The sequence below is a fragment of the Nyctereutes procyonoides genome, unplaced genomic scaffold (assembly GCF_905146905.1).
Source record: "Nyctereutes procyonoides isolate TBG_1078 unplaced genomic scaffold, NYPRO_anot_genome, whole genome shotgun sequence".
Lineage (NCBI taxonomy): Eukaryota > Metazoa > Chordata > Mammalia > Carnivora > Canidae > Nyctereutes > Nyctereutes procyonoides.
The window spans coordinates 22,192,118-22,307,338 of record NW_026575047.1 but is presented as its reverse complement, the minus strand read 5'-3'; the positions used below and the strand labels follow the sequence as shown (position 1 = coordinate 22,307,338).

The 115,221-nt window shown below is 48.9% G+C and overlaps 3 protein-coding genes across 3 annotated transcripts; all 3 read right to left on the bottom strand.

Moving 5' to 3' along the window:
- Positions 1-25,862: 25,862 nt before the first annotated feature.
- DRD5 (dopamine receptor D5) lies at positions 25,863-27,287 on the bottom strand. The gene has a single exon (XM_055326032.1). The coding sequence runs from the start codon at positions 27,285-27,287 to the stop codon at positions 25,863-25,865; it is 1,425 nt and encodes a 474-aa protein (XP_055182007.1).
- A 16,559-nt stretch (positions 27,288-43,846) lies between these two features.
- Positions 43,847-79,919, bottom strand: OTOP1 (otopetrin 1). The gene is made up of 6 exons (XM_055325967.1): positions 79,490-79,919; positions 67,821-67,957; positions 64,039-64,097; positions 57,501-57,631; positions 52,482-53,410; positions 43,847-45,216 (listed from the first exon to the last, which is right to left on the bottom strand). The coding sequence occupies exons 1-6, from the start codon at positions 79,917-79,919 to the stop codon at positions 45,046-45,048; spliced, it is 1,857 nt and encodes a 618-aa protein (XP_055181942.1). The 3' UTR covers positions 43,847-45,045.
- Positions 79,920-93,223: 13,304 nt separating this feature from the next.
- Positions 93,224-103,614, bottom strand: TMEM128 (transmembrane protein 128). The gene is made up of 5 exons (XM_055326857.1): positions 103,495-103,614; positions 101,412-101,553; positions 97,442-97,600; positions 95,010-95,118; positions 93,224-93,825 (listed from the first exon to the last, which is right to left on the bottom strand). Exons 1-4 carry the CDS (start codon positions 103,589-103,591, stop codon positions 95,019-95,021), a joined length of 498 nt encoding a protein of 165 aa, XP_055182832.1. The 5' UTR covers positions 103,592-103,614; the 3' UTR covers positions 93,224-93,825; positions 95,010-95,018.
- Between the last annotated feature and the right edge of the window lie 11,607 nt (positions 103,615-115,221).

Below are 115,221 nucleotides of genomic sequence, written 5' to 3'. Positions count from 1 at the left end.
ACTAGCTTAAAACTTAAAGATGGAAGTTTTTCATTTGCTAAACTAGAAGTCTAGTAAGGCAACTAGCTTAAGTCTTGCCTGGATCCAGGGGCTCAAGTCACGTCACTCATGGTTCCAGCTCTGTCTCTGTCGTCTCTTGGTTCTGCTGCCCTCTGCTTGGTTTTCTCTGCTTGAGAGTCCCAATATGGTGGACTCCAGTTGCCCCCAGCCTTGCATGTTCTCAGCCTGGCCACCCAGTGAGGGGAAAAAAATCCCTCTCCCAATGTATTATTTGTCTATTGCTTTGGAACAAAACTCCCCAAAACTTAATGGCTTAAAAAGAATAGCCATGTCTCTGCTCACAATTCTGTGGGTCAACAAATCGGGCAAGGCTCAGCTGGGCAGTTCTCTGGATCCACCTGGTGTCCTCTGGATTCAGTCAAGCATTTGTGGTCAGGTGATGTCAGCTGGGGGCTGGTTGGGCTCAGATGGCCTCATGCACGTGTCAGAGGCCTCAGCCGAGGGGGCTAGAACAGCTGGGATGGTTGAGCCCCTCTCTCTACACGGTCTCTCTCTGCATGAAGTGTTTCCATCTCAGCCTGGCTTGCTCAAAAAGCTTCAGTGTTCCAAGAGAATGAGAACAGAATCCACAAGCCCTCTTGAGGCTGAGGCTTGGAACTCACACATCTCCTCAGCTGATCAAATCAGGTCATGGAACCAGCCCCAATTCAAGGGGAATGGATTCCACCTCTTGATAGGAAATACATGAAATCACATCACAAAGGGACAACAGATAGGAGCTGTGATGGTGGTCAGTTTTGTAAACAATCTACTACCCTCAGTGTCTACGCATCAACCTCACAAAGATTCTTGTTTCCCTACTCAGGTCAAATGCATGCATGTCCCCCAGGCAGTCACAGTGACCAGGGAGGATGAGTTGCTCATATGCTCAACCCAGAAGTGGTGGGCAGAGGGTGGTATAATTGGAATGGCAACTCTTCCAGAGCCGCCTAGAATCAGAGAGGGACTCCCCAGCAAACCAGAAGAGGATGGAAAGTGTGTTCAGGAGACAAAGCGAAAGCTAGCAAGCTCCAAGGCAGGCTCTGTGCATCATGAAGGGATGGTGATCAGCCATGAAAGCCTAAAAATAAAGCTGGAAGCATCAGAGGGCATTGGCCATTGGCCCTCTCAAGGTTAAAGATGCCCTGACCCATAGACTCAACCTGTCCAATCGCTCTTTAATTATGGAAACAAATGTGCAATTCTCAATGTCAGCTGCCAGAAATAACAAATATTTGTGTCCCCTAACTCTCGTGTCTTTTTTTTCTCGTTCCATAATGCCTTGGTGGCCTTCTCATTAGAATGATTTCCAACAAGCTGCTCAAACCAATTGGAACTCTTATTTTTCTCAATCCTTTATTTCACAGCAAAAATTGGCAAATTATCATGCCTGGTTTATAGATCACTCTCTTGTGAGGACAGTAGGGATGTGTCACCCCCACTCCCAATCAATTCTCAGGTACCAAGAATGTTACATCTTTAAGGCTAAAAGCCAGACTGTGCTGAATTTACAAAGCTCTATCCCTTGAGGCATCTTGGAGGTGCCTGAGCTCCACTGTGTCTCTAGGTACTGTCCCCACTTGACGTCAGAAGAAACTAAAGCTTCAAGAAGCAGCTTGCCCAAGGTCATGAAACTGTGGACCATGACCCATAAAGTGGCTCCTCCTCACTCATTAATTACAATCCCTTTACTCACAGGACTCTTGGCGTGGTCTCACTCTGTGCCCGACGTGCCCCAAGCGCTGCTGCCGAGAGGATGGGGAAGAGGAAAATCTCCAGCTATCCTGGAATTGGCATTCAAGTGAAGTGCATGGCAAATAAGAACAAAACAAACACATAGGTCACACACAAAAATCTAATGGTGATGAATTTAGTACAAAGAATCAGAACACAGTGTCCAGGTTGTGACTTCAGATCGAGTGGCTGGAGAATGACAACATGAGAATAGCATCCTACAGTTACCCATGGAGCTCAAATGCCCACCTGCAAAATCCCTAAATCTGTTGACAGGACAAAATTATCTCTAGAGCATCATCACGCACAACACATCCTGTGGATAAAAGACTCGGTGGGCTGAGTTGGCGTCCTACAGGTCAGGATCAGGTGAAACCATGAATGCTTGCAGCAGAAGCTATAATTTATTGAGCCGTGCTGGGTGCCTAAAATGAATTCTCTCTCCTGCTCATGATGACCTTGCCAATGCAGGTGTTGGTCTCAGCATTTAACCAGTGAGGGAACTGGCATCCACGAAGACATTTATCCCAAGGGAGGTGGGAGGGCAGGTCATGTTGAGCATGCAGGCCAGGCTGAAGCGCGGTTTGGAACCCTCTTCCCCCCTGCAGACTTGAGCCCCCTGCCACCATCCCCTTTCTTCCCCCTCCTCCCTAACGGCTCTGCTCCCCTCACAATATTCAGAGACCCCAGCCCCACCTCCCTTTGTCATCTCCTCCCAGATGTCAGCAGTTTCTGTTTGCATGGGAGAGGCATGTGGTTCCCATGGCCAACCCATTCCCTCCAACTCTCACTAACCGGATGTTCCCCAGCCTCTGTTTCCCAGCCTCTGAGCCTAGTGAATCAGCAGCCAGGACCCCTGGGCCTGGGGAGGGACTGGAGAAGGAGGAGGTGATGCCCAAAGACTTCCCTCCCATCCCATCCTTTTGCCTCAACCAGGAAACTTTAAGGCAGAAATTACTTGCCCGTGTGTACCATTTGTATTCTGAAGTCCAGGACCTGCCCAAGATATCCTAGTGGATGAGCAACGGAGTTTGTACTTGAGCCTAAATACTCTAAGTCCTAATCTAATGCGCATTTCACTGTGCCGCACATGTCAAAACTATAAAGGAATTTTCTCACCGGGAGGATTTAGAGTCAGTGAGGCGCACAGACCCTCCTCTTTTCTTCTCATGGCATCAAGAGCCTCCCAAGAAATGCCACTTGGCCCAAACCCAAATGTTGCCCACCTCCAAGTCTGCAGGGAACCACCAGTGTCTGATCATGTGGAAACAGAAGCAGAAGAGAAATTATTAAATTCCCTTACCACTTAACAGCCCACAGACAAGTCCTTGAAACAGGCAGAGTAATCTTCCTAGGGACTCTAGGGACTGCCTCGATGTTAATACTGTGCTGAGGGCAAGAGGCAATCCTAGCCCGACCCCCAGGATCCTGTGACTCTACTAGAATATGTAAAAATTTCCTTTGGAAACTTCCTTCATCTCTACCCCCACCCAAGATACATATTGACAATCACCCCCCAGGCGAATGACCCACTGACATGCATCTGAAGGGTTTTGTGACTAGGGTTTTACTGGAAGGTAATAAATGACCTTTTCCTAACAATAGCTAGACCCCTCAGGGTCCTGGAAACCTTGCTTTGAAAGTTCCTTAGACATTTATACCACCCCTAATCCCCTAGGAACTTGAAAGTTTATAAATCACCACCCCTCACCACCCTGATGCAGCTCTTTCTGCCCACAGGTCCTGTCCCCATGCTTTAATAACACCACCTTTTTGCACCAAAGACATCTCAAGAATTCTTGGCTGTTGACTTCAAACCCTAACATCTCTCCTACATCACCTGGGACAAGATAGAACTGATCTTGTCTGATCTTGTCTGATCTGCTGGGCCCGTCCAAACCAAGGTCATCATGCTGCCCCTTCTTCTGTGTGAATGGTGCCCCCCGGGGGTTGGGCAGGGCAGCCCTGACCCTAATCAGCTAAGACCCAGGGGAGAGATTCCTAAGCCAAAAGACAATGCTCTTCCGGGCCTCCCACTGCTGCTGACCTTGGAAGTGTGTTGCAAAAGGGGAGAGAGCAAGCCTTTCTCAAAGACTGGATTCATGAGGCTTCGGTCCAGTATGTGGGCAATCTTTATCTGTGGGCTTGAGATACCCATGGAAGAATTCCAAAGTCTTTCTTTTAAATGTGCAACCAAAAAAAAAAAAAAATACAAAATAAATAAATAAATGTGCACCCACACTTACCATCTCAGGAAGTGAAAGGGCGTACAAGAAAGGGCCCTATGAATATAAGGGAAGGGAGAAGAAATGTGTGGGAAATATCAGAAAGGGAGACAGAGCATAAAGACTTCTAACTCTGGGAAATGAACTAGGGGTGGTGGAGGGGGAGGAGGGCGGGGGGTGGGGGTGAATGGGTGACGGGCACGGAGGGGGACACTTGACGGGATGAGCACTGGGTGTTATTCTGTATGTTGGTAAACTGAACACCAATAAAAATTAATTTATTAAAAAAAAAAAAAAAAGAAAGGGCCCTATGGACCGGGTAGGACTCTAGAATGGGAGGGATTGCTCGTGGGTTGGTGACAGCTAGGCACAAATTTTACCAGCACACTCTGTCTCTGCCTCTCTCCATCTTTCCATTAACTCAAAACACTACGGTTAGGAGCACTCTGCCTGTGGCCAGCCTTGGGGATGGGAGAGGCCTCCAACACACCCTCTGCATCCCAGAAAGGCAGCCGGCACACAATTTCAGCGCTAAGGGGTGAGTGCTGGCACGGAGGGAAGCCAGAATGTTATGGAATTAAAGGAGGCGGCAAGAACCAGAGAAGGCTTCCTGGAGGAGGTGGGCTCTCACTAGAGGGAAGCACACAGGTAAGGGGAAGAGCCCGCTACCCAGAGCCCAAGGGCATGTGACGCAAGAGAGCATGCATGTGGCCAGTGCGGTGGAGCGCAGGGTGATTTAGAGGGTGGGAAGGTGCGGTAAGATTCCAGACCTTGCATTCCTTTGTGAGGAATCCGGACTTTAAGCTGAAGTCGAGCAGTGACCAAATGTACTTGTGAAATCCTAGACCCCAGGTGCCTGGGAAAGAGCGGCTTCTTGGTCACATGCGTCTGGGAAATCCTCCTACTCTTTGATTTTCTTGGAGGGATGCCCTGGGTGCCCGTGGGGCACAGCAAGTCAGCACGTCCAAACCAGAACTCCCATCCTGCATTACACCTGTTCCCCCTGCGTTACACCTGTTCCCCCTGTGTTACACCTGTTCCCCCTGCGTTACACCTGTTCCTCTTCTGTCACCTTGACTTAGAACAGCATCATCCCCACCTGCCCAGGCTGGGACCCGAGAGCCATGTGGACTCTGCTGTCTTCCCTCCACCCAATCCTGACAATGCTACCTCCTGAAAGGGCGCTCCTCCTTCCTGTGCCCCTCCCCCCTGCTCTGCTTGACCCCGGCTTCCGGCTTCCCGCTTCCCCGTTGCCCACAGGTACCACTGCAACAGCTCCAGGACTGCTTTCTCTCAAACCACCATCCCTACTGCAGGAGAGCCATTCTTCTAAAGCACAGATGCGTCACATCCTGTCCCTGCTTACAACACCCGTGACTCCCCACTGACTACTCACCCCCAGGACTCCCCTGCTCCCGTCCCTCTGGCTCTTACCCATGCCTCATTCCCTCTGCCTTTCAAAAAAAATGTTCATTCAAATTAAATTTAAGTAACATACATAAGTATTATTCGTTTCAAAGGTAGAATTTAGTGATTCATCAGTTGCGTACAACACCCAGTGCTGGGGTTCCTGGGTGGCTTAGTCGGTTAAGCCTCTGCCTTCAGTTCGGGTCATGTTCCCAGGGTCCTGGGATCAAGCCCCACATCTGGCTCTCTCCTCAATGGGGAGCCTGCTTCTCCCTCTCCATCTGCCATTCCCTCCCCTAGTGCTCTGTTACTTGCTCTCTTTGTCAAGTAAATAAATATTTGAAAGAAAAAAAAAAAACCCAGTGCTCATCCCATCACATGCCCTCCTAATGCCCATCACCCAGTTACCCCATCTCCCACCCACCTCCCCTCCAGCAACCCTGTTTGTTTCCTATGGTTAAGAGTCTCTTATGGTTTGTCTCCCTCTCTGTTTCCATCTTATTTTATTTTTTGTTCCCTTCCCCTATGTTCGTTCATTTTGTTTCTTAAATTCCAAATATGAGTGAAGTCCTATAATAGTCTTTCTCTTACTGACTTATTTCACTTAGCATAATACCCTGTATTTCCACCCACGTTGTTGCAAATGGCAAGATGACTGAGTAGTATTCCATCGTATGTATATGCTACATCTTCTCTGTCCATTCATCTGTCAATGAACATCTGGGCTCTTTCCGCAGTTTGGCTATTGTGGACATTCCCGCTATAAACAGTGGGGTGTGGGTGCCCCTTCAAATCACTATGTTTGTTTCCTTTGGATAAATCCCTAGTAGTGCAATTGTTGGGTCATAGGGTAGCTCTATTTTTAACTTTTTGAGGAACCTCCACACTGTTTTCCAGAGTGGCTGCACCAGCTTGCCTTCCCACCAACACTGTAAGAGGTTCTCCTTTCTCCACATCTTTGGCAACATTTGTTGTTTCCTGACTTGTAATTTTAACCACTCTGACTGGTGTGAAGTGGTATCACATCGGGGTTTTGATTTGTCTTTCCCTGGTGCCCAGTGATGCGGAGCATTTCTTCATGTGTCTGTTGGCCATGTCTACATCTTCTTTGGAGAAATGTCTGTTCATGTCTTCTGCCCATTTCTTGACTGGATTCTTTGTTTTTTGGGTGTTGGGTTTGATAAGTTCTTCATCGACTTTGGATACTAGCCCTTTACTTGATAAGACATCCGCAAATATCTTCTCCCGTCCCATAGGCTGCCTTTTAGTTTTGTTGACTGTTTCCTTTGCTGAGCAGAAGCTTTATATTTTAATGAAGTCCCAAGAGTTCATTATTGCTTGTTTCTCTTGCCTTGAATGCCTTTCCATCCTTTTCCTGCAGGAAAACCCCAGCTATCTCCAGGGCTACCTGTCTTTGGCTTGTCCTCTGGGGCAGCTTAGGCCCCTTTCTCCCCAGCTCCACAGCCCTGCAGTCTCAGCATCCTCACATGAAAAGACACAATCCCTACATCAACCCTTGTTGTGAAGAACAGAGAGAGAGAATTCCGCTGTGCTCGGAATGAAGGAGACAGTCCTGGCTTAGGGGTACAGAGGACAGTTCTGCCCCCATTCCCAGAGTGGCCACGGGGAGCCTCCTCAAGGCCGACCTCAAGAGTTCCTCAGGCCTTGCCAGCCAAGCCCAGCCTCTCAACAGGAAACCACCTGCCTCCCCTACAGCTGACTGGCTCCCACTGTGGCGGTGGCTGCAGAGCGTCACCAAAAGCCCCAAGCCTGTGCTGTAAAGTTCGAACATGATCAAAAGCCCCTGAAAGACAGGCATGTAATAGGCCAACGACCAAGGACGGACTACAGCTGGCCCCAGGGTGCAAAGAACCTCATCAAAATGGAAATAGATTTGCTGAGAAGAGTCTGGCCTGCGTTTAGAGGGATGCTGTGCACAGCTGCCGGAAAAGGAGTGAACACAAAAACCAAAAGTCAAGTCCCTGTGCCAGCCGGACACTGTGACAGCCCAACTTCCACCTGGCCAAAGACAGAACCGTGGGGCCAGCGTCCCTCCCACAGGTGGTGAGCTTTCTGCACAGTGCCATCATGGCTTTGAGCCAACCTAGCTGCCAGGTGGCAGGGTAAAGTAGAATTGACAAGGGAAAAAGGAAGAAGCAAGGCCGGGGGCAGAGTGGGGCTCAGAGAGGGCCCCGGGGTCCCACCTCGCTCATGGGGCAAGGAGGCTTATTATGATTTCAGTCTAGAACCCAGAGAGTAACAAGAAGCAGTGGCAGCCTTTCTGCATAAAACTGTCGTGGCCACTGACAGCTGGCCAAGGACTTGGGCAATCGTAGATTCTAGCCAAATCTTCCATCAGCCTCAGGCTGACATGGGACAGCCTGGCCCCTGCCCTCTAACATGGGCAGTGAGATCCCTGCCCGTCACATCTGCTTACTTGAGCTTGTGGAGTCTTCAAGCAATCAGTCAGCTGACAGGGATCCATCAGGCACAGATGCTCTGCACTGGGAGTGCAAGGGAGCAAGGGGCACGGCACCTGCTACTGCAGAGCTCAGTCCAGAGGGGGAGAAAGCTGATAAATAGACAAGCAGAGTCTGTGACCAATGTCAGAACAGGCTATGGAAGCTCACATGAGAGCTAGCTGGCCCAGTATTAGCAGAGAAGGTGATGGAGATCAGAGGCGGCTTCCTGGAGGAGGAGACACCTTAGGGAACCTTGAAGCCATGTGGAAATGCATAAGATAAATAAGGGAGAAAGAACATTCTAGAAGACAGAGTGAACAGAGGCACCACACATGAAACTTCGTGGTGTGTTCCGGGGATGTTCAGCACTTCACTGTGGCTGCAGCCCAAGGACGAAGAAGAGAGGGCCAGGTGACCGGCTCCCGAGAGGTGCAGAGGCCAAGAACGTGGCAGGGAGAGGGCCTCCCGCGAATGTGGTCCCTCGTGAACCAGCCGCCCCTGTTTTTCCAGAATTATGATATTTCTGCCTTTAGTCCACACACCAAAAAGCTGGATGTCACTTAGGTCTTGGGTTATTTTAAGCAACAGGGTCGATTTTTCTGTACTCAAATCCCAGCACTGAAGCCCAAACTGCACATGAGCATCTGATGAAGCCAGGTAGGTGGATGTCGGTCAGCTCAAACCGTGGTTGAGAAGGGAGCTCAGGAAGAAATCAATGATTTTGGCCCCTCCCAGTCCTTAAGAATCTTAAAAGCCCCTCAGATGTTTCTCCAGCCGGTCAGAGCATCTCCCGAAACACTATTTTGAGCCAGGCACATCCCCTTAAGTGGGTCTTGCCAGCCTGAGAGCCAGGCAGCAGAGTGCTAGTTTCCCAGCTTTGAAGAGAAGGATCAATAAGGGACAAGAAAGCCCATTTTCAGGGGTCTCTGTGCAGCCGGGGCCACTGCATGGTGTGCCCCCAACTCTCCCCACTTCTTCCTCCTCCCACACACATGCAAGCCTTACCCAGGAGGGAGGGGTGGCTTCTCCACTATTCTCTCCTAGAAAACCCAATGTAGCCTGACCTGACTTGGAGGGTGGGAAGAATTTAAAGACTGCTGAGTGTCCTCAGCTACTGAGCTGAACGCTCTTTACATGTTCCCTCGTTTGGAGCGCAGAGCCCCAGAGCAGCCTCCGCAGCCTGAGTTCGAGCGCAAGCTCCGCCACGCCCTCACTTCTATCAGCCTGCCTTCTCTCCCTTGCCTCAGTGTTCCTCATCTGTAAAATGGGGATGATGGTGCCTACTTCTAGGATTTCGGTGAGAACACAGCAAGTTAATAAATGCAAAGCGCCCAGAACAGTGCCCAGCACTCAAGAAGCACACAATAATTGTTGGCCAGTACTATTACTAGTTCGTCTGTAAGATAGAGTGGAAGTTCCCTTATCACAAGCAGCTGATGCCTCTGGCTGGTGGGCTTGCTGGGCTGTGGAGGAGGAGCCCAGCCTCCGTGGAAGAGGATGCTTCCTCTGCCAGGTGACTGCAGGAGGGATCGCGTGACTTTGGTGAGCCAATGAAATGAGGGTGGCAGTGATATGCATCCCTTCGAAGCAGAAGCGTTGAGAGGCAGCTCGTGGTTCACCATCTTCCTCTTGTGCTTCTGCCACAAAATCGGCAGTTCCCCAGGGAGAGCCTGTCCCGGCAGCCCGGCTTCTGGAGCCGTCCTGCTGCATGAGCAAGAGATAAACTTTTGCTGTTGTAAGCCACTGAGATTCGGAGTTTGGTTATTACCGCAGCAAAACCCAGCCGAGCCCAACTGATTCCGTAGATTAATTAAATCAATGAAGTTACGGTGGAAATGAACAAGCGATCCACACGTGACACGTAGCTTATTTTGAAATGCAAACATGCATTCATTCACTTTTTATGGAAGTCAAGAACGTTCCTTTCAGGGTCATTTGGTTGATTGGACCTTCATTTTGTCTTTCACGAGCCTCTGACACTCGTGGAGCAATCTGAATGTAGATTTCTTTCTTATTTCTACTAGGTTTAAAAAGTAGTCTACAGATGTCTCTCCCACTTTAATTTGACAGCAACTGCTTTAGTGAGTCCAACTTTCAGAGCTTTATAAAGGAAATCAACTTTCTTTCATGAAACCCATTGTATTTCCATACTCAGGTTTCATTGGTCTCTGTAGGATTTAGTTCAATTATGAAATTACTATGACACCCAGAATAAAGGGATATAAATGTATATGTGGGGTCTTGTCATGGCCGCCCTAGAAACTAATTCAATAACTGAGGTCTCCTCTTTCTCAGCCCAGGACCACCCATCACGTGACCACGGTGCTCCTGTGGTCCTCCCAGACACAAAACTGTGCGTGTCCCCAAAGAACTGTGAGAACTGCAGTCCTGCCTCTCCATCACATTAAGATCACAGGGATGGGACGGTTATCATTTTGCAGTAGACAAAACTGAGGGTGGAGGAAGTAACTTTTCCAGATAAGAGTAAAAATGACTGACGCTTACTGGGTGTGAGGCTTCCATAATTCATAAGCAAAAAAATAAATAAATAAAAAATCACCCATGTGATTGCAAATAACTCTGAGTACAAAAATGAGACCAGCAATTGCAGCAGCTGCAACCTTGAGGTTAAGAAGGCCAAGGACCCCAGAAGATCAATTCCTCATGAGTCACTGGGACAAGACAGCAGCAGTAGACACTCATCCATGCCAAGGAAGACCAGGAGGCACACAGCTGTCCCGAGCCTACAGCTGTTCTGAAATTGGGCTGGGCAGATGTTGAGCACCCCACCCTGAGAAGCAAAATGCTTCCTGAAGATGCCCTGGTTCTGCTCCTCAGCAGTAGCTTCCAGACCACTGGTTTTCCATGGCCCTTCACTCTACATTTTGGAAAATCCTGTTTTCCTCCCAAATAAGTCATTGGAGAGTACTCCAATTCAGGGACTGCACTTCATCCTTAGCCTGCTTTCTGCATGTAGAACTGAGGAGGCCCAAGGGTCCATTTTAGTCTTGAAAAGCATAGGGTTTAGAGCTCCTATGAAAGTGGAACTCTCTCAAAAGCTTCACGGGTGTTTTATTACTTTATTCCAAGAGGCAATAACCATACCACGATCCTTTCAGATACACTCCTCTCCCTCTCTTGACTTAACTGTGAGCACTTAGGCTCTCCAGCTTCTCAGGCGGAGCCCACTGTTCTTCCTCTCTCTCTATTTTGTCCACTTGAAGGATGTAGTACCTAGTAACTTAATTGAGTCAACAATTTAACAAAAACCATGACAGCTGCACCCTTGATTTGGCCTTAGCTGTGATTTCTAATTGGCATTTCGATCTAGGGCCTTCTACGTTTGGAGATGACAAGCAGCTTTGCCTTCCAACCCTTGAGCCCCAGAATTTCCAGCACTCTCCATTCCTGTTCAAACCTGCTTTCAGATTAGCCCTTTTTTTTTTCTGAGCTCATTTCTTCCCTACAGTGGCAGTAAGGACATGGGGCAGGCATTCTGTTTCTCAACCTCTCCTCCCTCCACAGCCCCATATGCTCCTTCGACACATCATCCACATCCCTGTTAATCAGACAGCAGTTTTACCAACTATTTTTCTGCTGCATGACACACATTAGCTCCCCGGTGACAACTTTTTTGCCCACCAACTGGCGCCAGAGACGACGCCACACAGTCTACTTTTGTAGAATGCAGCTCTGCAGTCTGGGTACACTAATACAATATTCAAAATTCTCTATGGGAGGTGTTCTCCCCATTGAAAGCTCCTGGTGTATGAGGGGAATATACTCTGGTTTTGCTGTTTGTGTGGTTACTTTGGTTAAAGCAACGTGGGGTGATGGGAAGAGACATTCTGGCACTAACTTGTTTGCTGTGCCATCACTGTAGCATCTACTAGGGCCAGATGCTTATACACAGTATCTCCAACCATCACAGAATCGATGTCAGCCTCCCCGCCTTCCAGGAGGGAAAACTTGGGCTCAGAACCATCAGGGACTTGGCTCAGAATCACTCATATTGTAAGTGATTAATCATGAATTAGAACAAAGAGGTCTCCAGGCCCTGGCCCTTTCTGTAACTATTCAGCTTAAACAATTAGCTTCCCTCCTGTGATCCTCAAGTTTTTCCATCTGTAATGCTGGAAGGTTAGACTAGAAAATCCCTAAGGCTCCCTTTATCTTTGGGGCTCTTTTTCTCTTAAAGATAAGAGTAACAAAGCTCCTCTGCTGTGAGTACTTTCCAATTCACAAGCCCATTCATTAAGTCTGATCACTGCAGGCAGAGCCTTCCGTGAAATGAGAGATTGACAACCCCGGGGGAGGAAATAGCCCTCTTTACATAATGATTCCCACTATGATTTGGTTATAAATAACCCACGGAGAAAATGAGGCTTCTCGGCAGGCTCTGATTGTAGTGGGTGTTGGGATGCGTGGCCGTGACTGCACAAACACTCTAGGCTGATGGGGAAGGTGCCACTTCCGGTTCAGGGGGCCAGGTACTTCTGCATAAGAGGAGAATTTGGGTGACCTGATAGAAGCCCAGAGCCACCTGATGGAACACAGCAAATACAACTAACACAACCTCAGGCCTACTTCTCAGAAGCTACAAGACAATGGGATTGCACGGCCACTGGTCGCTGATAGACACAAGGGTACTCCAGGGGCGCCTGCACCTGCATCCCAAGATACGCTGGAGTGTGTGTGAGCCAGACCCGTCCTGGCTGAAGGTCCTCCAGAGGACAGAGAGGGGACAGGGACAAGCATAAACCTCATCCACTCCCCTTCCTGAGCTCTCAGCAGCCTCTACTGATGCAGCCATTCATACACCCATTCCATACACTTCTGCTCAACCGCCTCTCGGTACCCTTCCCTGGGCTGGCGCTCTGGGGACCGTGGAGGTGAAGCTGAAGAACACAGGCTTTCTGTGAGCAGTGACGCCCAGGATACACATGAATATAGAATAACAGCGGGGACATCGCCTGGCAGGTAGTGCCCAGCACTGTGGACAAACAAGGCAGGCAAAACTCCAGGGAATCAAAGATGTTTTCCAGGAGGGAACAATGGGATGGGTGATGTGGAAAGCAGCCTCTGGACAGTTCACTGGACTGGCAGTTGATGATTTGAATCCGCCCTTCAGATGGTTGAAGTCACCAGTCCAGCTGGGGAGATCTAGGCTTGCAGATGTCCCTGCCGGAGCTCACATGCCTGCCCACCAACTCCTGCCAGAATCAGGAGTTTCGGCTAGTCCTTGTCGTGGTCCTGCTGTCCCTACCTTCACACTTGAGTTCAGAGCTGTCATGCCAAGAGCATGTGATTGGGACAGTCACAGCAGGGTGTCAATCCAGGCTCTGCCATTTTCTGGCTACAGAACCAAATTGACTTAACTCCCTGAGCCTCCTTATATGTAAAATGAGGCTGGTGATATCTGGTTTACAGAGATCTCGGAATTCAAATAGTTCTTGCTGGCCCCCAGGAGGGGTTAAGTTCTGCTAGGGACCTCCCATGACCTCCTGTGCCAGCTCTTGCTGGTGTAGTGAGAGTACCCTTGAGGGTAGGTCCCTATTTGACTCACTTCTGAATCCCTAGAGCTTGGAACACATCCTAGGAGCTGTTAGGAACCCCGGAAATGTTACTATGAGAGACTGTATTCTTGTAGACTCTATTATTATTCGGCACCCACTAGCTCCCCAGCCCCCATGAGGGCGGTATGCCTCTCACTCCACTGCTCTTGGGTTTGGCTGTGTGCAGTTGCTTTGGCTACTGGAGTGTGAGTAAACTTAGTGATACTACATCTCTGCAGAGGTATCAAATGTCCTTGCTTGGTTTGATGTGGCCCCGTGTGACTCTGTCCTCCAAAATGGGATAAGCATGTCTCAGACAGCTGCTGCCCTTTTCCTGGGTCTTCTAGTGAAAGCCAAGTGAAGTAGGCATGAACCCAACTCACAGCCTGGACCCAGGCCCATCAGAATCTAGGAAAGCCCTGTAGGGTCCCATAGAGCCTAGTTCATCCATGAATGTGAGAAGTAACAATTTGTTAGAACTGAGATTTGGGGACTGTTTGTTACACAGCATTATCACAACAAAGCCTAACATGTTATATAAAGTTAAGTCAGTACTAACAATGTGCCAGGTATTATTCTAAGGGCTTTATACAGAGTATCCCATCTAATCCTTACAGCATTACATGGGGTGGTATTATAATTATCCCCCCTCAACAAATGGGGAACTTAGGCATAAGTTACCCCTAGGATCATATAGCTAGTAAGTGGGAATTCCAAACTAACAATCCAACTCCAGAGCCTGAGTGGCATAACCCCTATACCACACTGACTCCTGTAATGAGTCAACAAATTAATAAATTAATCTCTATATCAGTCAGCCTGGGGCTTTGCCCTGAACCCCCAGACACTGAACCCCACCCATTTGGTACTTCTGCTGCCCTTCCTGCATTGTGCTGATGAGACACCTCACCCTCTGAGCCCCATTTCCCAGCCCAGTGTCAGCCAGGGTCTTGCTTCCTGAGGACAAAGTTCCAGATAACCCCACTAGACCTTCAGGAAGAGACTCTATCCCTGGATTCTCAGATCCCATAATGAGAAACTCTCATGCCAGCTGCTGAATTGCTGGCCACCCACCTTACCCCTGAACTTCTAGAATGAGTCTCTAAACCTACCCAGTTCTCATTGTACTAGGTCCACCTGTTAAGCCTGCTAGCCAGTCAGAGACTGTTCTTCTCCAAAGAAACAGACTCAGTAGGGTGTGTGTGTGTGTGTGTGTGTGTGTGTGTGTGTGTGTGTGAAAAGAGATTTGTTAAAAGGAATTGGTTCATGCAACCATGGAGGCTGAAGAGTCTCAAGATCTATAGCCAGCAAGCTAGAGACAGACATGAGACCCAGTTAGCACACAATCTTCAATCTGATGGAAAGTTTTTAAAAGAACCAAATTAGCAGTGGAATTGACCACTCCAAGAAAATATGCCAATTCTGGGTTGTCTGAGATTTGATCACAAATTTCTCATCAGTTGGCTAAATGATAAATCCAAATTACCAATTTTTTTTAAGATTTCATTTATTTATTCATGAGAGACACCCAGAGAGAGGCAGAGACAGAGGCAGAGGGAGAAGCAGGCTTCCCAAGGGAGCCCAATGCGGAACTCGATCCCAGAACCCCAGGATGGCGACCTGAGCCAAAGGAAGACACTCAACCACTGAGCTACCCAGGCATCCCCCAAATTCCCAGTTTTTATTCTGATTCATACTGAATATTGCTGATAGAAATCATCAATGAATAACAAACCTGGCAATCACACAATGAAGTGGTAAATTGCTAAAAATAACACCCTTCCCCCAAACAGAAAACACAGTAGCAGAAGATATCGATGAAATTTGATATGGAGAAAAGAAGCTGATGAATAAATGACATCTTCACTGTGAAGTTTTTGAGGAAAATAATTGATTCAATAAAAACAAATTTAGTAAGATTAAAACAAGAACACGGAAAGTAGCTGTAAATGGCTTCCTTGTGCCAAAGAGAAAAATGATCGATGCATTTAATTTGTTCAGTGCATTTTCCTCTAGAAAATACTTGCTAGGGGAAAATTTGCCAATGTTGATAGACTTATGGTTAAAATGTTTGTTTCTAGAGCCACAGCATCTTCATCAGTGTCCAATGGTAGGGACAAAATATCTGTTTATCTTTGCTCTTTGGAAATGCTCTTCCATCTTCTCATGTTGCTTTTCCCCACCTTCTCTCCTGTTACCGGCCTATCATGGGCTCATTTAGGTGCTACGTTAGCTACACGATATTTCCTGATGCTCCATCTAGACGGGAACTCACCCTCTTTGAATTATCCCTGTGCTTTTTCTCACTGTCTCACTGCATGGAGAGCTTTCAACCTGTACCACAGTTAATGGACTTAAGCCACACTTCTTCCCCCCGAGCTCTACACAGCCTGTATCCTGCCCACCTGGGCAATCCTGGGGCCCAGCTCACAACCCTAGCACCCAGGACTAATCAACAAAAAAATTTTGTTAAGATTTTATTTATTTATTCATGAGAGACACACAGAGAGAGGCAGAGACTTAGGCAGAGGGAGAAGCAGGCTCCCCATAGGGAGCCCAATACAGGACTCCATCCCAGGATCCTGGGATCATGCCCTGAGCCAAAGGTAGATGCTCAACTGCTGAACCACCCAGGCGTCCCTCGCTAGTCAACAAATTACAGAGGGATGACCGGGGGTGGAAGCGATCACTTGCACACCAGTATGAATTTATGTCCATGTGCCACCTTTCCCACAGAGACCTGCCTCTTATATGTGCAATAAAATCATTGATCTGTCAAAAGGTCCCTAAACATGATAGCAGGTGGGGCAGATGTTGTTGGGGACTGAACACCCATGTCAGAGTTTGGAACTCTTGCCTCCTGTGTGACACATATTCCACTGAGGTACCTGGTCAACCCCATTCATGTTATTCCTCTTCACTTCCTGCCTCCAGGTTACCCAGGACCCCATGTTCTTTAGAACCCTTGGCCAAGGTTGCTAGAGGAAGGCATGGCTGTGGGGAAGGGGAATGGTCTGGGAACAACTACAGGTGACAATGTCAAGGTCAGGAAACAGCTCTTTGTCACCTCAAACAATTGTTGAGGTAGTGTTCAAGAAAAAGATAGGGATGGATTGACATCTCTGGATGGGATATCTCGGGGCGCTCCCCTAGGCCCCTGCCTTCAGGGCTAAGGGAGCATTAGCCACGCAGCCACATGAGGCAGAGTATTTAGTAGGGTGAGTGGGCTCCTGAGCCTTACTGCCCAGTTCTGAATTTCAGATCTGCCCATACTCACTGTGTGACCGTGGACAAGTCACTGGACCTCTCTCTTCCTCAATTTTGTCATTCATACAATGGTGGCGTTAACTGTACCTACCTCCTGGCTCTTTTGTGATCATTAAGTGAGTTAATGTTTATAAAATGTTTAGCACGTAGCAAGCACAGAACAAACCACTGTTCTCATAACCCTCTGTTCTGGGTGTTCTCCGGCGCCCCGAGGTACTCCATGGACATGTAGCGTGAAGGTGCCCTGTGCTTATGTGGGGAAACATGACTGGGAACTAGGGGCCTGTGCTCCGACCAGATCAATTTGTCCCTCCCCCCCTTCTGGACCAGCAAACCCTTCCCTGGCATCTGGCGATCAGGAGTCAAGGGGGAGTCCCTCCTATTTGTATGCAAAGGCATTCTCCTGAGGATCCGTCAACCCACCCATCACAAAATGCTTTTGGACTCTCAGGGAGAAAATTTCAGACACCTGCAGAGTGCCTAAGATCAAGAGAAGCAAAACAAAGGCACAGAGGAGCTCACACTGGAAGTTGACCCTGGAGGAGCCAGGAGGGTCTCCGAATCACCAGGCAGGAGAACCCAGGCCCCGAGGGAGCCATTCTCCCTCGTGAGGCTCCAGCCTTGGCTTTGAGTGGCAGTGAAGCGCATTTCTGGACTGCGCTGCACAGCAGGGATGCTGGGAGCACCTGTCTCAGAGCCCCAGCTGGCTCAAGGACTCAGTGGCTCATACCCAGAAGCCCCGGGCACAGTGCCTGGCACTGATTCAGTAGTCAGGCAGCACTGGTGACTGTCTTGCGGAGTGGAGGTCCCAGACCCAGACCTCTGGTCCTCGCCCCCACTTGGATGGCCCTGGGCACCCGCACAGACTATGATAGCAGGTCATGGAAGCAGAGACCATGATGCCAGTCCACCTTCACTCCTGGGCACAGAGTGGGCAATCCATACATCTTTGGAGCGCCTGGTTTATTCTGTTTGGCTGGCAAGTTATCGTCCTCGCATTCTTTCCATGGGGGAGCAGTGGCGAGCCACACAGACACTTCTTAGCTGTGTCATCTGGAGCGAGTACCATGACTTCGCTGAACCCCAGCATCCTTAGCTGTGCAATGGGAAGGGGCTGACGCACTTATAAGGCTGCTATGAAGGATCAGTGAGACCACTCTGTTCAAATCCCCATGTGGCATCTGACCTGGAGTGAAGTCGAGTAAATGAGGCTTTTTTACCTTCATAATGACCCTGTGATGGAAGCATGATGGTTTTCTTTTTTTTTAAGACTTTATTTATTTATTCATGAGAGACACACAGAGAGAGAGAGAGAGAGAGAGAGAGAGAGAGAGAGAGGCGAGACACAGGCAGAGAGAGAAGCAGAAGCAGGCTCCATGCAGGGAGCCGGACATGGGACGCGACCCCGGGTCTCCAGGATCAGGCCCTGGGCTGAAGGTGGCACTAAAATGCTGAGCCACCCAGGCTGCCTGATGGTTTTCATTATTTGAGATGAGGAACCCCGACTCAGAGATATTGAATCATTTACCTAAAATCCCACAGCTGGGACTTGAACCCAAACCTCCTGCTTCCTGAGTGGTGCTCTTTCTTCATGCCAAATTATTATACTGAAGGGGAGGGGCAGGGGGAAGGGGACGGAGAGGCACTTACAGCTGTAGGCTGCAGCCCCTCTCCCTGTAGGAGGGCACCGCAGTAACGGAGACCCAGTGCCTCTGAGCTTGTATTCATTTCTTTTTTTTTTTAAGATTTTATTTATTTATTTTTGAGACAGACACATGAGCCGGGTGAGGGGCAGAGGGAGATGCAGACTCCCCACGGAGCAAAGAGCTCCAGGAAGGATTTGATCCCAGGACCCCATGATCATGACCTGAGCAGAAGGCAGAGGACGCTTCACTGACTGAGCCACCAGGGGCCCTCATTTCATTCGTAAAGTCCTCTTCTCTCCTTTGACAATGGCTTCCTGCCACTTCACTAAGAAAGTCCTGCTCTCTCTCATGAAATAACAAGACCAAGAACAGGCCTTTCAGATGCCAGCCAACTGCCCGTACCCCCCACCCTCACCACCCCCCTCTCACCCCGCCCCTGCCACCCGGAGAGTTGGGTTTCTCAGTGCTAAATGACCATTCTCAACTCCTTTCAAAAAGAACTAATCAGGGTCTTAAAAATCCCTGAGCATCTGTAGTTCATCCACAAACAACTCAGCAATACTCCGTCTTATCAGGGGAGAAGGTAGGAAAAGAATAAATCTCATCAACTTATTTTATATAGAAAGGACAATTGGCCATGTACTTTTTTGCACCATGATCACCTTTGGAAAAACCTTTCCGAGAACAGGAAGCACCTTCTGCCTCCCAATGAAAGGTGCAAATGGCTGTGGAAGGAGCACTGATCCGGGGGCCTGGAGACCTGGGTTCTAGATTCCTACGACCTTGCTGGGCTTCTTGGACCAGTCCCTCAACTTCTCTGGGCCTAGTTTCCACATGCACACAATGCAGGAAGGAGACAAAATGAGTTTCGATCAATCAGCTTTCAAATTTGCTGAAAGTACCTAAAACATTGCTAAAGAAAAGAAACAATGGTGGCCATTTCTGTCCAGAAAACAATGTTCTCGATGTTTCCCTGAGCCCAATATTGTGTTCATATCCTTACAAATGGGACACATGCGTCCCCAGGCCCCAAATTGGGAATGGCAAAATGACATCTCCTTAACAGTGTCAAAGCAAAAGTCTGATGGCTCTGTCCCCGCTGTGAGTGGGCAGGGCCATGCTTCCTTTGAGTCCTCCCCCAAAGTGGCCTAAAACTCTGAAACTCCAAGGGGTCCCATAAGAGCTCAGGAACCTTTTCTTCTTAGATTCCCGCCCCCCCCCCACCCCCAACCTCAACCATTTCTCTCCTTATCACCCTTGACATCTTGCCCTGATTCTTCTTGGTCCAGTTGTGGCTGAGTCTGATTTGCTGTTGACCCACTCCATCCCTCTCTGGATATTGGCTCCTGTGCTCCTGGTTTCTAGAATAGAGCACCGAAAAATGGAGCAAGCATAGGACGGCTGCATGGACACAGAGAGGCCTGCCCCGCTTTCCGGTCTTGTGGATACAATCGCAGAGTTAATAGTGTTCAGATTCTCACTGTCGACGTGGCCTTCCATTCTGCTTGCATCATATCACAGAACCCTGCCAGTCGACTGCAAGGTAAGTCCAGTTACTAATCCCCTTTTTTAATATGGAAAAACAAAACAAAACCTTGGCAGGTAACTTGATCTCTTTGACCTCCAGACCTCATGAAGTGAGAAGTTAGTGAGTCAGAATTTGAATGGGAGTGATGATTTCAAAATATGTCCACAAGGTATCAGAATAAACCCATGGGACTTAATGCATGTACGTAGCAAGGTATAGAAATAGAGAGACGCTTATGGGTATGTGTGTATGCACATAGGAGTATACGTGTGCGTGTATATACCTATATCTACTTCCCAGCTCTGTCCTTTGAGGGCGCCTAGAAACCAACTGCCTCAGTAGCAGTAACACCCCAGTGCCCAAATCTTGATTCCTAAATATCATCCTCTGCTAAAAGGAACTGAAACTCCTTAAAGAAATGGTTGATTCCAGAGCTCAGGCAGGAAATACACAGGATCAGTCTGGAGTGTTTGGGCCAAAAAACAGCAAACTGCCCAAGGACTAATGGCAGTATCTCAAAAGGACACCGGGGGATCTGGGTGGCTCAGTGGCTGAGGGTCTGCCTTTGGCTCGGGTCATGATCCTAGGGTCCTGGGATCGAGTCCTGTATCGGGCTCCCCCCAGGGGGCCTGCTTCTCCCTCTGCCTGTGTCTCTGTCTCTATGGAGAGGAAAGGATTATGACCTATTATAAAATCTAGGAGTCCACGAGTCTACACAGGTATAAATTAAAAAATAAGTAAATGCCCTAACTTACAGTAAAAAAAACCAACAGTAAAACAATGATGGACTTTTTCTGTACACACCGTCTGGCAATCACAACAATGATTGATTCAGGGAAGGATCATTAATAGATGCTAAAACCAGTGGGTAAAAGCTTGAGGAATGAGGGGGTGTTTTCATAGTTTCAAAGTGTCTCTCCAAGGGATACTTGTCAAGTATCTTTGTATCAAGTATCAAGTACCTTTACAGCAGACACTGCCATAGCCCTGTGGTCACAAGGGACACTGCCGGTGGTGGGAATTGACAGCTTGTGCCCCAAGATGATGCTCTGGGAGGGACACGGCTTTGCTTCAGTGGGATTCCTGCCCGAAGGTCATAGTGGAATCTGCACAGGAGCAAACACCAGACAAACCCAAACTCTAAGGACTTGCAACCAAGTGACAGGGACACGTCATTCTTGTCATCACACAGAGCCAGGAGGGGGTGAGGGTGGTGAAGCATGGATTTTAAGGAAGTACTTGTTGCTCGCCTGTTGTCACACGTTCCTCCCATGCCGTGTGGTGGCTAGGGAGCAGGCATTATGGCCACCTTCAAATTTAGTGTAGGTCTCTGGGTGACCTTGGATGAGTCTCTGGACATCTCTCCTCCCACCGTATTCTGGGTCAGCTGGAAGGGACTCACCAGGGATTTATGGAGCTCTGGGGGAAATATGGAGGCACCTTGCTAGTTATAAAAGAGCACCAGGTGTGTTGCACAATGATAACACTCACTCCCTGTGGGGCTTTCGGTCCTGCAGGCTTTTGATCAGCCCAAAATGTGAGGACCACCACCCTGCAATGGGCAAAACCCACCCAGGGCTTGCTGCGTAAACACCTACATACTCACTCAGTCGTAACACCTAAGACGTGTGTGTGTGTGTGTGTGTGTGTGTGTGTGTCCAAGGTGGATGCTCCATAGAGCATCTCCTCTACACCAGACACTATTCTAAGCCAAGAAGACTGAGGGCAAGACAGAATGAATCTCGGTTCTGGTGGCCTCAGCTTCTAGGACGATGTAGTTCAACCCAAGCTAGGAACCTCAAAGTCTATTTAAAATGTATCAAGCCTTGGAGTTCTTTTAATGAGGAGAAAGAGAAAGAAAAAGAGCATGAAAATAAGCTCCAGGTTATACACACTCATTTAACCCTCATCCCAACCTTTGGGGTTAATGCATCCATTTCTCAGATAGAGAAACTAAAACTAGGGTTGCTCGGGTGGTGCACTAGGTTAAGCATCTGACTCTTGAGTTTGGCTCATGTCATGATCTCAGGGTCCTGGGATTGAGCCCCACGTCGGGCTCCATGCTCAGCACAGATCGGCTAGAGATCCTCTCTCTCTCTCTCCCTCTCTCCCCCACAGTCCCACTCTCTCTCTCTCTCCAATAAATAAATACACCTTTAAAACAAACAACAAAACCTGAAACTAGAAGAGGGGCCTAATTTAGATAACTAATAAATGCTAGGTAACTAACATTTATTAGTTATCTAATAAATGGCTGAAATTTGAACTCGCAGCTGTGGAGCTTCAGAGCCCTGGCAGTGGTGGCTCTGTGGGTGCACTGCTGGGACCCAAATCCACCCGCCTGGCTCAGGGCCTCTCAGGGCTGGATAATTCCTTGTGGTGGAGGCTGCCCTGTGCACAGTGAGATGTTTAGCCTTGGCCTCTTCCCACTAAATGGCAGGAGCACCCCACACCCGGTTGTGACAATCAAAAGTGTCTCCAGACATGGCCAAATATCCCCTGGGGAACAAAATCTCCCCAACTGAGAACCACTAGCCTAAGTGTAAACACTTGTCCACCACTTACTGTCGTATGACTTGGATAAGCAACTTAAGCTCTATGTGCCTCAGTGTCCTCATCTGTAAAATGGACAAATGACAGTATGTGAGGTTAATGTGAGGATCAAATAGATCAGGAAGGCTAGGGTGGCTGGGTGACGGGCATTAAGGTGGGCACGTGATGTGATGAGCACTAGGTGTCATACTATATGTTAGCAAATTGAATTTAAATTAAATATATATATAAATGTAAAGGAAAGCACTTGGCTGTCCACATAAGGGCTCAGGACAAGGTTCCTTTTTTCCACTGCCCTCTGCTGCCTCCCCTCCAAATATGAAAGAGTGTTCAGAGCAGGTGCACAGCGGAGGTTGGCTTACACATAGAAAGTTGTCACTGGAAAGTGTCAGGTAACCAGCTAATTAACAAATGGACAAGGGATGTTCTGATCCCCGCGTTAGTGACCTGCTAACTGGGAATGTCCTGGCAGCCCTTCTCACCACTGCAGGGCAGTGAGGATTAAAGACTCCACAGCCAGACTGCCCAAGTTCAAGCCCAGCTATGGAACCCTGGGCTCGTTATTTTGCTTCCTAATGCTATCATTTCCTCGTCTGTAAAATGGGGGTAATAAAGGTGCCTGCCTGGCAGTGAGCAATGAATGAATTAGCACATGCATGGTACCCAGAGCCCAGTGCGGGCCATAGTACCTGCCGTTGCTGCTATTCCATTCCTAGAATAAGCCTCTCAAGGGCCTCCAGCCACACTGACCACCTTTATTTTCTCCTGGGGTGCCAAGTATAGTCCCATTTCCAGGCATTCACATTCCCATTCCCTCTGCCAGGAGCACTCCTCCTCCTAGACATTAACATCCCCCAACCCTCCTCCTTTGTCTGGGTCTCTATGCATACCGCCTCTTCTGAGACACAGCACCCAAAATAAGACAGCAGCTCCCCACCCTGCTCACTGTGCTGTTGGTATCACATCAATCATCACTGCCTGACCCGATATATCAGAGTCTAAGCAGGACAGCACACACTGCAGAACAGTACAGTGTGGTCGTGTTCCTCCGCTTGTCTCCCTCCTATGAAAGCAGAAGTTCAACACACCAGAGTATCTAATTGGTGACTACATTCCTAGAACAGTGACCAGCACACGGTAGATGTAAATAATTATAAGAAATGATTAGAGATATTTTGCAGAAGGGATTTTCAAAGTCCCCACATAACTATTTTCCTAACACGGAAACTGTTGGAACTGGGGCCTAGAACAGGTTTCCCACAAAAACAAAACAGAACGAAACAAAACCTTGCTTTATTATCATAGTGTGTCCTTTAGAACAGATTAGCTCTACTTAAGAGACTTCCAAACTGTGTTCCCTGAAACTGTGGTCTCCGGAGAGAAGGCAGTAAGGAATTAAACCAAGCAAGGATTCACAGGGTCAAAGACATGGGGAAGCAACACAGAATTCTTTCCTGCTTGGGGATTCACACTGCACAGAAAAGCTCTAAGAAGCCCTGTAGAGAAAACACTTATTTGAGCAAGGTTTGCTGAGCTTACTTCACCCGAGACCCCACCCATAACATCTGCATCATGAACGATTTGAAAAACAGTGCTCTAGTAGAAGTGTCTCAACTTACAGAGGCAGACAGAAAGGACGGCCCAGAAAGGTGATTGGAGTCACTCAAGGTCACACAGCCAGCTTCTGAATCCTAGAGCAGGGCACTTCTCATGGCTCTCGAGGTTTCCCTAGTGGTCCACACAAGTGATAGGTTCACCAGAGGCCAAAAACTGAGCACAGACCTCAGATTCTATTATCAGTTTGGCTAAACTTAAGGTACCAAATAGGACTTGCTTTCAACCTCACCATTCCAGAGGTATTCATTCAACAAATATGGATTAGCCATTATGTGTCAAGCACGGCACGTTTTATGGTGAACTAGACACAGTTGTTCAGTAGATTGACAATAAAATTATCCCTAAAGAGACCAAAATTGATTGAACTGTCCTTGATAAGCCTGCTTCAGAGTAGGGACTTGTAAGACATTACATATTCAGATCTCATTTGCTTCCATTAACAATGCTCACATTTAGATCTAGTGGTAATAACATGCTCTCAATTGGAATGGTTCTGGAATAAAAGGTTCCCCTTTCCTGTGCAGGCTGCAGAGAGGAACCAAAAGCTAGGAATTCACTGGGCTCTTTTTTCTGTTGAGCACCTCAATCAATAGATTTTCCCATTTCTGATTCATTCAAATATCATCTCTGGCTCCTCGATTTTCATTAAAATGTGTTTTCTCATTTCCTGTTGTCTACAAATGAAAATGACTATTTAAAAAATGAGATTTGTTCTTCTTTTTTTTTTTTTTTTTGAGATTTGTTCTTTAAAGCATATCAGCTCACACATTTCAGAGCCTTTCAGAAATGTGGAACCAAAGCCACGTAAGTCTAAAACACTACAGATTCAAGGCAGAGAAAGATTCGGCTATTATTCTGTATGACTTTTCAATGAACTAATAGCATCTGCCTAGGAAATGGGAATATTCTTATATGTTATTTTTAAAAAGGAGATTCCAAATGAGAAAAAATATATTAGAATTTCAGACCGGAGAAGTCCCTATTTGATACTTTGTGGCACTGAAGCCAGCTCTCAGCACAGACTTGAGATGTGTGTATCTAAAAAAAAAAAAAAAAAACTACACACACACATACACACACACAACAAAACCTGAGGAACTGGAAGCTCTTCATGGTCCTTGCTCCTGTGTGTACCTGTAAGGACAACCTGTATGCAAAGAAAATAAAGATGTGCTTCCAGACCAAGCCAACATCTACCCTGATATTAAGGATGCTCTCATGGTTTTTCCAGGAACTATCCTGAAAACCAATCTGGCAAAGCAAAGATAATCACCCCATAATCCACATAATTTGTGTTTATCAGACACCAGAACAAATCAGAAAGAGTTGCTCAGCTGTTGTAAAGACACACAGAGAGAGCAGAAATTGCATAAACAAAGGGCCACAGGAAGCTGGATACAGGAAAGCCACACACACACACCCCATCAGCGCAACACACACAAAGAACCTGTTGTCTAAAAATCAACTGAACAAAAATAAGTCACTGATCAATCCATTTGTTTAAAAGGGGGGGAGGGCATATTTTTTAAAGACCAGCTGCTATTTTTTTTTTTTAATCAAACACCACCTTCTCTTTTCTAACCGAACCATTGGTCCATTTCTGCTGGACTGGGATATATTTGACCGAGTTTATGTCAAACACTTCTGCCAATTCTTCAAACAGCAAATCAGTCTGGTGAGGCTTCTCAGCACACGGGCGACTACAGACACAGACACAGAAAATGTGATCAACTGAGCAGCACTGGAGATGTATCTGTGAGTGTGTATTCCGCATGCTGGTTAGTGTCTGTGCAGTTATGTAGATCCAGGAGGGGAGCTTCGTATGCAGTTTAATGGATTCCGTTTGGGGTGAAAGGTGTTATTTTGCCCAACGAAATCTCCCCCTCGCAGTCCAGCTCCCAGAGGGACTCGGCAGCAGGGTCACCATCGGGGGACGCCTGAGAGATCCGGGACATGCGGTCGAAAGGGCTCTCCTCCTCCTTGTCCACCTCGCCGTCCCCCGGGGTCACGGCATTGGGGATCATATGGATGTAGGCAGCTGCGATCTCCTTGTGGAGGACGGTGTCCTGGTTGTAGGAGATGAGCTCGTTGCTGATGTTCACTGTCTCCACGGGGGTGCGGGCGCACAGGTGGCTGCACCCCAGCAGCTGCGCAAACACCTTCCGGAAGTCAGCGTTGAAGGCGTAGATGACCGGGTTGAGCGAGGAGTTGGCCCAGCCGAACCAGACGAAGACGTCGAAGGTGGTCTCGCTGACGCAGGGGAAGCCCGCCCGAGGACCCTCGGGGCGTCCGCTGCAGAAGGGGACCATGCAGTTAAGGATGAAGAAGGGCAGCCAGCAGCACACGAAGACCCCCATGATCACCGACAGGGTCTTGAGGACTTTGGTCTCCTTCTTGATGGATGCCCGCAGGCTGGTGTCAGGGGCACAGGCTGCGCGGCTGCGGCAGCTCTGCGCGTGCTCCGCGGCGCGCTCCAGGGAGGAAATCCTGCGGATCTGCACCTGGGCGATGCGGTAGATGCGCGTGTAGGTCACGATCATGATGGCCACGGGGATGTAGAAGCTGATGAGCGACGAGGAGATCGCGTATGTGCGGTTCAGGCTGGAGTCACAGTTTTCCGCCCTCGCCTCTGGCTCCCCGGCGTCCTCCCAGGGCGTCCCGTTGGCCAGGACCGAGGGCGGCTCCACTCCGCCCCAGGGGTCCGCCTTGTCCCTGTGCCAATGCAGTTGAACCGGGATGAAGGAGATGAGAATGGACAAGGTCCAGGCCAGGCCGACCATGACCAACGCCACACGCTGGGTCATCTTGCGCTCATAGCGGAAGGGCCTGGAGATGGCCCAGTAGCGGTCCACGCTGATGACGCACAGGTTCAGGATGGAGGCGGTGGAGCACATGATGTCGAAGGCCACCCAGATGTCGCAGAAGGCCCCAAAGGGCCAGTATCCGGCCACCTCGGCCACCGCCTTCCAGGGCATGACCAGCAGCGCCACGAAGAGGTCGGACACGGCCAGAGACACGATGAAGACGTTGGTCATCTTGGCGCGCAGGTGGCGGCTGCGCACGATGGCCGCGCACACCAGCACGTTGCCCAGCAGGGTCCAGACGATGAGCAGGGTCAGGAGGCCGGCGGTGACCACCTGCGCGGGCCCCAGCGCCGCCGCCCCCTCCGCGCCCCCCGCGGCGCCCCGCGGCGCCCGCTGCTGCTGCCCGAACCGCGCCCGGTACGCGGAGCCGTTGCGCCCCGGCGGCAGCATGTCGGGCTCGGCGTCAGGGGCGGGCTGCGCGCGGTCCCAGCTTCGGCCTTGCGCCCCCCGGGTGACCCCATCGGGCACCCGGGGCTGGCGCACCGGGACCCGCGGCTGAGGGATGCCCGAGCCCCGGGGGGGCCGCTCACCGTGCGCCGCGCCGGGGCCCCGAGTGCGCGGGGTCCCCTCTCGCCGCCTCCGGTGCCTCCGGGTGGGTGGCTGCGTTGCGCCCCTCCGGCGCGGGCGCTGGGGGCGGGAGGCCGGCCGGGGCGCGCCGGGCGGCGGTGGCTGCGGCTGTGTCTGGTTCGCAGCCGGAGCAGCGGAGAGCCAGCCGGCACCGAGGGGGTGGGGGCCGGGAGCGACCCGCGGCGGGCGAGCGCGGCGGCGCTGCCTGCATCCCGGTGTGCGCCCCGCGCCCCCGCGCCCCCGCGCCCCCGCGCAGCCGCCCCACCTGTGCCGGGGCGCACACTCTCCGCGCTCCGCCCGCCGCCACAGTCTGGGGGCGACTCCGAAGGTGGGAGGCCACCTTCGGGCCAGACCCTCGCCCCGCGCCAGGGAGAACACGCCCTGGGGCGACCAAGAGGTCCCCACCCAGCCCTGGTGCCCTAGCCCCAAACACATTTGGGGAATGGGGAGGTGGGCTAGGGATGGAGGAAATCCCTGGCCTCTGGATTGGGAAAGCGTGTTTGTGAGGCAGAGGGCAGCCTTGGCTTTCTCCCAGACCCAAGCCCCCAACCGAGACTTCATTCCTGGCTTGTGTGACCTTGAGCGCCCTAAACTTCCCTGGGTCTTGGTTTTCTCACCCACAGAATGGGCTAATGATTCCTCCTCCTCTCCGGTTCAGTGAAATCAGTCATCTAGGGAAAAAGCGTCCAGGAGGCCTGTCTTTTAGGAACCACTTCCCTTAAACTATCCCCACCCCACTCATCCATTCTAAAAATTCAGGCTCGGGGATCCCTGGGTGGCTCAGTGGTTTAGCGCCTGCCTGTGGCCCAGGGCGCGATCCTGGAGTCCCAGGATCGGGTCCCACGTGGGGCTCCCGGCATGGAGCCTGCTTCTCCCTCCTCCTGTGTCTCTGGTCTCTCTCTCTCTCTCTCATGTCTATCATAAATAAATAAATAAATCTTAAAAAAATAAAAAATTAAAAATTAAAATAAAAATTCAGGCTCAACCTGACCTCTTGGGAGAGTCTTTATGCCCACCGTCACCCCCAATCTTCTTCCCTTTGGGGATAATTTTGGATGAACCCAGAAGACAAGGAAGAGGAAAGGAGGCTCCAGCTAGCTGGAAGCCTCCTCCCTGCTGGACATCCTCAGTCTTTCTCTTTTATAACCTTGAGAAAGATGGATTAACATCTCAGTGCTTGACAGAAATGAAAATTGAGGCTTGAACCAGTGGCCCAAAGTTTGGAAAAGAATGGCAGGAAGCCCTGGAGAGGAGAGCAGTGTTCCGGGCTCTTAACATGCTTCCTCCCTCCAGCAAACAAGTTCTGCTTCTGAAGGGCCAAGTTTCTGCCGGGGTTAAGCTCAGCTGAAGATAGCCGGGGAGAGAACAGGCTGGGGCATCCAGCCACCCTGCCCTGAGGTCCAGATACTGGACTGGACTCTCACATCCCCTCCGTAATCTCTCTCCCCGCTCAGACCCACAGGCCCCATTCACCTCAGCCCCCATCTGCACCTGCAATGTCCCAGCTTCGAAGACTCAGCCTCCTTGGCCTTCTACAGCCTCTTCTCCCTCCAATCTTCTCTCCCTTCAGCACTTTCTGCTGCTGTAGGCAACAAGACCATCTGTCCAGGGTCCTGCACCTAAAGCTGGAGAGTCATACTTACCTCCTCTCTCTCCCCATCTCCTAGGGGCAGGTCCACTCCTCTCCAGATGTCCCATCCAGGACTGTGTCTCCTCTAACCTGTTTTATGGTGGCACTATACTAGCTTCCAGCTTCTGTCCCAATCCTCTGTGGCAGGCAGAGCGATCCTTCTCAGATGTAATTGTGATCATGTCATTCCCCAGATGGAAAACCCCCGGTATCTCCCTGCCATCCCTGATCCTTACACTGTCAGGTAAGCGCTTTGAAGTCTTTAACCATCTTCCCCTTGTTCCACATCTTCTCCCGCCCCTCCTCCTCCACATACAGTCTGGACTCAAGCCACCACCACCACAAAACACAAGCAAGCAAGCAAACGAAAAAATGCTAATTGTCATTTCCCTGGTGGGTCTTACAGCAACCCCTCCCCCTGGAGTGACCTCCATCCCATCCTAGTCTTCCTGGAGAACACCAACTTAGGATGTCAGAAGAGGACTTGGGTTTTGGAAATAGGTTTGAATTTCAATTCCTCATATTTTTATTTGGCAAATGCTTATTGAGCACCTGTTATATCTCAGATGCTGTTTTATTCACTGAGAATACAAGGGAGGATAAAAAATATAATGTTCCTTCCCTCTACAAGGTTATAGTCTACTATTGGAGATGGACTTTAATACAAGAATTATCCAAATAGGGCAGCCCGGGTGGCTCAGCAGTTTAGCATCGCCTTCAGTCCAGGGCCTGATCCTGGAGACCTAGGATCAAGTCCCATGTCGGGCTCCTGCATGGAGCCTGCTTCTCCCTCTGCCTGTGTCTCTGCCTCTCTCTCTCTCTCTCTCTCTCTCTCTCTCTCTCTCTGTCTCTCATGAATAAATAAATAATTAAAAAAAAGAATTATCCAAATAAATGTACAATTGCAATGGTGACGGGTGCTGTGAAGGAAAAAGTGTAATCATGAGGGGTGACCTAGACAAGATATTTAGGGAAGTCCCTTTTGGGCTGAAACCACAGTTGCGTGGACCGAGGGGGAGACAGAAGGAAAGAACAGGCAGGAAGAGCAGGCACTTGCTAGCTGTGGGAGCTTGGGCAAGTTTTTTTTATCTCTCTGTGTGTCGGTTTCCTCCTCTCCGACACAGGTTAAGAATAGTAGGTTAGAAGGCAAGGGAGATGAGGCCAACACGTATGGTGTGCAAGACCCTTCCTTTACCCTCTGGCTGTGCCCTGGGCACCTGCAAGGGTTTCTGTAATGGAGCCAGAAAGTGGATACACTATTGGACCTGAGAGGCTAGAGGAGGAGGGACTGGTCCCAGAAGGAAAACACTGTGTTTGTCTTCAAAACAATGAGCCCACGGGTGGCAGGGGTGGAGGATGGGGGGCGGGGGAGGCTTTGCAAGAACCTTTGTGGAAGAGCTGAGGCATGAAAGAGAGCACAGGAAAGGCGAAGGGAATTTTAGAGGATCGCCTGTTGCCTTCACAGAACTTAAAAAAACTATTTGAATTTGGGGATTCTCTCTTGAACACAGCACAGCTGAGAGCCTGGGCCACATGGATCATGGATTTACAAGTTGCCTGGAATGCTGGACTACACCGGGGCCTCTCCCTCCTCTGACAGCTCACCTAAGAAGCTGCTCTCCAGGAAGTCTAGCTGGCTTCTGGGCTGAGGCCCCCCCCACCCCCGCAAGCTCCAGAGGACCCTGTGATACCTCGCAATGCAGCAGGATGATGCTGTATTGTTACCAGCCATGGACGCAGCTGCCGGCTCCTCTAGACTCTGAACTTCTGAAACCAAGGAACCATGTCTTATCCATGTCTGAATTCCCCAGGCCAACACAAAGAGTGGGTGCTCGGCAAATCTTTACTGATGGAAGAGTGGAAAAAGAGGGCTCCAGGCCCAACACTGTGACAGTAAGGGACACACGCTCACCACACATGATTGCATTTGTTTTCAGGCAGTTCTGACTCCCTGAATTTCATCTATTATTCATTCATTCATTCATTCATTCATTCAGCAGGGCTTTGCTGAGGCCTAGTATGCGGAGAGTCATAGCCCGGGTCACAGAGGCCTAGACCTTCTGGACTGAGCAGGTCCTGCTCCAGCAGACTCCTGGGTCAGCTTATAAGGCACCAGTTATGACACTGGAGGAGGAGGGAGGGGGAAGGAGGGGAAAGAAAGGTGGAGGAGGAAGGAGGAGGTGGTGGAGGAAGAAAAGGAATGAGGAAGAGTAGAAGCCTCTAGATCCATTAGTACCCTAGTCTTTGCAGTTTCAAAAGCCAGTAACTCACCCTTTGGTGAACGCTTCCCTGAGTTGAACTTCCCTTGTCACCTGCAACTGGAACAGCCCAGCCAAGCGCAAGGAACAAACACGGCTTGGTGGTGGCTGAGAACACGGGGATGGTCTGGCCGTTTGAGCAGGCAGCTTGGGGAAGGGCCACACAGAAGAGAGGACACCGAGCTGGAGGGTGCATGGAATCCACCAGCATTCCAGGTGGAGGGCACGCCTAACAGAAGGAACAGCGTGTGCAAAGGCTCAGAGGCACAGAGCTTCACGTGTGAAAGGGCAGATTCTTCAGAACTCTAGGGCTTTTCCCTCTGTTACACACAAAAAACTATGTTTCTCATCATTTTTGGAAACAAGAGTTTTCTATCAATAAAACGCTATGCGTGCAAAGTAACGCCAGGCAGCCAGGTTGCTATAGCCCGTGTCTCTCCTGTCTTCACAGGGAGGGTTCCTGGAGCCATTTGTCTGCTGAGGATGATGGTTCCGTTTGAGCAGTGGCTGACCTCTCTCACCCGGGCTCTTTCCCACATTTTCCAGAAATCTCTCATCATCCTGGGAAGCCAGACTCATCAGTATGGACTCTAAGCAAGCAGGTGGCCGATAAGCTCCCTCTCTTGTGTCATCCCAGCCACAGCCCTGCTCCAGAGGAAGGCATCAAGGAAGGGATCCTCCCCTACATTTGGCTCCTGCAAAATTGTACTAAGAGGATTTGCTTAGAACATTTTAGCACAAAGGGGGTTTCCCTAAGCCAGTCAGCAAATATTCTTCTGTTTGAACTCACTGATCCTCCTTCCTCCGAAGATATTATTTTCAATTGGATTTGCTTCATTGAGACAAATAGCAAAATCCACAGGAGTGACATCCAGGATTTTGGTGCTCCTGCCACAGCTGGTATCAAAAGACTTAACTCTTTTATACCACACAAGCCTTGGTCCTTGGTTACAGGACACACCTGAGCTCCCCAGGGGCCAGCCTTGCCAGTGCGCTCAGCTTGGCTCAGCAGAGCTCAGGCAGAAAGGTAGAGATGAGCCACTCACATCCATCCTGTGGCCTCAAGCACAGGACCATGGATGCTGACCTGGAGGCTTCCTCTTCAAACCCAAGCATCAGTCCCTAGGTCTCCATTCCCTCCCAGCTCAGACACACAGGAGACATGGAGATGTAGGTGTGTCGACAAGACACAACCAGCAATGTGAAGGGGCTCTCACTGGCCAAATCTGAGACAATATGAGCATCAGAACTAAAAGCGATAATAATGGATTATAATCTATTTGATAAAATGAGAATCTATGGTGATAAAAAAGGAATAGGAAGGAAGGAATGAGAGAGACAGGAGAATGCCAATTACTGCCAAAGGAATAACAAAAAAATCACATTTTAGGGGCACCTGGGGGGCTCAGTTGGTGAAGCATCTGCCTTCAGCTCGGGTCATGATCCCAGGGTTCTAGGATCCAGCCCTACATCGGGCTCCCTGCTCCATGGGAGTCTGCTTCCCCACCCAACCCCCTGCTGCCCGCCACTGCCCCTGCTTTTGCACTCTCTTCTCTCTCTCTATGTGTGTGTGTGTGTGTGAAATAAATAAATAATAATAAAATCTTTTAAAAATATTTTTTGAATATTTTTTAAAAATCACATTTTGCAACCATATGGTAATAACTGATTTAGACAAAAGTTATCACCTAGTACAAGGTTAGAGAGGAACAGAAGGGATGAAAGGGTGGTAACTTTATCGTTGAGAAACCTGGCAGGCCCTGCCTTAACAAGTAAAGACTTAACATGACCGGGATAGAACAGATGGACACCAGGTACCCTCTGGTGGGACACACCAGGGCACAGCGTCCTTACCTAGTATCCTTGCCGCCCTGAGGAAACAGCAGACATGCCCAGACAGAGGAACTGTCAACGATTGATCTGAACTCTTCAAAGTACCGATGTCCCAACAGACAAAGAAAAGACAAGGAGCTGTCCCAGGTCAGAGGGGACGCACAGGCATTCCAGCTGGATCAGGGGACAGACCCTCAAAGAATGTTATTGGGACAGTCGGCAAAATGATCGTGTGGACTGTATATTCTACTATTATTGACGATTAAACCATTGACAATTGATAGTTACTGATAATGAGACCACCGTATGGCATCGATCCTAAATTTGCTGAATTCATTCACCTTGTTCTTGAAGAAGACAACCTGAAACACCGGGGGGGAAAGAGCAGGATGCCTGCAACCGCATTTCAGTGCTTCAGGAAGAGATGAGTGTGTCATATCCTATCACATCATGTCCATGTTGGAGAGAGAGAGCAATGTGGTCAAGAGCATTCGGTGGGTCTGGTGGAGGGTATATGAAAGTTCATCATCCAACAACTCTCCTGTAAGTTTGAAATTATTTTTTAAAAAAAGAAAATTTAAATAAACATATTGATTAGAAATGCTTTCAGCAGTGAGTAACAGAAAGCCTGCCTACTCATGGCTTTATGCAATAAAGACATTTAATCCTCTAACATAAATGGGAAATTCAGAGGGAACAGGCAAGGTGCTGGCACAGAAGCTCAATGACGCAACTAAGGACCCAGATTCTTTTTACCCCATGTTCCACCTTTCTCAGTGTTGTGGTTTTGTGTCCTTGGAGCCTCAAGGTCCCAGGATGGCTATTACAGCTTTGGGCCTCATGACCAAGTTCAAATTCCAGGAGAAAAATGGGGAGAAGCTATCAGGGGGCGTTTTCTTAATGTGTCTCTTTGCTATCACCAGTGAAGAAGACCCTAGAAGGACCTTTGTCTCGTTAGCCAGAAGCAAACCCCATGGCTGCCCCCTGACTACAAGGCAGACTGCAAACTGTTTCAAGTACCAGCCCAAGGGACACAGAATGCCCATGCTTGGCTTAAACAAACCAAAATTCATCACCAAAGACTGGGCACTTGGCTTCCCCCACCAAAATCAGGGTTTTCTTAGCAAGCAAAGGATTGTCGCTAAGAGGGCAGTTAACAGTGTGTGCCACAGTTAATATTTGTGAAGCTCCTGCTCAAGTCAACATTGTACCGATGAGGACTCAGTCCCCAACCCCGGGAGCTTGTAGTGTGTGTTCTTGAACAATCCCCATAACTCCCCCTCACAGCTCTCCATCCAGAGCATGGGAAGTCCCTTCAGAGCTCAGTTAGGAAAGGATGCTGCAGTGTCACCTGGGTGGCTCAGTGGTTGAGCATCTGCCTTTGGCTCAGGTCATGATCCTGGGGTCCTGGGATCAAGTCCTTCATCAGGCTCCCCACATGGAGCCTGCTTCTCTCTCTGCCTATGTCTCTGCCTCTCTCTCTCTCTCATGAATAAATAAATAAAATCTTTAAAAAAAAAAAAAGAAAGAAAGAAAGAATGCTGCAAAAGGAGACCTCACTGAGTTGATTCAGGTTTTTCCAAAAGGAAATACAGAAATTTTTTACCTGCCCAAGCAAATACCAAATAAATATGTGCGTTTTCTTCCTGAGCTTTCTGCCATATTGAAACTATCTCCCAGTTCCCTTTTTTTTTTAAGATTTTATTTATTTATTCATGAGAGACACAGAGAGAGGCAGAGACACAGGCAGAGGGAGAAGCAGGCTCCATGCAGGGAGCCCGATGTGGGACTCGATCCCGGGAGCACGCCCTGAGCCGAACGCAGGCACTAAACTGCTGAGCCACACAGGGATCCCCTCAGTACCTATTTTTATCTCAAAAGATCATCAGTGGGGCACCTGGGTGGCTCAGGGGATTAAGCATCTTCTTTGGCTCATGATCTCTGGGTCCTGGGATGAAGCCCCCGCATCAGGCTCCGTGCTCAGCGAGGAATCCGAGGAATCCGCTTCTCCTTCTCCCTGCCCCTCCCCCTGCTTGTGCTCTCTTGCTCTCTCTCTCTCTCTCTCTCAAATAAATAAAACATTTTTTTAGAAAAAGATCGTCATCCATTTCTTTGTCCATTCAACTATTATGAAGCTCCTCCTCTGCTGGCAGAGGGGACACAGCTGGGGACTCAAACAGGCATTGTCCCTTCTTCTTCAGGCTTATAGTAAGTGGTCAGACAATCCCACACGTAATTGTAGGATTAACAGGTGCAATAGTCATGATGAAAAAAAGCTAGTTTGTGTCGTGAACGTTCATAACACAGACGCCAGAACTGACCTAGGGGTGAGTGAAGACTTCCCGGAGAAGCTGTCGTTTGGTTGGAGATATACCAGAGGAGTTGAATTAACTAAGTGAAGGGCAGAGGAAGCAGCAAGTAGTAAGGCCCTGAGGCAGGAGGCGACATGCCACGTCCAAAGAACTAAAGAAGTTGGTCAGTGTGGTGGGGCACAGAGCGAAAGTGAAGCACAAGGGAAGGCTGGAGAGGTGGGCAGCAGAGACCACAAGGACCCCTGGGGGACCAAGGTAGGGATTTTGCTTTTTATCTCAAGCACCGAGAAGCCATCAGAGGATGTTACACAGGGGAAGGATAGAAACTTATTTGCCCTTTTCAAACACTGCTCTAGCCACAGTAGGGAGGGCAGACTGGTAGGGCCAGGGATGCACTGGCAGACTGGTAGGGACCAGGGATACATTTGCATGCAAGGATGCATGCAAGGGAGCAAGGAGGCTACTTCAGGAGACCCAGAGGAGATGATGGTGCATCGGAGTGGGCAGGAGATGCAAGTGGAGAGAAGCACATGGAGCTGAGAGTTTTGTGAGTAGATGTGACAAGTGTGGCTGTGGCTTAGAGATGAAACACAAGGACCATGTAAAGACAGCCCTTGTATGTCCGGCATGTAGAGGCCAGTGCTATCCATGGAGAGGAAGACAAGGAGGGAGAACTGGCCAGAGGACTGAGAATTCTTGGGTCAGACTCATTCAGTTTAATGTGCCTCTGGGACATCCAAGCTGCCGGAAATAACCCATAGGGAGCTGGGAGGTCGGGCTGAAATGCACATTTCAGAGTCAGCAGCATCTAGATGGTAAGTAAGCCAGTGGCCATGGGCTGGACCACCAAGGAGAGAGGAGTGAAAAGCCAAGGGGACACAGGGCACCCCCCTGAAAACTGCAACACCACCTGCGCAAGGAGAAGGTGAGGAGCCTGCACCCCAAGAACAGGGGTCAGAGAGGTAGGACGAGCCCCAGGGGAGGATGTCATCAAAGCCAAGACCCTGTGCCCGCTGCTCCTCCCTCCCCTCTGCAGACGAGGAGACCGAAACATGGAGGCACTTGATCAGTGCCCAGGCCGCCCAGCTTTTCCTGGGCAAACAGCAATGACAATCCCAGGGTCTCATTAGCTCCATTTCCTGCTCTCATGTGAGGCACGAAACACAGGGTAAAGGCACCATGCAAGTTTCTGCGGCTGCTCTAACAGATCACTACAAACTTAGGGGCCTAAAACAGCACAAGTTTATTATCTTATGGTTCAGGAGGTCAGACATCCGAGAGCCTCACTGGACCAAAATCTAGTCTTGGCAGCGCCATCGGCAGAGACCGTAGGGGACAATCCCAGGTCTGCTTCTTCTGGCTGCTGGCTGCTGCCAGCACACCTTGGTTTGTGGCTGCATCACTCGGCCTCTGTCCACCCTCTGGAGCCCAATTTCCTCCCACCCCCCTCTTTTTTTTTTTTAATATTTTAATTTTTATTTATTTATGATAGGCACACAGAGAGAGAGAGAGAGAGAGAGAGAGGCAGAGACACAGGCAGAGGGAGAAGCAGGCTCCATGCACCGGGAGCCCGACGTGGGATTCGATCCCGGGTCTCCAGGATCGCGCCCTGGGCCAAAGGCAGGCGCCAAACCGCTGCGCCACCCAGGGATCCCCTACCCCCCTCTTATAAAGACCTGGGTGATTATATTTTGGACCTGCCCAGATAATCCAGGATAATGTCCCATCTCAGGATCCTTGACTCAATCACACTGACAATGTTACTTTTGCTGTGTGATGTGACATATACACAGGTTCATATACACAGGGATTAAGACATGGACATCTTTAGGGGCCATGATTTGCTCTCCCCCGGGCCGTGTAGAGGACCAGTGATCTGAAGATTTTCTGGAGCAGCACCACTCCTGTGGGAAGACATCTGGTCTACACAGCAACAATCCCTGAGGCAGAGACCTGGGATCATCTGTGTGGCCTTCACAGAGCCTGCTGCATGCCAGACTCATGGGCTCTACACGCATCATCTCAGCTCATTATCCAGTGACACTTCAAGGTGTGCACTTCTGTTGCCACTGACAGAGGAGAAAACCAGGTGCTCACAGCAGAGACCCAAACCTGGCCTCAAGCTCTGTGTGCGCCTGCAGGACCCTTCCCCAGAAAATCCCACATTCTCTTGCAGGAAACTTGACTTCTTTCAGGGTTGAGTGTAGCAGCCAAGGAGCCCCGATTCTTTTTTTCTTTTTTTTAAGATTTTATTTAGGTTTTCATGAGAGACAGAGAGAGGCAGAGACAGAGGCAAAGGGAGAAGCAGGCTCCCCGCGGTGCCAGATGCAAGACTCAATCCCAGGACCCCAGGATTATGACCTGAGCCAAAGGCAGATGCTCAACCACTGCGCCACCAGGCCTCCCTGGAGCCACCGATTCTAACACTGGGAATGGAGCTCTCATGTGTTTCTCTGGTTCATGGATGGCCTGTGGCCTTAACAATCGTTAACACTGTTGCAGAGGCTGCATTCTGGGGACTGTGCCCAGTCAGGGAAGGCGAGTGCTCCTCCAATCGTCCTGGAGTCCTGCTCCTGCTCTGCCACCCGTGGGCACAGCCACCCTCCCTCGCCCTGTCACTCTGTGTGGCTCAGTCCTGCACAGTGGGTGGGCCTAGTGCCCAGCCACCAGGTGGGAAGGGTGAAGGCCTGACCGCCATGGAAGTAGGGACACCTGTGATTCCCTGGTGTTCCCTCCACCATGGGCCTGGTTAAGGGGATGTGCTCACAGGACAAGCATTCAGATGAGGAGGAGCTGGAGGGCGCAGTGGGAAAGCATGACTGTGGACATGTGGAAATGGCAGGATCTGGGGGTGAGGGCCTGTGCTGCAGACCCTGCCCCTCTTATCCCTCCACCAGAACCCAGGGCCCCCGCAGCTCCAGTCCCACCTCCTCCCACAACTACTTCAGGCAGGGAGAAAGGCAGGCCTCTTCCTCATCAGCTTCTATCAGGGATTACAATCCTTCCAGAACCATCCAGCAGAGACCCCTTCCCTCTCATTGTCAAGACCAAGGGCCAGCAAACTTTTTTCTGTAAAGAGCCGAGGAGTAAATATTTAAGAGCCACGTCTCTGCTGCATAATCTTTTTATGTAGGTATTTGGGTGTTTTTTTTAAATCACCTTTCAAAATATAAAAGCCAGGGCACCTGAGTGGCTCAGTTGGTGAAGCATCTGCCTTCGGCTCAGGTCATGATCCCGGGGTCCTGGGATCCAGCCCTACATTGGGCTCCCTGCTCAGCGGGGAGCCTGCTTCTCCCTCTCCCTCTGCCTCTGCCCCTCCCTGCTGGTCATGCTCTCTCTCTCTCTCTCTCAAATAAATAAAATCTTTTAAAAACAAAATGTGAAAGCCATTTGTAGCTCACAGGTGGGAGTTTGCAGACTCCTAGCCTAGAGCTACTCACAGGCCGTGCTCTGAACCAATCTCCAGCCAAGGCGGAGCGGGCTTATTATGTTTGACTTGGACCAATTATCCAAAACCAGTGTGCAGAAACATCTGCCACAGATACCTGGGCAGCACTTGCCAGTTGTCAGGAAGAATCCAAGCTCCACCTTCTTCCCCAGTGGGAAGAAAGAGCAGAAGCCACAGTTAAGGGTCTGTAGAGGTGGTCCCACTGCTCCCTCCACTGGCCAGAGCAAGGCTGGACTCTTTATTAATATCCAGGCCTAAAGCGCCACCTTGTGCCTAGAAGCAGGCGGAGAATCTCTGCCAAGGCGTTAAAAACTATTCATGGAAACCGCCAGCCAACCCTATCCTGAGCACCCCTGCGTCCCCGCACTTCCTCACCCCTGCAGTAGTCCGGGGTGTGAGGGCGGCCACCTGTGTGGTGAAGCCTGAGGGAGAAGGAGGCTGGGCCTCTACCCTCACAAGACAGATGGTTGTGTCCAGAACAGATAAGCATAGATGAATAAGTAAATGACTAATGGTAAAGGGGCCAAGGTGAAGCATCATGGGGAATCTGTTTAGACAGGTATCCGGGCGCTCCCTTACAACAGAGGAGCCTCTGCACATGGCCTGAGGGAGGGAAAGAGGCTGATCCATTTCAAGGAGCCAGAGAAGCCCTCTCCTGGGGGTGACATTAGCACGTGCAAAGGGCCAGGGCCGGAGGAGCAGCATTTGCAGTATCCAAGGCCGAAGGGAGCTGTGTGTGGCTGCAGCAGGCCTGCAGGTGGGGGCGCCTGGGGCAGGGGGCAGAGGAGGGGACTGGCCTAAGAAGAAGCCGAGGTCAAGGAGGCCAGATCGTGAAGATGCCCCAGACAGGTCAGGAGATTGTCCTTTCTTCTAAAAGCAACGGGAAGCCAGCAGAGGGTTTCAGCAGGTGACCGGATTTCATTTACGTTTCTGAGACCATGAGCCATCACGGTTGTTAGTGACGTGCCTGAAGCAGCACACCACAACTGTCACTCCTCCTGAGCCGGAAAACACGGCCTCATCCTCTCCCGTCCCCTCCCCGGGGCCTCCTAGGGTCTGCTCTTTGGAGGAGCTAGTGTCCCCCACCCTCCGCCGCCCCAGCCTCCTGCCCTGGGCGACTCTCCTCGCCAGAGAACACCCCGCCACCTTGTTCCACCAAAGGCTCTTGGCGGGTACAAGATGCCCCTGGGGGGGCAGGAGGTGGGGGTGGTGGTTTAGGGCAGGGGAAAGGAACAATCTTGTTGAAACTCGTTCTCAGCTTCCCTAGGCCTCACCTGGGAGGGCAGACAGCCGTCCCCAGCCGTGGGGACAGGGCAGGAGTCCAAAGCTGTGGATGGGGCACAGACGGGGCGCTTTGCACCCATGCCCTCGCTGGCGACCCTTGAGGCGGCTGCGGGCCAGCCAGGTCGCCCGGTCTTGGCCCAGGTAGGACTCGGAGGAGGGGCACCTGCGCCCCCTGCTGGTCGTGCTCTTTGGCAGCAGGGTTCCATTGGGAGAAGAACCAGTATTCCAGGAGCTTCCGTCCTTGCTTTAAGCCAAGTGCAGCAATTCATAACTGGGTAAAGGGGAACTATTCTCTCAGCTGGTGGGCTATTCTGTGCATATATCCTCAAGCAATTGTTTGACGGATTTTTTTTTAACCAAATTGAATTTCTTTTGAAGACTATATGGCTAGCGGGAAAAGACGACGGGTTTCTCCAAGGCATGATAGCCCACCGCTACAGCCTACCCCCACGCACGGTCCCTAGTATGCTGAGGTTTCCCTCCCCTCGAGTAGAGTAGTCACGCTCACCTGGCGGGGGGCAGCCTCACAGGCAGATCCCTGAGGTTCCCTGTGAGCTGCCAGGGTTATGCCGCCCGGAAGTCTCCTGACTGGCGCTTGTGTGGTCAAAGGAATCTGATCTGACCTCCGGGCACAGGTGACTAGCAGGTGCTGGTGGCATCTCGTTCCAGAGTTTGCAAAATGTCTTGTGGGAGGGGTGCCTTTTCTAATGCACACTGGGCACCCCAGGGGCTGGGTGTGACCCCCGGTGCCCAGCTCCAAAGTTCTTGCCCTGCCCCTCGGCCTCACTGAGAGCGATGATACTCATAGAACATGAGTTGAAATCCTGGGTTGAATGAGCTCAAGCTGGAAAATGCACAGGCTCATCCTGTACAAGGTTGCATCAGGACAGTAAGAGATTTTCCAGATGCCCTGGGTGCCTAGGGCATCACTCCCCACGGTGAAAAACTACACAGGAAGGCACATTGATGTTGAGTTTCCCGATGAGCGCAGAATCATCCAAGGGGCAAGAGTTGGGGGATCTTGACAGCTAATGGCATCGAGGTACCCCACCTGGGGTGTCTGCCCACTGAGGGACCAGACAGGGTGTCTTTGACACCTTCCTCCCAATGACGGTGGATGGATATTGGAAACTCACCTTCTCTGATGACTCTAGTTGAGCTTCCTTACGTTGACTTTCTTTCCTCTTTCTTTTACATGTTGTTATTATGAAACATCTCAGGTATATAGAAAAGTCAGAAAATATAGTGAATGCCTCTGTACAGGTCACTTTGCCAGAAAGATCAAGCACCGCAGACACAGCATGCACTCAGCTGGTTGTCCCTACCCTGGTCCTGCCGCCTCCCTCCTCACCAGCCCACAGGTGACTGCTACGCTAAACTTTGGGTGCATTCTTTCTCCATATGTGTTTTTCTTTTTAAAGATTGTATTTATTTATTTATAAGAGACAGAGAGAGAGAGAGAGAGAGAGAGAGAGAGAGGCAGAGACATAGGCAGAGGGAGAAGCAGGCCCCCCTGCAGGGACCCTGTTGTGTGGACTCAATCCCAGGACCCCGGGATCATGACCTGAGCCAAAGGCAGACGCTCAACCACTGAGCCACCCAGGTGTCCCTCATATGTGTTTATAATTTTGCTACACATGTATCCAAGAAACATCAGATTGTTTTGTCTGTTTTAAAATGTTGTATGGATGGTGTCATGCCAATGATACTTACTTGTCAACATAGCATTGTAGTGTTATTGCGTGTAGTTCCAACCCATTCATTTTTCACTGCTGTGTAATATTCTGTTGTGGGAATAGGCCATAGTTTATCCAGTCTCCTAACTGATGGACGTTTCGGCTGTTTTGAATTCGGCTGCTCTGAATTACAAGCACTGCTGCAGGGGAAGTTTCTGAACACCTCTCCTTCCACATACAGGTGAGGGGATCTCTGGAGCTCACTCCAAGGAGAGGGATGGCCAGGTCTTAAGGAATATGTGCCTTCAGCCCTCCTCGGTATTTCCAGTTGTTCTCCCATTTGGCTTCATCAATTTCGTCTCCTCGAAGTGTGTGTGCATCCCCTTTCCCTCACATCTGGCCAACCCTTGGCACTCTGATGAATGGGAAATGCTATCGCCTTACTTTTTTGATTTGCATTTTCCTTATTCTAGCCCTGAGGACTTAACTTTAGTTTATTGCACACTCTGCTTCCTCATCGGTGAGTTGCCTTGCTATTACGGTAACAGATTTTCCTTCCTGCCTAAGCTGGCTGAGTGAGGAAGCTTGACTATTTGTAGGTCAAAGCTGCCTGGCTGGAACAGCCAGCCCTGAGGCTTCAGGCTCTACATTCAGGGCCAAGAGATGATCCACCCTTAAGATCACCCCTCACAAGTTCTGAGCCCAGCAAGCCTGCTGACTTTTCCCAGCTGTGGTGGTACCCCGTGGCCACCCTGAAGCCACCACACCTGGATCAGTCATTCCCAGCGTTACTATGATTCCCTTTGTCTCCCGGGCAGGGGCATAACCCCACAGACTGAGGCCCTAGGACTGTACCAGGGCAAAATCAATGCCAACCAAAATGGGGTCCCCTGGATAAATTTGCGTTCATGTGCAATCATCTCATGCAAGGTAGTTTATCAACACGTGCAAAGACTTAGCCATGAAAATGCTTGCCACAGTGTCATTTATAATTGCAAAAGGAAAAAAAAGAAAAAGGAAAGAAACCATCAAATGTCTCTAAATGTCCAACATCAGAGTCTAGGTAAGGAATGGTACATCCCTCCATAGAACCTACTTTGAAGTTGGCCAAGGTCGTATTGCAGAAGAGTACACAATGGCAAGGAATGTTGTTCAGGGGTCTTGACTTGGGGTCCGTGGACTCCCGAGGAGATGCTTCTAGAAGGGAGTTGGCATCACCTGAGATGCTTATTGAAGCATCCTGAGCCCCACTCCAGCCTGACAGAACCTGAACTTCTGGCTGTGAAGGCAGGAATCCTAATAGACTCCCACATGCTAAAGGGTGAGAATCAATGCCATGGGGGTGCTAAAATCGTTAAGAAACATGCCGGTGTATTTAAGAGAAAAGGAAACCAGTTACATGTGAATTCAATGCATAAAAAACAATCCTATTCATGTGTATGTGCCTGTGTGTGTGTGTGTGCAGATGTGTGTGTACAATAGGTTCTGAGGTACCAAAAACAAACAGCAATTACCGCTAGATTAGTTTTTCAAGGCATTATTAACCTTTGGGACCAGCCAATGCTTTGCTGTGGGTACCATCCTGTGCATTGTAGGATGTTGGGCAGCATCCCTGCTGTCTGCCCACTAGGTGCCTGCAACACCCCCAAGTAGTTACAATAAAAAAAATGTCTCCAGACTTTGCCAAATGTCCCCTGGGGGACGAGAGGCCCCAGGCTGAAAACCACCACCCTAAAAAGAAGGCATGATAGACATTCTTTTACTTTTAGTTTATCTGCCCATTGTCTTTAGTTTTTTTTCTGGAAAGAACATCAAGTATTTTAGTCGTGTAAAAAATCTGGTGCTTCTTAATGCACCATTGCCTGTGCTGTCAAAAAATAACAAAAACAAAACCACTCGGATGAAAAGATGTTCACATTAGCATTTATGGTTAAGTAAACTAATTTTATTATGATCTTGCAGTAATTATGGCAAAACACATACAAAGGCATTCCAAATGTCACTATTCCTTGAGAGGCTTTAAAATCTTTATAACCTTTGGAACAGCATCCTGATTTTAAGTATTTGTCTTATAGAAGCAATCATACAGGAAATGCTTTACAAAGATAGTTGATTCTTGCAGAGTCCCTTATAAAAACCAAAAAGCATAAACATTCTAAAACCAACAATAGGAAACTAACTATGGCACATCCATTTGGTAGAGATCAAAATGATAGGTACTAAGAGTTTGGAACAACGTGTAGAAAAGGTTTATACTCTATTGTCAAGTGGAGGGAAGTGGATATAAAATCGAATTTGTCACGTCATCACTAGCAAGTATAACAATGATAACAACAAAAAGAATCCTGTGCAGGCACACAGCTAAGAGGAATACAAGGTGAGAAAAAGTGATTGTCCATTGAGCAATGGCAGCCGAGATGGTCTTTCTCTCTACCCTTCTAAAATGTCCCCATTTTCTGTAATAAGCATGTATGTATTTACAGTGAGAGAGAGAATAATAAAAATTTGTTTAAAAACTCAAGATGATCACAAAAAATGTGCCAAAATTTCAGTAAGAAAGACGTCTCCATATTGACCTATGTGCTAATTTCCATCCAGTTGATAAAAAATAACTTTGTTCAAAAACTCACACATACTCAGAAAGTACAATGTGAACCAAATGTGACTGTAGCTACATGGATCAGCCCTGGCAAAGATAAAACGTAACGATGATGGTACAACTCAGATGGTCAGCGAAAGTTATAGGTAGTAGTAAAAAAAAGAAAAGAAAAGAAAGTTATAGGTAGTAACATGATAACAGAAAACAATTTTTATGAAAAACAAACTGGATAATCTTTTCTCCCAACCCGAGATCACATTCTCCTAAGACAAAGGATCGCATTTAAAAGGAGATAATAATTGGGGTTTTATTAGAACGAAAGAGCTGAGGCCAGATTTCAGCCGCCTCCGCGATGCGGATCTAACTTGCTTCCATTCATCCGGGGTGACAGCCGATCCCAGCTCACGGGAAGAACGATCCGTGCAGACAAAGGCAGCGCTCTTGCATTTGTCAGGCAATGTTTGCCCGGCCTGGCCCTTCCCAGGTGGCCCCGGTGAATTCTCTTGTTAGGTCACTCCTCGGGCTTTGAGGTGGACGCAGACTATATCTTACAATAGACCTCAAAGAGAGAGGCAGCTGCATGCATTCGGTAGAAAATAGAAAAAGGCATGGCCAGGTTGACCACAATTATCCAAGGTTCAAAGCCAAAGACAATTTCCTCCAATCCGTTGTCGTACTCAGGGCGGCAGCCGAAGGCGGGAGGAATCCAAAGCTGCAAGAGAAGAGGAGCTCGTGCCAGCAGCCACCTCAGAAGCCCCGCACAGCCCCAGGCGCTGGCCTGGACTCGGGGACACAGAGTCACCCCTGTCTCTGCTCCGCATTTCACGTCTCCACGGAGCCCATCAAATCCACGCGGCCCGCCTGACCCTTCTCTCCCCCTTGGCCCCGTCCTGAGCAAACGCCATTCACACCCGCCTGATTCTCTCCAGCCCCACAGCCCTCACCTTGGTCGGGTCCTCAGTATCCCCCACCTGATCTGCCACCATGCCTCCACGTGCCCCCCCACCCCCGGCCCGCGCCAACAGCAGACACCTTCCATCCCGCTCCTGACCCCACTGTGAGAGTGATCTTTGTAAAGCACACATCTGACCCGTCACTCGCCTGCTTGTCACTCTCCAGCGGCTCCCTTGGCCTTCCGGAGAAAGTCCAAATTCCCCAGTGACCTGTCCACGTCTCCACGTCCCTCACCACGCCCTTCACTCCAGCCTCCGAAGGCCGGATGTTCCTTTCTCCCCCAACTCTTTAGGCTTTGCTTGAGCCTCTTCCTGTATCATGGGCTCCCTGTCTTCCTTCTTTGATGGAATCCTACCATCTTCCAAGTCCTGAGACACCACTCCTTCCAGGAAGCCCTCCTTGATCTAACTAGTCTGGGTAGGAACTCCCTATGCGTTCCCACAGCCCCCAATGTTCTCCTACAGCAGAGGTCCCCTGTTTATCTCACCACACCGCCTTCACACACCAACATGGGTGCTCAGAGATCCCAGCCACACGGGCCTGGGCCAGTGGGTTCTGCAGTCTCCTTTCTGGCTTGACCTAGAGAGACAGCCCAGGACCAGCCCACCTCCCCCCGATCAGGGGAGAGGAGCTTTGAAGCCACTCCCAGGCTTGTGGCACTTACAGACTCTCCTTTAACCCCTCCGAGTCCTCAGTCTCCCCATAGGTAAGATGGGAACACCGACACCTATTTCCCATGGCTCAGATGAGAATAAAATCCCACCTATGTTTGCAAAACCAAAAGCCATAACCTATTGTCACTGCTGCTCGTGGAAACCACACACTGGTCACCCCTTGGTCTCCCTGTCCCGGGTCCTCCTCCCTCCACCCCTGCACGGTGGCAGGCAGCCTCTCGGGTGACATACCCCACCACCAATCCCACCTCCTGGAAGTCACATCCTTGTGGAGTCCCCTCCCCGTGGTTCAGGCTGAGCCTAGTGACTCGCCTCTAACATCAGAATATGACAGAAGTCATGAGGTGTCACTTCTGAGACTAGATGCCCAAAGGAGTGTGGAGTCCACCCTGTTCACATCCACCTGCAGGAGAGGAAGCCGGCCGCCCAATTTGTGCTACCCCATGGCCAGGCACCGAGGGAGGCCTCAGCCCGGCAGCCGCAGGAACTCACGCCCTCAGCCCAACAACCCACCCGGAACAGAATCCTGCCATCGGCCACGTAGGCAGGTTTGGAAAGATCCCCCGCATCAGCTCTGCAGTGACTGCGGCCCCAGTGGGCCATTTCCTGCCAGTGAGAGACCCAGGCCGAGGCACGAGCTAAGCCGCGTTGGACGCCTGACCACAGACACCTTGACAGAACAAAGACCTGCTGTTCAAGCCGAGCGTGGGGTAATTTCTTACGCAGCAGGAGCTAACTGATACCGGCTCTCCATGCAGGTGTTAGCTCGTATCCCCGCCCCACTGCACTCTCAGGCTCTGCCTCTCAGGGCTCCTCCCTCCCCTCTGGCTGTGTCTTCCTGGCTCCTCCTTGGCTCGGCCTCCCAGGGTGGCTGGAGGGCTCATCCCTGGGTCCTCTCCTCTCCTCCACACGTGACCCCTGGACGAGCTCACCCAGCCTTGGCTGTAAATACCAACTATTGGCCGATGACTCCCCGGCCTGAATCCCCTGCCTGCTCCACCCTCGAGGACCCCCTGGGCCAACTTGGTGTCCATCTTGTGTCTCAAACTGCCCCCCTCGCCATCGACAACATCTTCCTCCCTGTTGCTGTCAAAACTCTAGGTGTCATCTTTGTTTTCCTTCTCACCCTCAAAACCCTCCACCTGCCACCCAGCCCATCAGTGAGGCTGGAGGACTGAGCCTCCACGACGCCCTGGCAGCCGTGCAGCCATTTCTGCCCCTGAGCACCTGCCAGGCCACCACTCCCCGCTCCCACCCGGACCATCGCAGCAGCCTCCTTCCCACTCTCTGGCTTACGCAGCGCCCCGCACATGTCCGTTCACCGCTCAGCTGCCAGGCTAATTTCTTATGTCAGTAAGATCATGTCCCCACAAGTCTTCACAGAGTGCTTAAAATGAAATCTACCCCCTACCTGAGATGATAAAGCCCTCTTTCTGCCCGCTGATCCCTCACCAACCCCCTAACCCCACTGCCAGATGTCCCACATGCCCAGGGCCCCAGTCACATGGCCCATCACCCTTTTCCTCAAATGAGACAAGCTCCTCCCTTGGGGCCGGCCTTGGATGTTTTCTGGAACCCTCACCGCCAGCTGCTCCCTGCCTGTTGGCACCCAGCCCCGATGTCACCACCTAAGAAAGCCCCTCCCACCAACTTGGGCCTTCAGACCTGAAACAGCCGCCAAGTGCTACCTCACAGCCTCTCTGCTCATTCTCTGCAGAGCACACGTCACCATAAGGTGTGTCCTGCTTGGCTGCTTGTTGCCAGCCCTTCCATGTGGCTTGCAAGCCCCAAGACCGGGAAGAAGGCCAGACCCCAGTCACATTGCCCCCCATCGCTCATAGCCGTGCTGGCTCTTGGTAGACACCCAGTGGATCTATCTTCAGGAGAGAGAGGGAGGGAGGGAGGGCAGGAAGGAAGGAGAAAGGAAAGGAGGGAAGATAGGGCAGAGACGGGAAGGACAGAGAGCGACCCTCCTAAAATCCAGATCTTTATGTCTGCTGTCAAGTTGGCTGGAGATCTTGCTCCTCATCCCATTAGGAGGTGGGTCTATGTCCCCTTCCCTTGAATCTGAGGGAAGCTGTCACTGCATGACTCATAAAATGGGGCAGAACCGATGCCACACAGCATCCACACCCAGGCCGGAAGAGACTGGCACTTCTAGTCTCCCAGCAGGTTGGCTCCAGGCCCCTGAGCTGCCACATAAGAAGCCCTGAGACCCCCTCTCTCCATGCTGGAGAGGCCAGGTGTAGATACTGCAGCCAAGCGTCCTGCCAAGCCCTCCCGGCCACCCCCACCCCAGTCACCAGATCTTGGATCCTCCAGTCCAGTCCTCCCACCAGCCTCAGTTGATACTGTGAGGAACAGGAGAATTTCCCAGCCAAGCTCTGCCAGCATTTCTAACCCCAAGGTCATAAGACCTAATCAAACAGCTGTTTTGTGTTGTTATTTTTGTTTTGTTTTTTTAGAGAGGGAGAGATTGCGGAGGGGAGGTAGTTCTTTAGAGAAGGAGAGAGATGGAGGGTAGTTCTCTAGAGAGGGAGAGAGAGAATCCCAAGCAGGCTCCACACCCAGTATGGAGCCCGATGGGGGCTCGATCCCATGACCCTGAGATCATGACCCAAGCTGAAACCAAGAGCCCGATGCTTAACCAATTGAGCCACCCAAGTGCCCCAAACAGTCATTGTTTTTGTCCTGCATCTGGGGTCATTTGTCATGCAGCAGTGGGAAACCAAAACATCGGCCTGTTGGCCACGTCCACCTGGGTGTCTCAGAGGCACCTCACAAATGCACACGACCAGTTCTAAACTCAGGGGCTTCCTTTCATGCTGAGCCCCTCCCTGAGCCTGCCTCCCTGTCTGAGTCCCCACTCTCCATGAATGGCGTCAGCGTCTCCCCAGGAGCTCAAGTCAGACATCCCACCCCCCGCACTTCACACACTACCACATGGCTGACCCTGGGGACGTTATGCTGAGTGAGATAAGCCTGTCACCAAGAGAAATCCCTTGTGATCGTACTTACGTGAGCTGCGTGGAGATAGGAGGTAGGGTGGGGTGGGGGGTACGAGGGGCTGTTTCCTGGCTACCAATTGCAGTTTGCAAGGTGGAGAGGTTTCAGACACGGGTGGGGCGGTGGCTGCACAAGAGTGCAAAAGGACTGCCCGCTACAGAACTGTATGCGTTAAATGGTTAAAATGGTAAATTTTATGTTATGTGTTAGTATTACAATTTAAAATTAAGCTGGATTAAAAAGAAAAGAAGCACGAATCAGATCCTGTCCCTACCGTGAACCCCTCCGATGGCTTCCTGCTGTGTTCAGGCTTCTGTCCTGGCTGTGGCTGTGGCTCCGCGTGGTGTGCCCGGCGCCTCTCCCGCGTCCTTCCCTTGCTCACCCTTGCTCACCTGTGGGTCTCCCTTCCTGCTGCTGGAGCGCTTCCAGCACGTCGTGCCTGGCTCTGCATCCCCCTATGCCTGTCATTCTGCCCAGACTTCCCCCACCCTCACCCACCACCCTCTCCCAGAGGAGGCCCTCCAAGCCCCCTGTGTTCCCACCGCACCCTAAATTCCATCGTCCTCCCTCCACCCTTCTATGCCCACTGCTGCTGTCCCCACACAGATGTGCACACAGGCCTGAAGCCACAGCTTCTGTGCCCGCACTGGTCCCAGAGCAGAGCAGATGCCCTCCCATGGGATCAACCGCAGGTCTGCAAGTGCTGTCCATGGAGTCGGCTGAGGGTGCCCTGGCCATCACCCTGCAACGATTTCTGGCCTCTGGATCACTCCCAAGTGAACAGAGGCAGGACCTGGGGACATCAGGGTGGAGCGCAGAGATGAAGAGCCAACACGTGTCCCCCTCCTGGGACAGAGCCCTGAATCTGGCCTCTGGGTCCCAACAGACCATCAGTTGCCACTTGATTCTATTATTGCACCGCTGTTCTTGTTCAAGCTCGTCTAAAAATGCAAGCCAAGTGTCTCACCAGCGGTCAAGCAAGAGCCCATGGGGAGAGCGGCTTTATTGAACTTGCTGAAAAGAGATCTATCATCCCTCTGGGTGTGTACAAAAACAATACACGGTAGGGAAATTCTGGAACCAGCTCTGACTCTATCCGATGAGCTGATAGACAAGCCTGGGATACGAGCCTCACATAAAACACAGCCGCGCTGCAGTCACTCATCTCCGTCTCTCTTGTTTCCCTGATTAACTCCTCCATTCACTGCTGTGTCCACACAGTGCCCAGGATACAGCAGCTGCTCCGTAAATGTCTGTTCAAGGAAAGAGGAGGGCCCACCTGGAGCCACACCCTTCTGGGACCCCCTTCTTCCTTCAGAGCTCCTTGTAACTCTCTGCTGACCTGGAGGGGGACCGAGGTCCAGAGGACCCAAAGCAAGAATCAAATTTGATTGGCAGATTCGTGGCCATTTCAGCTTCAGACAGACTGTATCAACTTCTTGGCCTTAGAGTGGTATCAAAATCTGCAGTCGCTGGGCATGCACCCCATGAAATCAGGAGGAAAAAGCTCAAAAGCCAGTGACTGACAGGAAACAGAGTAGCTGGCTGCAGAGAGCTGACCGTGACAACAGGCAGGTGCCCTGGATGGGGCGTCCCCGCCATCCCACCAGCCACGGTCATTGTGAGGCTTGTGTGGTGCCAGAGGCCACCCGCCTTCCTTTCTGCCAAGCCCTGCCTTCCTCTGTGAGTCTTCTAGAACAAATCCTGACAACACACAGTGCCTTTTGCTCTTTTCTCTTCTCTCCATCCCCACAGCCACTGCCCTGGCTCAAGTTCCCAACATTTCCCATCCGGGCAGATGCAGGGCTTCTGTTTGGGTGTCCCGGCCCTTGGTTTTCACACTCTCCAGCCTCCCCACACCAGCTGCTAAGGGGATCGTTCTACAGTACAAACCGAGGTCCTCTATTGCCTGCAGCATAAAGACCAGACTCGGCCAGGCTTACGAAGTTCGCTCAAGCCAGACCCACTAACTGGACCCACCTTCCTCTTTCCCTGCACTTCTTGATGTGTATGGAATTCATGCTAAAGTGCTCGCTGCTTCCAAAATAGGTCATGGTGTCTTCTGCCTCTGTGTCTGAATATTATGTGCCCTTTGCCCCAAGTGCTTTTGCTTGCCTTGGCCACCTGGTAAACTTCCAGCCATTTCTTGACTCTGAGGCAGCCAAAACCGAGTTACTCTACGTCTTCTATGTTGCCACTTCCCATCAGAGGCTGGAAGGCAAAACTTCCACTTCCCCAGTCTCTCTTGCAGCTAGGGGTGGCCATGCGAAAGCCACTGCCTGGCACTAGGACTTCTCTCCTTCATGTTGTAAGCCCAGACATGATGTTTGGTGCTGCTGCAGCCACCTTATGACCACATGGCAACAAGCACCGCACTAAGTGGGGTCGAGTGGAAAGATGAACAGTACCTGGATCCTTGATGATAGGGTTCAGCTGCCAGGCCAACCCCAAGCAGCCAAACTTCAGAATTCTTACCTTTAAGACTGAAGATACTACTGGCCAAGCTTTCTATTCTTTGCAGCCTAAAGCACTCCTAAGTGAGCCTGGCACTCACCTCAAGCATGCCCAACTCATTGAAGTCCCTCCCTAGATCCATGCTCCCATTACACCTTGCACATCCTTATCACAATGCTTGCCCTACTCACTATTTTTTCCTTGTGTCCCTCCTCCCTATACTGTGACCTCTCTGGAAGAGACTGTTGGGGAAGGTCATCAAGAAGACATGACTGCCTATTGACCCCTGAGCTGGACCAGGGCACTCAGAGGCTCCTCATCCCCATCCCTTTGTCCTTGGAATGTGGGTTCTGCTTGCCTTTTTCGCTCCTAGAGGCTGCTGCAAGGACACAGTCCTGAAATAACCATGTGGTGTTGAGAACACCTGCATGGTGTATGTGACCAAACTTGGTTAAGGCCTCTCTATATATATATAAACTTTTACAATTTGGCAGGCAGGTGCACAGATCCACTTGTCTTACTGCTGCCTAAGACAGGCCTCGTATGTAAATTCCCTTTGGTTATGAAAACCGTCGCCTACGAAGCTGGAGTGGCTTGCCTCTCTCTGCTGTCTCCACGAGGGCAGGGGGGCTGTTTCAGATCACACCTCGGAAGGTGGCTAACCTACAGACATTGAGTCTTCTCAGCTGCAATCTTCGGCCCTGACCCCAGCCCCCAGCACACAGCAGTACTCACTAAGTGGATTTATAGAACAGAGGCCTTCACTCCAGTCTCATTTTTAACTTTACGCTTAAGTCATTTTGATAATAAACTGCCTTCATTCCTTATTTGAAAAAAGCAAGGAAAATAGGTTGGTCATTTTTAAGTTAAATAACTTAATGCAGATTACCGAGATATTGCAGAGGAACAAAAAGGCTGTGATATTCCTCAACACTCTTCTCTTGGCATCACCCCGCAGGAAATGAGGGCGGCAGCCTGGGCCTGGGGTCCCTTCCTGGCTCCCCTCCTCTCCCTCCCTGTCACAGGCTTCTCTCAGATGTGTATTTCCGTTGACTGTATGTGGCATGTCACTGCCCAGGGAAGCCACGTCCTCGGCCACAGCTCCGCTCTTGAGGCAGGAAGAGGCAAGGGATACGGTATTGCCATTGCAGACTGTGACCACCCGCAGGGTTCTGATGTCCTCGGAGAGCTTCTCTGGCTCTCGGTGAATGGACTCGATGATGAAGAGGTTCTGGATGTACTTCTCGACAATCACCAGGATGGAGTAGGGCAGGTTGAACCAGGTGTAGGGGGGACAGGCTTCAGCACAGAGGATGGCCAGGATGGACCCCCAGGAGATGAGCCAGGAGCCGGAGGCAGTGCCCACCAAGAGGTCTGCATCCAGTTTGCGGGCTGGGTTTCTGGACTCATCTAGTGATCTCTCGTCTATCCTGTAAATCCGGATTCCAAGCAGCCCAGCGGCCCCCATGAGCATCAGCAAGGCGATGGCATACAGGTAGAACATGATGAGTGCCGACTCGCTCTTGGTTTTGGAGCGCCCAATCTGAATCAGATAGACCACCACGACCCCAATCGTGGCAGCCAGCACGGTCAGGCCCAGGACCGAGCCCGCCATGACCCCGGGGAACTTAAACTGCATGTTGTGGTTCTGTTGACTATCCACATTGCGCCCAATGTTCTTCCACAGGACGTAGAGCATCGTGGAAGCCAGGATCTGGTACTCTATGTTGAAGGGGTAGAGGTAGTAGATCCCCTGCGAGATGGCAGAGCAGAACGTCGGGGGCGAGCAGTTGCACGGAGGTGTGTGGTCATCCAAGACTGGAGGCAAGAGGGACATGCATGTGAGGGCGGTCAGCATGGTCAGTGGGCAAGTGGGCAACACACAGGAGTATTTTCAGCAAGGATTCGCACGTGGGTTTTCCCATCGGATTAAAGCTCTGTTTTGTGGCTTATTGCCATGTTTAAGATCACCACTAGAAAGGGAGGTGGGCGGGGGGTTGGAGTGACTGGATGATGGGCACTGAGGGGGGCACTTGGCGGGATGAGCACTGGGTATTATGCTAAGTTGGCAAGTTGAACTCCAATAATAAAAAAAAAATTTAAAAATAAGATCACCACTAAATTGACAGCCACAAACATCCCCCAAAGAGTACTAGCTGCAGGAATCCTATTTTATCCCTACATCAGCCCCTATGAACAGTATTGTGGAAATTTATTTAGCATATAAAGATGTTCACAAGATTTTGCTGAACCAAAGAGGCTGGCTAAAGGGGATAGAGTATAATTCCTTTTTTTAAAAGATTTTATTTATTTATTCATGGGAGACACAAAGAGACAGAGAGTCAGAGACACAGGCAGAGGGAGAAGCAGGCTCCATGCAGGGAGCCCGATGTGGGACTCAATCCTGGAACTCCAGGATCACACCCTGGGCTGAAAGCAGATGCTCAAGCGTTAAGCCACCCAGGCGCCTTTAATTCCATTTTTTACAAACTATAGATCTATAGATGATGATAGATGATAGATAGATAGATAGATAGATAGATAGATAGATAGATAGATAGAGAAAAAATCTGGAAAGATATAAGTGAAAAGGTTAACAATGGTTATCTAAGAGTGGAAAAATGGTAGGCAATTTTTCTTTTCTTCTCTTTTCTTTCTTTTTCTTTTATCTTAGTAGAAGAAAGTTCTATCATGTCTCTTCCCTCCAGGTTTATGGGGATATAATTGACATGTAACATTGTAAGTGTGGGGTGTTCAGTGTTACTTCTCTCCAGGTTTCGCTTCCCTAAATTCTCTAAACTTTCTATGTGAATGTGATTTACATGCGTGATTTTTTTTAATTGTTGCGTTCTTCTAAAGATTTATTTCTTTATTTTAGAGAGAGAGAGTTCATGCAAGTGGGGCGAGGGGTAGAAGAAAAGCAGACTCCCTGCTGAGCATGGAGCCCAACGCGGGGCTGGATCTGACAACCCTGATATCATGACCGGAGCCAAAACCAAGATTCAGATGCTTAACCGACTGAGCCACCCAGGTGCCCCTAAATTATTATTTTAAAAAAATAACTTTGTGAGAGAAAATGCCCCTTTTCATCAGCAAAGATTTTGCTCTTGAGAATATTTAATACTAGCAAGTGTAGCATGAGACAGTCACCATCAAACACCAACAGTCGGTGTGGGAGTTGGCACCACCTTCTGGAAGGCACTTGGCAATGGTATAAAGAACTATTTCATAACAAGGAGAGAAAATGCTGTAAATAAATAGTAAAATATGTAACAAAAGCCTTAAAGATGATACAACCAAAAAAAAAAAAAAGATGATACAACCATAGTCTCTGACCTATGATTCAATCTATTGTAATGGACAAGTAAAAAATGTAATCAAAGCTTTAGGTAGAATTGTGTGTGTATGTGGGTGTGGGTGTGGGTGTGTGTGCGCCCACAAGAGAGAGAAAGAGAGAGACCTCAGTGTTCAACAATTTAGAAATTTTTAAATGAATTTTGGTGCCTCCATACAATGGAATAGTAGGCAGCCATTAAAAAGTATAATTAAGTTGTGTTTTAATGATACGGGAAAAATATTCATGTTACATAACAATGGAAACAAGTAGAAAAAAATTGTATATACAGTATTTTCTAAATGCATACCCCAGCTCAGTACTCAGTCATGAAATCAATTTGGCAGGTAGCTGCCAATATATTTTTTCAACAGAATGGACTCCTTGTGGAACAGGACAGAATGGAATAGAATGACATCAATAAGAATAGAAATCTGAGTGTCTCTGATATGGTGAGGTTATTTCATGACCTACGTGTGCACACACACACACACAGGTCTGTGTGCATTTGGTTTGTAGTGTAAGTTGTATTTCTTATTGTAGGCTGAAGTCAAAAAGAAAGATTGAATTTATATAGTATGACCTTCACTATAAATAAATAAATAGGACACTACAAAGAACTAAGCCAATATTAATAGCACGTAACTGCATTTCTGGGCAGGTGATATTGAAGGATTTTTTTCTTTACACTTTGTCATTGTTTTAACTTATGATTTGCATATGCCAGGTATACAATAAAATGGAAAGCCCTGTGGCAGCACAAATCACCTCACCTTAGCAGAGTACTGCAGTTTTGAATTCATAAGGAGTTTCCCCCACTCGTGACCCAGTACGCTACTACGTAAAAGCCAGGGGAAGGAATCGAGGAGAAAGGCTCAGATGAACAGAATGTTAGAACTGATGGAGTCCTTTGTGAATGTATCCAATGCCATCTTTCTACAGAGGTTCCCTGAGACAAATTAAATCCTGGTTCTTCAACCATTGGTTTGCTGTGTGAACCTGGGGCTAGTTACTTAACTCCTCTTTGCCTTGATGTCTTCATCCGTATGATAAGATCAACACTGACTATCCCACAGTGTTTTGGGTGCAGAATTAAATCAACCACGTGGTGGAACTAGAACAGTGTGCCAGGCACACAACAGACGTGTATAAGTTCGTTTTTGTCATTGTTTTCACTGCTATTACTGTGATGGACACCAAGGAAAAGAGAAGTGCTTCCCTAAGATTTGGCTGCTAGTGTGGAGCAAGGGTTGGAGGGTAAAGAAATAGCATGTGCCCCTGATTTCATCATCCCCACCCAACTGGTGGGGAAACAAGTTTTCAGGTTGCCCTCAGGGCGCCTGGGTGGCTCAGTTGGTTAGGTGTCCAACTCTTGGTTTCAACTCAGGTCATGATCTCAGGGTTGTGAGATCAAGTCCAGCATTTGGCTCCACACTTGATGGTGACTCTGCTTGAGATTCTCTCTCTCCCTCTGCCCCTCCCCACTTTGCTCTCTGTCTTTCTCAAATACATAAATAAGTCTTTAAAAAAAATAGTGAAGTTGCTCTCAGTCTCTCAGTGATGGCCCTGGGGTCATACAGTGAGTGTAGATGTGTAATACATCAAAGCTGGAAAGACTCCCTGCAAGTGCCTGGTGCAGGTCCCCTCACTAGATGAATGAGAAAAGGGAAGCCCAGAAAAGTTGAATGGCTTCCAAAAGTCATACAGCCAGTATGTAATGAAAACTAGACCCAAATCTGGGATGTCCAGTTCCCAGGACATTTCCCCTCCACACATTCCTGTCAGCCCCATCCCACTGCTCTAATAGAGAAGCGACAGGTCATAAACGTTAAAGAACTTGGAAGGAGGTAGACTGGCACCGCGGGGTCTCAAATAGGAGCAAGGGGGAATAAAGATGAGCCAAAAGTGCAAGCCCAGTAGAGTTAGATAAAAACTTCAAACAGGGGATCCCTAGGTGGCTCAGCGGTTTAGCGCCTGCCTTGGGCCCGGGACGTGATCCTGGAGTCCTGGGATCAAGTCCCACATTGGGCTCCCGGCATGGAGCTTGCTTTGCCTTCCGCCTGTGTCTCTGCCTCTCTCTCTCTCTCTCTCTCTCTCTCTCTCTATGTCTATCATAAATAAATAAATAAATCTTAAAAAAAAAAACTTCAAACAAACTAAAACCAATTAACAGCAACCCTTCGACTGCTTGGGTATTTTAAAGCTATACTTTTAGCAGAATGAACCGGTAATAGAGGCTTAATTAAAAACACAATGACTGCCAATCTTCCATAGCTGTAAACAAAGACATTCACTTCCACACCAAACTGTACCGTGAGAAATGGTACCCTAAATTATACCCCTTGGGTCTGACAAGCCCCTGAGTCACCGAAGAAACCACTAATTATGCTCAGCACATCCTACTTATGGAACCAGGATGAGGGACTTGGGAGGTTTTGAAAGATTTTCAACAACAGATGATTGTCTGGCCAACATTGAATTGGGTGAACCCTGCCCCTCTATCTCTGAACCTTCTGGTCTCTACAGGTTTCTGAGAGGTTCCAGCATGGGGGCAGGGCAACTCTTATCACTCACCTATTGTGATGTTCCCAAAGCCCAGGGTGATAAGCCGTTCCTTGTGCTCATTAAGTTGGTGCTTTGATTCATTCAGGACACCATTGGTCCACAGGAGCAGATTGGTGAACACTGAGTGGATCACCCCAAATCTGAAAAACACAGGGACTCAGTTATTGAACAGCCCTGGGGAGCTCCAAGCCCCATGGGGTGAGATGGAAACATTGCATGTGCATGCATTCACACGCGCACACACACATACACACACACGCCTCCTTCTTAGCCATGATTCTAGTTTCACCAGGCAGCTCAGATTCTGGGTGGGTCCCTGTGTGGGGAGAGGCAGTTCCATGAGAACTTCCAAAACCACAGTCTGGGCATTTTGTCATAATCGTGAACTGCCAGTACTCAATTCATTGTCAATGGGATAAAAAGAAACTGGGTCTTAGAAGCAGGGGTCCAGGGGTGGAAACTTACTGAAAGCACGCACCAACCCCACCATACCCCAAATCCTTTCTTCCAGAAGGGAAGAGGAGAGAACCATGAGGGAAGGATGAAGGGCTACACTGGAGATGTGGAGAGTTGGGCATGCCCTTACTATTGTCTGGCCAACCCAGCAGTCATCAACCACCAGCTCTGTCTGGCCACTAACCTCTAAAGAAACTGAAACAAGTCAGAGACTTGCTCTCCGGTCTCCCCTGCAGCGAGGCATGGCCACTCTAGACAGTGGGACGTGAGGTCAAGACTACTGGGCACTACTGAGAGCTTCTACTTTTATGATAAAAGGGATGAGAATAAGAAAAACCTACTCACTGTCCCTCTCACCTTTATTTCCAGCCTTGAATACAGACATGAAGGCTGGCCTTCTGGCAGCTATCTCGTGACCGTGAAGCAACCAGTATGGGATGAAACACTAACCCATTGAGAATGGCAGAGCAAAAGCATAAAAAGCATCACGCTGAGTTTCTGGAATCTCAGGTTCAGGGATTAGGCTGAAGTCACAAATAAAGGCAGTAGCTGCCTTGGGGTTTGAAGAACTAGTAAGCAGCAGGGCTGTCCCAGTCTGACCCCAGGGCCTGCCCTTACCTCGATACCACACCCCTAAGAGGGAAGAAGAGGACATGGAAGGTGGATGCTGGACTCGGGCACAGAAGAGAGGTCTGTGGGGAATATGGTTCCAACGGGATCAGAGTGCATCTCAAAACCTCCAGGCTCCCCATGCCTGTGGTTTAAGATGTATGCACGTTGGTAGTCTCCAGGCACTTAACAGTGGGCCTTGCAGGTAGCAGAAGCAGCAAACCCTGGGGATTTGGGAGAGGTATCCTTCTAGCATGCATCACTGATGGCTCCTATGGTGGAGAGCACAGGCCCCAGAGGAAGCACGCCCGGACCCATCTAACCAAGAGCATGCTTGTCCACGATCTGCCTGTGGGAAAACTGGTACACCTGTGTTCTCAACCTTGACCTTTCCTCTCCTCTGAGTTTTAACACCAGCTGATCCCTCTCAGGCTCCCACAAATGACTGCATGCCAGACTCCCCTCATTTGAACCCTGGCTTCCTTGGGCAGCTGCAGAATAACCAGGCACAGGTGGACAAGGAAACAGGTGTTTGCCCATCTGCTTGCCCCCGTGCTTGCCCAGTTCTATAGACTGTGGCCAGCCTGCCCTGGGGCATCTGGAAGGCACTGGATAGATCCTTGGACAAATGCAGACAATGCTGTTTGCCTCGGGCTAGCTGCCTTTTCTTTTACTTATAATGCACACAGCTCCCTTTTCTTCTCTTTCCTGGGCCAAATGGCACCGTCCAATCCCAGGCCACTGAACCCGATGAGATAATGCCCATGCCACCTGCAGCTGGAGCCTGGCGTGCCGTGCAAGCTCCCTGAGAGCTAGCAGACTCCTGTTGGTCTGACCTGGAAATTGTCCTACACACTAAAGGCAGACATCACTTTCTCATGCCAGGTGGCCTTGCTCATACTTGAGGCTGATAGTCCCAGACCACAACAAAGACAAGGCTTCCATGAGCCACTTCTGATCTTGGTTTATGTTCTTGGTTCTGCTTGCAGAACTCCTGTTCCTCTAAACCTCACCCTGAGGAAGAGAAAGGACTCAAACAAGTTAAGGGAAATTCTTAGATCAGGAGAATAGTCCCAGGACATACTAAAAGCATGGAACAGTAAAATGAATATTGGCTCAAAAGACCAGGGGAGAAAAACCCAGCAAGTCCACAAGTGGTAAATTCTGAAGCCTTCAGGGCCTGGCAGGAAATGAGAATGAATAAAGGAGATCTGGGGCACATTAGGGAGTGGTGGGGTCTGTAGCAAATTGAAGGGACAGCCTCCACTCAGCTCTGGCCCTTTGCTGCATGCACATTTAGGACTGCCAAATCTTCTGAGTTTTCTAGAGAAGTCTAAACCTAAAACCTAAACATGGTAACTAAAAAATGTTTAACATTTCACCCTACAAATAAAACAAGTTAAGTCAAGCTCTATGCCTCTCCCTGTCCAGGTTAGCACAGGACCCCAAGACAGGGAGAGGCTTGTGTCCAGTCACTCAGCAAGCAGGGCCAACACAGCATTGTGTCCCACCCAGTGAAGTCCCCTCAGATGACAGAGCTGGGTGGTAAATGTCTGGGTGCGTGGCCTAGAGCAGTGCTGTCCAAACACCAACAGCGCAAGACACAGGTGTGAGCCACATGTGTAATTTTAAATTTTCTTGTAGCCACATTTTTAAAAAGTGGTAAGATAAGGAACAGATGAAAATAGTTGGAATAATTTTCTTTGAAACCCAATCTATCAAAGACACTATGATGTTAACATGATCAATACCAACAAAAAAAATGATTATTGGGATATTTTACATTCTGTCTGCCATCCTAGTCTCCAAAATCTGGTGCATATTATATACTTCCTGCATATCTCAGTTGGAAGTAGCCACAGCTCAAGTTCTCAGTAGCCACATGCAGCTGGTGGCTGCTGTACTAGACAGCACAGATGCAGAAAGCAAAGCCAAAGACCCTTTTCTACCTGGTGGGAAATGGGCCCAATGTCCTGAGGCTGCTATCACAGAAGTGACAAAAGCAAAGAGAGAGACCCCACCAGCACAGCCAGGGAGCCATAGCAGTCACAGCAACACATGGACATCCCATTGGATTTAAAGTTGACAGTCAGAGCCCCCCCGCTCTGCACAGGCAAGCTGTCTGACCTTGAGCTTTTGCTTTGTTTCTTTGAGCCTCGGTTTTCTCATCTGATGAATGGGACTTACAGTCGCATGGGCCCTAAGTGACAGGACTAGCATGAGAGAAGTCCTCACAAGTAACACGCATAAAAGAAAGTGCTTTCTACGTGGGTAAGTCCACTCCACTCAACTAGGAGCTTCTGGGTAGAGACAAGAGGCTCAGTGCACACCTGTTGAAAATATCTCACCCTTTACCACAACGGGTCTACTTCTAGGAATTCAACCAAACAGATCATCAGAGGTGTTTAAAAATACGTTTGACCAAAGATGTTCATCACAATATGATTTATAATAGCAACAAAACTTTCAGAAAGATTAAACGTTCCACAATAGGTGTTATGGACTGGCTCGTGTCCCCTCACAATTCCTCTGTTGGAGCCCTGGCCCCCAGTGTGACTATATTTGGAGACGGGCCTCTAAGGACGTAAGCAAGGGTAATTGAGGTGCTAATGGTGGGATCCTAATCCAATAGAGGAGGAAGAGACAGCAGAGCTCTCTGTCCTTGAGCACAGAGGGAAGGCCACGTGAGGCCACAGCAGAAAGGCCCCTGAAACCAGCCCTGCTGCCACCTTTATCCTGGACTTCCAGCCTCCAGAACCATGGGAACCACGTGCTTCTGTTGTTCTTGCCTCCCACTGTACGGCATTCCATCACCATAGCCTGAGCAGACTGACACAACAGGGCACTGGTGAGACAAACTCTGGTAGTGGCACACTGGGCTGTCAGGAGAGGCCATGGGGTAGACAAACACCGATGGCAGGACATGAGAACAGAAAAATGAAAAGAAGAAGCCGAGCAAGAAGAGCAGGATCACAGCTGTAAAAAGAAAAAGAAGGGGCACCTGGGTGGCTCAGTCGGTCAAGCCATCTGCCTTCAGCTCAGGCCATGATCCCAGGGTCCTGGGTGGAGTCCAGCATTGGACTCCCTGCTCGGTGGGGAGCCTGCTTCTCCCTCTGCCTCTGTTCCTGACCCCTGCCCATGTGCCCCCTTCAGAGAAATAAATAAAATCTTTTTTTAAAAAAAGGAAAAAGGAATAAAAACTATATCTATTCATAAAAACAAGACTTGCCCAAAGCAGACCACAGTGTTAATAGTAGTTACCGTGCTGGGTGGTATCACTCTGGCCACTATAACCAAACAATTATTTCTCACAGTTCTGCAGACTGGGAGTCAAAGTTTGGTTTTGGTGAGAGCCCTGTCCTTTTGCCTCACGTGGCCTCTCCTCTGGGTGTGCAGACAGAGATGTAGAGATCTCTGGTGTCTCTTCATATAAGGGCACTAATCCCATGTTGGGGGCCCCACCCTCAGGACCTCATCTAAACCTAATTACCCTCCAAAGGCTGCCTCCAAATACTGTCATGTTGAAGGTTAAGCCTTTAACATATGAATTTTGGGGAAACACAAACATTCATTCCATAACAGTGGCATTAAGGTGATCTTTAGATCCTATTTGATCCTTACAAGTCTTCTTAGCTAAAAATTATAATCCTGGGGTGCCTGGTGGCTCAGTTGGTTAAGCATCTGCCTTCGGCTCAGGTCATGATCCCAGGGTCCTGGGATTCAGACCTGCATCAGGCTCCCTGCTCAGTGGGGAGTCTGCTTCTCTCTCTCCCTCTGGCACCTCTACCCCTGCTCATGTGCTCTCTCTTTCTCAAATAAATAAATAAATAAATAAATAAATAAATTTTTAAAATATTAAAAAAAAACTATAATCCTTAAAGAGCAGAGTAGATGAAGTGAAACTCACTCCCCAAAATAAAGACAGTAAGTGCTGTTCTCGTGCTGGGCATGTAGCCCACCCTTGCCAAGGGGAGGAAGAGGAGACCATACACATACTCCTTGCTCCCCAGCATACAGAATGGGACAACCCAGAACAGAAATCCCAGGCCTGCCACTTGCACTCTGGAGACCCGGGGCAAGTCCCCTAAACAGCTAGAACCTACAGCCGCACCCCATCAATGCAGGGAAGCATAGTTACCAAGTTACCCTTACAGAGCCCCCATGCAGGTTAAATGTGAGGTTGGGCACAGATGTCTTTGCTGTGCTCGAAGGGACGACTAAAGTTCTCTTTGTTCTGTTCTTGAGGGCTGGACCTCATTTGTCCTTGATTTGTCCATTTGACCGCATTTGTCCATTACCTCCCCTGGAAGCAGAAGCATCGGTGCCCCTTTGGGCCCCTCCCCTGCTCCTCCTGCAGCAGAAGGCCTGGCTTCTCCTGTTACTGCTGGGGTTAAAGATCACTACCAAAGCCACCACTCAGAGCTGTGGAGGGATAGCACAGGCTGCCAGGGCACAGCTCCTGGACCTCCCACTAGGTGCCTGGGATACCTTGGCCCATCAATCCTACATATCCCCAACAGGGCCTGGCAGTGGGCTCTGCACACAGCAGTAGCTCAAAGATGCTTAACTGCTTGTTGAGGCTGATCTTTTCTGCATAACGAGATAGGTAAAAAGTTATTTCTCTAGCAATAGTCAAGCAAAATAGTTCTTCCCAGTGGTCATCCATAAATCAATCCTTTAAATACCTGTTGTCATTTAAAATGGTCCTGGGGGAGTTGTCTGTTCCTCATTTAAAAAAAATTATTTATTTATTTATTTATTTTATTTATGATAGACAGAGAGAGAGAGAGAGAGGCAGAGACACAGGCAGAGGGAGAAGCAGGCTCCATGTTGGAAGCCCGACGCGGGACTCGATCCCGGGACTCCAGGATCGCGCCCTGGGCCAAAGGCAGGCGCCAAACTGCTGAGCCACCCAGGGATCCCCTGTTTGTTCCTCATTGATATGAGTTCTCTCTAGGAAGCAAATGCTAAGGGTGAGTGATTCACTGGTATGTGTGTATCCAGGACTTTCTTACATGTTAACAATACTCCCATCTTGTTAATTCACCCTATTTTCCTATAGGTTCTGTCCCTTGATCCTCACAAGCACTGAGAGAAAGGTGACGGATATAATAACCTGACCCCACATTTACCGAGCGCTTGTTATGCACCAGGCACACACTTAGATCAATTGCTTCATTCGGTCCTCCGAGGTTGGCTCTACTATTACCCCCATTTTACAGATGAGGAAAACGAAGGATCGTAAAGGAAAGTGTCTCAGATGGCAGCATCAGAGTTGAAACCTACATTGTCCTACTTCCATGCCCAGGAAGAGGCAGATGGTGCAGGGTCTCCTCCCCAGGCCCCAAGTGAGGGCTTTGCTTGTCAAGATGGAGGGAAGAGTTGGTTTCATAGTTACAACCCAAGCACGATGGCTGTGATGAGTTCATTTGTTCTAGACATACACCGAATTCAACAGTAGAACAATTCCCATGACTTTTACCTTTCCAGTGTTTTGAAGGACTGGATGACATCCTTTGCATGCCCCCAAAGGAAATACACCTAGGAAATGAAGAAAGAAAAGAAAAATGCATCAGTGAAAGCCATCCTTGTATTTGTATGCTGAGAAGCTAAGAAACGTCCAGAAATGGAATGGGAAAGAAGATGCTGGAGAACATCAGAGACCTCCCATCCCAAGGGTGCCAAGTCTCCGGATTCATCTCAGGTGGCAGTGGTGTCCCTGGGTGGGGACTGTACTCCGGGAGCACAGAAGTGAGAACTGATTAAGGAGGAAGAGCTGCCAGGACAGGTGCAAGCTGTCAGCAGGGACGGGCCTTGGGACGTGGCAGCTTGCCTGTCATGATCCCTATTATCCCAATTCTATCACCCGAGTTAGGTTCCCTCCAAGAAATATCCACCGAACAGTTCCTACACCAGGGGCCTGAAATCAAATTTTGAGTGCTTTAAGTGAAGAGCAGATTGACTCGGGCTGGTCCATCATTTCACTGTGTGACATGCGCCACCAGACAGACCCCTGGCCTGCCTGCAGCACACGACAGGGACTGATGATGGGAGGTGCTGGGGTGGGACCTGTGGCAAATCCTGGGCAAGTCGGGGGACCTTTCTCCGTGTGTTTTCCCTTCCATGAAACAGGGATGATCACGGACCCTACGCTGGAGGATATTATGATCAGTTAAATAAGACTATCCATGCCAACTACTTAGAACAGCGCCCGAGTGGGTGCATTTTCAGTAAATGTTCTCTGCCGTCAACTTACTCGCGCACTGGCACTGACTGAACACCTCCTACGTACCTGCTATTACTTGAGCTCCTAAAACATTCTGCACTTTATTTCACACACAAACACACCCACCGCGTACCAAGCACTGCTGGGCACTTTATAAATGTGTCTCATTTAACGTTCATCTTGCAATTAAGTGCTATAAGAAGAAAAGCAGACAGCACAAAAGAAAATTTACGTACACGTCCTATCCTTCCACATTGTTTTAGCTAAGACTTACTGGCCTGCCCTGAGAACACTTCCAGGGCATGGTTCTTGAAACATCTGACAACTTCAGAAACAGATAGCAGTGGCTCCCGGAGGAGATGACATCCAGCCCAACAATAGCGAAACAGTTCTGTAAGTGGACTTATCCATTATTTCCAAGTTAGCTTCTTAATTGATACTTTCATAAAGAGTACATAGCACCACAAAAAAAAGTTCATAATTTTTTTAAGTGAAACCTCAGAATAGAAAATTCCACACCTTCTCTGTAAGGCTTCCATGAGAATGTACACTTGAGTAAAAGGGAGAGAACCCAAAAACGGCAACAAATGTTTCAGTTAATGGGCCCACAGATGCATTGTCTGTACACTTTCTCCTTTCCAATTTTTTCTGTTAAATTATATTTTAAAATTAAATATTTTTTAATTACCATGTAATCCAGCAATCCCACTTCTGGGTATATATCCAAAGGAATTGAAAGAGAGGTTTCAAAAAGATATCTGTACGCCCATGTTTATGGCAGCATTAATCACAGTAGCCAAAAGGCAGAAGCAACGCAGGTGTCCACTGATGAAGAATAATCAGAAAGTGGTCCAGCCATACAATGGAATATTGCTCAGCCTTAAATAAGAAGGAAATCCTGACACCTGCTATCACATGGATAAACCTTGAAGACAATCAGGTCAATGAAACAAAGCCAGTCACAAAAGGACAAATACTGTATGATTCTACTTATCTGGGGTTCCTAAAGTAGTTGAATTCATAGAGACAGGAAGTAGAAATAGTGGGTACCAGGGCCTGGGGGAAGCGGGAATCAGTAGTTAGTGTTTAATGGGTTGGAGTTTTAATTTTGCAAGAGGCAGGAGTTCTGGAGATTGGTTGCACAGCAATGTGAGTACACTTAACACTACTGAGCTGTAGCTAGGACAGCAGACTTTATGTTCTATGTATGTTAGCACAATTTAAAAATAAATAGCATATTGTTTTATTTATTGTTTATTTATTTATGAAAGATAAATAGCATATTGTTTTATTTATTGTTTATTTATTTATGAAAGATTCTTTCTTTCATTCTCCAGTTGCCTAGTGCAGCACATCTAGAGCAACAAAGGCATGCAGTAAGTGTCCACTAGGTACAGAATGTTTGATGAAATGGCTGATAAAATGCCTTAAATTAGGAAGATAGAGATCTGCAACCCACCAAGTAGCAGAGTGATTATTTTGAAAACTCACATCTGTCCAGGTTATTTCTCTACCTAAAGCCTTCAATGGCTCCCCATTGCCCTCGACATAAAGTTTAAGCTCCTGAGTGGCTGTGAGCCTTGACCAAGTGCTCACTGCCAAGTGCTCACTGCCAAGTACTTTATACACATTAGCACCATTATTCTTCACATCAACCCCGAGAAGTAGGTCCTTCACAGATGAGACCCATGAGACCCAGTTAAGTAACTGGCCAGAGTTCACATTCTGATATGAGCCAAAGCCAGGTCGCCTGAACAGAGTCCACCCTCACAAGCCCTACCCTGAATCATGGCTGTGTCTGTGCCCATTGCCCCAGCTCACTTTCCCCCACAGCCCCACACGTCTTCTCCCCATCAGGTGGGAAGACCACACATCTCCCAAATGTCCTCCTGTGATGTCTCTTACACACCATACCCCTCTTTCACTGACAACTCTGGGGCTCTTTCTAGCAGAAACCAGCCCTCACCCCAAAGCTGGCGAGAGTCCTCCCTCGTGCTCCCTTGTTACTGGGTAACTTTGGTCAAAGCATCGAGCCCCCATGCTGTCACTGTGTTATGAATTTCTCCCCACCTAACTGACACGCCTGTAGGGCTCAAACTACAGCTCTTCACCATGCACTGCCGGTCTTGGGAACAGTATTTGCTGAGTTCTGGATGAAGGCAGCAAGGAAGGAAAGTGGGAGGGAAGGAGGGAAGTTCGTTCTTTCTGGTCTCACTAAAGCTCTCCACATTATTGCTGGTATCACCATAAGACTCTGTCATCATGGGATTTGACTTCCCTGTAATAAAAAAGCCAATCAATGAATTGTTGGGGTTTTCACGACAAAATACCATAGACTGGGTGGCTTCAAAGGCCAGAAGTCCAAGATTATGGTGTGGGAATGGTTGGTTTCTCCTGAGATCTCTCTCCCTGTCTTGTGGATGGCCATCTGCCTCCAGTGTCCTCACATGTTCCTCCTTCTCTGTGAGTCTGTGTCCTAATACCCTCTTCTTATAAAGACACCAACTCTTTTGGATCAGGGCCACCCATATGACCTCATTTAGCCTTAATTACCTCCATAAAGTCCCTATCTACAAATATAATGTTTCAGTGACCCAGAGAAGTGACCGTAATGGCACAGCGTTTCTTCTGGGGATGATGAAAATGTTCTAAGATTGATGGTGGTGATGGTTGCCTAACCCCATGAATATACAAAGCCACTGACTTGTACACTTCAAAGGGGTAAACTGTATGGTATGTGACTTACAGCTCAATAAAATATATTAAAATCCCCACCCCCCAAGCCTTTGCTGGTAGATTCAAGCTTGGCAAAATTTCCTGACTCTCCATGACAAGTTTTGCCTCATAGGATTCTCACAAAGACAGCCAAGGGGACACAGAGACCCATTTTACAGTGGAAGCAGCTGAAACAGTGAGCATCAGAGAAGGATTCAAGCCCACCTCATGCTGCCTGCCCCCTACACATCCCATTTCATACACATCCTGGGGATGCACATAACAGAAGCTAAGGCAACATAAATAAACATCTTAGGGTTTACCTGCAAGAGAGTATGTACTGCATGTGTGACAGGGAAAACTCCTTCAGTGGCTGATAAACATTCAGCAAATCCAACGAAGTACCCAACTTTAAGGCATCCCAGGATGATGGTAATGGCTGCAAACAACGTGATACTACCTAAATTGGGGGTGGGGGTGGGGAGAGCATAGAAACACACACATATAAGCATTGGTATGCATGGATGTCATTTCAAAATAAACCACATTAAACCTTCCCATACATAGTCAAGTGATTTTGATCAGGGTGCCAAGACCATTCAGGGAGGAAATGGCAGTCATTTCAACAAATGGTGCTGGGGGACGCCTGGGTGGCCCAGCGGTTGGGCACCTGCCTTCGGCCCAGGGAGTGATTCTGGAGTCCCGGGATCAAGTCCCATGTCAGGCTCCCTGCATGGAGCCTGCTTCTCCCTCTGCCTATGTCTCTGCCTCTCTCTCTCTCTCTCTGTGTCTCTCATGAATGAATAGATGAAAATCTTTAGGGAAAAAAAATGGTGCTGGGAAAGTGGATCTCCAATTACAAAAGGATGAAGTTTACCTTACCTTACTCTATATACAAAAATATACTTCAAATAAATCAAAGACTCAAATGTAAAACCTAACATTATAAAACTCTTGGAAGAAAATGTAGAGGAAAATCTTTACAGTGATTTATTGATGATGACAGCAAAAGCACAAGGAAACAAAATTAAGATGGATAGACTGGACTACATCAAAATGAAAAAACTTTTGGGCATCAGAGGACACTAGTGACCCACAGAAGGGAAGAAAATATTTGTAAACCATATATCTAGTAAGGTGTTAGTATCCAGAATCTATAAAGAGCTATAAATCAACAACGAACAATAAATAAAAAACCCAATTAAAAAATGAGCAAGGGACTTGAATAGATGTTTCTCAAAAAAACCCACATATAAATAGCTAATTAACACATGAAAAGATGCTCAGCATCACTCATCTCAGGGAAATGCAAATCAAAACCACAAGGAGATAGCACCTACAGCTATTAGAATGGCTGCTATGAAGAAAAAAAGGAGAGAAAGAGAAAGGAAGGAAAGAAGAAAAAATAAATAGATAATAAATGTTGGCAAGGATTTGAAGAAATGCAAACCCGTGTACATGGCTGATGGGAATGTAAAATGGTGCGACCACTGTGAAAAACAGAATGGTAGCTTCTCAAAAAATTAAAAACAATATTTCCACATGATCCAGAAGTTCCACTTTTGGGTATATGCCCAGAAAGATCAAAAGCAGGGACACAGGAGCACCTGGATGGTTTAGTGGTTGAGCATCTGCCTTTGGCTCAGGTCATGATCCCAGGGTCCTGGGATGAGTCCCCCATCAGGGTCCTACAGGGAGCCTGCTTCTCCCTCTGCCTGTGTCTCTACCTTTCTCTCTGTGTCTCTCATGAATAAATAAATAAAATCTTCAAAAAAAAAAAAAGCAGGGACACAAAAGGATATTTGTACATACATATTTATGGCAGCATTATTCACAACAGTTAAAAGGTAGAAACAACCCAAATGTCCATTGACAGCTGAATGGACAAACAAAATGTGGTCCATCCATACAATGTAATATTATTCAGCCTTAAGAAGAAAGGCCATTCTGACACATGCTACAACACAGGTGAACCTTGAGGACATTATACCAAGTGAAATAAACCAGTCACAAAAAGACAAATACCATTATGATTCCACTTAGATGACGTTCCTCAGAATAGTTAAATTCATAGAGACAGGAAGTAGAGTGGTGGGTGCCAGGGGCTGGGAAAGGGGGGAATGGTCAGTTGTATAAGGGTACAGAGTTTTAGTTTTGCAGGATGAAATGCTTCTGGATATAAATTGCATATTGTCATTGTACTTAATGCTACTGAACCGTACACTTCACAAACAAGTCAGTAAACTTTATGTTATATTTTACCATGATTAAGTAAGTGTATATAACAAGACAGTATTGGGTCCTGTTTATCATTGTTCCTACCCAATGCATATCTCAGGGTCTGACAAATGATATACATTCAACAAAGATTGGCCAAATAATAGAAGCTTCTCCCCGAAAAAAGATCAATCTAAGAGTGTCACTGATCTACTAAAAAAAAAAAATCTCAGTTCTCTAAACTGAAAATCCTGCTCTTGAGAGAACAAAGATGAGGGGCATATGGGTATTCAGGAACTCTCTGTATTATCTTTGCAACTCTTCAGTAAATCTAAAACTTCTCCAAAAAAGAAGGTATATTTTTAAAACTGATAGGAAGGGGGTTCCATACCAGTGGCATAGAAAGTGCCCACACTAGGAAAAGTGAACAAAGGAAGCATCCTTTGATGGCATATCCATCGTGGTGTTGACCAAACAATAAAAACAAATGAAAAATATGAATATGAAAAGAAGACTGGAAGGAATTTATAAGATACATTAAAAAGAAACTTGTAACAAATGAAAATATTAGCAAGAAAAACATAGTGATCCTGGAGACTTCATCATCAAAGTTCCTAATCCTTCTCCTGGGCCAACATTGACCGCCATTCACACATTCTCTCCCACGAATGGGAGGAAACTGGATCGTGTGTGACATGCATTATGGTGAGAGAGAGAGGACAGACTCATAACACCGAGCTATAACATTACAGCTCCAGTCCAAGAAGCCTCCAGTGAAAAGTAATGCAATCGCCTGGCTCCTTTCCATTGCTCAAAGTCTTATAGAAACAACTCTAAGTCACATTTTTTTTTTCCATTCTGGAAAGCCCCCAGTGAAATCAAAAACTCAGTAAGAGTGGAGATTCAATCCCAGGGCTTTGAAATGGTTTGACAAATGCACGGTTCCTTTTGGTTACAAAAGAAATAGCAAGATGAGGTGAGGCAGCCTGGCTGGTGTGGCGAGAACACAGGCTGTAGCTCTGGGGACCCGGGCACTAGTCCAGGCTGTGCCACGGATGGCATGTATGAGTTCAGGCAAGTCACTTCCAGGCTCCTAGCCTCGGTTTTCCCATCTGGAAGATGAGACTGGTCCCCAGCACTGGTTCTCACACTTGAACATGCATCAGAATCACCTCGAGGGCTTGTTAAAACACAGATGGCGGGTCTCCACCAGCAGAGTTTCTAATTCCATAGGTTTGGGTGGAGTCCCAAAATCTGCATCTCTAACAAGTTTCCAGGTGGGGCTGACACTTGATCTGGGACCCCACCTTGAGAACCACTGGTCTAGAACATCTCGATCACTGATATTTCAAGAGTTACGATAAATACATCATATACCTTCTCATAGTCTTGAAGTCCTTTCTTCCTTTACCCATCCATTTACCTCTACAACAAATATTTTGGGGACTCCTACTATGCATGTGGCATTTTGCCAGGGGCTCAAAGGTAAACAAGACTGCTGGAGAAGCAAAAATACACATGTGTAATACTGCATAAAATTGGGGTGTGCACAAAAATACGGACATGCAAGCTGGCACCAGACTTCCCATCTGCAGCACCGGAAACCAGAAAACAGAGGAAGAATAGTGAGAGTCCACTTCAAGGAACAGATTGCAGCTCAAGAACCCTATTTCCAGCCAAGATGTCACCTGCTCGTCAGGGCAAAAGACAGAAAGCGATTTATAGATAGGCCAAACATATGATTCCTTTAACAAAGATCCACTGAGCAGTAACTATGGTCCAGCCACTGTCCCAGGCACTGGAGACATAAAAAGTACAATAAAATGAAGTGTCTGTCCTTGGTGAGTTTAAAATTCTAGTGGGGAAGACAGAGAATCTGCAAATAAATAGTAACCACAGAAGAAGTGTCAGGAAGCACTAAGCGCATGAAGAAAAGTAAATCAGAAAGAAGATTAAAGTCAATGATGGGTAGTCAGGAAGAACTGTCTTAGAAGGTGACAGCTGAACAGAGAGCAGAGGAGGGGGGAAATGTCGTCCACACAACTCACCTGACAAAGTCATTAGCCAAACAGCCAATGAACCGGGGAAGAGTCCTCACAATGGGGGAAGATGAAGAGGAGAAGGACAGTGGTGAACAATAAACTTAGCATCAGACTGGAGAGGATGATGCATTATAATGGAAGGAGGGAGGGAAGGTTTAAAATGACAGGATGGGTGGGTGGATGGGTGGGTGGCTGAATAGTTCAGTAAATAGATAAATAAATCAATAGGAATGAAGACAGGATAAGAGAAATTAAATTCAAATGGATGAAGATAAACCCACTGGAAGGGCCCTCAGTGTAGGATTTCTTCTGGGGAATAAATAAGAATGGAGTAATATGCATCTGATTGTGGGAATGAAGAGAGGAAAGATAGTCATTAATTTAGTAGAAAGACACAATAAAATGTTCAAGCACTCCAAAGAGCAAATGTGTGCAAAAGGAAAATGGGGGGACAATATGTAAAAGAAATCATTATAATCATCATAAAGAAAAATGGGAACAAAGTCAAGTATGTAAATCCTACCAGTGAATGAGTATGATCTAAATCTCCCATTAATTAATCAACAAGTTGGGGGACCAGGGGTGCTCAGTCAGTTAGGCCTTCTGCCTTTGGCTCAGGTCATGATCTCAGGGTCCTGGGATCGAGCCCCTCGTCAGGCTCCCTGCTCCTCCCCCCTGGCTCGTGCACACACCCTCTCTCTCTCAAATAAATAAATAATATATTTAAAAGATAGTCAACAAAAAAAAATAAAAAATAAAAAATAAAAGATAGTCAACAAAGATGGGAATATTGAATAAAAACAAAACCTAGCTCTTTTATGGATCACGCTTTTCACTTAGTGGCAACGGCAGAAAATCAAAGTATGGACAAAGAGGCAACCTGAAGGGGAAGCAGGAATAGCACTATTGATGTCAGACCATCTGAAATTTAAGTAAAATGGAGTAAATAGGATAAAGAATCCCTTCACCTTTATCATCACACATGAAAAAGAAGACATAATGTATGAGGAAGACACAATAGTCCCTTGTGTGCCAAATAAAATAGTTTTACCCTTGTATATTTACCTACTTTATTTTTTTAAGATTTATTTATTTGAAAGAGAGAGAGAGAGGAGGGAGATATCATGCACTCAAGTAGGAGAGGGGCAGAGGGAGAGAGAGAGAGAGAGAGAGAGAATGTCAAGCAGACTCCCTGCTGAGCATGGAGCCCAAAGCACGGCTCTCGATCCCACAATCCTGAGATCACGACCTGAGCTGAAATCAAGAGTTGGACACTTAACTGACCGAGCCACCCAGGCACCCCTTCCATGCTACATTAAAGAGATAAAATGGGAAGTTCTAGAACTAGACAGATTTGATAGAATGAAACATAAGGCAGGGCACAGAAGTATGAAGTCACACAGCCAATAAAGTTGGTTTTATAATATCCCTTTGTACACCTCAAAAAGAGAATATATAATTTTGGAAGTCAATGGAATATTGACAAAAACTGAGTAAGCTATAAGAAGACAGTAAGGCTGTAGTGGTAGGAGCTCACTGCCTGGCTTCAGACACTGTTTTCTATCAATTATTAGTTGATGATTTCAGGCAATCACTTAACTTCTCTGAGACTCGGTTTCCTCATCTGTAAAATAATAAGACTGCCTCTCTCATAGGGATGCAGAAGAGATTAAATGAGTCACTACATGAAAGGCACCTAGAACAGTGCCTCACACGTAGAAATTCTCTATACAGATGCTATCATCATCATCATCATCATCATGACAGTCAACCACAAAGAAAAACTTAATGAATTAGAACCATTTAGAAAGTTTCCCAGCCACATAACTTGAGACTAATCCTGTAAGGTCTAGTGTCGGCAGAGGGAGACCCCTCTTCTGTCTTAAGCACCCAAATCCCCCCTACAAGTCTGGAATCTTGAACCGTATGGTCTTGGAGGTAGACATTTCCACAAAGTCAGTGTACAATCCCCCTCTTATGCAAGAATGCTTCCCAGTGCATCATGACTAGTGGCCAACAGGTCTGTATCCAGACATGCCCAGGGCTGGGAGGCTCACCATCTCTCAGAGAACACCCTTCCATCACCTGCTGGAGCTTATATTAGAATGTTCTTCCTTACGCTGGACTGCAGTCAGCCTTCTGGAACTGCCATTCTCTTCCCTGGAGATTTTGTCATTATTCTCTCATCCGTCCGTCCATCCATGCCTTCCCTTGATGATTCAGTAAATGCCAGCTGGCACTTGTTACTTGTTAGGCACTGTGCCGGGAGCTCAGGATATAAGGGGGGCACATTCAGACAGGGGCTCTACCTCCAAGAGCCCACAGTCTGGCAGCCGATGAAGTGAATAACACAATATCCTGCTTGATTAGTGTTAAGAAGAAAATGTAGGGTGCTAGGAGAACATAAAGCCTGGGAGCCACACCTGGTCTGAAAGGATAGGGAGAGGCTTCCCTAAATCCCTAAAGAAGTGGTTCTGTTTTCTGGAAACCAAAGGATGGTCTGGGGCTCACAGGAGTGAAGCTGCCTCATTTTCTACCCTGCTACTCCTCTTTCCTCTGGACTCAACAGCCTTTCCTTCCTGGGGTCACCCTTCTGTGGATGCCCATGTGATGCTCAAAGGGGGCCAAGGCACCCCATGTGCAGTCTGACTTCCTTTCCAAAGAATGCTAAACCAGCCTCAGCTTTTGGGGTAGCCCCATTATCTTACTGATGCTGAAATCCTGACATTATGTTTCTATTTTCTATTAGACAAAAAAAAAAATCTCATCAAAAAAATATATCTGTAAGAAAATGCATGCTGTTAGGAAGAGTCCCTCATAGTGACCCCAGGTGGGGTCTTGGGGATCACTACTCTCTTTCCTGAGGGAAGTGCTCAAAAACCCTGAATGTTGATATGTTCCAGAACTTCACTGGGCGTCACTGTCATGCTCAATTCATGTACTCAGTATATTCTTTTTTCATTTTTTAATGATTTTCAAGGGTTTTTTTTCTGGACCCCAGAAAAAACAAAAGTCCTCTGAGGACCCTCCCCTAAGTCCCCAAGCCTGTACCCCCAGGCTACTCTTCTGCCCCAACCCATCCCCTGCACTTGCACATCAGAATGCTGAATCATTTATCTCACAATAAGACATTTCTCTGACTATGAGCCAGAGGCTTCTAAGCATTTTATATATATAACTCAACTGAGTCTCTTAACAACCCTATGTGATAGGTGGTATCATCAGCCCCATTTTACAGACAAGAAAACTGAGGCAGAAGTAGAGCCTCGTGCTCGGGGTAAGGGCATGCTCTTAGCCATCATGCTCTGCAGCCGTCACTGTCTGCATCATCCTCGCCCTCCCCCGCACCCCTCCATGCAGGGCCATGCCTGATTGTCCTGCCGTCCCCAGAGCCCCGCCAGTACTGGGAGCTCAGTCCAGGCTGCCAAGCAAAACCGGATCGACATTTCGGCCCAACCACCACCAAAGTGTCCATGTTGTGCACTTGGCTCCTTTCTCTGTTGCTCTCTGCACGTTCCCAAGATCCTTCCGCTCAATGAAGAAAGCAAAAAAGAAGTAGACTTTTTCCTTCCCTGACACCTGTTGCGATCATGCCATCCACCCTGAAGCAAGGAGCTCATCCCTCTTCTCTTTCTCACTGTTTGAACATTTCCAGTGATGGGGAGCTCAGCCCTCCTCCTGAAACCTAGCTTCCTGGGCTGGTAAATGGGGCTCATGGCACCCACCTCAAGAGTAAGTGTGAAGTTGAAAACATGTGGTATTAAAGCTCGTCACAGAGATGACAGATTGCATGATTCCATCCAGAAGAAATGTCTGGACTGGGCAAACCTACAGACAGGAAGTGGACCCGTGATCGCCTAGGGCCAGGGTGGACTTAGAGGTATAGGGGATGACAGCTAAAGGGTACAGGGTGGTACCGTACCCTTTTCGAGATGGTAAAGTGTTCTCCAATTGACTACGGGGGTGGCTGCACCTACGTGTGGATATACCACAAACCACTGACTCCTGCACTTCAAGTGAGGGAACTGCAGAGCATGTGGACCTTATCTCAATAAAGCGAAAGAAATCTCTGGGACACACTCTTGCAATCCCTGTGGCAGAGGCAAAAGCCCCAAGAAACAAAGAGTGTGTGCGAGAGGCTCTGGCTGCAGGAGAATGAGGCTGTGAAATTCAGGTGAACACGCCTCCAGAGGAGGGAGAGCCAGGTGAAGCCCAGACCAGGGCTCACGAGCTTGCACCTGCCCCAAAGTCAACAGGGTGGGCTGGGATCCAATGGGACCCACCAGATAGCCCCTCCTCCGACCAGGTGCTACCCCGTGACAGCATCCAGGATTCTGGAATCCTGGTATCATCCCTGGTGGTTTCTCAGGAGTTCTGGCTACACTTTCAGACCGTGGGCCCCCTGGGTGCCCAGACTGTCGCATCTTTACGTCCTGTAGCCTCTGCCCCAACTCTCATCCCTTTTTGTTGCTCTCTGCCACCATCCCCCATGGTACCCTCCCCCTCGTGCTCACACGCACACCAATCTCTTTTATTGACCTTCACTTACTCACAGGTGGGGACAGGCTGTTTCCCAAACCATGCTCATGTTCCCGACCTTTATGTCGACAGCCTGTATAGCCACCACCCCGAGGCTGGCCTTTCGTAACAGCTCACCTCTGTGCCTTTACTTCCCGTCCCTTAAGGAACAATGAGCAGCCCATACCCAGGGGTGGCAGGCTAGACAAAGATGTATCATATACATGGGTGCATCTCATTCTAAGAAAAAGGTATTATGCAAAAATCTGATCTAATAAAAGGAATACATTTGGGAGTGATTAATCACAAGCACTTAAAAAAGAATCGCTGTGACAAATAATTGAGACAATGCTTCTGACATACCTGCATTCCGAACTCACTCAATAAACACAGCTATTATTCCTATTGGCGTTATTCCCATAATTTCGTGTTACTAACACTTCTCTGGACTTGAGAAAGAACAGTAACAATAACAAGATCCTACACTGGTAGGGAAGCCACTGTAGTCTTTTAAAGGGACTAGAAACAGAAGAGAAACAGGACCCTGGACATTCACCGGATGAACCAGCTATTTGCTGGGCTTGCATGTCACTGCTCACACTGGGCTGGCATGAGATCCAGGCTGCTGTCATTCCTTGCAGAAAAAAAAAAAATCAATCTCTTTCCTTAGCAAACAGAGGAGCTGGATGAATAATCCATCATTTCTACTAAATATTTCAATAGGTCCATATTTTTTATTCCAAAGGAAGTGTTCACTTTCTCACACCCAGTATGCAGACCAGAAACTTTTCTCCTCAAACAAATCTCTCACAGCCTTTACCAAGACCCAAAAACTTTCTCCGGAAAATGTGAATGTCCTGAATCCCACAGCCTGGCTCTTTCTCGGCACCCCAGACTTCCAAAGCTGCCGCAGAAGCCAGGGCAGAGCTAAGTCAAACCTGTCTTTCCAGCTATGATTCCAAGGAAAACCTCAGTCCTGACTGGGGCCAAGGCACTTCCCTTGGCACCCCAAAATTCTTTCCTTTCAGGACAATTAGCCTCTGGCTTCTTTGATTAACTCTCAGCTCATTTACAGGGATCATAGTGCCTTGCAAACTGCATTCACTTGATGCAGCTCTTCCAACCCTTTCCTGAAAAGCAACTGGGAGTCTCATTTTACTGATGAGGAAGCAGGGAACTCAGAAGGTGAAGGTCCTAGAGCTGGAACATGGAGTCAAGCCTTCCAGGCCAGCACTATTTCCATTTTCCACATACCTCATCTGAATGGTTATCAGGATTATCTAAAGAGCCATCATGTACTCAACACCTACTACCTGCTCTCTCTCTATTGCCACATTTATTCTATCACTTCTTGGTGTCCTATAGACCTCTCAAAAGTAACATGCCCAGAGCAGAAACTTGATTCTGCATCCCCACCCCCACTCCTCCCTCTGTCTTCTTAACCTTGGAAAATGGCACCAGCACTCACCCACTGACTCGGATGCCAATGCTTGAAGTCTTCCTGGAGAGAGGGAGAGAGAAGGGAAGAGCAGGGAAGGGAAGGGTGGAGGAGGGAAGGGGCAAGGACAGAGGGAGGAGGGAAGGGGAGGAGCGAAGGAGAAAGGAACAAAAGGAGGAAGAGGGAGGAAGGAGGAAGGGAAGAAGGATGGAGGAGGAAGGAAGGGAGGGAGGGACAGAGAAAGGATCCCCCCACTAGAGGAAAGCATAGGTCAAAAGCCTGTGTGTGTATTTTTCAGTCTGTGTAAATCAATATTTTCAAAACAACATTTCAAGCCTATTTGTTTATGTGATATGGCGCTGAATTCCCCACCATTCAGTCACAAAACCATGAGTCTTCCTAAAACAACCATTTTCAGAACAGGAATCTGGGCCAGCCTGGAGCTGTGTCTAGTTTTTCCAAAGGCAAGATGAGCTAGACACAGTCCCTGACCCTAAGAAGCTTCAAATTTCAAATCTCATCCAGGTGACAAGGCTCACATCCAACTAGTCATAACACAAGGTGAAAGTTGGCAAGAAGCAAAACTCTCTCTGCAGAGAGGTGTGGTACCCAGGGCAGAGGGGAGGAGTGGTTCCTGCCGGGTGGGGTGGAGAAGATGGCACTGCCGTCACACCTTTGAAGGGATGTGGGTGGCGAGGAACGCATGTGTGCCGGGCGCCCAGCCTGCACCCGGGCAGCAGTCACTGGTCCTACCAAGTGTGGGATTCCCATTCTCCACCTGGTGAAACTCAGAGTGGCCGGATTAAGTCACTGCCCAAGGTCACACAAAGACCAGGGAAGCCACACTCTATAAGGGAGATAGAAATTCAGACCTGTAGACCATTCAGGTAGAGACGGGAGATGTGTCTGGTCCACAGGGAGTGAGATGTACCCCTCCTCTCCCAGACAGGGGCTTTCTCCACGCATACTTCCTCCTCCCTCCTCTTCCTCCCTCCTCCCTTCACCCTCCACCCTCCTCCCCTTGACTCCAGCACTGTCTGCCTCCCTCTTAAGAGCAGAAGCTCCATGAGGAGGGGCAACCTTCCTATCTTGACAATGTTTCAGTCTGCTGGGAGTCCATAGCAAGTGCTTCCACCCTGCACCCCAATATTTATCACTTATCCATGACTCTGTCGGACCAGACTGCATGCTCTTGCGTGCTGTTAGCATCTACTCTACCCCAGACCCTGCCGTGGCTCTAGGAATGAGAGAGGGGCATCACAGAGCACCCCCCAGGGTGCTGAGGGGTGGAGGAGTGTGGTCAGAACCACAAACAGCAGGGGGAATCAGAAAAGCATCACTGGGGTTGGCTGGGGGGGGGAACCCCGTGAGGCCTGAGCCCTGCCTTGGAAAGCAAGGCAAGGGGGAAAGCACTGCAGGGAGGAGGGAAGAGAGTATGCAAAGCTATGGAGATGGGAGAACTTGCGTGGGAACTAGAACCTTTCAGACTGGAGCACAGGATGAGGGCAAGGGAAGGATCAAACTAGAGGCCCTCTGGGGACTGATTCTCGAGGGCCGGGAACGCCAGGATAGGGAGGGCCCCCCCCCCCAGGGGTCGGTGGAACCTCGGCAGGAAGTTCAGCCAAGGAGAGAGGCGAACAGGTGCAGCTGTGTGGCTCCCAGGATGAAATGCGCGACGGGAGGAGGCTGCTGCAGCAAACCAGGCTTAACAAAGAAAAAGAGAGAAGGAAGGGAGGAGGGGCGAGCCAGAAAGGCGTCGGGGCCGGGGGACACTCACCGCGGAGCCAGCGCGCGCCGGCGTGCGAGTCCTTGGGGCGGATGAGGCGGCGGTGCGCGGCGCTGCGGCGCACGTACCACAGCATCCAGAGCAGCTGCAGCAGCATGAGCGCCGTGAGCAGGCACAGCAGGTGGCTCTTGCCCACGCCCGAGGCGTGCACCGCCCAGGCCAGCAGGAGCAGCAGCCCCGCCACGAACACGATGAGCCCGTACTGGCTGCTCAGCGCCTCGGCCAGCTTCTGCGGGACGCCGGCCCGGACCGCGCCCCGCCGCCCGCGCGGGGGCTCCGGGGGCTCCGGGGACTCCGGGCACCCCGCGGACCCCCGGGCCGGGAGGCGGGGCGATGGGCGGGTCGCGGGCCCCGCAGACACCCTGGCCGGGGCGCTCCGAGCCGCCCGGGGAGAGGGCGGCGGCCCCTGGCCCTCGGGCATCGTGGAGTGACCCGCGCGGGGTCTGGGTCCGGGAGCGGCTGCCCGGCCCCGGCCCCGCCCCGCCCCCGCCCCGATCCCCTCCCCTGCGGCACCTGCGCTCCCCGCTTCTGCCCCTCCGCCCTCCGTCCAGGTGCGCACCCGGCCCCCGTACCCGGGCTGCCCCCCGCTTCTTCCCCGAGCTCCAGAAAGCGCGCCGCGCACTTCCCCCGACCCCGCGAAGGCCCCGGGGGTCGCGCTCCCGCCCGCCCCGCGGTCCACGCGGGCCTCCCCGCCCCCCGCGCCCGGGACCCAGGCCAGCGCCCCTCCCCCGACCACGGCCTCGGCTCGTACTCCGGGCCCCCCGGGTCCGCGGCGCCCACCCGGCCCGCCCGCCCGCCCGGCCCTGCCCTGGCTTCGGGGAACTCTGGCTGGCGGCTCCCGGGGCGGGGTGCGGGGCGAGGGGTCACCCTGAGCCGCGGGGGGCGGGGCTGCGGTCCAGCGGGGCGCCCGGGGGGTCCGCAGGTGCGAGCCCTGCTCAAGCTGCCCCGGGGCGCTGCGTCGCGCACCCCCGAGGTCTAGGGGAGCCTGAGAGCGCCCGCGAGGGAATCCTGCCCGCCGGCCTCCACCCTGCGCATTTCCGCGGTGTGTTTCATCTGTGCGGGTCTCTCTGGGTCTGGCTGGCTGGCTTCGGGGTGTGTCTGCTTAGGGCAGGGAGGGGAAGGTGTCACAGCGCTCGTCCCTGCACCCATGAAAAGGAGGAGGGGGTGTCTTGGTGATTGTGTCTGTGTCTGTCCATCTAGTGTACCCGTGTGTCTGCCAGGAGATGCCCAGATGGGGACAAGACAGGAGCCGCTTCCCAATAAAACAGATCGCCCCTCCCTCTTCTGAGAGAACCAGGAGCTGCTTCTGCACCGAGCAGCGCTGGGAGTGGGGGCTGCCAGGCGCCCCTGGAACCGTGGAGGCCAGAGCACCTCCCTCTGCACCCCACCCCTACCCCCAGCCTATCTGAAGCTGAGTGAGTCTGCCAGGGTGTCCCATTCAGATGCAGCTGAAGAGGAGATTCCCTCCCCCAGAGGTTTCTGCGAAGGAACAATCCTGAGGGCGCACTTGGCTGAGACCAGGGGAAGGAGCCAGGAAATTGGTGGGGGAGCCTCTTGGGGGACTGCAGCCTGGAAGAAGCTCAGGCGGGCCTCTTGGGTGAGCCCCCTGTGCAGTAACAGAGGCCTCCTCACCCAGGAGACACCGCCTCTCCCTCTTGGTTTAACGCTCTGCCCTTACTGTCCTGAAATTAATTTTTGGATGACGAGACTCACGTTTTCATGTTGCAGTGGGTCTAATAAGTTACATCCTGGTTCTGACTGTCAGAGGGTCCTGCCTGCGGTGGGGGGGGGGGGTGGAGAGGGGAACCCTGGGCCAGGAGGGAGTCAACCTGGGAGCCCTGTGTTGCCTCCATTCATTTTTTTTTTTTTTGCCATTTATTCATTAACTTAAGGAAGTCAACACTTATTTATCCAACGCTGGATCATTTGCCCAGCTCTGTTCTGGGTGCTGGGGTTCAGCTATGAAAGACTGCCCTCAAGGAGCCAGCGTGCTGACAGAGACGTGCTGAAGAGACAAGTGTTTACCAAGAGCTCCCTGGGAAGCTAGAGAGCATCAAATATGAGACTCAACTCTGCCTTCTAGGAAACATGGCCCAGCGGGGGGGGACTGGAGGGAGCAGCCCCCCTGGGAGCAGGGCTGTCTGGAGGGAAGGGGTGGATGAGCCTGGATTTTGCCAGAAGGGTGATAGATTCCCAGGGGTGGCAGTACCTGCACAGTCTTTACACCTAGCAGTCGGAACTGGCCGGGAGACCGAGGGCAGGGCAGCAGAGGGTGGCTGATCCAGAGAGAGGGTGGAACATGTGCACAGAGATGAGTGTGAAAGGCAGGGAACCTGTTGATTGTTATGAAACTTAAGAGTGTCTTTCAGCTGGGTTTCCCCAGACCCAAGCCAGGTGGATGCTCAGTAAATAAACCACAGAGTTAATGAAAGTGCATATGGATGGCCGCTGCGTGAAGAAGCAAGCCGGCTGTGGGTCTCGCCAGATCAGCAGGGTGTGCAGTCAGCGCTGCATCCGCCCCACTGTGCTCTGTCCCATTCCTTTGCTTCAGATTCCCCCTTAGATCATGTTGTTCATTCCCTGGAATATGTATACATCTGTGGCCGCTCTCTCCCGCTGTAATGGAAGCTCTATGGGAAGGACATTGCCTGTCTTGTCCACGGCTCTAGCTCCAGACATAGAACAGTGGTGACCAGCACATCATGAGTGCTCATTAAATATGTGTTGAATGTGTCCCCTCAAAATATGTCAAAGTCCTAGCCCCCAATACCTGTGAACGTGAACTTATTTGGAAATGATCGAGTTGAGGCCAGTAGGGTGGGCCCTAATCCCATACAACCGTGTCCTTACAAAACGGGGAAATTGAAGACAGACACAAAATAGAAGGAGATGACGTGAAGACTCAGAAAGGGTGCCATCTACAAGCCGAGGAACAGCAGAGGCCACCAGAAGCTAGGAGAGAGGCCTGGAACAGACATCTTGATCTTACACCTCAGGTCTCAAGGATTTTTTTTTTTTTATTCATAGAGACACAGAGAGAGGGAGAGAGGCAAAGACACAGGCAGAGGGAGAAGCAGGCTCCATGCAGAGAGCCTGACGTGGGACTCGATCCAGGGTCTCCAGGATCACACCCTGGGCTGCAGGCGGCGCTAAACCGCTGCGCCACCAGGGCTGCCCGTCTCAAGGATTTTGAGACAATACATCTGTGTTGTTCAAGCCATCCAGTTGGTGGTCTTTGTTATGGCAGCCCCAGGAAGCTAAGACATCTGACTTCTTCCTTCCGGGGTCCCCCGTGGGCTTGTCCAGCTCTGCATCCCTCTATCCCCCCTGCTATAGATTATTATTAACTGCCTTTCCAATGCTGAGCTTCCAACAGGCAAGAACCATGTCTGATCCTTTCTGCCTTCTAGCATCTGGCCTGATTTTTATCATACATTGAAAAACGTGTAGTGATGCTTCCCAGGTATGAGGCCGGGCCTGGGGACAATAAGGTGAGGCCCATAGTTTGTGCCAAATGCCACGGGACCCTGGGAGGAAGAAACAGAGAAAGAAGGAGGGAGAGCTTAGTGCCTGGCAGATGGCAAGGACTCCATGAATGCCCCAGGCTCCCATAAAATCCACTTTTGCTTGTTTTTCAATTTTACAATGCACATCACTTCATGATCTCTTTGTCATAAATCAGTTCGTGTCAACATGGATTTGTAGGGAAAGGCACTATCAAAGAGTAGGTAGGTAGTGAGTTCTAAACCAGGCTGCGAGGTTTGATCCCTGACTCCATTATTTCCTGCTTGTGACCCTGGACCAGTTACTAAACTCATGGGTTCAAATCCTCATCTGTAAAGTGAAGCTCTTCATAGTCACCATTCTTCAGAGTTCTATGAGGACAGTACAGGCTGATACGCGGGCAGTACCTTGGAAGGTGCCTGCCGAATACAATGCACCTAAGACACGTTATTTACTGAGCACCTACGAGATGCAGGACATGGAGCTGAGGCTGAGTGGAGAGGTGGCTGGCTGGCCATCAAACATGTGCTCCCCTTCCAAGGTGTGGAACTGTCCCTGGGAAGTGGCTGTCCAGCTAGGGACTCTGATTCCCAGTGTCCCTGCATCTAGACGGAGGCAGGGGACTAAGTTCTGGTCGGTGGATTACAGGCAGAAGTGATGACACCAACTCCCAGAGCACCGTTGGGAACTTGATGCTAAAGATGGCAGATTCTGGGGGCGCCTGCGGGGCTCAGAAGGTTAACCATCTGCCTTCAGCTCAGGTTGTGATCCCGGGGTCCTGAGATCGAGCCCCACATTGGGATCCTGCTCAGCGTGGAGTCTGCTTCTCCCTCTCCCTCTGCCTGCCAAACCCTGCTCAGTCTCTGGCTCCCCCCACCCTCTTTCTGTCAAATAAATAAATAAAATCTGTAAAACATAAACCAAACAGGTGGCAGAGTCTGTCAGCCTGAGCCCCCCAGTGGTGAGGTGGTGAAGTGGACGCTCCCTGCAGAAGCCAGGCCTCCCTGTGAGAAGTGAACTTCTGTTGTGCTCAGCCCCCATAATTACACAGCTCAGCTGTCGCTGCAGCCAGCACTGCCTTTACTCCTTTAGAACACAGAGAAAAATAACATGCACCCCCCCATCTGAAAGTCAAGTGGGGCTCCCTTTTCTGTGCTACATCTATTCCTTTTGAGAAGCAACAAAATATAAGTTTCTGGACACATAAGAGAGAGCCCGAAGTCTGTCCCCTTTCCTCTCTACTCAAGACAATCCTCAAGATTGAGAGATTTACTCATCTTTCTCCCTTCCACTGATGTAAGTTGTTCAGAGGTCTGAGCCCCACGCGACCCTGTTTCTTACGGCTGCCCCAGCTCAAGGGGTGGACAGACATGGGGCATGAGAAACGGTGAGCTCAGATGGCCTCCGGGCCCCCAGCTTTGGCCTCCTTCAGAGCATGTTACTCCCACCCACAGCCCATTGATCACATGTCATCTCAGTGAAGGACCAGGCAACTGCCGTCTAGGGACATCAGTGCCACTTGAATGGTGGTGAGACATGGACTACCCAGAGGGGCAGAGGCCAGCTGGGAATGCTTAATTAGCTGCCACAAACAACACGAGCAACAGGACCCAGGGCCAAGTGGAAGATTTTGCTCCCAGTTCCCTTCGGTGGTGGCTATATAATCCCAGAGTTTCTAAGAATAAAAGAGGTGAGCTGTGTTAATTACTTTTCTAGGGTGGCTACAATGAAGGACCACCAATTCGATGGCTTAAAACAACAGAAATGTATTATCTCATAGCTCTGCAGCCTGGAGGTTGGAAATCAAGGTGTCACCAGAGACACATTCCCCCTGAGGGACCTAGGGGAGGATCCTCCCTTGTCTCTTCTAGTTTCTGGTGGCTGTTCCTCATCCACCTGATCATGTTCCAGCTGCATGATCGAATCTCTGTGGCTGTCATTGTCACACGGCCAACTTCCCTCTGGGTCTGTCTCTCTCCTCTTTGTATGAACACCAGTCATATTGGATTAAGGGCCAACCCTACTCTACTATGACCTCATCTTAACTTACGTTGTTATTACATCTGCAAATAAGGTCACTTTCACAGGTACCAGTGGTTAGGACTTCAGCACATCTGTGGGGGCGGGGGGCACAATGCAACCCATGAGAGGCAGCCTATAAAAGCGTTATTTGATCTAAATAACTGGAAAATCTCTAGGTAGGGTAAACTGAGATCTATCTTGAATCAGTACAAGAGATCGTCAAAAACTCTCACTCGGTGTCCCAAACCTGAGTAGACCTGGAGTTTCAGACGAAGAAGGGGCTGCCTGGATCTCCTTGAGAAAGGCCCTGCAGCATTGCCACAAACATCCTGTGAATCTTCCTCTGAGCCTTCCCCAGAAGGACCCACAGCATTATGGCATGGTGACCATCCCTGAGGAGAGGTCACTACCGCATCTATTTTCTTAACTTTTCCTTTTGAAATAATGTTAGATTTACAGAAGAGTTGCGAAGATAGTAGAGATGTTTTGGTTCACCCTCCACTCAGCTCCCCTCACCTCCTCCGAATAGCTCATACACCATGGGACCTTTGTCAAAACTAAGGAATTAACGTTGATACAGAAGTATTAGCCAAACTACAGTCTTTATTTGAATTGAACTACTTTGCCCACTGATGTCATTTTTTTCTACGTGGATCCTTTGGGAAACACTAGAATGGGCTCTGAATGGATGTTAAGTCTTGGGCATTGGGTGAAGTCCATGGTCGTGAATCGGAAGCAGTGTGGCGTAGAAGACCATGACCATATAAATACCAGCAGAAGCATCATGGGAAGGAAAGGCAAACTCATCCAGGGAGAACAAATCTCCACTCCCTTCATGTTGGAAGGGATCTGATATAATCAAATGTCCACCAGGCAGCTTGGTGGCGGCCTCCGCTGTAGGCAGCAAGTACTATCACAACCTAATCAACTACCCAACTTGGTAGCACATAGCAACCCTTTTGTTGTGCACATGGATCCGTGGGTCAGCATTTGCAGGGGACACAGTGTGGGTTGCTCTTTCCTCTGCTCTACGGTGTCCAGAGCCTTAGCAGGGAAGACAAGAACAGCTGGGAGTGACTTGATGCCCAGGGCTGGAATCCCCAAAGGTTTAATTCACATTCTGGTGCCCAAATGAACCCAAAGGCTGGGCTCAGCTGGGTTCCCACGAGTGTCCTCTTTATGTGGCTTGAACCTCCCGCAGCCTTGCCGCTGGGCTCTGAGGGGAAGCATCCTAGGAGGGGACACCGGGACAGCATGCATTCCAAGAGAACCAGCAGCAGCTGAATGGCCTTCATGACCTAGCCTTAGCAGCCACACGGTGTCATTTCTGGCACACTCTATTGGTGATGTCAGTCATAGGCACATCCAGACTCAGGGGAAGGGAGAAATGACAAAAGTTCCAGAATGCTCTTCAGATCATCACAGCAGAGTCTGCACTCAGCACCAGAGTCAACCGGGTCAGCTGTGGGGAGAGGATTCTGCATAACCAAGCGCTTGCCCCTCCTCTCCCCCGCCCCCAACATGCCCCTTGTACCGGGCCTGTGCAGCAAACACTGGGTGGCTAGGCAGCGGCTGACAGACACGCACAGAACATGCTGTTTCACCCCCTTTTCTGTAGGGGACGCCGTGGGTGAACATTCGTGTGACTCATGCTTCACTCTGGATCCACGCTGAGAAACCCCTCCACGTATTACTCCCCAAACCTCCTTGCCACTAAGTTACCAGTTCTTCATTCCAAGTCACCGACCAGTCAGCCAAACTGGTAGCGCTGAGGTCATGGAGATTTGCACTCTGGACATCTCTCAATCCAGACGAAGTGCCCAACAACATGTACCACTCAGCATTCAGTCCGCTGGGAGGACTTTCCTTCAGCACCCTCCCTTCGGGGTCACCTCTGGGTGGGACTGTGATGCTACAGCTGTCTACGCGGCGGGTTGGTGCCATCACATCATGCAGAATCACCTGTAGACTAAGCCTGAGCCGCTTCCTCCATCCTGAGAAAGGCCCCCATGGGACCACAAGTGTGCTTTAAGGAGAGGAGACAACGCAGCCGGAATTGATCTCAAAGGCCCCTGGGCCACCTGTTTCCAGCCCAGGCCAAGTTCAAGTCACATATGCTCTTTTTCTACTCGGTAATATAGTACTGCTGTGCGTGTCCAACCCTGAGTTTGGTGATCAGATGACATCCGGTTCCTGCCATAGGTAGGTAGGTGTCCATTTCTCAAGAGCTGGTCCTTCCCCTTCAGGCGCTGACTCTGGTGGGTGAGCTTTCCCAGACTGAGGAGTCAGCCCTCAGCCCAGATACTCTGCCCACGACGAAGTCCTGAGCCTGGTCCTGTAGCTCCAGGAGGTAAAGATTTCTTTAAACCCTCCTGAGAAGACCCCCTGCCTCTTGTTATTTGGAAATGGTTCTAGGGGAAGCACCTCAAGCTCAGACCAAAGGGGACAGCCAGTGCAAAATGAAGAGTACGCAGATCCCACACTTCTTCTGGGCAGGGGACAGGCAGAGAAAAGTTGCTGAATCCCAAACTGTTTTCTTACAGAAAAAGGTGACACAGGGGTGAGGGTAGAAGAGAGCCCAGAGGGTAGAGCCTGAAGCTTTGACACAGTCCCAGGAAGCAGCACTGGCTCCTAATCATAAGAGGGTGATATGCGCCCAGCTGGATTTCAGATTTCTGTGGACCAGCGACTGTGTGCCTTGCTCGCCACTTTTTGAAGTGGGAATGCCCTAGTGGGTGTCCTATGCCTGCCTCACCACTGTATGTCCCGTGTGTAACTGGCCGGTCACTTGCCGGTCACTCCCCTGCTCCCGAGCAACCACACCTGCACGCACCTGTATTGATTTAGACGATGTGATCCTGGAGCCCAAGTCTGTGCCTGGTGCTGTCATGAGATGAGGCTTCCCGGGATGGCTGGCTTTTGCGTGGGGGAGGAATGCAGAGAATTTGTAGCCAGAGACTGGCAATTTTATTTTTTCAAGATTTTATTTATTCATGAGAGACATACACAGAGAGAGAAGTAGAGACACAAGTAGAGAGAGAAGCAGGCCCCCTGCAGGGACCCTGATGTGGGACTCAATTCTAGGACCCCAGGATCATGACCTGAGCCAAATGCAGAAATTCAGCCACTGAGCCACCCAGGTGTCCCAAGATGGGTAATTTTAAAGTTTTTTCTTTTTAAGATTCTATTTATTTATTCATGAGAGACACACAGAGAGAGGCAGAGACACAGGCAGAGGGAGAAGCAGGCTCCATGCAGGGAGCCTGATGTGGGACTCGATCCCGGGTCTCCAGGATCACGCCCTGGGCTGAAGGCAGGTGCTCAACCGCTGAGCCACCCAGGTGTCCCCAAGACTGGTAATTTTAAAACACGGCCCACACCTTCCTTGACCCTCCTCCTTTAGGATGGGGGAAACTATGTCCCCTTGGACTTGGAGTCTGTGACTACTTGCAGTTTCTGAGCCCAAGCTTTAAGTGGAAGCTTCCATCTCCTGTCTCTGGGACACAGTGGTGAGCAGAGGGATGCTCCCAAAGAGGTCCACACCCTGCTTCCTGGAAGCTACCAAAAATGCTGCATGATATGACCAGAGGAACGCTAAAGATGAGTTAAGGGCTTTAAAATAGGACGTGTATCTGGGGTTGCCCAGGTGAGCCTGGTGTAATCACAGCGGCCCTTCAGCAGAAGGGGAAGGTGGAAGAGGAGGTCAGGACGACGGAGGGATGTGAAGCTTTCAGATGGAGGAAGAGCACCATGAAGCAAGAAATGCAGGTGCCTCTAGAAGCTGGGACCGGCCTCACTGACAAGCAGCTCCGAATGGGGAGCTCAGTCCTGGGACTGCAAGGAATTGAGCTCTGCTAACTACCTGAAAGTACAGGAAATAGATTCTCCCCCTGGAACCTCTGGGAAGGACCACAGCCCCGCCCACACCTTGATTTTAGCCCCGTGAGACCCATACCAGACCTCAAACTACAGAACTGTACGACAATCAATTTCTGTTGTTTTTAGCTGCTGTTTGTGGGAATCTGTTACAGCAGCAACTGAAAATTAATACCGAAGCTCCCCTTTGGATCAGAGAGCCTCTGCAGGGGGAAGGTCCTGCTGCCCCATGGGGGGGCCCATGCGGAGAGAAATCGCAGCCAGCGCCCTCACCAGCCCCGAGTGAATCCTCTTGGACGGGGACCGTCCAGCCAGCCAGTCGAGTTGCCCCATGTGGAGTGGAAACGAGCTGTTCCTGCAAATTCCTGTTCGAACTTCAGACTCATGAGCAAAATAACAGTGGTGGTAGTGGTTTTAAGCCCGTGTAGTGTGGTTCGTCACGCAGGTGTAGACAACCAGAACATACAGACGTGTGCGGAGATGAGATGTGCCCCGGGAGTCGCAGGCCTTTAGTACTGGCCACTGTGACAAGGACAAAGGGGTTATGAGAAGAGTCTGGATGGCCTTCGGAGAGACATGGTGCTCAGGTGAGGGAGGGAGCAGCGGGGGAGCAGTGGCTGGACTGCGGGTCACTCCTGCCACTGGGGGCACGTGGGCCAGGTGGGACCCAGACCCTGAGGTCCTTTTAGACTCTTTTTTATTGTAAACACAAGGGAACATTAAATATCCTCCTTTACAAACATATCTCATACTTTTTAAAAGAAGAAGCACAGCTGGAGATTGTGAGCACAGGGAGCCCTTCGATGGCATTGTGCTGCGAGGGAGACCAAAGAAAATGGTCCATAATTGGAGGAGCATGAGGGAACCTGACTCGGGGTGTGCATTCAAAGAAGGGAAACGGGACAACAGATCTGTGTGCACATGGGAATGATGCATCTCAAGGCACCACGGATATGCCCCAAGTGAGGTTTATTAAAAGGTTTGCAAAGGCTGCAGCTAACACGAAAAGCTAGTTGCTCACGCTGCTTGACAGAGCAGCCGCGGAGGCCCCCTTCCACCTGAACGGGGGAAATCGTGGTCCTCCATGTGGGGAGCGGAGTCTGAGACTCAGGGGAGGAGGGCTTCGCAGTCGGCTTAGCGCCAGTCCCTGGCCAGCTCTGCTCTCAACTCCCCACCATGCTCGGCCCAGAACCTGCAACGCTCCACCTTTGGAATCAGACCTCAGTGTGCAAAATACTCCTGCCGCTGTTTCACGGAGTTATTTTTAGGAATTCCATGTTCCTAGAATCCACCAAACTCTTTCCCACCTCAAGGAATATGGAACGGAATCAGTCTTTCAAAAAAAACTGTTTTTAAGTAGAGGGCATTTGGGGCGCCTGGGTGGCTCAGTAGGTGATGCATCTGCCTTCGGCTCAGGTCAGGATCTCAGAGTCCTGGGATCAAGCCCCACGTAGGGCTCCCTGCTCAGCAGGGAGTCTGCCCCTCTCTCTCTCTCTCTCTCTCTCTCTCTCTCTCTTGCTCTGCCCCTCCCCCTGCCAACTTGTGCACATGGCTGCGCTCTAATAGATGGATAAAATCTTTAAACAGAAAAAAAAAAAAACCAAAATCCTCTTTATGTGGACGGCATTTATCCCGACTGGGGCAGCTGTGGACAGCACCGAATCACTCATCACCCAGCCCCAGCCACCCCCCCTAGGCTAGGAGCCCACCTGCAGAGACATGGCTGTTCAGCTCTCCCCAGTCCCTTCCATTGCCTCTCTGGCTAAAGAAACCTTTTTTATGGTGCATAAAACCCAAGGGCCCCGACAGAGCCAGGGTCTTTTTTTTTTTTTTAATTTTTATTTATTTATGATAGTCACACACACACACACACACACAGAGAGGCAGAGACGCAGGCAGAGGGAGAAGCAGGCTCCATGCACCGGGAGCCCGACGTGGGACTCGAATCTGGGTCTCCAGGATCGTGCCCTGGGCCAAAGGTAGGCGCCAAACCGCTGCGCCACCCAGGGATCCCCAGAGCCAGGGTCTTAAATCCTGCTAGTCTCCTAGCAAGGCTTCGATCCCCCAAGCTGGGTCCCAGACATAGATTGTGGGGTTGAGGAGGGGCCGGGGAGGAGTCTCAGTCTGGTTTTTATCCTAGTGAACAGTTAGATTCTATTATCTCTACATTCCCTGCTTGTGCTGAGAAGTCTCTCCCCAAACTCACTGGACCAGGAGAGCTCCTGACCCAGGCCTGACGTTAGGATCACCCGCAGGACCCTTCACACAGAACAGCCTTGCTCACCACCCGAACCACAACCCTTGAGCAGCAGGCCTGGGCAACTAGCGTGCAGGCTGGGAGAAAACTTGGACTTGACACTTGGGATGGTCAGTCAGGGCCATTTTTTCAAAAAAGTTTTTGAAAGATCGTATTTACTGAGCAATAAACAGACTCTGTGCAGAGCTGGACACGGGGCTCTATCTCATGACCCTGAGATCAGGATCTGAGCCCAAAGCAAGAGGCCCATGAAACCAAGAGTCAGAAGCTCAACCGAGCCACTCAGGCGCCCCAAAGAGTCAGGGAATTTTTAAGAGCTTCTATCATATCCCTGGCCTTCATGGCAGAGACTTGCAAGTGTTGATTTACTCTTTACCCTGCAGAGCAGTGCTCTCCCACAGGCTTGTTTAGAAGCACTGTCAGGATGGCCTGATAGCATTTTTATTTATTTAGTAGTTATACTAACAGGCAAAGACCCACAGATAACATAACATGGCAGTTATTTAACAGAAACAGGGACCAGGCATGATCCAGTTTTAAAATTAAACTGTCTCTTTGCAACTAACAGGGTCATCTTACCGTCTTAGTGGGCCACACCACTGGCATTTTGCTGACTGGGTTTTAACAAACTACATACAGAAAATCCCAGCCTTAGATTTTTATCCAAACAGTAGATCTACACTCTGCAATAAAAGATGGGGTTTGGGGTGGGGGTGGGGGATGGAGGGAGGATAGGTGTTTTCTTGCAGACTCTACCCAGATATCAAGTTTGTGGGCTCTGTCCCAGGCCCCTCCAGTGGGTCAGAACCAATACTCTTGTTACCGGGTTCTTGTCTCACTGAGTCAAAGAATGACTCTCATGGACACAAAAAGGGTGAAGTAAAGTGAAAGTTTATTAAGTGGAGGTGAGAACAGAAAGAAAAAGCTCTCTAGAGAGAGGGGTCCCGAGTGAGTTGCCACTGAGGGCTTTTATGGTCAGGGGTGGGTATGAATGTATGTATGTATGTATTTATTTATTTATGATAGTCACAGAGAGAGAGAGAGGCAGAGACACAGGCAGAGGGAGAAGCAGGCTCCATGCACCGGGAGCCCGACGTGGGACTCGATCCCGGGTCTCCAGGATCATGCCCTGGGCCAAAGGCAGGTGCCAAACCGCTGCACCACCCAGGGATCCCTGGTCAGGGTTTTATAGAAAACTGACCAGAGAACTTACATCTTGACATGACCACTGATAGCAGCATGATTACTTCTTTGAATATCTCATCTCTAAGGCTTAAGACAAACGAGGTGGTCTGGTTCTGTCTCCTTATCTCTGGTTTCCTTACCTCAGACATTTCTGGGGATTTTGGGGGAGCTGGATCACTTAGCCCCCTACCTATCTTCCACTACCTAGCCCTGCCGGTCCCTTACTCACTCTCATCCCAACTTCTAGGGTTTGCAACCTCAACTCTGCATGGGACCCACCCATGTCACTGACTGACATGACTACCTGCCTCTGACCTGTCTGACCTTGTTCCTGACTTGTCATGAAACTCTCACGTGTGTGTGCCCAGAATGGGCTCGATTCTGCTCATTGATCATGCCCGCCTTTTCCCATTCCTGATCCTGAATCTACTTGGTCTTTCATTCCTTTTCAATTACCATGAATGGAATGAGTGCCTACTGTGTCCCAGGCACTGTAACAGGTGTTTTGTAAGCATTATTCCTATTATCCACAACCCTACAGAACAGATAGCGTTCCCACTTCACAGCTAGAGAAAGATTACTACTCAAGGTCTGGTAACGGCAGGTGCAGGGTGGGATCCAAGCCAGAGCCAAGTGGTGACTGAATACCACCATCATCAGCTGAAGCCCCTTCTGAGGGGGTGGGGTGAAGATCAACACCAGGCCTGTGATATTTGGGTTTCATATGAACGTATTTGCATTTGTAGGTGCAAATACTGTCTTCCTGAGGTCTTTGAAGAGCAGAGCAGACTTCTCTAAGAAGGAGCCCTATTCCTCTAGTTAACTCGAAGTGTTAATAGCTGAAAACACACTTTCCAAAATCTGTAGTAACAAAACCCACAAGAGTTATAAAAATACTTTATTTAAATGTCAAGGAAAAAATTACACATACTTAAAAATGATTAAAAGTGCTTATGTTAAACAAATGCTAGAAACCCAATAATTTACACGTGATAAAATCTAAAGTGACAGGAATACACAAAATGCTTTCGATTGGTCCTCTCACCTAACAAAACTATTATAAAAATGAGATCTATAGTAATTGCTGAAGCTGGGTTAAAGGCACAGGACATGATCATTCCTTTATATACACCCAGTGATCGTATACAACCAAAGAGTGAACATTTTATCTGCAATTTGGGGAGGACATCATGTATCTATAACGAAACTCAGCCAAAATGTTTACATTACTGCTTGCTCCAACAATTCAAACTGATTCAAACTGATCAACAATGCAAACTAATTACTTCTGTTTTAAACAGAATTTGAATTTGATTCAATTACTTGAGTTTAAGAAAAGGCAAATGAACTTGAATTTATTCTGATTTCAACCATACTGCAAAGTTTACTTTTTCCAAGGAAACCACTCACTTCCTAGATAGAAAGACACACTGTAGCGTTTCCATTGAGTCTGTGATGCTTCCAGCAGCCTGAAGGTCTAAACCTGAAAGAAAATCAACAGTGACATCCTAAGTGAGACATTCTACCTTCTGCTGCTGGATTTATTGTTAAAAAGCACAGTTTAGCCCACAGGCCTACAACACCTCTGGCTGTCCATTACCAGATGTAAATTCACATCAGCAGTACATCAAAAGCTCATGAACATCTGTAAGAAGTCAAAACTGAACGACCAAAAATGTAATGACCTCAGGGGAAAGGGGAGAGGCAGGACACGTGGTCGGAATAGGTGACTTCTTGTGACGACAGACTTGAACTGGGAGAAAGGGCTAGTGCGACGCCGAGGGCCCCAGACATACCACAGTGTGTGCAGGGGACTCTCCTCACAGTGCGGTCAGGGACATGCCAGTGACCCCCTGCAGCCTGGCAGCAATGAGTTTATGGCTGTTTCTCCTCTTTGTGGGCACAGTGACTCTCCTTTAAAACTCCAGAGGGAGCACATGCTAACAGCTAACAAGCTAAAATCGGTTTTCTAGCACCCCAACTATTTATTTTCTAGCACCCCAAGTATATTAGCGTCTACTTCTTTGGGCCTGTTTTCAGGCCTGTAAACTAAGTATGAAATAGATTTCCTCTAAACCCTGAAGTAAGTGACATGAAAGTAGTGGCTGTCTTGGTCCTTTTTGCCATGTCCCCAGCACCTAGAGGGAGAGCTCTCAAAACGTATTTATGTGACAAATGAGTCATGTGACACTCAGGAAACAGACCCTACTGTGAAAGGCAGGGACCCAGAGGGGCAGTTGTCTGCGGGTAAGAAGAAATTCTGTAAGTAACACAAAAGGAAAAGGTTGACGTGTCATCTGTTATGAGGCAGCCAGAGTAGGTTAGAGTGCCCGTTCTCTCTACGTTCCCATTCCATCAGAGCAATCTAGCCTGTCACCATGTATGTATTAGGTGAGGGAGGCTGACTTCAGGAGAAAATGATCTACTGTGTGAACTTCTCTGTTCTGGAAGGTGCTAACACTGTCTCAATGACGTCTCTGAATGGCGGGTGCCTTGCCTAAGAAGCAGGCATAGAGAAAGAATTTATGCAAAAGGGAAGGGGTCGCAGTCCTTTTTGTCTGAGTTCAGTGAATGAATAGTCGACAAGTTGGCCTGCACCTGAAAATTGTCATAGAAGACGCTGTTCCAATGCATTCGATATGAGACATGCCTTTCCAGAGCTCCTACCTTTAGAAATCATCCAAGGAGTGAGATGAGCATCACAACCCCCATGAACTGCGTGAACAACAGCAACGGTGTGAGGAAGGACCACACGTGCCACAAAGCAACGTTGAAGCTGAAAAGGACAAAGCACACATGGTGGGCAACTCCAGCTGCAATCTATACACATATCCTGCTGTGGAGTCTAGATTTAGAGAACCCACTGTTGACTCGGTTTGGGGAAGTTCACTTAACCAGCAACTTTATACGTATGACACGTTTCTCAGAGATGTGATTTAGCTGACACTGGAAATATCACAAACTCCTCTAAAAGCACTGGGAGCTGGAATGGGCAGAGGTCCTCCCATGAGAGTGGGCCCAAGAGGAACCCAAGTGTCTAAAAGTCAGCATCTGATGGAGCAGGAATTATAATGGCTACAGCCTGCTTTTACGATCCACATGCCATCAAACGATCATGGTCAAGACAGTTTCAAATATTTTTTTATTAGAAAAATAAAGCATCTGCCTTTGGTTCAGGTCATGATCTCAGAGTCCCGGGATCGAGCCCCCACATTGGGCTCCCACCTCAATGGGGAGTCTGCTTTCCCCTCTCCCTCTGCCCTTTCCCCCCATTCATGTTTGCTCTCTCTCTCTCTCGGCTCACCCTCTCTCTCAAATAAATAAATAAGATCTTAAAAAAAAAAAAAAAAAAAAAAAACAGAACGAAAAAAAGTAATCACTTATAAGCTGCTATTAAATTTCCTATTGAGAAAAACACTATTCTGGTCACCTAGGTAAAAATAAGATAGCTTCTAAGTGCAAATGATTTTTTTTTTTATAGACTGAATTTCTAAGAGCAGAAATTAATTAGAAAAAACTATAGTCAATTAAATCAAGGTTTTATTATGTAACAGTTTGATAAAAAAACAGTTTGATAAGCAGGACTTTAAACAGCTATAATCCTACTATTCTAAAAACTAACATATTTGGGGTGATCTTGCTCTTACAATGTAAAACAGAACACCTGGCCACCCACGCCACTGAAGGGTTAGTAACATCCACACAGAAGGTAATACATGTCAATTACCCTTAAACTTCATCTACAGAAAATTCATCATAAAAAACATGCATTTGAACTGAGTATGTACAAAAGTATATGGTTTTTCCAAAACCAAAATTCAATTAGCATAGAAAAAGGAAAAAAGCTATAGGAATATAGACAACACATAGAGTAATTTTTCTCTCTGGCTGGCAGGATCATGCTGATTTATTTCCTTTGTGTTTTTCTGTAATTAATAGATTTTTCTTCAGAGAACAAGTATACTTTTATACATATTAAAACAAATCAGTATTTTTCATTGAATAAACACCCAGGAGACACGTGTGCACATGCGCACCAGACTCATATTCCAGAATGTTAAAAGCATCATTAAAAACACCACCAAACTGGAAACTGGGATTCGGTGATAGGCTGAGATGCTAACCAGCAATGAGCAGCAGTGATACACAAAGCAGATCTAACGAAGGATGGGGTGAGATAGGATGAGACTGAGGCAGCAGGAAGAACAAAGGTGAGGCTCTGCACACTCTCTATGAAGCATGGTCCCAACTGCAGCTCCACTCATGGCAATGGGTTTTTCTTTCACAATACAGGAAAGACAGCAGCTTTCCACTTGTTTCTAAAGTTTTGAGCATGAGAGTAATAAACAGCACACATAATGTGTAAACAGCCAAATGTAAATGAATACATAATACATGAATCCATTTCTAGAAAGCTCAAAAAAATAGACAAAACAAAAACAGTATTTAAGAGATGCAAAAAAGGGGCACCTGGGTGGCTCAGTGGTTGAGCATCCGCCTTTGGCTCAGGTTGTGATCCTGGGGTCCTGGGATCAAGTCCCACATCGGGCTTTCCTGCAGGGAGCCTGCTTCTCCCTCTGCCTATGTCTCTGCCTCTCTCTCTCTGTCTCTCATGAAAAAATAAATAAAATCTTTAAAAAAACAAAAAAAGAGAGAGATGCAAAAGAAAGCAAATCCCACACAGGTCAGAGCAGTGTCTGTCCCTGGGCAGGAAGGACGGTGCCTGGAGAGGTGGCGGAGAGAGGGGGACAAAAAGGGATTCTGGGGCTGGCACCGTTCTCCTTGACCTGAGTGGGCTCTTGCCAATGTTTCTCTTAACTTGTTCAGCTCCACAACTTAGGTTTTTCCACTTTCTGTATGTATTATATTTCACACTGAAAATGACTGAAAAAGCAAAATATACGAAATACACACAGCATGTCACCATTTGCGTTTTAAATAGCTAAATACATAAAGAACCTACTGGAAAGGAACTCCAAGACCAGCAATGATGGGAGGCCATTTTCTCATTATTCCTTTTCATTGAGTTTTGTACCATATACAACAGTACCCAATCAAAAAACGTTTCATTCCTATTAGTCATTTCAAAGTTAACTTACCAAATTCCAGCCGCAATGAAAGTAGCAGTTGTAACGGGTATCAAGGTGGGATACTTGACATCATAATCTTCAATTCCACAACACCACTCCAGGTAGAGGATGCAGTAACATGCGATCGACAGACTGATAAGCAGCAGGGCACCACCCACGACAAACCAACTGCAGAGACAAAAGCGACAGGAGGGTTGACAGCACTGAGCAAGTCAGCAAGTGTCTTAAAGGTTTTCACTGAGAGCCTAAAAATCCATTTCCACAGCTCCTCAATCCCAGCTTTCAGGTCTCTGTCTAAAGGGAGGTGGAGTGAGACAAGAGGAGGCCAGCAGATGCAGCAGAAGAAAGCAGGGCCCTCAACACACGTGTGCTGCACACACTCCAAAACCACCACCCAGAGCACAAGTGTGTTCAAGGCTATGTGTCTTCCTTAATGATACAGGACACGCCGCAGCTTGGTCTCTTTCTGAAGATCTGAGTGTGAGAGTAAGAAACAGGTACTGCGAACACCTCCAAGTCAAGGAGGGTTTCTGGGAGTACTGACAATCGATGTGGAAGATGGTTTCTTCAAACTGCCTCTCAGAACAGATTGCTGAGGGAGACACACCCATTTTGAAAAAGGGCTCCAATCCTCCTCTTGAGGGGCAGTGTCTTTTTTCTCACTTCTAATTCTACCCAAGACCCAAGACTCTGCATGTGAAGGTGGCCTCCTGGGCCCCTGCTGTCAGGGGACAAGGCCAGATTTGGGGAACAAAGCCCTCTCTATCCGCCAACATCCCCAGCCCCCATTATCTTTCCCTTCTCCTTTGGGAGAAGGCCAGTGTTCCATGTGGACAAGACGGGTCACAGGGGAGCTGGAACAGTCAAGTCACACAGCCGCTGAGTACACATCTAACCAATGCAAGATTCCAGATTCCTTGAAGGCATTGAAGGATGCCAAGTTCTGGGATTAATTATGAGAGAGAGGAAAGCATGGCAGTTAAAGCAGGGCCTTTCACATGTGCCGGTCTGGCTTTGGATCTTAGCTTCAGTATGACTAGCCTTCTGACTCTGGGACAATTCCTTACCCTCACAGTCCTTTGGAAATGTCACCAACACTTACAGAATCACTGCGAGAATCACACAGTTGCTCAGAAAAGCACTTCCCACACAGTTAATGCCCAGTAGCAATCAGTGTCATTCCACTGGGGTGATCCATTGAAAAAAAAATTTTTTCATGATCCTCTTCAAAGAGGCCTTCAAAGACCCCTCTTCTGCCACAGTGTATATTCTCAACAGGGGTGATATTGCCCCCAGAGTGAAGACATAATCGTACTCCTTCTGCGTGTACAAAGCAGATATTCACACAGTAGATAAGGGAGTGATTAGGAATAACATGGCTTGCAAAGCCTCCTTAGGACGTGCTAACAAAGGCTGAGGAACACTGTGCCAGAGTTATGGTGATCCTCTTGCTTGGTCAGAATCCTTCTGTTCATCCGTATTTAATGTCACACAGAATCCTAGTGTGGCCACAGAGTCCAGATTTGGTAGCAGACAGACACAGCTGAAGAACCTGCCTAAACCGAAACAATACTGCAAGTCAGTGGCCCTCAACCCTGGCTGTGTATGAGTCACTACAACAGTCCCAAAGGAAGCTAACTTGCCCTGGTTTCCCAAATTGTGGCGTGGTGGCTCTGAGGAAGTTGCCTGGGCATCTGCGATGGTAATTTTTGTTGTAGTTTAATCAGCTCTCAAGTCCCTACACACAACCAGCAATTTCCTAAAAATGGAGATTTCCAAAGCATGGTGATGATCCGCTTTAATGTTGACCTGTCTCTCCTGTCTTTGAACACACAATCTTACAACCTTGCATAGATTTAATCTTTTTTTTTTTTTTTAAGTAGGGGGAAGGGGAGCAGAGAGAATCTTAAGCGAGCTCCATGCTCAGCACATAGCCTGATGTGGGACTAGATCTTACGACCCTGAGATCATGACCCGAACCAAAATCAAAACTCCACTGACTGAGTCATCCAGGCGTCCCTAAGCTTGTGTAGATTTAAAAACCCTAAAGCCTAGAGCTTCTGAACTTGGGCTAACAGCAGGACAAGTAATAAGAAATCACCTCAGGTATTGGAGAAATAAACCGTTTGCAGAGAGCAGATCGTGGCCTGTACTCCCTCTTGGGTACTGCTCTCATCCCAGGACTGCTCAAACTCCTCACTGCTTACTGAGGCCCTCGGGAAGAATACAGTGCTACTCAAAATCCTCAGCCTTTGAGTGTCTGCTCATGCTTTTCTCTAAGAGGACATTTTTTTCAGGCCAGGCCTGTGACTTCCACTTCCTTCTCTTGCTCCACAGCCCTCCGTGCAGATTCTGAGTCCTGGCTCTGCCGCATGACAGCGTGTGCCCCTGGGCACTCCACTTACTCCTGCAGCTGCCCCCAACATCTTTTATTGTAACAAATTATCCCTCAGCTCACCATTTCCTTAAAGTAGTGAGAATACTTAATATAAGGAGACAAAGAGGTAAATCCTGTGCATAAACTTACACAGCACACACCACATGACTGATTTATCTGTCTTGGACTAGAAGAGACAGTGAGAGGCTAGAAATGTGCCTCATTCATTACTGTCACCACAGCCAAACACATCTCAGACTCTCATGACATATCTGAATAACAAAGAGACAGCTGCCCCTGGTAGTGTGCAAAGTAACCACTCTCTCTTTTCCCAGCCCAGGTTCTAAACCAACTGAGGGACAAGAAGGAATTAGGCTAATGAGGTCAACTGTCAGCTTTTTTCACAGATGGGAGCACGAGAAGGTAGCTCTGGTGACCAGACATACTCGCCAGGCTCCAAGTTGTCAGGAAAACCTAGAGACCCTCTCATCTGGGGGCTGCTCCCATAAATGATGGCAGAGAAAAGCAGACTGGAATCTGTGCTTCCAATGGGCAACTGGCTCCCAAGAGAAAGAAGGAGCTGAGCGACATGCGCCTGTTTCTTCATCCTGGACTCAGTCAGGGAAGGAGCAAGGAGGGCAAAGGGCAGGATAATAGGAGTGATTGAGGAAAGCTCCAGCTCATGGGAATGAGGAAAGAGAGGCCCAAGCTTTTTCCCTCCAACAGTTTAAATAAAGTCCCATATGCTTCCTTTCTCCTAACTGCATGCTTCGTGCACCTCCTGACTCTCTCGCCAGTGGTCACTGCTCTCCCTGAAGGCTTCTGAAGAGAAGATAACACGGAATCAGAGAGTTCTAGCTACACCTTTCTAGCCCGGCTGCTCTTTGCAAACAACTGTGTTCATACCCTATGCAAACCACCACCCCTCCCTACGCCTGCTCCACTGCTCACCAACCTCTCTCCTTTTTTCTTCTTTATGGGGCAGGGGCTCCAGAACACTCTCCAATGTTCAGTGAGAACTCAGGTCTGATTCACAACCTTGTCTCCCATGTCAGCTCCTGAGATTATATCAAGAGATCCCTATCCTCTTGAATGAGACGATTTGACATCCAGCCTCAGCTCCCAACTCCTCCCTCAAGTGACGTCAACTCTAATTTAATTCAACCACTCCCTGTAGTTACCTTGTTAGCTGTAACTGCTCTCTGAAAACAACCTCTGACCTGGTTCTCACCCACCACGGTCCTCACGCCCTCCTCCCAGTACTCTTGCACTTTATCTTCAGAGAGACCTCGGCAGAATCTTTCTTCTTCCACCTTTTACAAATGGATTAGATTCTTCTTAAATTCACTACGTCTGCCATCTTACAACATACATGTGCATGAAAGGCATGCTGAAATACTTTCCAGGCTCATCTGTTCTGCTGTTCATGTCCAAAGCACACACTCTCTTCTTCAACCTTTGTATCACTAGCACATCCAACATGGCACCTGGCAGGAAGTAAGAGCTTTCTAGGCATCTGCAGAATTCAACTGACAAAACAGAACACGAAAAATAAGATGGTGATGCTTAATTTTACAAAGCTAAGCAATAAAGTTTTCTCACCTACTAGTGTGAAAGTTTTCTTTAATGGTTTTAAAGAAGTCAACATAGTAGGTCACAACGATGGATGCCAAAATCCAGAATCCAGAATGGATATTAAGTCTTGGAAGAGGTTTCTCCTTTTTCTCAACAGCTGTAGAGGCTTCTGCAAATAAGAGAGATTTCAACTTATCAAGTCACCATAGATTTATGAGGAAAAAGAACATCTATTTTCAGCCAGATAAATTAATTTCCTGGAGCTCTCCAAAAACCAGATTCTTTCCAATTAGAGTACCAATTTCTTCCATACAACCACCGAAATAGGTTTATAAATGCAGAAATAATTAATAGGAACCTGCTATAAAACATGTTCAATATAGGCAATGTTTTCCCCCTAAACATATTTTAAAATCAAATTCATAATTATTATCATCTTTTGGAAAGAATGACACCATCTGGCAGTGTAGGAATTTTAGTTTTTATGTTTCATATATCGCCTAGGAGAGCAATTAGTCTTGTTAATTAAGAAAAATGCAGACAGCAGACAATACAGCTCAAGAAGGACTTGCAAGTCCCCCCCAAAATACTACTTTTAACTATGTAGTTCAATTATTGCAAACAAACACAACCTTTTGCGGCAGCTCAAAAGTGGCAAGGGCACAGTGGAGGTCTAGTCTCAGCACAGGACTGTCTAGACAGGTAATGGACAAATCAAATTTCTTCCATATGAGACCTAATCTGAAAGATAAGGTGGCTGGGGTTGGGTCTAATGCGTCATTTCTAAGAAGTTCCCCAGATGAGTGACATGCCCATGCCCACTCTCTCAGTTCTTGTGAGAACCACTGGGATACATCTGAGGTCCCCAGCCTTTAGCAAACTATCAGAGTCCCCAGGAGACCTGTTTATAATGCAAATTCTGGGACAGAGCCTGAAATGTATAAACAAGCATGCCTGGGCATGATGTTTTCTGTTTATTTTTAAAAGGGTAATAGGGATCCATGGGTGGCTCAGCGGTGTAGCGCCGCCTTCAGCCCAGGGCGTGATCCTGGAGACCCGGGATCGAGTCCTGTGTCCGGCTCCCTGCGTGGAGCCTGCTTCTCCCTCTGCCTGTGTCTCTGCCTCTCTCTCTGTATCTATCATGAATAAATAAATAAATAAATCTTTAAAAAAAAAATGAGGGTAATTGGGATCCCTGGGTGGCTCAGCAGGTTTGGCGCCTGCCTTCGGCCTGGGGCCTGATCCTGGAGGGCCTGATCCTGGAGTCCCAGGGTCGGGTCCATGTTGGGCTCCCTGCATGGAGCCTGCTCCTCCCTCTGCCTGTGTCTCTGCCTCTCTTTCTCTCTGTGTCTCTTATGAATAAATAAAAACATCTTTAAAAAAATAAAAGGGTAATAAATGTACATAACTTACAACATACAGTACAGAAAGATCTAAAATGAAATCTCTTTCTATCCCTAACCCTCATTTCTCAACCCAAAAGCAATGACCCATCAGCTTCTACGAATCCTTCCATGTTCTCTGCATTTACAGCTGAACAGACCTCACACGTCCCTGGGTTCGTACCCAAGGGGTGGCACGCCATCCTTGGTTCTGCGCCTCCCTCTGAAAACCACCCACGGTGGTACAAAGAAGTCCGCCCGCTGTGCCGCGTGTGAATCATCCCAACGTACCGAGCCCGCTCTCTGCTGACGGGCAACGAGATGTTTTCAGTCGTTCGCTATTACAAGCAACGCTGAGGTTAAACACTTTGCACACATGTCCCCAGGTTTTGGTAAGAGCAGGATCCTTTGGCAGATTCTTATAAATACAATCAGACGGCTGTTTTTTGTTTTTGTGTTTAATTTCAATGGCTGTTACCAAACAGGTGTTAAACCAGCTGTCCTGGGAATCCCGGAGCGCAGCTGAGATGAAGATGCGCAGGGCTAAGAGATCACCAGGGATCTTTCAGGCAGCTAAACACCCGACTGGCAAAACTCCCTGGCAAGCCTTGGAAGACCAACCCCGGTCCCTCCAGCCAGGGCAGGGCTGCGGGAGGCCCGCGGGGCCGGCCATTTCCGGGCGCCTCGACTCCGGCCCCCCTCGGGCCGCGCCCGGGGGAGCGCCTCACCCGGCCTGGCGTAGCCCTCGCGGTCCAGCGGGGCCTCGGTGTCCGGCGGGAACAGGTACCGCCGCCGGAGCTGCTCCCGGGCCCGCGGAGCGTCCATCTTGGCGCCGCCCAGAAGCGCGGCGGAAGTGACGCGAGCACCGGAACTCCACCGTCACTTCCGCCCTCGGATTCCCAGAGGGTCGGTGTCGGCTACGGGGAGAGGGTGGGGGTTCTGCCGTCTTCGTGTTGGGGAGACTGTAGGGTAAGGCTGGCTTAGCCACCTGTGCGTTCGAGTGCGCGGTTCGAGTACGCGGACATGATTTGAGTTTCAAGATACGAATCCTGCCCGGGCGTGCGCACGCCGAGTCGATTCCGACCTACGGAAGCCCAGAAGGACCAAGCTCACCGATGCCCCCTAACGTGTGCCGGGCAGGGATGCGCGGCTCCGCGACCCCGGGGTCGCCGGCCTCCTCTGACTCCCCTGTGCCCAAAGCATCTGGGCCCCGGCCTCTCCCCTGGCCCTCCTCCTCCGCAGGAGACGCCCGGCCAGACTGGAAAGGCCCGCAGGCAGCCCCAGGAGGAGGAAAGCCCCGCCGGCCGGGCCCAGGTGCCTGCAGCCAGCTGAGTCTCAGGCGTGGCCCCTTCGACCTGGAGGGGCTCGGGCAGGAGCTAAACCTCGCTGGGCCGATGTCGTCTTCGGCACCTCGGGGGGAGGGAGGGGGATACCTGCTGCACCTTGGATCTGTTGTGGGATTTAAGGGGGGAGCACCCGTGTGTGTTCCAGGTCAGCCCCCTCCCTCTGACTCGTGACAGATTGCCCCCGCTGGGGACGTGGGAGCCAAAGTTGCACTTGGCCAGAGGACTGGCGATCCCCATCACTCACGGCTCAGCAACTGAAAAGTTGACCGTCACTAATTTACAAGCTTTTCTCCATCAGTAGTCCCGCTAATTGCTCTCCTACCCCACCCGCCCTGCGCGTCACGTGTAGAGAAATGTGCCTAACCACCGAAACGTTTACTGAGCACCTACTATTTGCTGGAAACTGTTAGACGCCGCGCTCAACGACGGAGATAGGATGAAGAAGACATGGTGTTGCCCTTGAGGAGCTCCTGGACAGAAGATAACCGCAGAAACCTGCTACAGCATAGTGCAGTGTTTATAAATTTAGAGTCGTGTGTTACTAATTCGGTCACCATTTTCTGAGCAGCTTTATCTGTTAAAGTGCTGAGGACAGAGGTGAGTTAGAATCTAGTGCAGGAGTCCATTTCAGTACAAGGCCATAATAGAAATACTGTATTGAGGTGATGGGGTCACCAAATAAAGGACAATGTGCAGTGCTGCGAGTGTGGGCGGCAGGGAGAGCAGTGTGAGGTGGATTTAATACAGGGGTGGATAGCCCAGAGAGCCTCCACCCAGGAAGTAAAATTTGAACTAGTAGGCACTCTGGTATCTTCTAGAGGTCATGAGTATTTGCAGAAGAAATGTCATAAATATTCAAGAGAAGAACGTCCAGTTTCTGCTGGTTCTTTCATTTCTTCAGCCTTTCTAGCAGACCCGTAGGAGCAAAGGATTTAACAGCTGGGCAGATCGTATGGCCTTTCTACACAATACCTCCTTTTTTGTTTGTTTTTGTTTTTTTTTTCTTTTTCTTTTCAGACTCCGCCATAACCGGGGTTCATCAATTCAAAGCCAACTGAGGTCTCAGCCCTCCCCTCTTCTCTCTCTTATACAGGGTTAGAAGCCTTGTCAACAGGAAGTGAATTCCTCCTATCAAATACAGTGTTCTGTTGATTGTCTCCCTGCAAAAAGGTCAGTGCTGGGTCTCCCTTGTAACTTAATATTCCCCAGAGCATTGCAGGGATTCCAAGGTTTCCATATGTAGCATGTTCAGGTCAGATCCGGTTTCCCCTTTGATGGTTTCAGGGCTTTTGTATTTGGATCTGAAATCCTTTGAGCCTTTTTTCCCCTGATATTTTTAATGGCACCACTCGCACACCATATTGATGATACTTAAAAGCAGGTTGGGAAAAGTCCAGAATTTAATGACCACATCTTCATTGCTGGGGCCAGTTAAATAAGTTCTTAACTGTGTGTTCTGTGTACCTTAATAGATACCTGATATCAGATTGCTACCAACCAAGGAATTTCATTTTCAATGTCAGTTATTTAGGGGGGGGGGTGTGTGAAATTGACTATGACCTTTGCTGGCTCTTCTTAGCAACAGGGTTACGTCAATGGTGTTTATAGATTTTTGAATCCTGGCTCCTTTGTGTTGGGTCCTTGGGCATGTTATTTCATTGTTCTAAGTATCAGTTTCCTTATCTATTAGACAGGAGGTACCAGAGTGAAGATAAATATGTACCAATCACTTAGCCTAGTGCCTGGCATGTCCTATGCATTCAAACAGGTAGTTACTATTCACTACTACTTAGCTTTTTCCAGATCCTGCTCACCTCCTGATCAGTTATTTATTCCCTTCTGCTTGGGCTCCAGAAAAGATTCTTGTGATTTCCCTTTGCTTGCGTTCTCCTACCTGATTGTGGGTAACAGCCATATCTTAGTAGCTCCTCAATGCCTTGCAAACACCTGGCACAAAGCAGGAATTCCATTACCCGGTTTTCACCTTGACCCTTGACCATCATTAACTGGGCCAATGTGGACACACAGTGTCCACATTGTCTGCTCTCTGGTAGTTCTGCAGAGTTCTCATGAGGGCGACCCTGTCCTAGGGGAAGACACTGGCCCCAAACCGACCTGGCAGTCCTGGGGACTCGGGCTGAGGCTCTTGGGGACCTCCTTTGTTGGTATGGTCAGTGTGGTCTTGGGGCTGTAAGGTCAGCATGGTCTTGGGGCTGCAACCATGCACACTCAAATGGAGGAAGCCTACCTAGGAAGGAAGCTCTGAGATGCAAGCCAAGCCAAGAGGTCACATTTGTTGGTAGCATCATTTCGATTCCTGACTCTAGCCAAGCCCTGGTTAACCTAGTTAAGAACGTGAGCTCTGGAGCCAGCTGCCTGGTTGACTGGCATTACTGATTCTGCAATTACTGGCTGTTTCGACATTGGGCAAGCCACTTAACTGCTCTTCTGCCTTAGTTATCTCACTTGCAAAATGGGTTGAAAATAGCATCTACCCCACAGGATTAGGTAAAGATCAAAAGTATTAATACCCTGTAAAGCACTTAGAACAGTATGTGACCCAGTGAAAGCCCCAATAAGTCTTATCTGCTGTTAATAATACATTGCTGAGATGTCCCCGATTTTTGAGCCAAAAAACCCCCCAAATATCATTTTTTTTTAAAAACTAATGCCATTGGGATGCCTGGGTGGCTCAGCGGTTGACCTTATGCCTTTGGCTCAGGGCATGATCCCAGTCCCGGGAACGAGTCCCACATTGGGCTCTCTGCGAGGAGCCTGCTTCTCTCTCTGCCTCTGTCTGTGTGTCTCTCACGAATAAATAAGTGAAATATTAAAAATAAATAAAATAAAAACTAATGCCATGTAACTGGTTTTGTGTTACCTGCAACCCTGAGTCCAGACCAGTGCAACTGTTCTTGCGCTGTGGCACATAGTTGCTCCTCGGCTCAGCTACACAGTGAGCATCTCCAGGAATGAATTAAGACATGCAGGGCTCTGAGAAAAGCCTCTGGCCTATGGGAAGTACTCAATAAATGTTAACTTGTGTCACGGGATACTGCCTTTCCTTCCGGAAAGAAAGCCAGTTTTAAAAAAAAAAAAAGTCTTAATTATATAAACAATACAATGAAATACGGGTCTCTCGGCACAAGTCCGTTTCCCTGATGAAAGCTACAGAATGGGGATCACTATGTAAAAAGATGAACAAATTTTTGAAGGCTTTTGGTCCGTACTTTGAAAAAGTGGGCAGACTGCATGACTTCACGCTCCCACCAACAGTGGGCAGGAGAAACTGTCTTCAACATTTGCAACAACTGCTTTATCATTTTGGTAAATTTTTCCTAAATGATAATGGAAAGGGGGTGTTGCTGTCATTTTATTTATTTAGTTAGTTATTTTAAAGATTTGTTTATTTTAGAGAGCATGCGGGGGTGAGGGGGAGGGGCAGAGGGAGATAGAATCTCAAGTAGATTCCCTACTGAGCATTGAGCCTGACATAGGCCTGGATCTCATGACCCTGAGGTCATGACCTGAGCCAAAATCAAGAATTGGACACTTACCCCACTGAGCCACCCAACCATCCTGTTTCCCTGTTTTAATTTTATTTTCTTTATTAATAGCTTTTTTTTTTCACACATCATCTGTTTCTACATCATTTTCCTTTGAGGATTTTCATTCTTTCCTTGTTTTTGTGAGTCAGAGAAGCCTTTGAATATCAGATCTGTGGTACTTTTGCTTTTGTCACTTTATTGTTTGCCTTTTAAATTTGATCATGTTCATGCCTATGTTTCATTTAGTTTTGTGTTTCTAAACTTGCCGTAGCTTATGATGAAGGCAAAGTTGGGATGAGCCTGCCTGGGGGGGTATAGAAGGGAAATCCTGGCAGGTGGGAAGTGCTCAGCCACTTTGAGGACATACCACGTGACAACTCTACTTGGATCCTCTTCAGATGGACGTAGTCCTACCCTGCCTGTTTGTTAGGCAACTAGCTATACCGGGAGAAGTTACTTAGTTAACCACAGCTAAAACCAACCCTAGACAGCCTAAGCAAAATAATAATGACAGTAATGACAACCATAGCAATAACTATTATAATCATAAAATACATGAGCAGTTTTTTTTTGTTTGTTTTTTAAGAAGCTTAGTGGAATTCCTCTAAAGTATTTTACAAAACTGAAAGCAAAACTAGGATTTCAGTCAGGTCTCAGTGAGGATAGCTCCAGGAGCACACACAAGACTCGGCTTTGAGGACACTGTGTATAGCGGATGACAGTGTGAAATCCTTGGCCTGGAAGTTTGTTAAAAAAAAAAAAAAGCTTTACATGGGGGACGCCAGGATAGCTCAGCGGTTGAGCATCTGCCTTCGGTTCAGGGTGTGATCCTGGGGTCCAGGATCAGGTCCCGCATTGGGCTTCTTGCAGAGAGCCTGTCTCTCCCTCTGCCTGTGTCTCTGCCTTTCTCTCTATGTTGCTCGTGAATGAATAAATAAAATCTAAAAAAAAAAAAAAAAGCTTTATGTGGAAATGTCTTTATAATGATGATCTTTATAATGATGATCTAAATCACCAGTGCTAAGGCAGGTGGAAACAAGGAGTGGGTTCCTGACCAAAGGAAAGTTTGACCAGGAGAAAAACCTATGATATCAAGGAGATACCAGAGTTCACATCCTGTTTCTGCTAACTACTCATATGACTTGAGGCAAGTTACTTTAGCTCTCTGCATGTTCTCATCCATGAAATGGGTACAGTGACATCGCCCTTCTAGATTAGTTGAAAGATCTGGGAGATGTACAGATACAGATATAAAGGGCTTAGTAGCACTGTGCCCGATATATGGGAAGACTCCATATAAAGGGACCCACAGTCATCGGGGAAGTGGAGTCTAGAGAGTAGGGTAAGGCAGCCCGGGAATGGCTGTGGTCAGTACCGTGGTCAGTACCATGGTCAGTACCAGTGGAGCAGCAGCAGGTCCTAGCAGTGCAGCCTTGAAGGGGTGAGGCTGTGGCCTTCCTGTAAGAAGAGGTCAGGCTGTGGAGCAGCAGGAGAATGGATGCTGATGGAAACAGTGGCCATTTTTGACCAGCACCTTACGTGGAGTGACTAATCCTCACAGCAACCAGTCACTAGCGTGACTTGTTCCATACATGGGGATACTGAGGCACGCAACTTTGTTATTCTGGAATCCGAGGAAGCTTTAATTTAGTCTCTTGATATAAGGATTAAACTATCCGTTTGGTAGATTCATTGTAATTGCTGAGTAAATACCTTATTTTGTCAGAACCAAAAGGCCCCTCATCGCTTGGGTCTTTGCTGCCTCACAGCTTGGGAAATGGAGTGTGGACGTGAATCCAGGCAGGTTTGGCTTCAGAGCCTGAGCTCTGAGCTGCCGTGATAAACCGGCTCTGATGACTCAGCATGTCTCAGGACATACACTCTAGAAAAGTCGGTACCCAGGGCTCATTCTTGCTGGAACCACAGTGCTGGACCACTTCATTCATTCAGCTAGATACCAGGAAGGGAGTATGTGGTGACCTGATTGCCCTTTTCCCACCCAGACATGTGGGAAATGTGGCAGACATTGCTAATCATTCATAGCATTTCTTACCATTCCTCAGCACCAGGGGAGGGCCTCCAAATCCTGAAGAACACCAGAAAATTACCATCAATTGACCAGCATTAATAGGCCAGATAAAATCTAGTTGCTATAGCTAGCATGAAGTCTTAGGCATGCCAGACAGTAGTACAAAAGTGCAAACTGGGCATTGCTTTTATGCTGGTAAGAATCAGCCTGTCATTCCTTTAAGGGAGTCAACATGAGTACTGATGTCGTGAAAGTCACAAAAGCAAATCTATGAACACACACACTTTGAACAGAGCAATAGAGAAATCCTCCTGCCAACCTCAGGAAAATGAAGGCATTCCAAGGTTGTACTGGTTGGGGACTCCTCATTCGCCAAGACTGAGTTGGATTCTGTACCCCTCCTTGGGCATCACCCCAATACCATGGCCACAACTTCCGGGGAAACCTCATGTTATAAAAACAAAACATGGGGAGAAAATCCCAGCCTTCTGAGATTGGTGGTGGAGAGCAGAGCCCCCACTTGCGAGGCCACATCACAAATCACTGCACCAGGGCTCTGATGAGGATGGAATGAGACCTGGTTCCAGAGACGGACACAGCCTGGCACAGAGAGCCCTCGAGATCAGTGCCTGACGTCATGACAATGATTTGGAACAACCAGCACCCTTAACCCATGATTCTTAAACTTGTTCAAATACCACCCAACTCTTCAACTACTGAACAGCATCAAAAACTACTCCCAGATCATGGAATACCAGGTACGTTTGTGGAGTATCATGAAATATGGAAAAATTAAGTGAAAAATAACCCAAGTGCTATAAAAGTTTATGCCCACTCTCATAGCACCTGAGCTAGAATTGCATGCATGGTGACAAATGCCAAGAGGCTGACAATTTTTTAGGGGCGGACACCTTAACATTGAGAAAGTTCTGTTGCCTTAACTTTTTTTCTGAAGCCTAGAAGAGGGATTGTCATTTCAATTTTAGCTGTAAAATAGCTCTCTGTTCAGCATAAAATTGGTCGGAGCAGAGCTGCCCTATAACGTTACCATTAGAATCCCAATGCAAACTTGATGCCAGGTCCCAGGAGCAGTGCTGCTGGAGACTCCCCAGTAGAGCTGAGGCTTTACCCACCTTTGATCTACAGTAGGGAAATCTAATCTATGGACTATGGAGGGCCTCCAACACAAGTCGGCCTGAGGTCACTGGGAAGGCAGAGCAGCAAAGGTAGGGTTTCAGCAGCTCACAATACCTTCTCTGTGGCCAAACAAAGGCCTGACCTCTGAGCCATGTCTGACCTTTCAACTCTGACATATGAGTTTACTCAGCAATAACAGTTTAAACTACCAAAGGGGCAGTTTCATCATTTATATCAAAGGGAATAATTTAAAGCTTCCATGGATCCCATCACAAAAAAATCTAGATGAGTCTTTGCACTCACAAACAAGGAAACTTCTCTTTTACCAGCACATACAACTGCTTGGTACCCAAGACGGAGAGTTAGAAGGGAGGACTGACCCCAAATCACAGAAGTTCAAAAATCTAGTAAGTGAGCTGAACAAGATCTTGATTTTCTTTAAATGCTAAAAGGGTAATAGTAGAGTAAGAAGATGTCATTGTTTAAGAGGGGGGATTGCTGTACTGACTGAACCTCACTCAAGACAAATCTGCTGTGAAAATTTGGGAGATACCATTTTCCAGTTTGGTAATCTAGCGGTAACCCCTCCCACCCCACCCCCCCCGCCCCATGATTTGACAGCACTGAATTAACAGAGCTGTTCTGAGAAGATAGATACAGAGATGGAAATTTGAGAAACACTACATTTCAGTGTACCTTTGGGCAAAACAAACTCATCTACCCTCACGCGCGGAAGTTGGCTGTGTTCACTAGTAAGAGCACGCTGGAAAATCGATGGGCTGCATGTCTTAAAGTTGAAATGTAGTCAGTGACTCAGTGGTCCCTCTCATTGGCAAACTCAGCAGAAAGGGAAAAGCATCCTACCTGCACCAGAAGGCTTGTAGAGGACGCCAATTTCGTCAGAAATCCAGCCCCCCTGGGGAAGGCCAAGTGTGTCATCAACAGATGAACAGATCAGTGCTGGGCATCCATAAAGACAGTGCAAACTCCTGCTATGAAGCAACGTGGTGAATCTCACGAATGTTGAGTGAAAGAGGCCAGGTACATGCCATAGAATTCCACTTACCTGAAGTTCAAAACCTGGCCTAGCCAATGCATGCCAACAGAAGTGAGCATATGGCTGCCCTTGGGCTACAGAGTCTGCTTTGTTGGCTTGGGTGGTCGTGGCACAGGTGTGTGCGCTTTGTGAACCTCATTGAGCTGTCTGTCCATTTAGGTTTTTCTACCTTTCTGTATGGATGCTTCAGTAGAAAGTTTACATTGAAAATTTAACTTATCTAGGTTTGTCGGACAATTTAACAGTTGCATCCATGTCCTGGAGAATGTTGACATGTGAATTATAAACTAGAGTGCTACTTCAGAATCGACCTGGATCTCCTCATTTTACCAGTGCCACACTGCCTGGTACCGGCCACCTGGGCTCTTCCTGCTGTGGGCCAGTCACTTGGAGAACACTGTGTACTGGGCAAAGCCAGGTGCCTGGAGGGTGGGGACTGTGGCCAAAGCCAGAGCCTCAGACAAGCAGGGGTGAACCTGCCACCTGGGCATACTTCGTGTGCTTGAAGGGGAAGTATTTGCAGACGTCTGCTATATACCCAGACACCTGTGTGCAGCATTTTAATTCCATTCTGTCTACCCCAGGAGTCAGGGCAGACAAAACCCCCAAGATTCGGGAAGGCTACATAACCAGCCCAGGAGGGGCCCTCAGCTAGTAGGACACAAAGTTGGATTCATCATTGGTTCCACTCTGGCACGCAGAACCCCACTGAGAGCATATCACCTTGTGCTGTCTCCAACATTGGGTGGGGGTGGAGGTCTGGAGGTGACAGTGGGTGCAGGGGCAGGAGGAGGAGAAAGATGACCTAATATAGAAAGTAGGTGAGGGGATCCCTGGGTGGCGCAGCGGTTTGGCGCCTGCCTTTGGCCCAGGGCGCGATCCTGGAGACCCGGGATCGAATCCCACATCGGGCTCCCGGTGCATGGAGCCTGCTTCTCCCTCTGCCTATGTCTCTGCCTCTCCCTCTCTCTGTGACCATCTAAAAAAAAAAAAAAAAAAAAAAGTAGGTGAGAAGCACCTTTTTTTTTTTTTATTTATTTATGATAGTCATACAGAGAGAGAGAAGCAGAGAGAGAGGAGAGACATAGGCAGAGGGAGAAGCAGGCTCCATGCACTGGGAGCCCGACGTGGGATTCGATCCCGGGTCTCCAGGATCACGCTCTGGGCCAAAGGCAGGCGCCAAACCACTGTGCCACCCAGAGATCCCGAGAAGCACCTTTCAATAATCAATTCAGGGGGCTCTTAATGACCCAACACCCTCTACCTCTACCCCAGGCCCACATCCAGTAGACCAGTACAACCAATACACCTCCATGACATGCTCCTGAGCTTGCCTCAAGGCTGTTTGCCTCCCCTTCCCTAAAGACGGCGTGGAGCCTGGCCCAGGGTGGGCACTCTAGAATTACCTCCTTAGTCCTTATGGCTTCTCTCGGTTTCAATGACAAGAGCCCCGGGGCTCCTGGAGGATTCAGATCCAAACATGTTTGTGAGGAAAAACAAAAATGAATGCACACAAGACATTGGGAAGAGCCCATCTCCTCCCAAATCCTGCTTCTCAGCAGCACCATGGGAAACGGCAGTGCACACAGCTGACAAGTGCCAGGCAGTGCCAGAAAGGTGTCCCATATGAAAACCACAGTGTCGGGATCCCTGGGTGGCGCAGCGGTTTGGCGCCTGCCTTTGGCCCAGGGCGCCATCCTGGAGACCCAGGATCGAATCCCACGTCGGGCTCCCGGTGCATGGAGCCTGCTTCTCGCTCTGCCTATGTCTCTGCCTCTCTCTCTCTCTGTGTGACTATCATAAATAAATAAAAATTAAAAAAAATATTCGAGTTAACTCTCACCCATTACTTCCGTTTAAAAAAAAAAAAAAAAAAAGAAAACCACAGTGTCAGAATGCATCCCTGGTGGGTTTAGGGATGCCCAAGGGCCACACCCAGCAGACCAGCATGGAAATAGGCAGAATATGGTAGAGTTCGGTCTTACACTCAGCATGGACACAGTGAAGCTGTAAAGCCAGATACAAATCATTAGAGGGTCACTAAATTCCCCAGGGCTCCAGTGTTGTGCTGGAGTCCAAGTCAGGCAGGTGACCGCCAGAACCAAAGGGTGGTCTCTATGTAGGGACTGGGGATGGTCTGTGGATCACGTTCACAGGCAGACCCATGGGCGCGACTGCACGCTGGGGGAGGCTCCTCTCTGACACGGACCATCAGAACCAGCAGAGCTGGCCCTGCTTCCTCACCCCCATGGAGCTTGAGGGGAAGGAGGGGCCACCCCCTCCATCCCTCAGCCCCAGCTAGCATTCCTGAGCAGCAGTCAGCCCCGCTTCTGTCCTGTGCTGCCAGCGAGTTCTAACCTGAGAACTTGGTTAACAGGATGACAGAAATGAGAACTCTGTCATGGTAGAAGTCTATGTTGTAGTCCATTTTGCTACATTTGCCCAAATTTGCCTTAAATGCATCCCAGTAAAGGGGCGCCTGGGTGGCTCAGTTAAGCGTCCGACTCTCGGTTTTGGCTGGGGTCATGATCTCAGAATCATGAGATGCAGCCGCTCAGTGGGCTCCTTCCTCAGCGGAGAGTCTGCTGCAGATTCTCTCCTTCCCTCTGCCCCTCCCCCCTCCTCCCTTTCCACCCCGTGCTCACATGCTCCCTCTCTAAAAAATTAAATAAATCTTTTCAGAAAATAAAACCCGGCACAGCTCTCGACCACAAAATGCTATGGAGCTTGCACTTGAACGTGTGACTGGGGGTGGGGGGGGGAGGTTTACACCCCTGACCATGTCCAGGGAGGACAGGGAAGCAGGAAAGCATCCTGTACTGCACTCAGAGGAGTTGCAGCTGGGCTCTGCTCTGTCCCTAACGAGGTATGTGGTCCAGGTCAAGCCTCACTTTACCCTTTGCTTTTCAGAATGTCTAAAGCTTCTCATGGCTCAAAAATTGCTACTGATAAATGTACAGTGGTGACAGCTGGGTTTGAGGCACCATGCTGTGCACTCTACATGCATCAGTTCATTCACTCACAGACCAAGAGGAACCTGCAGTGTCCCCATTGTCCAGATGAAAAAAGTGAGGTTTTTTCACTATTAAAGGACCAAGCCAGGACCAGACTCCAGGACCAATTCCAAAGCCTTCATACCAACACAGTGCCCCTGAATCCCATCATCACAGCGGCACATCCCCTGTTGAGCTCAGGGGCTGAGTCTGGGAGACAAGCTGGCTCCTCGGGCTCTGTCTGCCTTTTTGCCCCCACTCCTGTTAATCCCCCTCTCACACTTGCTCTCACCTGTAACGAGGGATTAATAACAAAGGTTACCAGCTCTTAAGGGCTCTTGTGGG

Excerpts from the sequence above, each read along its gene's own strand:
- DRD5 (XM_055326032.1), bottom strand. The coding sequence starts at position 27,287 with ATGCTGCCGCCGGGGCGCAACGGCTCCGCGTACCGGGCGCGGTTCGGG.
- TMEM128 (XM_055326857.1), bottom strand. The coding sequence starts at position 103,591 with ATGGACGCTCCGCGGGCCCGGGAGCAGCTCCGGCGGCGGTACCTGTTC. Across the intron at positions 101,554-103,494 it reads CGAGGGCTACGCCAGGCCGG|AAGCCTCTACAGCTGTTGAG; the intron begins GTGAGGCGCTCC and ends TCTTATTTGCAG. Across the intron at positions 95,119-97,441 it reads TTCATTGCGGCTGGAATTTG|CTTCAACGTTGCTTTGTGGC; the intron begins GTAAGTTAACTT and ends TGTCCTTTTCAG.
- OTOP1 (XM_055325967.1), bottom strand. The coding sequence starts at position 79,919 with ATGCCCGAGGGCCAGGGGCCGCCGCCCTCTCCCCGGGCGGCTCGGAGC. Across the intron at positions 64,098-67,820 it reads CAGTACATACTCTCTTGCAG|GTGTATTTCCTTTGGGGGCA; the intron begins GTAAACCCTAAG and ends TTCATTTCCTAG. Across the intron at positions 53,411-57,500 it reads CTTTGGGAACATCACAATAG|TCTTGGATGACCACACACCT; the intron begins GTGAGTGATAAG and ends TCTTGCCTCCAG.